Below are 137,307 nucleotides of genomic sequence, written 5' to 3' on the forward strand. Positions count from 1 at the left end.
TTTGCGATTTGAAAAGTTGGTTAATTTAAAAGCATTTCTGATGGAACGCTTTTTGCTTAAAATTTAATTATTTATCAGCATCACATAGTTAAGATAGAATGTTTTGTTTGTTGTGTTTGAATATTGTAATAAAGTGCATTTAAATAACCAATGTTCGTACTTTCTAAGTTTCTACCCAGTACAGGAGACTACATGTTATGAAAACATAAAAATCACGTCGAGCATTTAATTCAGCAAATTAGCATGGCATCGAAAATCGCAGTGTAAACGGTACGGTTTGCAAGGTAAGGGTAGTTTGGGCGCCACTAAGCATAGTGTAAATGAGATTTAAGTCATACCAAAAAGGTTTATAGAGTAGTTGAGACATTAAATCACTTCCGTTTCACACACATTTCAAACTATTTCTCGGACATTGAGGTTAAAGATTATGCAATAACGATCAATGCAGTTTAAGGCTAGGCGAATAGTTAAATAAACTCGTACCGTATTTATTGGATTGTAAGTCTCGGCTTATAAAGTTTTCTACTAGTGATGGGACGAGTACCCGGTACTCGGTATCGAACGATTTCAGTGGTATCGATACTCTTACTCGGTATCGAAATATTTTGTCTCAGTTTTCGATACCAACGTGCGAATACCGAAGGCCGATTTACACCATAAGAATACGGGCAACTTTATGCCAATATTAGCTTCCGACAGCACAAAATTGGAAAAAAAAGTTCCACAAGTTTACGTATATCTTTTTCGCTATCACGTGGCGACTACATTTTTCGGCATGTGTGTGTGCCTCCCGACCATGGCAGATAAATTAGACAGTGATATACAACTAACTACACTAAAGTACTCGGTAATGATACTAGGTACTCGGTATCGAAGGTATATACATGTGGTCCTCGTACTCGGTATCGGTACTCGCTCCAAAACCTGGCATCGTCCCATCACTATTTTCTACCTTACCGTTTGTGCGGTTTACAATCGATGGCGACTTACAATACTTTATGACACCTTATCATGCGGCGAGTACAGCGTACAGCTCCACAGCTTTGATTAGTAAAAAAAGCTTTGAAGAGAATACATTACCACCGCTGCGAGAAAACGCAGGAACTACCAACGATCAAGCAGGTATTATAATGGCATTCAAAGAGCAAGGTAAATGTCATATGTCATCAAGTGTTAATACACCTTTATCATTGTCTAACCCAATTATGAAACACATTCCACACCTAAAGAATGGTTTATTGTACAATGCCTAAAACATAGCTCTACTTTGCTGCAACAACTATTTTATTCACATAGTTGTGTGTCTTTACCAATAGAATCAAAAATGTGACAACATTTGCATGGGCAAATTGTCACTCGTTTGCAAAAAAGATCTTGTCAAGTTTTAAAACAAAAGGTAATCCTGGCAATTGCACACTTGCTGACTAGCCAAACTAAATTTCACATATACATGAGACATTGAAAACTTGCAAGGGCATTGATGTCAAATGTAGTTCTGGACCAAAAATTGTCTTCTAATTGTCTAAGCCTAATTGTCTCACAACACAGTAAAACATAGCTTGACACACATGTAGATTTAAGTTATGTTATAGTTAGACAAACAGGTTCAAAACTGGGGCTCTCAAACAAACCCAATTATATACAGAAAGAGGGAAAACAAACATCCATATTATTTTATTATTTCAACTATTTGCTTATAGCTAGCACAATATTTAATTAGATTACATGGCAACAACAATTGTCACAGCAGTTGTAACATAATACAACCCCAACCAACAAAACAAATATCTGGTTTGAAACAAATACACAAATTTATTATTCTAGATTATGACCTACTACTCCTACTCTGATTCATATTTGAGATTTTTTTTACAATAAGTGATAATATTGCTGCAATTTATTGTTAGTTGTTTGCATCATCCTTATGTTGTCAGTAGCATCATACATTTCATTACCATGACATGTTCCTAAAATATTGCTTCTTTTCTGCAAACCAAATATGCAATAAATTAAAAAAGTAGTACATATGACACTAGTATATCAATTGTATAACAAAATTTACTTGTGGGAAGCAAACAGCTAAAGATTTGCAAAAAAGACTGACCCATCTGTTGAAGTCAGGTAAAATTGTGAAATATAACATGGTAACTTAGATCTGAAATTTAAAAAATGACAATGTGTCTAATATGGTGTCTAAAAGTAGAAATACCAGTGCAGCATTTGTCTTTGCAGTATTAACCATGACATATTGAAATTAACTGCCCCAAATTCATCATTTTGCCTATGTATCCCTGGTTTAGGTTAATCACTTCTTCATGTTCTCAAGATTCTTTGTGTTTAACCAGAATTTGTAACACAATGAGTGTTCATAGTGCATTTTTCTGAAACTTGTTTAATAATAATAAAATAAAATGAAATTATCTGTGCATGAAAATTTAAAATATAAACAACTTTTTACTTTAAACGGCTGCTATACATAACATTGTTCTCTTTATAATGCTTTTGGTTCAAAATAACAGTACTACTACCTAGATCTGCTGGAAAAACACTAATATATTGTAATTGGTTTTAAGACCTATAAGGTCTCATCAGTGTAGCTGGTGACAAGTGATAGGTCGTATTGGCTAGCAAAGCCATCTATAGGCACTCCAGTTTGTTGGGAATAACAGGCTATAATGCCATACTTCAACTATTCTGATTGATGACACAATTGGACACAAACCACAGAGTTAACTGAGTCACAATGGCCTAACAGACAGAAAACTTTGACAAGACAGAAGTCGAAAGTATGCTTATTATTTTACCTAAGGAATAGCCTTTCACATTCAAACGATAACGAACACTGTTGTAATAGTAAAAACAGAATAATGCAAAGTTGCAAGGAAGCAGGGCAAGGCAACCGTAAAAAAATATTGTTGTTTTCAGTTGTCAGCAAAATGCCTAATGCTGAAGTGATAACTATGTATATGAACATACATCTTTAACAAAAATTACATGGCTTGCCAGAATTTTGCAGTCTGCAAAACTTGTGTTTGATGTTCCCATTGTTCATACTTACTCTCTAGCGACTTAGGATATAAATATTGTACTTAAAACAGTTTATAAACTGTATATATATACCCTATCAGTTACACAAACAATGTTTAATTAAGGCTCATGTATGTAGGACCATACATTATGATGCAGCAAAATATCCATGTTATTGCATAACTTATTGCCAAACCACAGGCTTTCGAGCGACTCTGTCGATATTTCACAACGATAATCATACAAAAAGCTACATATCGTTAAATGACAACTTTCTATCTCACCTTCAACAATATGTGCTAATGCAAAATCGAAGAGCATTATCATCATTTACCTTTCGTTGAGCGTTTGTTAAGGTGCTTTAGTAGTTTTGAGCATTGCTTGTTTTATATGCTTAAACTGCAATAATTTGTTGGTTTAAGTGCATCACTGCATACCGTCATCAATTCCAAAAAATTCTGCACATTGGGAAAAACGCGCACAAACTTTGCTTGTTCGAAGTCACTGATCAATCTACCCGCGGATGGATACTTCCATCGACGGATGGCGCTAAAGTCAAAACATTTTTTTACCGGGCTAGTCCTTGGTTGAAGTAATGTAAGATTTACCAGATCAGTCAAAAATGCGTGCGAACTTATGTTTTTTTGTTTTCACCAGGCTTGTATCACGCCTTAAACATTTCACACAAACGAAATTGAGAATATGTGACAGATACCTAAAGTGTATATTTAACAATATCATTTTGAAAAGGAATGGTCCGACATAATATCCTCTTTAACAAAGTGATTTTTGAGTTGAAAACCGCATTTTTTGGCATAAACGTGGCAAAAAATATTTTCGATGTGTGATTATAGTTGTCTGGCAGTTGCGTAAACAGTTTGACTTGCTGCTAATGTTTTCTTGACAAATGGTTCCCTGCCGATCTTTTACGTGGTCTAATGCGTAGTACGAATGAATTTCATCCACAACCCACCCGATCCGTCTGGAAGTCCCCGATTAAAATCGGCTGTGTTACGCAGAATAATGCGTTTCTTATCGGGCGGGATTAGAATCTTTAGAACCTGTGTTATAACACAGCCCGATTGCGGACGGTTTTATCGGTAATGGCAGTGGAGCATTAAATTTGTTTTTTATTGGCAAATATTATTTTTGCTGTGATAATAATCGCAGGTAAATTGGGTTTTATATCAAAATGGCAGTTAATTGTAAAACAGCAAGACAAAAACAAATGCATTCTAAGCTGTGAAATGAATATGTTAAACACTAAAATGAGCCAAGAATCAAGATTAAAGTACCTGATTGGCATCAGCCATCAAGGTTCTGGCAATGAAGCAATGGAAAGAAACCTTTCATTGAGAAGAATTTCCAGTTCTTACCTTTATATGAAGCAAAGTGAGGACCACCACACTGTCATATGAGGGACTTGTAGATTGAATTTGAATTGAAATGATTCACAGTAAGTGGCTGCCTTGTTACTGCCTTTCTGAACTCAACTCTTTCTGTGTTTCTGGCTCATGTTATTTTGAATTTTAGCACAGCTAAAACCCCCAATATTGAATATTAACTCTATTTTATAACACTCACTCTTTTGTTTAACCCATAATTGTCAAGTCAAATGAGCATACACTTTATCTTTATTTTTTTATTGCAGTTCACCATCTGGAAAAATGCTTAAAGCTTGAAAAAATCAACAGGAACATTCCATATCAAAAAAATTGAAGAAAGTCTTTCATTGCTGAAGAATTTTGTCGACAAAAACAGCACTCTCTTAAAGTGTCAGCAAAATCATTGATGTATACAACCTGTTACTTGCCTCACAGGAGAAAATTGTATGTCGAGATATGCACCACATACTTCAGTTTTACATGAATCAAATCCGAATATGTGTTATTTCTTTTCCACTGTTCTACCTGCCTGCAAGTTTATTTATTAGTTCTTATACCCAAATTAAGAATTTGTATTCAAACATTTGTAGGCGTTGATATTATTTTACCTCCATGGTGATTATGGTCTCATGTAAATTCTGAGAATGTTTTGCACTCTGATGTAGAATCGGACAGTAAAAGTGATTCATCAGAAATAAATTGAGAACCTCTAGTTTTGACCAGTAGTCTGCATGATAGCATGTTGTAACAATTGTGTGGTTCAACCTCATTTTCACATGATATCTGGTTTAATTTTCTTGATAATTCAGCAAATCATTACATTTTCAGCTGTACCATATTGTTTAACCTTTTTGTTTTATTTTAGTCTGTTTACTTAAAGATCCTTGTTTAGTATGTATACTATGTACTTGTAAATGCAGGTTTTTAACTGACCAATCAACCAATTGCTGTGAATGTAATTATTTATTCTCTTCCCATTTATTTCTGATTTCATATAACTATGGGACTCAACTTGAAAATGTTGAAGTGTGGAAATTGGGTTCATAAGGTGCTTTTGCCATCAATAAAGTGTTGTCCTCACTGTGCATTTGGTGTTTCATCATTTTCATTAGTACAGGCTTTAACGTGTTTGAGACCACTAACGGCTTGAGGTATATGGAAACGGTTTTTACACGCCAACTCTAAACAACATTCAGTAAACGCTTGCAAAATATCGTTTAAATCTGATCATAACGTCGAAAATGAAAGGCGTACATCATAAGCGAATACATGGCATAACCGCTTTAAAAATGATTTTTGCGATGTCGAATTATGTAGCCTATAAAAGCTCCAGATGACAAACGGTTTAAGGTAAACGCAAACGGTTTTTTACAGGTCAACTCTAAAATACATCTAGTAAAGCCATACAAAATATCGTTTAAATCTGATCATAACCTCGAAAATGAGAGACGTGCATCATAAGCGAACGCAGGGCATGACCGCTTTAAAAATGATTTTTGCGCTGTCGAATTATGTAGCCTATCAAAGCTCCAGATTTTAAACGGTTTTCACAGGTCAACTCTAAAATACATCCAGTAAAGGCATACAAAATGTCGTTTAAATCTGATCATAACCTCGTAAATGAGAGGCGTGCATCATAAGCGAATGCAGGGCGTGACCGCTTTAAATATGATTTTTGCGCAGTCAACCAATGGTATACAAGCTCCAGATGTTAAACGGTTAAAGATAAACACAAACGGTTTTCACAGGTCAACTCTAAAATACATCCAGTAAAGGCATACAAAATATTGTTTAAATCTGATCATAACCTCGGAAATGAGAGGCGTGCATCATAAGCGAATGCAGGGCGTGACCGCTTTAAATATGATTTTGCGCTGTCGAATTATGTAGCCTATAGAAGCTCCAGATTTTAAACGGTTAAAGATAAACACAAACGGTTTTCACAGGCCAACTCTAAAATACATCCAGTAAAGGCATACAAAATGTCGTTTGAATCTGATCATAACCTCGTAAATGAGAGGCGTGCATCATAAGCGAACGCAGGGCATGACCGCTGTAAAATGATTTTTGCGTGGTCTACCCACATAGCATGTACAGGCTCCAGATTTTAAACGGTTTAAAGTCATTATCACATTTAAACGATGTTTTGTATGCGTTTACTAGCTGTATTTTGGAGTTGACCTGTGAAAACCGTTTGTGTTTATCTTAAACCGTTTAAAATCTGGAGCTTGTATAGGCTACATTGGTCGACTGCCCAAAAATCATTTTTGAAGCGGTCATGCCCTGCGTTCGCTTATGATGCACGCCTCTCATTTACGAGGTTATGATCATATTCAAACGACATTTTGTATGCCTTTACTGGATGTATTTTAGAGTTGACCTGTAAAAACCGTTTGCGTTTATCTTTAACCGTTTATAATCTGGAGCTTTTATAGGCTACATAATTCGACAGCGCAAAAATCATTATTAAAGCGGTCACGCCCTGCATTCGCTTATGATGCACGCCTCTCATTTACGAGGTTATGATCAGATTTAAACGATATTTTGTATGCCTATACTGGATGTATTTTAGAGTTGACCTGTGAAAACCGTTTGTGTTTATCTTTAACCGTTTAACATCTGGAGCTTGTATACCATTGGTTGACTGCGCAAAAATCATATTTAAAGCGGTCACGCCCTGCATTCGCTTATGATGCACGCCTCTCATTTACGAGGTTATGATCAGATTTAAACGACATTTTGTATGCCTTTAATGGATGTATTTTAGAGTTGACCTGTGAAAACCGTTTGTGTTTATCTTTAACCGTTTAACATCTGGAGCTTTTATAGGCTACATAATTCGACAGCTCAAAATCATATTTAAAGCGGTCACGCCCTGCATTCGCTTATGATGCACGCCTCTCATTTCCGAGGTTATGATCAGATTTAAACAATATTTTGTATGCCTTTACTGGATGTATTTTAGAGTTGACCTGTGAAAACCGTTTGTGTTTATCTTTAACCGTTTAACATCTGGAGCTTGTATACCATTGGTTGACTGCGCAAAAATCATATTTAAAGCGGTCACGCCCTGCATTCGCTTATGATGCACGCCTCTCATTTACGAGGTTATGATCAGATTTAAACGACATTTTGTATGTCTTTACTGGATGTATTTTAGAGTTGACCTGTGAAAACCGTTTGTGTTTATCTTAAACCGTTTAAAATCTGGAGCTTTTATAGGCTACATAATTCGACAGCTCAAAAATCATTTTTAAAGCGGCCATGCCCTGCGTTCGCTTATGATGCACGTCTCTCATTTACGAGGTTATGATCAGATTTAAACGATATTTTGCAAGCGTTTACTGAATGTTGTTTAGAGATGGCGTGTAAAAACCGTTTCCATATACCTCAAGCCGTTAGTGGTCTCAAACACGTTAAAGCCTGTACTAATGAAAATGATGAAACACCAAATGCACAATGAGGACAACACTTTATTGATGGCAAAAGCACCTTATGAACCCAATTTCCACACTTCAACATTTTCAAGTTGAGTCCCATAGTTATATGAAAGCAGATATAAATGGGAAGAGAATAAATAATTACATTCACAGCAATTGGTTGATTGGTCAGTTAAAACCTGCATTTACAAGTACATAGTACATACTAAACAAGGATCTTTAAGTAAACAGACTAAAATAAAACAAAAAGGTTAAACAATATTGTACAGCTGAAAATGTGATGATTTGCTGAATTATCAAGAAAATTAAACCGGATATCATGTGAAAAATGAGATTGAACCACCCAATTGTTACAACATGCTATCATGCAGACTACTGGTCAAAACTAGAGGTTCTCGATTTATGTCTGATGAATCACTTTTACTGTCCGATTCTACATCAGAGTGCAAAACATTCTCAGAATTTACATGAGACCATAATCACCATGGAGGTAAAATAATATCAACGCCTACAAATGTTTGAATACAAATTCTTAATTTGGGTATAAGAACTAATAAATAAACTTGCAGGCAGGTAGAACAGTGGAAAAGAAATAACACATATTCTGATTTGATTCATGTAAAACTAAAGTATGTGGTGCATATCTCGACATACAATTTTCTCCTGTGAGGCAAGTAACAGGTTGTATACATCAATGATTTTGCTGACACTTTAAGAGAGAGCTGTTTTTGTCGACAAAATTCTTCCGCAATGAAAGAGTTTCTTCAATTTTTTTGATATGGAATGTTTCTGTTGATTTTTTCAAGCTTTAAGCATTTTTCCAGATGGTGAACTGCAATAAAAAAATAAAGATAAAGTGTATGCTCATTTGACTTGACAATTATGGGTTAAACAAAAGAGGCTTGAGTTTGGTCACCAATAAGCAGTCTAAGTGTTATAAAATAGAGTTAATATTCAATATGGGGGGTTTTAGCTGTGCTAAAATTCAAAATAACATGAGCCAGAAACACAGAAAGAGTTGAGTTCAGAAAGGCAGCCACTTACTGTGAATCATTTCAATTCAAATTTAATCTACAAGTCCCTCATATGACAGTGTGGTGGTCCTCACTTTGCTTCATATAAAGGTAAGAACTGGAAATTCTTCTCAATGAAAGGTTTCTTTGCATTGCTTCATTGCCAGAACCTTGATGCCAATTGCCAATCAGGCACTTCAATTTTGATTCTTGGCTCATTTTAGTGTTTAACATATTCATTTTACAGCTTAGAATGCATTTGTTTTTGTCTTGCTGTTTTACAATTAACTGCCATTTTGATATAAAACCCAATTTACCTGCGATTATTATCACAGCAAAAATAATATTTGCCAATAAAAAACAAATTTAATGCTCCACTGCCATTACCGATAAAACCGTCCGCAATCGGGCTGTGTTATAACACAGGTTCTAAAGATTCTAATCCCGCCCGATAAGAAACGCATTATTCTGCGTAACACAGCCGATTTTAATCGGGGACTTCCAGACGGATCGGGTGCACAACCTTATGTGTTTCCATTTATTCGCATGAAACAAAACATACCGACAACGCATTTTGTAATTCGCACTTTATGCGAAGTGAATTTTCTTTAATAAAACTAATATTATTAGGGGTGGTTGCGTAAGTTTACTTTTGTGCATGCCATTCGTGTCAAAAACATGTGCAAACAGTAAAGGCCGGTTTACACCAAGCGCGTGCGAAGCGAGCAACGCGAAATTTCTTTCTTTGTTTAAGCAACGCGTGGGGAAGTCCCATTTCGCGCTTCTCTCGTTTGCGCGCTTCGCGTCTGGGTTGCTCCGTGAGCAACAGAAACGGCGCTTCGCGCGAGAATTTGGCCCAGAATATGTAGGAATGATCAGTCTTGGTCATTTATGTCGGTTACTTTGTAGTCATATGAAGGTTTAGGCGCTGCAACTTTATTGCACAATGTCAATTGATGCAAATTGTAAAAATATATCACTCATAAAAGTGCTTGACAGTCATAAATCGCGCTGCTATATCAAAAAGCACATTATCGATATACTATTTTCAAATGGTGATAGAATAGGTGCAGTGGTATCAAAATTAATATGTCTGGAACCAAGTTTTCCAATGTTCAGACCCACCAGTTAGATTAAATAGGAAATAGTTTTTGGAAACTTAAATAGGTATTATCTTAGTTGTATTTTATCCCCCAAAAATGGTACATGTTTAAGTTTAAGAGTGCAAACAATCAAGATGAAAAAGACACACGAATACTTAAGAGGACAATTTCTTAAATTAGCTGCACAAAGTAGAGTAGTTTTGCATTGCATAAACAACAACTTTGGTTTAGGAACAATTTTACTATTATCAGTTGCAAAACCCTATTTTTTAAGGGTCATAGGCTTTGTATTGTGTACTACTGTTCGATTAACCCTTCACATGCAACAACTAAACACAATTCCATGAAATTAATTGCAATTCTTATCATATATTGGCATTGCATCACTGCCGGATGAGCGGACGAAACAGCTTTGTTCGCAACGTTCGCGCCTGGTGTAAACCTCGATTTTCGCGTCGTTCGCGTGAAGAAAAAAAAGAGCCGTTCGCGTTCGCGCTTGGTGTAAACCGGGCTTAACTTAATAAAGTAAACAAACAATAAGATAATATAAACTCTTTGCGTATAAATCATTTTAAAATAGATGTAATAACTAGGGCGATTATTTTTTGACCTAAAAAACGAAAAATTCTACAAATTGAAAATTTTGACTTTAAGAAACTTTTTTTGACAAAATTTTGACCTATGAAAAATTCAAGTAGTTAAATTACACATTATTGTAATTTACTGTAGAGCAAAAGAATGTGCAAAAGTCTAACAGAAGGGCAAAAATCTGAACACAGACCTAGCCTGTTCTTGAAAGGGAAATGAGCTAATTAAAAATCACTACCAAAAAAACGGTGGTACTAAACACCGCATGTTACCGCATGATAGCGCGTTCTACCGCATGTGATCACATGGTGTGCCGCATGTTATCACACAACAGGAAGTTGTAAGAACTTTGAATATGCTTTAACGAAAATATAATTTTGCGGACTTTTGAAAGCGCTTACGGTTAGAGCTATTTGGGTTGGGTAAGGGTTTATAAATAAAATAACACATAATCTGGAGCTAAAACTGCAGCTAAAACACAACGAAAATTATTCAATACATTTGTCTAAACGAAAGATACATAAAGTACCTAAAGCAAAACAGAAGCAAGAGCTGCACCTAACCTGCAGCTGCCGTAAAATGACTTGGCGCGTACCAAAATTTTGCCTGTTTTGAGATGTGTTGAGCATCACGCCATATTAACCTGATTATTTCACTCACTTGATGGTATATGATTCACAATAAGTAGGCAACGGGCCAATTACAACAGTATAAAGTAGGCTACAAGGTGTAAAATGAACAGTTCACAGACAGTACAACCTCCACAAGACAAAGACAATGCAGTTTGTAAACAATTTTAAGTTGGTAAAAAATTTTGACTTTGTGAACAATTTTGACAATTTTTGACCTATTCAAAAAATTTTGACAAAATTTTGACTTTTTTGACAAGTCAAAAAATAATCGCCCTAGTAATAACAATAGATCCTAAGCACAGCTATAGATTAGGTAATGCCTAAATTGTCTAGGAAGCATTTATTCTTTGTATGACTCGACATAGGTCTTGATAAGGGAATAGCAAGTCTTGTACTGTTCCTGAAATAAACAAAAACATGAAAAAACATTGCACAGGGAATGGAAGTAGATTCGAAACAACTACCCAAACATTAAAAACTCAAAATAATGACCAAGGTTGCAAATATTATACAGTGTCACCAAGTAATTTCAACGGAAACCCTTACCATTGTGAGATGCATTTCAGGTAAACAGTCAGTGATATCCTTTATTGTTCTAAAGACATCAACAATCTTTTCAGCTTTATAGCGAATTATGAGGTTCCACACAGCACAGAAAACAATTGATCTCGAAAAACCAGTCCTATGCACAAAAAAGATGTAACCACATGTCTCAAAAAACTTAATGTATGTACATTCACTACCTGGTCCAAACTATCGTGTTACAAGTAGGTGCCTCAAATTGAAGAGATTCAAACCCCGTCAATAATTCAATGAATTGGTTTTTATTGGTTGGAGTATCATTGTCATCCCAAGCATCAAATTCCACCAGAGTAATGTTACACTGTCAAGAAAACAAACAATTGACCTTCGACCAGTTAATATTACACTAAAGTAATCTCGGATGAAATGCTCGATTCTTTTATAATGATACTTTTACAAATAGAAGGTCAAACAAACTTGACTATGGTGTATAAAATCTTCAATAGATATTTTTGTCACTTCAAAATCCCTTTGCTTAGTTCCTTTGATGAACTTCAATTTAAATCCACCAAATACGATTTCCTTGTTCATTTGGTTCGGCCATACAAGCACATTCTGAAATGATCATGTACAGATGTTGTTGCTTTGTAATTACTAACAAACAGTTGCTCAAACCATTGGTTTCCCTAGTTGGACGACAAATCCTGTGTTTTCATGCAACAAGGTACTTAAAAAGTTTTCCACTTCTTCAGCAGGTGGTTCTTCTCCAATCATGAAACTATCAGCTTGATTATAAGTCTGAGAATAACATGCAAAATAGATGTATTTATCTGGTTTTAGCATGTATGTCAAAATTGGTTTTATCAAAACCGAACCAAACAAATGACCACCTCGATTTTGTAAAGGAACCTTTTTCCATCTATGTCCATGTATGCATTTTCTGTCAGGGACGACTCATCTAAAGCATAAAAAGCAAGGTTTACTTAACTGTTTTCGGCGTAAACGGCAAATGATGTAGTTACAAGACACAGTTGTAGCATCAAGAATTGTTACTGGGTTGGATGTTGATTGATCAAAAAACAAGTCTAGGTCATTGAACTCTTTGCAGATCTGATTTGGTTTTGGAAATCTGTATTCAACAGAATTAGCGAGAAAGTGTTTCAAATAAAAAGTCACAACATTACCTTTGTGGTCGCACCAAGTTAGTTTGGTTAAAAGCTATTGTTTCAGCTATCAATTTGTGTAGAAACACGTATTGGCTCTAAAAAATAATAACACATACAAAACTGACTGCTGCTCAGCCTTATGTTTACAAAGGACATGATTTACAAACTATCACTCAGTAAGTTATAGCAGTATAAAGTATCATATATACCAGATTTTGAAGCAATTCAACTTTCTGTTGCCGCATATGATAAACCGCCTCGTAAATATCTACCAAACCCGTTTCACCTAATTCTTCAATCAAATAATCGAAACCAATAAAAGTTCCAGTTCCTCCGAATCCGGCACTAACAAATCGAAGTTCAGAAGCATAACTATGCACTTTACAACAAACATTTGTGCAAATACCTGCAGTGAACTATAGTAGGAATTTCCATTCGCAATTTTCCTTGCAGTTGTTCTTTAGTTTCTCGTATCTCGTTTACAAACCTGATCATGCCTGTGGTGGTCTGTTGAACTCCATCGTTGGGCCAAGCTACAAAGTGATACTGTGTGATGACACATGGTTCCTGCAGAATAGATTTGGTAATAGATATTACTTAATATGCTTCGGCCGTCTGCAAACAGTTCGAAGAAAAAGTTATCAATTCGTTTGAAGTTTTTAATCTAAAGTAACCTTATATGCAACTTTAACGTGTCAAAACAAACAACCAATCAAAGAGCATTCGCAAACAACAATCGCTTCCATCTCCCTTACACCACGACACGAAAAAGTTTTAGAGAATAAACTGCTTCATGTACACCAATACAAATGCTTACGATTTCATAGGTGCTGCTTATCTCTTCCAGGTTCAACTTGTTGATGACGTAACTGCCTTTTTTGATGACGTCATTGACGGTTATACGTAGCCCCCCATACGTAGCATGCTCACCAGCTTTCCCAGGCCAACATTCAAAACATTTTGTCTGGTAGAAAATAGCAAAATTGACTAGGAGTAATACCCGTATTTGCAAAAGTCTGAATTTACTTTTGTATTTTCGCCCAGTTTGCCAAGCACAACAACAAGTCGGACACGTTCCGACCAAACCAACTGCCAAAACTCGACTATACTCTTGTCAAGCGGACATTCGGCGACTATCCATCTCTTTGGTTGCTTATAACCCTATTGTATAAAGTATTTTTTAGTTACGCCATTAGTTTGATAACGAATTGAGTTACCACCTCCACATAATGCACATTGCTAACAATTTCTCTCACATTACGAACATTTGCTTCTTTGCGATCATCTACAAAAAGTAATTTTTCGCGTTAAGTTTTGCAATAAATTTATAGCTTCATGAAAAGCTCGCTAGTAATAAGATCCAGCGATTGCACAGAACTTACTTGGTACAACATTCTCATATTGGTTTCGGCCAACGTTACTACGTGGCATTGGAGTTTCATAAACGCCTGCGTTGTTGATGAATTTTTCCTTGATTGCCTACAAGTATTAAAAAGTTTCTAAATCAATTTGCTAAACGTTTTGGTTGAGCCAAAATGGACAAAAATTCGAATTATTAGTCGAAAAGGTTTACTTTAGAAGCCTAAAAGCTAATATAATGTCCAGAAAACAATTGAAACAAACCGACATACCGTAAACTGAGATCTCAAAGTACTGTGACCTTTTTTTAAACTTTCCATGTAAAAATTTACAAAACAAGACTTTGAAATCTTGTTGTTTTCTGAAAAACCAATTTCATGATATTTTTAAAAACTTGCAAAGTGATATACAAAGCATGTTTTAACCATCTCCAAGGAAGTAGTTAAACATATTCATTTTATAATTTAGCATACCCGTATTTACTGATAGGGTCCTTCCCCGAATAATGGATCGTTTACCCGACATTGTACTTGTGGCTACAGGAGGTTCCTTTCTTAAAATGCATTGCTTTATTCGCCTCCTTAAAATAACAATGACAAATAAATTCGGGTAATCGCATAATCTGTTCAATTGCATAGGGTTAGTAAATACCGACCAGAAACCTTGGTTAAAAAAAGTCCGATTGGTTGCATAAAAGATTGCGTGAAAACCAACAAGATAAACAGGGTTTTAACAAGAATTACAGCAACAAATTTATCACAAACATTGGTAAATCTAGTAACGTAACAAACCTGTTAACAACCAGTAGTATAAGGCCCAAAACAACAAGAAGAAATACAAAAGAGGAACCAACAATTGCGGCCAAAGGAAATGCCGCGACAGCTGGAAAAGCTGCAAAACAACATAATAGCAACAAAATTTCACACAACGACATTTGCGAAGGAAAAAAAAACTCTTTAGTTAAAACGTACATAAATGCACTGCTATGTTTAGAAAAGTACCGTCTTTTTACTGTGGCGAATTTTTAGCACTTTGTTTAACTCCTTTATTTTCACACACCTACATGCACTTATAATCGCTTTGTTTGAAGCGTTGCCTATTGGGTATCCCGGCACTTAACTCTGTTATTGTTTGTTGTGTTTAATTGGTTTGTTTTGCCAATCATATTTTCACTACACCATATTTCCATGGCATATATCTTGTTTTACCACCTATTACTATTGTTGTGTTTAATCGGTTTGTTTTGCCAATCATATTTTCACTATATCATATTTCCACGGCATATATCTTGTTTTACCACACACTGTATATATCTTGTTTTACTACACACCATTCACCTATTTGTTTCATATTGTAATAGTTGTCTTTTCTCCGTTTGTATGATCTCCCTTTCCCCGCCACTAATTACGCTTGATTGTTGTATCGTTACCCGGATGTGCTTTTGGTCGTCACGTGATTGTTTCTTCCACGTACGTGGCCGCGTCGCACGTGCGAGTAAAATAATGAAGGTCAGTCTTCCTCTGGGCGCCGTGCGAGTTACACCTGTTGGTTTCTGTTCTGTGTTGTACTGGCGTTTACTGATTATTGAGCGCAACGTATTGAGGTTGGAAATACGTGTTGTTTTACGCCAGTGTATTTTATCGTTGTACTTAAACAAGGCGCCCATCAGTGAAACCAGTTTGTGGTCTCTCTTTGGCTTAGTGGTGAGCCGTTATTGCAGGGGTCGGGCCATTTCCGAATTACGGAGGCAGTTTTGGTTTTAAAGGTACAAAATTAGGCTTAATGGGTTGATTGGAATTTAATATCGCCACTTGAAAAATCTCAGCCGAATTCCCAAAGCTGCCGAAATAATTCCGTAACATTACAAAAGGTAACTTACGTTCCGATGAGCGTGCCTTACATTCCCCAGTGACTTTAAACACTGTGTTGGTACAAACAGCTGTGATTGGTTGAAAAGTGGCAAAGAGTTGTTGGTTTTCACCAATCATCACGATGTGTTTTAGTGACGTGTTTGGAAACAAAATTACTTCGTTCCAATTGCTTTCATCGGAAATATTTCCAATCTCAGTTTCAAAATGGCGAATCTAAAAGCATAGGGTTCATTTTGCGCAGTTTTAAAACGTTATTGAATCGATAATAAAGTAGTACATTAAATTGCACATCACAGAATAACACATACAAAAATCAATATCTTGTGTACCTTGAGTTCAATAATACCAGTTGAGGTATTCAGAGGAATAACAATCTTAATTTGACAAACTCCTGCCTCCAGTGACATGTGACCGCTGACGTCACGAAACACGCTTGACGTCATTGCGGTAACGGGTAAAACGTCGAATATCCATACTTTGGGAACTGAGGTCACCTGAAACGGTACATAAATCAGAGTCCAGTAATTTATCATAAATCTAACACTCACAACTGCCTACCGATACGTCATAGGAAATATCTGGCTTGAGGTTATCGATTGTACTTGTGTAGATGTGGTTGCTTGTTGCAGTTTGCTTGACAACTTTGCTGATGTTAACAAACTGATCCAAGTTCACTGCTGTTATGATGTAAGACTTGGATTCGTTGGTGACTGTCATGTCCTTCCATTCAACCGTGATTCGATCAGGGTAGCATTTGCTGGTGCTAATGATTTCCACTCCTATTAATGTACAACCATGTACGATGGACTTCAGCAAATTGAACATTCACACTAATCCAAATCGAAAGTTCAAAAAATCCGTAAACTTTTTTCATTACCGTTCAATGAGAGGTTTGGGTGAAAATATATCTTTAAAGGTGATACATGAATCATCAGGTACTTAATGTTTTTTTAAAAAAATGTTAAAACCCAACAAATAGCCAACCTGAAAACACGCATATGTAATGATTGTTTTTAGCGCATTCTCTTGTCGTAACCAAGTTTGATGTTAAATTAAAGGCAAGACAGTAATTTCCCGCTTCTTTTGTGGGATGGAACTTTATGGTGTTTCCTATAACAAAGGCAAAGTGCAAAGTACCGAATAATTCATGTTATTTAAGGACATATACCCAAAAGCCATAGTAAGTTGACATTAGTTAAATTTTGAATGGAGCTGTTATTCAGATGAGCAAGAGTTGGCAAAGATTCTCCAACTGATTTACAATATTCCTTTGCAGCCTGGTATTTGCCGTTTAACAACTTCTTGCAATACACTCTATTTGGAAAACGACCTGAAAATGAAACCAACAATAAAATGCTTTAAATCACTTTTATTCAGCGACTATTTCAATTTCCAAGAAGTTTGTGTATAAGCTGCCGCGGATATGAGATGGTGGTTTTCAGTTTCAAAGCATATTTTGGCATGAATTCGGTGACTACATACATTTCATAACTTGAGTTTGGCTGGCCAGTGCTGTAGTCAACCAAACAAGAATACTTTTTTAACACAATTTTAAAAAACAGTGTTGCCTAATTTTAGTATATTGTAACCATGAAGCAAAGTACAAACCTATTGCCGTAAAGACTGTAGTTGTACCGGTTGTATCAACATTTGTAGCTTGACATTTATATTCATCAAGCTGTTCGATTTTTGTTGCATTAAAATATAGCTGAGAAACTGATTTGTATTTGCCAACTGTCATCCTATGCTGGTAAATGGAAAATTTGTTTGACGCACTAACCGAAGATCCATTTCTAAACAAAATATAGGTTTAATACGTATTTTGTACATACCTTTTACATTTTTTTTGCAACTGTGCTGCTACGATTTTGCCCGGCGAAATAAACTCAACTCAACTCATATACCTTATCCAGTTGGTAACTGGTAACGGATATCCGTATGATTCACAGTTAATGATAAACATCTCCGGCAGCTGGAATGCTTTGGTCATTGGTGAAACAGAAACGTTGGTTGCAACTATAAAATGGTTTATAACGTAAAATGTTTAGTTTAGGTATTAACAGAGGTAAATAACTACTTGTAACATATAAAGTTTTTGGTTTTTCTTCAACGTTTTTGTCATCTGTTGTACAAATGTAAATCCCAGAGTATGACACATCGTTGACAAGAATGTGGAGTCGTGTTGTTCTGGAGTATGTGTTTTCATTCACCACACTCGTGTAAATAGGAGCAGAATCAGATTTACTGACAAAAAATCCATTTCTGTAACGAATTAACGTGTAAAGTTTTTTAATTTTTTATTGAAAATGAGAAAACCTTTTCCACTCCACGTTTGGTATTGGGGATCCGTATGAAATGCAATCAACCACGTATTGTTTTAGCTGCTCAGTGATTATTGCGGATTGTGTAAGCAATATTCTTGAAACGACTGCGGAAAACGCAAGTGAATAAACCAATCAATGCTATGCAAGCAGTTTTAACAAAGTTTAAAAATATTATTTGTTTACCTCTAATAAATATTTTTGCTTTATGTGCAGGATCACCAATGGTACTTCGACATTCATAAGTTCCTTTTTGTTCATCGCTTGTAACAGTGAGATAAAGACGGCTTGTTTTCGAGTAGTTGCTTGCTATGGGAATTTCTTGTTGATAGATCACCAAACTCTTCAAAGTTGAAACTGGTGCACTGTTTCTATTATTGTTTATAGATAGTAAAATATAAAACCGAAAACCAATAATAAAAACCGAAAGCTTTACCATGTGATAAGTTACCTGTACCAGTTGACTTCGGGTTTTGAAAACCCAAACGAAGTGCAATCAACTGTCACTTCCACACCATAGTCCGCCGTAAAGTTAGTTCTGGAGACAGTTACAGCAGCCGGTACTAACACAAAACCATGTGTATATTTTTTTACTATTTTAGTCCCCACAAAATTTAATTGCAAATGTTTACTGCATAATACATAGTATATGATATATAGCAGTGGTCGGCAACCGCCAGTCCGCGGCCCGGTACCGGTCCGCGAGGAGTTCGTTACCGGGCCGTATATTTTTTCGGCTTAAATGCTATAAAACATTTTGCCCAAGGATGATAAACTAATTTAAGCGTTTTTATTGATCAATATTTGTGGTTTTTTTAAAGACCCGTCCGCGATAAAATTTTATTTTCAAAAACGGTCCGCAGTGTGAAAAAATTTGCCGACGCCTGATATACAGTATATAATAAATACATGATAACCTCATTTAAACCAGTGGTTTTGAACTCGTGGTTCGCGACCACAGCAGGGGTCGTTTGCCGTTTTACTTGGGGTCGCGCGGCCTTTTGGTAAGGATTACAAAAAAAACTAATGTTTATCAGCAATAACATCTGATAGCAATAAAATAGTCAAAACATTGAATTGAAACTTCACGAGCTGTATTCAGGGAGGCCATGGGTGTAGGCTCACTATAAATATCCGCCAAAAATCAGTAAGCCATTTTCTTTTATAATGCTCAGAATTAGGTGTGTGTTGCAACTTGCAACGATTTAATTTTCTAATTTAATCCACTATTTCCCACACTATTTGTTACTTATAGAGGGGCCACGGGACCCGAATAAGGCCACAGTGAATGAAAGGTTGAGAACCACTGGGCTAGTAGGTGAAATGTCTCAGCGTGTTGTGACAAAATACTTTATGTATGAAAAACCGAACGAACTAGCAAGCTCAGACCCTTTCTCTTCCCAAAGTGAGAGTTTATTCTAGTGATTGGTAAACAACTAGTAAAAATTTTAAAAGGGGGTCGAAAGTTACATTTGGTGTTTAAAATGGGTTGAGGAATGGAAAAGGATAAAAACCACTGATTTAAACTTACTATTAGCTGTAAACGTTTCCATTTTTGTACTACCAACACCATTAGTTGTTGTACATTGGTAAACGTCAGATTGTAAAGCATCAGTGATGGATATATATAGACTAGCACGTTTCATGTAGTCCGAGCTTGCAACAGTGGCTTGGTAAACAGACAAAGCTGTGTTTGTGGGCAACGCTACTCCATTCCTAAAACATTTGTTTTGGATATAAAAAAGAACATGGGGTACTATTATATTATACTACCTACATTTTCCATGTAACAGTGGGAGATGGATATCCAAAAGAAATACAATCAACCAAACGATGTTGGGTAGAACTGACACTGATTGCAGATTCAATGGTTATGTTTGAAGAAACTAAACATCATAAGTGAGTAAAGCAGCGAACGAAAAATCAGTTAACACACTTAAACATTTTATTACAAGTTGTTATTAGGGGCGTGAGGTTAAGTTGAGCAGGCTATATTTAATAGTGACCTGTTGTAAGGAAGACATGTCATTTAATTTAGGCGTTGCTTTAAATGATATCAAAAAGGATTTTAAGATTTCATTCACTTTCAACTGAGCCAATGGCACCAAAATTTATGTTTCAAGCGATTTATACCTTTAACTCTGAGGTTATTTGTTCTCGTTCCACCACCGTTCCAGTTTGTAGCTTCACAAACGTAATTTCCTGCTTCAGTCGCGTCTCTTAAGTTAATATATAGCACAGATCGACCTGTGTAGGTGTTTGTTTGACTGGTGGTTTGATAAACGTTTGTAGGCGTTGAAAATGCCACTACAGTCCCACTCCTAGTTAACAATACGGGCTTACGTTTGCTTGAAATATACTATTCACACAAAACATTGCAATAACGACCTTTTCCATCGAACTGCCGGGTTTTCATATCCAACTGCAGTGCATGTAACACTTTGTTGTACTTCATACTGTGCTATGATCTCGCTTTTGTCAATGGAAAGTGTAAGGCTTGCTGCAAACATCAAATAATACAAGAATATCGGACATTAGCAACAATTTCTCACATTACCTGTTATTCCCGATATGACCGTTCCAGTAGTTACACAGTTAGAGTTTCCGGAAATTTCGATTCGTATGTTACCAACATGCGACTCAGTGACACTGTTTATTGTGAGACTGAAACTGGTTCCGTTGTAATTAGTTAAGAGCGTCACTCGTTGATTGTTGTTGTAAATTGCTGTGACGGTGAGAGGTTCTGTGTAAAGTCCTGACATAGTACCACTTATGGTGATTGATCCGCTGTACAACACTGAGTAGCTTGGCTGAGAAAATGAGATGACTCTAGGTTCTGAATAAACACAGAAATGTTTTAATGCGCAAACTTTTTTGATAACCAGACACATTCCATTTCAACCGGCGCACAAACAAGCTGCTAAAACAATTTCTAGACCACATTTAGTTTAAACGCATAACCAGTCCTACAGTAATTTCATTGGAACAGAAAGCAAGCAAAAGGCGAGTGAAGTTTATTTGAGCCAAAAAACAGCGGAACGTGTTTTACAGTTCAACTTCAAATATAGAATTATATGTTATAAATGTTTAAATTTGTTCAATACAGAAAATTTGACAAACCTTCGTTTTCGCAAATGTAGTAGTTTTTCGCGTCACAGCTACCAGTACCCCATCCCCATTTGTTAGATTCTCGTACAAGTCGAACACACAGACCACTTCCAATATTTCCATTCAACCATGCTGTGTATCCGACGCTTTCCCAATCATCTGAATTTTAAATATGCTATTTATTGTAGAGAAACAAACTACTGAAGCATCATTTGGGTTGTGGATTTGGGGCGGCCTGCTTACCATTTCTGCAAAACTCTTGCAAAAACAAATATTTGTTTGACACGGAAATCTGATCGACGTATAAGATCGAGGTACCGAACTCTCGGGATCTACCATTTCAATACAAATTAGCAATATATATAACGAAAAGCTATTTGTTTTCACATAAAAATAACTGGCATTATTCTGAGCTCTGTTTTACGTTTTTAACGTGGTTTGGCATGAGTTGTTTTACAGTGCAATGATTGCTATTTGTGAACTTGATTGAAAACTAATCTTTAAAAAACAATATGAAGTATAAAAGTTAGAAAGAAAATACAATATTAAGAAAAGGGCCCAAAAACTACCATTAGGCCTACAAGCAAAGTAACAAATTATTACTAGGGCTCTTCAATCGGGGGTTTCGCGAAACCCTAGGGCCTAGGGTTCTGTAAGGGCTGTACAGGAGTCCGCAGCGGTTTGGTGTAGCAATTCAAACACGAACGATTCATATTACCATTGTTGCGAACAGCAATTCTCGCCTGTAGAATCTAGTTAACCTTTGGTTATACAATTGGTCAATTGTGACGTAATAAACATAGTCTTGATACTATGGTAGAATTTTGAAACAAATATAGAAACGATCGATCCAAGTAACATGACAATGCGTTACAGTGGATCGTTTAATTGGAAACTTTTATTATTTGCATGAGGTGTGTTAAGTAAAAATTCTTGTTTCTTTCTTTCATGTAGTCTACTTGTATTACATTTATTAAAATTATTTTACGGGGATTCTGCAAAGTCATATTCTAACAAATAATTCTTACAATAAAGTCATTATGTACAGCAACATTCCTCAAAAACGTGTCACAAAACAACTATTATAAATTATTTTCTGAATCTCTTGCAATCGGCTTGATATCACTCCGAGATCGACCAGTCGATCGCGATCGACGGGTGTATAATGTTATAAAGTACAGTCATGACGACTTTCCAGAGCACTTTTAAAATAAAGTATTATGACGTGTTTTTACTTTATAATTTGCTAAACGTGCGAAACTTACCATTTATTACTGTGACGTATTGGAGTGGTTATTAGCGTTTGGTTTGTAACTGCATGTTTTAACATTATTGTGCGACCTATACCCAAACCATATGTATAGAAAATTACTCATCGAGTACGAAGTAGACTGTAACAAACTTTACAGTGCAGCACTTACTTAAAATGAACGATGACCTTCTTGCAAACACAGTTTCATCCGACCATCGAAACATGACATCAGTTGGACTTCTTTTACTTCCTAAATAAATATCTGCAAGAAATCGACAGAAAGATCATAAACGTATTTTTGTTTACTCGCCAATATCAAATGCAAAACAGGTTCACGATCACTTGGCATTTAAATAAAAACTTACAAACATTTCCGCTTGGCCACTTTGCTTTTGTTTTATCAACAAGTAAGTTTTGTGTTTCTGCATCTTTGATAATAGCCAGTCTCCCTCCATTATTCATACAAGCTGTGTTTGCATCATCCCAACGTTGTTGATTAGTAGACAACACATAAAAACGTCCTCTGCATTCGGCAGCTATAGTGTCTGTAACAAACACTAATTTTCGAACCAATTTGGTCTAAAAAATTCCATGTTGTTTCAGGTATTTACTGGCATTGTTAAGTTAATGTCGCGTTTACTATATCAAATTTTGCATTAATAATTTCAACAACAAAACGCAAGAAAACATTGCTGTATACTTACGATACGTGTTCCCACACAGAGTGAAATAAAAAATCAACAAATCTGTCACATTTTGACACAAAACCTTCATTTCTAGGCCTAAGTTAAAAGCTGTACATCGTATCGCAGTTCTATACACCAAACAATATGCAACTACTCCAATCTATATGGACAGCAGTAAAGTGGGCGATCTCCTGTTATTGTAGGCTATTTACACAACCAGGTAACGTCACATATCTTCTTACTTGACAACAAGACACAAAAAAAGAGTCACTGAACAACAAGTAAGACTGAACTACCATTAATATTGGGGTTAAGTTTGCATATCGTTTTCAGCTGTTAAACAAAACTGCTTCATTTTCAGTTTTAGTAGCAAAAATTTGAACGGTAGACGCACATTAACATACGCCACACATGGTAGGTTTCTTGAGCTTATTGCTTTAACTCATCTTAGCATCACAAGCTTGATTTCCTAAAAAAGTCTTACTTTAATACATAAAGCTCAGACTGTCCGCAGTTGGCGTAAGGGTTTTTATTCTGGTAAACGCTTGGCGTGGAGTGTTCTCATAAAACATACTTTTTTTCCTTATTGCACTTGCATTGCCTAGGCGCCAAAAATCTTGCCCAAGTCTGTTCTTTTTTATATACGTCAACCACGCAAGAGTGTGCAAGTAAAATTAAATTTCAAAACTACAGAATACGTAAAAGTAATTGAACCCTCTTTATTAAACATCGCCATCTTCCTTGCCTGAATCAAGAATAGACTTCGCAAAACGCTAACTAATTACTGACAAGATTGTTTCCTAGTGACATAGACCAAGTACAATCTAACAAAGTTTATGCTCCGAAAAATACCTTACTAAAAATAATAAGTGGGTAAAAAGTTGCCCTTGTTTTCTTAAGGAAATACAGAGGTAAAATGAACAGCACTACAGCTAACAATGGCTCCTCTGCATCATGTGGGTAGTAGTGTGGTTTGTGCGGGTGTGTCGGCAAACCCATTTGTGTCCTTTACTGCGTGTATTTGTGAGAGATAGAGCTCACTTTTGTAACACGAGATTTCCCAATCATAAGCAAGAGTTTGAAACTGTTAACACGCCGCCATAGTTTGGCCCGTCTTAAAGCGCGAGCTTCCAGGGCATCCGAGTTTTTGATAATTTTTGCATTGTTTGCTTTCGCATGCAAAACGTCCTTGTTGTTTTCTTAATAATATGTTAGACGACATGCCATCGACGCAAAAAAGCATTAAGATATTCCTCCAGTTAGCAACCACACGACTAAGTTACTGTCAACATATACGTAACATAATGCATATATATGCATATATAAATGCTAATCAAAACTAGTATTATTCTCTACGGCATACAATTAAAACTACTTAGTAGCACACCGCTGTGCAGTACCTGCGGACGCAAGATTGAAAATCACTCGTATGTTGCATAGCGTCAAGTCTGGCCGAAGGGATTTACAACCTGGGAGAAATACCGAAACATTAAAAAGGAAATCAACTTCTTACCTTTATTGCAAAAAGGGTCTTTGATTGTGCCCTTAGTGACAAAGAATACCTTTAGTCAAATAATGTATGGTAAACTTTATCGTTGTCTAATGTATATTCGTTCGTTAATAGTTATCGGTGCATAATTTGCTTAAAAACATGGGAATCACTATGCTAATTTTAAACAAAATGCACCTTCATTTGCGATTCGTTAAAAATACAACACTTTTGGGTTCTGACCTATAGGGTCTGGAAAAAAGTATAGGTCTGGAAAAAAGTAACTACAATTCCGTGTGTAGCGGTAAAAATAAAACCTTGGTTATATGTGGGCTGCTACATAAACCGCGTTAGAAAAGAAACAAATTAATAAAAAGAAATCTATACGGAACTTAACCCTTTAATGTCGTTTTATATTGGGTTAGAATTTGCAGCAAACTATTCGACTAATATACGCAACACAAACGCGATGTTATAATACCGAATATTCCTCTTCGAGTTTCGTATTTGTGCAGTATTGTAGGATGACGCTGTTTGGAAGATAATACTTTCAGTTTTAATACTCTGTATATACACGTTTTCGAAAACAACATTCAGTTTTCTTAAAACACAACATCTACATTTGAGATTTTTCTAGACCCCACCTGTTTATACGCTTTTAGCAAACACAGCACGTACTTCAAAAGTCACGAACCGGTAAATGCAGTCAATCATTGATCGAGTTTTACAAAAAAAGTTCGCAGAAAGGCCTGCAGCTACACTTGTTTACCAAACAAGCTTAGATCATCCGAGAAAAGAGCAAAGATCGCAGAGAGTGGTAGACGTTGACATTGGAAGTGTTTTCAGTCAGCGATAGTGCTTTGTAAATGTGGATAGCGAGGAGGTAGTAAACCACTACTAACATAGAAGTGACATTCTGTAACGGTTGTGGTGCGGGATTAAGGCTCAGTCGACCTGCTTTGTGGTTGTAAAACACCACATTTTATTCTGCGACACATTCTTATCTTTATTAGCTTGGATAATGTTATAAAGCTGCGATTGCACTATAACTTTCAAAAATGAAAAACAGAACATACGTTATGGAACTGAGGTAGGTCCAAACGGCAGTTTTAAAGGTTTTCTCACGATCGCGTGAGCAGGTTAACAGGTGTAGGTTCTGTAAGACCTTTTGCATAGTGTAGGTCAGAGGCGAAACTGCGGCTCATTGAGTATAGGAAACCTTTTAGTACAGTGCTGGCGAGCGGTTTTTATTTTGTTTTTAAACGGATCAATGCGTCAGGTGCTGCATGCTTACTGGCAAACTAAAATTCGGACACAAGCAATAGCGACTTTTCCTGATTGTGGTGAACTTGTTACAGGTAAGACAACGAAGTGAAGACTTTCCCGCCGTCTATTTATGTCATACGCATTTTGTTCACTAGTGATAGGTTGCAGACCGCTGTTGTACGTCGTAAAAGTCGCCATTAGGATGTAAAGAATTATGCAAAAATTGCAGCTAAAACTACGTTAATACACTATAATAGCTAAAGCAAAATTATTTTGAACAGTAAAACATTTGTAAAGTAGATGGTAAGGACAGTTTCGTTAAATCATTTACATGCAGTTTTACTAATTCGGTAACAAATATGACGTACGATGCGGTTTTGGAGGCAGCCGGTTCGTTCGGAAGATATCAGATCCAACTGTTCTTTATACTTTTCGTAAATGCTATTCCCAACGCTCTTCTATTCACGGCAATTGTGTTTCTTCACTACGTTCCAGATCATAGATGTTCGCTGGAACATTTGCAGACACAGGTAAATAAAATTCTTTTTACAAAAACGAACCGGGGATTTGTTAACAAGTAAAATAATGAATTTAATTGCAATGTTAGGCATAAAAATTAAAAAGGAAAGTTATTCCTTTCAGAAAATGATCCGGTCAGCAAAAGTCATATTACCACATCCCCCAGTAAATTGATTGGTCGCCATATATTTAGGAAATAATCTTTTTTTGGAAATCCTTACTAATAAATCAACATGGTTCCGCTTTTAAAACGTTTCGGTACAAACTTTGCCATTCAGTGCAATATGGTCTACTAGCCCAGTGGTTCCCAACCTATGGGTCGCGACCCAAAGTTGGGTCGCCTGACAATTCTGTTGGGTCACTTGTTTTTGTGGCAATAAAAGCATCTACTCCTTGACTTCGTTTCGTAGCGTTATTTTATTATTTCCCAAGGCTATAAATTGTTGCCCAATAATAATTTCATGACAATTTGGCGTGGTAGTGGTTAATTCTGATTGTGACGTCATAATGTTTGTGTGAGATCACTGTTAAGCGTTGTCTGGCTGATAATGCTTTGAGCAAGCTCTAAGTTGGTTAAAAATAAACGAATATTATTTGTTTGATTTTTTAAATTGGCGCAGAAATTTTCGAAAAGCTTCCCTGGTTTACAAACAAAAATCAACCAAAAATAGTAAGAATGTATGTTTGTGGGTCGCAAGAATCCACAAAACCAAATTTTGTGAAGTATTTGGGTCGCGACAAAAAAAGGTTGGGAACCACTGTACTAGCCTATGCTTTATTAAATGAATCACAAACGATGTAAACAAAAAATCGACGATTCGTTTGTTCCCAATGTATCGTTCAGCACATTTTTGCCCAAATAGCGAAGCTCAGTTATATGCATTAATGCGATTTAAATTACAAGTACAAGGTGTTCACTATTCCATTGCAGAATTTGACTTATAACTCAACGAGCCTCAATGTCCTGTATCCTTGGGATGTTGAAACAAATACAGTGAGCAAGTGCACAATCTACAATGTGACGGATGAACAGCTAAAAGCTTTAAAAATTAATAACACCACTTTTATTTCACATCAAGGTAAGCTAAACTAACACAATACCAATAACATTGACCAACATTGTTAAGAATTTTTAATTAGTTTTTTCTACATTTTTTACAAGTGATTGACTGTCCTAATGGTTGGGTGTATGACAATCCATTTGGAATTCAATCTCCAATGATGGAGGTCAGTTTTCAAAAAATAAAACCTGTTGCTTTATAATCCAGCAGTTATTCAACTTTTCTCTATTAATAGTGTAGCATGAGTGTCATTTTGATACTAATACACACACAAGGCCTAAAAATTTACTAAATGTAAGTTGGATTCTTTTTAGTTTCAATACCTGTGTGATGAATCTTGGTATGTTCCTCTAATGTCCTCGTTGTTTATGTTTGGTATGCTTTCCTCCACTGCAACAGGTCCTTTATCAGACAGGTATATCACTTTTGTGTGTGCAATTAACACTAATCATTAAAAAAAATTAACAATTAACACTAAATCAGTCTAAATATTTCTCAGGTTCGGTCGAAGGCCAGTGTTTCTTGCTACCACACTAATTCAATTTGTGGCAACATTTTTATGTAGTTTTACAAATAGTGCTACATTTTATGGCATGCTTATGTTCACAATGGGATTTTCACAAATGGCCAACTATATCAGTGCATTTATCATCGGTAAGAAACACATTGTTTTGCACTTGTACCAAAAGTTTTTACATTAATAAAACTACACACAGGTAAAACAAGACCAAATCAAAAGCATACACAAAAAATCTGTGATCAATTTTTGTACACATGACAGTATTACTGTGTTTTTGTTTACAGGGGCTGAATTTACAATACCAACAAAGCGAAACTTAATATCAATAAGCTCCTACATTTCCTTTTCTGTTGGGTATATAATTGCCCCATGTTTAGCTTACCTTATTCCGAACTGGAGGTGGTTGCTTCGTGTTAATGGCATGATTGGGTTCCTGTACATTCCAATGTATTGGTGAGTTTAATTGACATGGATATTTAAAATTTTCTAAATTGTCAAATACAAAAACTCTCTTTTAGTATTCAGGAGTTTGACAGAAAACTGTAAAAAGGTGTACAGTCAAGACAGTAAAATTACATTTTTCACACTATTTATTATTAATGTGTAGGTTGATGCCTGAATCTCCTCGTTGGTTAATAGCACAAGGCCAAATGGAGAAAGCAAAGAAAATATTTCACAAAATAGCAACTTGCAACAAAAAAGCAGAAAGCCTATCAATACTAAAGGCAAATACTAATTCATAAATAAATTATTAATCTACATATAAGAGTTAATTTTAGTGGGTAAACCGTTGCGTTTCGACCTACACAATACTTTTACAATGGCAATTTATAAACAGTAAAACAATAACCTTGATGAACATTTTAGGATGAAATAAATTTATTGAGCAAAGAGGAACAAATGGAAAAGAGAGTTGGTATGTCGCAATTAAATCAGTTAAAAAAGATGGCAAGCAGCTTACAGATGTTATTCATTGTATTGGTAACAATGCTTTCCTTGTAAGTTTGTACTCTAGTATATTAAATTAGTTAAGAGTGACAATAACTTTGACTTTACTTTCTTAGTTTTACAGTGTCTGTTATATATACTGGTTTTTCAATGAGTGTACAGGCATTAAGTGGAAACATGTACATTAATGCTGCATTATTGGGAGCAATTGAGTTACCTGGAGAAGTAGTTGCATACTTGGCTGTTCAGTACATCAGCAGGCCAATTTCACACGGAGGATTGATGTTAATGACTGGCTTGTCATGTCTTTCAATTGCACTAGCAAAAAATTGTACGTTCATGTTTTCTATTTTTTATTATCATATGTCAGTAAAACATTTAAACCAATGTGTTGCCAATCAGCAATACCTGGATAAACTAATGTTACATATATCATTGCAAAAGTAAATAAAAAGTTATTTTTCGTATTCTGGAATGTTTACAGCTGATGGAATTGATTAATGTACCTCAAAATAAGCTTTAAATTTCAAACAAAAGTGTAAAATGGAAAGAAAAATAAGTTTAACCTGTTAAATACCTAATTTTTTTAGCCAGTACCATCTTTACACTACTGGCATCATTATTTGGAAAAATGTGCAACCTGGCTGTTTATTATATTCTATACATTCATACCACTGAAATTGCACCAACTTTGACAAGAAACAGTCTGATGAGCACTGGAACAATCATCAGCGGAATGGGGGGCATAGTATCACCATACTTTGTACATGCTGGTATAATTTTGTTAAGGATACCTTTTTTCATCAAAGGCTGTCAAAAAACTACTCGTTTGTATAAAGCCATATTTTCCCATGACAAATTAAATACTTTTCAGTGAAAGAGCATGGATTTTTTCTTCCCTACCTGCTTTTGGCATTACTTGCAATCACTTCATCAATATTGACATTGTTTGTTTTGCCTGAAACAAAAGGAGTGGCATTACCAGAGACTGTGGAAGATGCTCTAAACTTCAAAACGTAAGTTTATTAAGAAGAGTGAACTTCCTATATGTTGATACTATTTACATAACTATTTTGACAATTTTGCATGTTTACTCTTTACAAAAAAATGTAACAGACCAACATTTTATTTGGTATGAAACCTAAGTCTGTTTGGTGTGTTTATTAAAATTTTTAGAATAGGTCAAAAATTGTCAAAATTGATTACAAAGTCAAATTTTTTGACAAAGTTGAAATTGTTTACAAACTGCATTGTCGTGGTGTTGTAGAGGTTGCACTGTCAGTAAACTTTCATTTTGCACCTTGTAGCCTACTTTATACTGTTGTAAACGGCCCATTGTCTACTTATTGTGAATCATAAACCATCTATAAAGTAAGTGAAATAATTAGGTTGATATTGTGTGATGCTTAATACACCTCAAAACGTGCACAATTTTGGTAGGTCCCAAGTCATTTTACGGCAGCTGCAGGTTATGTGCAGCTCTTGCAGTTTTTTGGCAGTGATTTTTAATTAGGTCATTTTCCTTTTCAGAATAGGCTATGCGTGTTCAGATTTTGACATTCTGTTAGACTTTTGCACATTCTTTCGCTCTAGTTAGATTAGCCAACAGCCATATTTTAACTTTTTGTAGAATAATGCGCAACTTAATGACTTGAATTCTTCATAGGTCAAAATTTTGTCAAAAAAAAAGTTCAAAATTTTCAATTTGTAGGTCAAAATTTTTCGTTTTTTAGGACAAAAAAATAATCGCCCTAGTTATTATGTAAAATGTTTTACTAACATCTTAAAGTAACAACATTATGGAATAACTACCACACTAATACAAACAACTTGATTTAAACCAGCGCAATGAGTGTCTTGTCATCCCTACGTTTGAATCAGAATTCTCATACAAATCACATATTATAAATATATTAAAACAAAACTAAAAAATATCTTAGCTATTTGTCTTCCATGTGGTTCTTTTTCAGTTACCTTAAAGCATGTGGAATATGTGCGTCACAAAAGAAACCCAACAAACAACCAAAAAAATTGGAATCAAGCATTGAACTTGAAAGACTTGAAAACATGTAACCACAAAAACACAAACTTTTGTATAGTCTGATTATTTTCTTCCAGTGTAGTGTCAGTAGATGTAAAGTTTTTTGCAGTTTTGAACACCACATAACCAATTTTACCAAGCATGTTTTTGTAATTAATTATATTATGCAATTAGTTGAACACTGTAGAAACAAACTACAACTACAGCAAAATAGATACTTACTCATTTAGATCTTAGAATAAGTGCAATTCACCACCTGTGCTTGAAGAAAGATGACACCAGTTCGTCAATAGCAATGAATGGCTGACAAGGCATGCTTTAAATAAGCCTGCATTAAACCATGCTTTTTCAGCAAAGGACAAAATTTAGGCATAACAGATAGAAAGATTACTGGTACTGTCAACTTAAAATACACATCAAACCTAATCTTATGTTGAAAGCGGATCAAACACTCGTTTTGCTTCGCTATTTGAAAAATATTCCAAATAATGCTCTATCTGCAATTGCTTCCCTATACTGTAACCGCTGTTCCTAACTGTCTACTGTTTGTGTTTTTATCGTTAAATACCGGATTCTTTTCTGACAGCTTAAATTGCACAAGGACAAAATGCGGCAAAAACATAACATTGATTTTTACTTTCTGCATTTCCCGCCGAAAAATAATTTGGTCAGTGGGTGGTGCTAAATCGTACATATTATTCGCTTGCGCCGTTTATATCATGCTACTCAACTCAAAGAACGAGCACACTGACGTAAGCAAAATATTTGGGAGACCGAAGCCGGGGGGGAAGGGGGGGGTTACCAAAATGTGGATTTTTAAATTGTTTTGGGGCATGTCCATATGACCTCCTGATTGACCAAAGAGTGTTTATCTTCTTTGCACCACACGATCCAAACAGTGCACAGCAGAGTGGCTGCCTCAATTTTAGCTCATTAAAGTAAATTTTATTTATAAGAATGATTCACTGCTATGGCATAACACACTGCTATGACACAACAGTTGAATGTAATTATTAAACAATGCATTACAGTTTTTTTGCACCCACAATATTTTGTACATTTTCATTTTTGTTGAAGTTGAGAAACAAAAGTCACAGAATTTTCTGATAGAAAATCAGAAAACAACCCATGGCAACAAAAGTGTAAAAGGATAAAGTTGAAATATAAAATAGATAAACAAGCTTAATGTAAAAAAGTGCACACAATTGAATTTTAATCCAGGCTTGCTCGTTGAGATTGCAGATGCTCTGCAATAAAAGTAAAAGACTGATATGCTTTCGCTTCTGGCAACTTTCTCAGGCTTGATGCCACAAAATTTCCAAAGTTTGTAAACTCATCATTTTGTTGTTCTTTAGTCAATGTCATTTTCATTTCTAAAATGCTTTTTGCATTTTTCCGAACCATGTCATAAATTTCTTCCTGAAATAACATAAACCTGTGACTCACAGAACCTACATTTTTCCTAAAAACACAAACCTCAATGTCCATTTGATCAAAACATTTCCTTTTTTTGCCTTGCCTAGATGTTGATTGCATAGTTGGGCTCAATGAGGTGGCTGGGGCAGGCTCCTTATCCACCAATTCGAGAGATATCACTTCTGCTAAACTCAAAAAAACTCCTGTATTAAGTCAAAATGATTAAAACTTTAATGCAAATTTCAAAATACCATATTCTGAAACAGATTCATCTTGCATAGAGTCACTGATACGTTTTGAGGTTGGAAGAAAGGTGCCAACAGTTCTGTAACAATTACAGTTGTTAAAAGTGAAAAGCATTTTGAATATGTTTTTAAATCGCTTACACTTTATGCCTTAAATGCGCTTGCAGAAATTTGAGTGCTTCATAATGTTCCCACACTCGCAAATCTGCAACAGCAGCACCATTTTTTTCTGCATTTTCAATCCTCCTCTTTTCTTTTGCAAAGCGGTCTCTTAAGCTCTTCCAGCGTTTCATGCAAGTTTCCACTAAAACGTCATATAATCATTTACTTTATGTGACAGTGTCTCTCTACATGCATCTGGCCATTTGTGTTTTCCACAGCAGAAAACTCAAGCAGTAATGCTCCAAACCAAATTGAAGTCAACAACTCAGTCAAAGTACAAAAATGTAAGTATACCAACAATAAAAGAGTTGACTTAATGTACGCCTAATGCAGTTAGCAATGCCCACTGAGAATTAAAATCAAACAAACAAACCTTTCTGGCCAGTATGCTCAGCAATTTTTTTCCAAGCTTTTTCTCTTTGGTTTTGATCTTTGTAGTGACTGATATGAGTATTATAAATGCAAGGAGAATCCTGCACCATCTGTATCAATATATCATTGAAATCCATTTTTGGGTTGTGAATAGCTACCACAAAAGCAATGTAGTCTACAATACAAACGTTCCTAAAACCAAAGACCCAATTTACAATCATAACCAGTACTCTAATCATAACACAATCCATAAACAAACGTACAACAACAACTAAGTAAAAACATTGTCAAAAGACGTTTTTTCCATTTTAATTTTAAACAAGGTTTGCGCCCAGCAGACCTACTAGCAAGCAGTGCGGCTCATGGCAAAGCGGTTCAACGGAGAAAAAACAAGCCGCGGCATTAAACTGAATGGAAAAATGACTAGAGTAAGTGCCGCTTGCCGCCACCCGCAAAAACGCGACGCGTGCCGCTTACTACTTGCCGCTTATCGCGTACCGCGAACCACGTTTAATGGGCATAATCGGGGGCTTTATAATTTTTGTGTTACTTTAAATATTTTGCTTGCATGGAGGAATATTTTGTATTGCTTTAAATATTTTGCTTAGAATATATTTGTTCTGCTTTCAGTATTCGAAACGTTTCCTGATTGTCGCATACGATAGGCCCTTGGAAGTCATTCTGGACATTATTTCAAGCTTTCTCCTTGTTGACAAGTGCAAATCAATAAGTCTGATTATTGAGTTAAAGCAGGGATTTTCAAAAGTTTCTGAGGGATGGATACGTTGCAAAACTTCAAAGCATCGGACATTTTACCAACTTTACCGGTCATATTTCCAGAGGTGAAGTGTAGGCTAGGCCTATATTTACATACCACACGTAAAAATTGAAGCAAATTACTTCCCTGAAATTCTTCCCCAGTTAAGAACCACTCCCTTTACATGTTGGTTATGTTTTAAAAATACTCGAATATTTACGGTTATGGGTGTTTGAGCGCGATAGGATTTTTAACGAGATTGTGTATTGGCAGATTTTGTTTTTTTTAATGAATTCAGCAATCCAAGTTTTTTCGACATTTCTTCCATAAATTACACGGAAAAGCTTGTTAGGCCAGAGTAGGAAAGCCTTCGGTGGGTGGGAAACTACTTGTATATTACAATAATTAGACAAAACGGCGACACTTTATCCAAGTAACATAGAATTGTATTACGACAAGGCAACGAAAAATTTACAAACGGAGACCAACAAGAAAACATAAATCAGCATCTGGATTTGTTCCACAGTAAATAAGTAGTTTGGTTTTAATCATAGTATCAGAGAGGCCTTGTTCGCTTAAATCCCGCTAATTTAACATTGGAGCCCTGAAATAAATTTGCTCAGACTAAGTACATGGTATGTGACATTTATAGATCAATATTGGCTTCGATGGCTTTGGTATTTTCTTCCTGTTGTTTTTGTCGCAAACCCTGAATCAACACAAGGCCCAGCATCAACGAGCACATTAACAGTGCTACTACAAGGACGGTATTGACGTAACTGGTTCTGTACTTGACCACGACGATTTGATCAAGGCCAATGTCATCCTCTGTAAAAGTTTACAAAATTTTAGCACATTTTGAATCACAGTATCACAGTGCACTTTGTTAAATAACCCTAAAACCGAAAACGATTGAACTCGAAATAGAAAGAAAACGATCTGGCACTTAACGATACGCCATTCATTGAATCCAGCGTCATAATGTTTTATCGAAACTTCAACATTCTAAAACATGTGTATTCAGTATCATGTGCACTTTGTTACCGGCCGAGATTGGCCTACACTCATTTTGGTAAAAACACCCAAACTTGCAGGCGCATTTATACTGTTCACTTAATAATTGTCTTGAATAACAAAAGTTTAGGAAAACTAATTTGGTTTTCTGTTTCGTGAGCATTTACCACACGGTTTGGGCTGTATTTTAACAAAGGCGAGGGCAAGAACATAAAGCAGTGTCAGTTAGCAACGTGTTGTATGTCATTCATAAAGTTCGTGGCCAACTTTTTACCCACAATATAGTTAGATGAGATGATGAGTTTATTTCGCTTGGTGAACATAGTGACAATATAGCACTAAAACAATCACCAAGCCAGAAATAGTTGTGCAACGGTGAAACGTTGTGAAGCGCAAAACAATGAAGGGTACAATGGTGGATAATGGTTGAACGCGCTGCAGCTACACCGTATTAAAAGGCGTTATGTGACCGGGGCTCACAAGAAAGTGAGGTTGGCGCATTGTGGGTAAACAGATGAGGCATAAAGTTGAAAAACTCACCAATTTCATTATTTTCAATGCATGTCAAATCGTCCGAGTCTAAGACCAAACCGGGTGGACAGAAACAATAAAAGCTTTCGTCCTTGTCTTGCGCACAGCCATGTGAGCATTCCTGGAATAAAAAATTAAGTAAGTATTTTTTGGCAATCAAATCCACATCAGGATAGAGAAAAATATATTTAAAACTGCACCTTTTTTAAAATTTCTTGAACTTTAGGACAAGAAATAGCCATGATTGAATTGTAACGAAACATAGTTAATGCCACTTTAGGAACAGATAAAACTGTTTTCTGTTTAGTTACGGTAACAGAGGGCGTCAAGACATCCTTCGCCACGATGTGCCATTTGGTGAAACAGACACGAACCTTATCACAAGTCTTCTCTTTGCGCTGGACTTTGACTGGACCCAAGCTGATGTAATCCGTCGTAATATCAGTCGGGGCGCTTCGACGTTTTCTTGCTGCTCCACAAGGTGACTAAAGAACAAGTTTAATGAAAAAATACACAAATCAATTACGTTGTTTTCTGTCGGAACTAAAATGATTTTTTGGTAAGGTTAAATAATACAGCTTGACACCTGCAACTAAAATTTGGCTATTTGTTGGACTAAACTTTTCGCTTATCTCTATACCATACTAAGTGTACATCATGTTTTCTTTTATAAGCCACAAAAAACCCACCCCCTTTGATCGCAAATTCTGACTACGCTTTTATATGATGTAACAGTAAAGTTAACATCACGCATTGTTTAAAAAATGAATGGTTTTTAATAATATTTGTTTGGTTGAACCCTTTAAATTATTTTACATCCCCCTTCTTTCTTCACAATCTAATCTTAAAGTCGTTTAACAAGAGTAAGCAGCTAATATACAACTGTTTAAAAATTACGTACTTGGGTGCACTGAAATTGGCTGATGTCGTTCGGGCACACGGATACCATACAGTGGACGTATATCTCCTGATCGTCACCATCTGGGATCGTCCACACAAAAGAAGAGAAGTCGAACTCGACCTTTGGCCCGTCAAAGTTCAAAAACACATTGTTGTGTTCCCACGCATTGTCGTCAGCCACACAACTGCGCAAACCACACCATTAAAGGGTTACAAGGGAATGTTTTTGCTTTGCAAAAGTACTCACCCGTCTTTGATGATGTCATATCGATCTGGATTGTTTCTGTTTGCATTTGGTGTGGCCCAGCAGTTAAGAGCCTACAAAGTTATATTGTTACTGATGCGGAAAGAGCAAGATAAATTTGATACGCAATGTAAACAAAAAAAGCATGAACAGAATCCGGTTTAAGGTTAAGCGTAAAAAAATATGGTTTTACTGCATTTTAATGCTGAGACAAAATTTTGAATCCAGTTACTCGACGTAAAGTGTCATGACAAAGTAAGGAGTTCTACATTAGCGGTAGTTAAATTGGTTATTAGTCCGTTCCTCAAATACAATCGGTAGACATAGTTAAAAACACAAATACGAATACATGTCTCATAGACGTATAACTTAACTATCACGCAACGTAAGTCGCTCAAATAGGGGATTGCAAACAAAAGCCTTTCGCTAAGGAAAGTCAACTGGGTGGTTGAGAAAATTGGTCAAAACAAGCTGGTCTAATATTGCACACCATAAATGTAAGTCGACCACTTTGGGGCATAGCGTTGTTTTTAAACTAGCGGGTTTGACTCGGGCTTGACTTGACATTCTGTCCTAAGTTTAAAAAGATAAAATTACCGAGCTAAGGAGCTAGTAGCTGGACTTAATAATGGCCAACACTCCTAGACGTCGTGTTTAGCTATTGTCTATTACTATCCATTGCGTATTTCTTCTTTGTTAGATTTTGCCCAGTCGTACTTTTTGTAAGCTGTCATGTAGGCATGTTAATCAAACTTTGCGCCTAAACGGGCTTTTAAAAACAAGGTTCAAGTTCGGGCTGGTTTCGAGCTCGCACTTTGGGTCCACCTACAACTATGTTGTACACAAACGGGGTACCGTAGTTACTCGATTGTAAGCCGCACAAACGGCAGGTAAAAAACAATATAAGCCGCGGCTTACAATCGAGTAAATACGGTATAGATACTTGGCTTGATTTATCCGACACCAACCTGAAGAACTAGATTAGCTGTTTCGCCGCCTTGCACTGAGAGACCGATAAATACGGGGTCTTCTACAGTAACCTGTACACTTCCATCAATCAAGGTGAAGTCATCTGTAGTAAAACGAGCCATGTCCACCTGGAACTCGCCTTCAACGCCAGCCGCACGTGCCCGAATATGACTAAAACAATGAAAAACATTATAAAGGTGACAAGATGAGTGTTTAGGGTATATCTTGGCTAGATCAGTAAACCAAAACGTTAAGTGTGGGGTGTGGAAAGTCGCGACGGTGGGAAAAAAGTAATTTAGTACCAGATATTGGTCACATGAACCAGTGAAAAGTTGCATGTCATCAGCTAATCAAACAATTGAAGAAGTAGACATAGTACATTTATTAGTGTCGTTTAATGTCTGCACCGCAGAGACAAAATCCTAATAATTCTACAAATACAGTAAACCTCGGTTAAACCTGATTCGGTTATTCCGGACATTTTTTTGCTCCATTTGGGTCCATGTTAACTGAGGTTCACTGAACTACGGATGAGGGACTGGATAGTGAATATTACACTTGAAACCTAAACGTTGACAACCTTAAACTGTGCGTGACATACAAAATAAACTGGAGTCATTTTTTTCAACCTACGAGATAAGTGGGTCAATTTCAAGATTGGAAACGATGACGTCACGGAGGAAAACGCATGAAAATTCAAGCGTGGTGGGTACGTCACGGGCAATGTAGATCTCAGGATTATCTGCGGGCCTCACACAAATCGTGTAATTCACAATGAACATGTCAAAGTATTGCTGCAAAACAGGGCGTAGTTAGTTATCAACCTAATATACTAGGTGCTTGTGATTCGACATTCGACGAGTTCACCACTGAGTCTGTGTGGCTCAGCTGGTATAACGCAAGTCCCGAAAAGACTTCTAGCCTACACCTTGCCATGTGGCGGTGAAAGCTTGGTGACCGGCTGATTTAGTACAACGCCTTTAATGGGCCTGGCGTACTGAGATTAATATACCAGGTGGATCTGTTTAATTGCACACCGGATTATCGCATATTCCGTTTAATTGCATAGATTGTAAACTTATTATTCGTTAGGTAAGGACTCAATAAGAAAAAAAATGTTTAATCGCAAAAAACTGGCAGATTGAGCCGAGGTCCCTAAACTATGACTCGCGTTGTTGGGCATCTAGGCATTAACGATTGCGAAGACCTGTTGATTGTTATGCGCCCATTACGTATTTTGTCCGTTAGTTTACGTGACAAATATCAGTACACAAGCAAACTTAAGCCTTAGCAAAATTCACCTTGACATCAGCGCTGCATTGTGCAAAACGATCGCGCAACATAAACATGTTGGTATAATGAGGAAATGTGCAACCTGGGATTCCTTCTCCATGTTTATCTAAAAACTCGAAAGATCCGATGGGATCAATCTCAACGGTCTCCAGGAATTCCTCAGTCAAGCTGTAAACACATTTTGTCACATGATGATGCTAGAGAGCCACATTGTACAAAGAGGCATGTGTTTTTTGCAGAAGACTTTCTTCGCAAGGTACAGTGCCTCGATTTACAACTTTACATACAGATCGAATATAGTTTGAATACATTTACTGCAATCGTTTTAACATATCTTCGGCGAAATTAGTTTTAATCCAGCTGCTTTAGTTTTGAAGTCCTTGTGTTCCCTAAGAGTGTATAACTTTTGCTTAATGGTTTTCCCACACCTAATCTAATCATGTAAAACCCGCATATCGTAAGTTACAGGTTAATTTGTTGGGAAACACTGATCCTAATGCTATGTGGCAGAACAAAGTCATTCTGTAGGTGACATGGTTAAGTTGTTCCAGGATTAACTAATATTCAACCCAACCTACACAAACTCTTGTTAAAAGCCGTTTGCAGGAAAAACGCCGTTTAGCATTTAAGATGTTGCTAAAGCTTGTTTAGACAACTTATATTATATGAAAAAAGTTTAAAGCAGGTCTCAGCTTGTAAATACTTACTAAATTGTAGTGTTTTGTACCGAACATTCAATCATGCCATCTTCACTGCCAAAAGAGCGCACAGTAACTGCAAAAAAAGCATGAAGGTCAAGTACTAATCGTACGGCAGAAAACATGACCACATGTTAAAGAGCTTGAATACATAGCAAATGGTCATAAAGTAAATTCAAATCGTAACCGAGCGTGCAGTTATAAGTTAGTAACATACTACATAATAAATTTAATATATGGCCTAAAACAGGGGTGTGCAACCTTTGTTAATGTTGGCCCAAATACAGTAACCAAAATTCGATCGCGGGCGGCACCTGTGTTGTAAAACACAAGGTGATTTTACTTTTGATTACCAAATATTCTTCACTGCAAATAAAGTTCGCATTTGATTCTAGCCACATATTGCAAGGTCGAAGAAAAATAGCATAGGGCGCATTTATCTGTTCAAAAATATACAATAGCGGAACTCGTTTGTCAGTACATGTGAAATCCAAGCCTCTCTGCGGACCGCACAACCTTTAAATAGGGGCCGCATTTGGACAGCGGGCCGGAGGTTGTACACCCCGGGCCTAAAACGTCAACACATTTTATAAACAAAGAAAACGGTTAAAAAATAAAGTTTGCATGGACACAGTTTAAAGTCCATTAAAAAGCCACTAAACAGTTTTCCGGAAAACGCGGTTTCATAAAGCGCCTTGAAGTTAAAAGTTCAGCTCAAAGCGTAGTAGCCAGTTGTGGTAACTTACCCAATCCATCTGGATCTACGAGTCCTCTCCTTTCCCGTATGCCTGCAAAACAACGATAAATTTGTTTTTTCCTTACAACGCCAGCACCAAGTTTTTTGGGGGTTTGTGGCGCGTACTGACCAATGTTCCGATTTATACAATACAATAAAACAGTGCTAGGAAAAAGGCACGACTGCAGCCTAGACAGTTGCTTTTATCCTTGACGGTATGTACAGAAAAAATAAAAATACATTATATGTGTAAGAATATAAATATGAACATATTTAAATATAAATTGCAAAATGTAATGCCTATGGTAAAATGCTAGTGTTTTATTAAATCTTACTTTTCTAATTAAAGCAGTTAGCGATCAAACGTTATTTTAGTGTTGTTAAAACTTAGAGGAGTAATTTTTTGTCTTTAAAATCCGCCTAGCTAGCAAAACGAGAAAAAATTTAAATCCTCAAATTGATTAAATCAGATAATCTGCCCTTTAGGTTTATTGTCAAAGTTAATTAATGTGAACAAAAATTTTGTTTGATTGCTCACCTTCTGCACTAATCAGTGCAATACAACTAAGTAAAACTGTCACGATTCCGTGCAGCATTGTTCAACTCTCTCCGTCCTGTAAACAAATACCTTGTCGTTGTAAGATGACGTCACCCGGAACCCAATCAGCAATATTTTGCACTTGTTATACTTAACTGAAACGTAAGGCAAGTTAGTAGAGCCACGCCAGTTAGTAAATGAAACGACATCAGTCAAAAGTAAAACTAATTTTCTATTATTTTATTTTCTAGATATGCACCATCATTTTTTGTCGCGGTACAGACTCGTATACGCAAACAAGTGTTCAAAATAGCTAAAATACTTCAAAAAAGACAAAAAAAAGTAGGCTGCACAAGACTTAAAAGTCTAACTAAGTTAGGTTATGCCTCGAAGAGCAACCAAAAACATTACATGTCACCTTATACCAAACGTTTAACGAAAACTAACACCACTTCTTAAGTTATACGATTACGTTTTTGGCCACATAAATTACCAACTTTGATCTTAGTTACAATACACTTGAAGGTTATGAAGAAATAAGATTTTAAAATCGAATTTCTAACATGAAACCTGAAAGGTAAAAATTTAATTGAATAACGGGTGATTGACATAACGTCACTCATTTTTGTACTGTCTTGTTTACAACCACATACCACATCTACTGTAATTGCAACCCAGCTGATTTTACGTAACTAACAAATTACAATAGGTCTAATAGGTTAACAGTTTTGAATATTTTAAGCGAGAACATACGCACTAATCTACTGTTTAACATATTGTAGTTTTTAAAATTTATGATATCAAGAGGCAATGCTAAGGTGCCCTAAACCGTCAAAATAGCACATTCTAAGTAAAAACCAACTTAAATCTTCAATAGCGAGCTAACCCGTTCTAATTCATAACTATCCAGTAATACATAGTCTCAATGCACAGTGCTAATAATTAGCGATGTGACGATTAACAATCCGTGTTCGGCAACGGGCTCGCGAAACAGAACAAACCAATAAAGGAACAGGCCAGCGCACACAGAACGGAAATATTACCTGCCGATGATTTCATTGGGGCATATCCGCATCGTACAATGTATCGCAGAACGCGACTCGTAATCAGGTCTCCGTTGATTTGCTATTTGATTATTATTATACTCCAAGCCAAAACTCTTGCCGAAGCTGCGTTGTTGTAATGTTGTTTTGCTTCGGCAACTTGATTCGTCCTTTCGGTCCAAGTATTTAAAGTGCTTGATTGAACTAATGTACAAAAGTCTCGACCAAATTTCACATAAAAAAGTTCATGTTGCGTTTTTAAGTGTGGACAAATGGCAAACTGTACGATATCCAAATCTAAAAAATACAAAAAATTGGCTTACAAATAAGGGTCTATGACAAAGCAGATGCACATCATTCAACATCAGACCAAGATGGCTGTCTGGTAAACGTTAAAAAATAATTCCTCCCTATTTTTTTTCAGACACTAATCAACGATCAGAATGGAAGGTTGGTGCCATGCTATGGACATGGTAAACTTTAAACAGTCTGGGCAATTAGTTCTTTGTTTCGATATTTCGGACAAAAAACATTGATTTTTATGATTCAGTTCAGATAGAGCATGGAGTTACATACATTCAATTGCGATCCCAAAATTGATTAAGCGTTTTTGAACTGTGTACGAAGTCGTTGTCCCGAACATAGGACGTTTTATGTGTTGTCTAGTAATAATCTTAGTACTAATCAGTGAACACTGTAGAAAGTGAGGTACACAATATACGGTTTTGAAAACTTAAGACAATACTCGGATAATCCAATATATCTATCTACATAAATGAATCCCATAAACACACATTAGCTTGTAAGTTGTTGTAATGTAAAAAGTACTCAATTTGTGTTTCAATTGTCTGAAGTATATATTCAAGACACATATATGTTTGCTGTGTGTGTGTTTCATCGTACCGCGCGTACAATCGTTACACGCACAACACAAAGGGCGCCAGCACCGCAAAACGAGAACAACGCCTCGTTATTGTTTCCTGGCTGTATGTTTCAACCAACCAGACGAACGCATCTTTCGTGTGGTGTATTACTAATGTTTACTATCTAAGCAACTAGAAGGAACTTCAAATAGTGAATACCAAAAGTACAGACCAACAAACGCCTGTTCATGTGGGAAAGTGAAATTTCACATCAGTAGTATCACTACCAAAAATAAAGTACAATCACACCGCTTTCGGGTAATCAAGTCAAAAGCCATAGCAGTCTGAACAAATTGTTTGCCATCTGGTAATCTAAGGAAATGGAGGTTTGTGAGTTTAAATGTAGTACATTACTCTACTGTATACAGCATCTCCGAAATCTCTGGATTTCCATATTTTTCTAATTGACAAAGTTAACACATTTTCAATTGGAAGTTGTAAAACGATAGACGGATAAATTCACGTAAAAGGGGTAGACAAAAATTAAGTTTGCAAAACAGAAATGAGTGCACTTCCCGATATCCAGTCTGGTTTAAAAACCCAACGTCCACGTTGACTTTTGACGTGTACAATTGGCTGGAATTTTAAATTTTAAAAACCGGAGAAACAAATTACTCACCAAAGTCGATTAAGTCACAATGACGCAGTTGAACTTGATGAGGCGTAACGAGAGAGTTCGCTGGGGGATGTCTTCTGCGCACTCAGCCGGAACAGTGCCGAGTTTAAAACGGGAGTCGATCATTTCAGCTGCTGTACAAAAACATATGTATAAAATCAGCACTATACGCGGCATTCGTTTCGTTTTGACAATGCTTTTAATGATTAGGACCTACATAGCTAAGGAACCTAGCTCAAAAGGGGTAATTTGACATTTTTAGGGGGTATTTACATCATCATTTTCTAATTTCGTGACATCATTCTTCTGTGGGTAATTTTCGTTACGTTTTGAAAAAACTGGTGGATGGAATTAACCTAAATAAAGAAATGCCTTACGGAGCTTTGTTTAAACCTTGACCTAGTGTTGGTATCAATGCGATGTCTAGGATATTAGTGTAAGTTAGAATTGATCAAAATCACCTTGCGCAGCTTCGTAACCATTTTCACCTCGAAAGTTTTGATATTTCACATTTACTTGCTTTCTTGCAACAATTTCTCTAGGAAAAAAACACCGCGTGTTGATGTCATCAAACAATGCAGTAGCAACTTCTTGAGCTGAAAACGAAAAATACTGACGTCGTAAAATGTGACGTCATGTAAAATTAAAACTGACCTTCTGTGCGGGGTAAAATTGGTTTCGTCAATAGGTTGCGATGGTCATAAAAATCGCAATCGTAACTGAAAAAAAAAAGTTTTGTTTAACAATGTTTGAAGAGAAGATCGTAAAATAAGTGGTTTTTCATGTCAATTGAATGGTGTAACAAGGCCGGTGCAAGACTACCTGATAATCCCTGATGAAGAGTGACGTAGTAGTTTGATGACGTCGTCCCATTCCTGAGATAAAATGCCCAGCAGCTTGCAAAGATGTGAATGATTATGTCGTCCGAAGATTAAAACAGCCTTTAGAACAAATTATAATCATTTTCATCATGAATGGACACACTACTTTCCAACATAATAACGCTACCACTGAACTACAAAATTTCATGTCATGAGATATGAAATACATAAGAATACTTTTACGAAAGATATAAGAATACTTTCACTTACACGTCCTGTTCCGTCAGTGATGATGGTCTTTGCCTCCAAGTTTACTTCGTACCCGCTCAAGTTGCCACAAGACTGCACAGGTTCAACACCTAACGCACAAACCACATCCATGATAAACATTTAAATATATTTGAAGGTAAGTTTAGCAGAGCACGTTTTTGTTGCAGTGTTTTTATGCGTTTTAATGTGAATAATTTAAGAAGTCAGTAGTTAGCTGGTACTTGAATCAGTGTACAATATTATTTTCTGTAAAATCACTTCTTAAAACAAGTTGAAAACCACTGCAGTAATTAGAGTTTGATTCGTGCAAAACTCACTAAACCATTTTTTTGTGTTTAAACTTGCAAGGAGTCTTCTTTGAAAAGACAAGGTAGGCATTTAAAGTACAAGGTCCGCATTTAACTGGTACTTGCCTGTTTTGGAAAATAACGGACAACCACAGCTAAGTGCTCTTTGACGCCCACATGCGGAACACACAACAGTCAACTGCACGCTAAGTAGTCTGGTAACTTGTGCCTGAATGAAAGGTAAAAAGAGTTGCTTATAAAATACAAATGTGTGCCACGCAGAAGTCAGTCAATACCTTCAGTTTTATCAGTTTGTCTTCCAAATTTAAGTCTGTCTTGCAATAGATATCGTACAAACAGGTAACATCTGGAAAAACAAGAACGTAATTAACCGCTATACACATATAAGTTTGTAAAATCGATTGAAATTTATAAATTGCGTTACTGTCATAAATGCGTAACACACATAAAAGTGATAAACTGAAGTTTTAATTCAAAATATCGTTTTAAAGCAAAAAAGACACATTTTACGCTTTAAATTTGTGTTCGTACAAGATTCGGTTTCGGCCGTATCGCAACAAATTTTACAGTCGAACCGAATATTTGTAAAAGTAGATGGTACACGAAAATAAATTCGGCCAACCAAATATTCGGTACATCTCTACTCAAAAAAACAAAATAGACGGTAGTTTCATACGCACCCGAAACCTCTTCCTTGTCTACTGACATCAAAGTTTCCGAATCATTGTGAGAAAAGTCTTCGGTTTTTGGTGATATTAATATTGGTGTGGTGGAGTCTGGTTTTGTCTTTAACGATTCAATGATGTAGAATGAAGTTGGTGTGAACTTGCAATATATTTGACCCTAAAACGTAATGGTAAACATTTCACAAACCAGTGATTTAGTCGTTGGTTGGAATCCCACCAGCATGAACACATTTTTATCCAAATCATGCTGCTGTATGCAAATGATTTCTAGCTGCAGTTCCGCAGTAAGGTTATGTGCAAACTAGAAAGGTGGTTTTCATATATATTGTCAGTTTAAATATTCGGTGTCATATTTAACAATTTTTCCTGTTTAACAGCTAACAGTTTACAACAAACAAGGAACAGTTAATGGAAGGGGACCCATAAATCACCGTGACAGAATCATTAAGGATAAATTAGTTATAGATTTATATGACTATATAACTTATAACTTGATTTAGTGTTTCTCAGTCATTTGGTCATATCTATGCCAAAGCTTGCTCATTTCGAGATGGATCTCACTTACCTTTTGAGACACTATCAACTTTACTCGGTAGAAAGTTACTGTAGTGTCTGGGATTAAGCCAAGTTCGCGAGATGCTGAACAGTTTGGGCCGATGTAAAGCGCCAGCTTTTGAGAGAAAAGGCTGAAAACCACAAAAAGGTTCACAAAGTTTCAAACACCAGCAGCACAAACTAAGCTCTAGGCTTACTGCAAACATTTACACTTTACTTTAGAGCAGTCTTGGTCATGTTTTCCTTACCTCTTATTGTCCACTAAGTCTAGTCTGGTGCTGTAATCCTGTGTTGTGTCTAGCAGGCGATCTTTGTACAGAATTCGAAAAGTGATAACGCCATGTAAAGAAACAAGATTGTTTCTTGCCAATGTAGGTGGATTCGTTAGGAGTTGCTCAATGCTATATATCTGCACATTTTAAAACCATTCATTTAATTTTGAACAATAAAAGAAAACATCCCAGGACAGTTGGGCAGAAATATGTAACCCAAATACCTTCACAACACAGAGACAATATGACATTTAAAAGTGAATGTTGGTATGGGTTTTAAATTTGCCTAGCCCTTGGCTTTAACACACGAAATACCCCTGTTCAAACAAATCAGAGTTATTAAGATCATAAGCAAAGTGAGGTAGGCATTGATCTGTGCAACAAGACTTTAGGGCAGGGGTGGGGAACCTGCGACCCGCTTGCCTTTTTAATGTGGGCGCCGCCACAATTATATTAAAGTCCACAACATAACATTACAAAAAGAAACAAACAATAAAATGTTCATGTACAAATATTTCCTTGAAATGACTTTTGCATTATTGGTAATTTATTTGCAATATCTTCCCATTCCACATTATGACGTCAAACTTCCATAAAAAATGCTACACATTCAACCAACTGCTACATTTGTGACGAAACAGTCACTCGATTGCTTCTCCTTGCAGTTACAATTCATTTGCCATGTGATATTAGTTTTAAATTGATTTTAGTGCTAGTAGGGTGTGATTGTTTGAAAATATATTTATGAAAAAAAAGACAGATCGGTAATAGAGCTAGAGGCTTCCAGAAAGAAAGGACAAACTATTTTTAGTCGAAATAAGTGATAAACTTGTATATGTAGCAGCAAAGAAAGACATATTTGGCCCGCCCGAAAATGTTGTGCAATTCATGCGGCCTGCAGTAGTAAGTAGGTTCCCCACCCCTGCTATAGGGTAACAAATTGAACATACACAACACAGAAAATCGGCTTAGAAAAACAAATTCACTTGGGGGGTATTTACCCTGAAAAACCAGTGTTACCTTGTGTAAGCCTTGTCCAAAATAACTTGAGTTAAACTTTACGTATGCACTCTCACAGAAACTAACAACTTTTACATGGTTGTAATGAGGAGGAAGGTCAACCGTATTCTGCAAAGTATAATGATTTGTGAGATTAAATGTTTGTGTAACTTGCAAGACAATGTCTTACCCTGATCTGTCGCAAGTGACATGACTCAATACACTTTGGCAAGAGTTCTTCTGTATCTGAAATTGAAACAATCAAATATAAGAAGTACATTAAACATTCCATAGTTATGTTTCAAAGCAAAAAAGGTGTATGTTGCAAGACAGAGTTTCTCGATTGGAAATAAATTCACACCAGATTGGTAAATTGCTAAATAAAATTACAAAACTGTATGTTGCATATTTTTGATAATTTTATTTTTGAGAAGTTGCCAAGAAGAGGTAAAAGTTAAAAAAATAGTTCCGAGTACCAAAACATTTAAACAACTAATTACCTGATTTACCAAGTTCAAGAAGTAACAAAGTTCCAGGATAAACCAAACTATACAAGGCACAAGCTTCCCCAGATAACTTTAGGTGATTGTCCAATAGATTGCCAGATTGAAAGTTAAAAGCAACAACATTGAAAAACAAGCATGAGTTTACCTAAACAAGATAAAAACAAAACACAATGAAAATAGGATAAAAAAGACCGCAACAACAAGATCCACAAGAAGAAAACTTGACAGGATTGTAATAGCTAAAACCTAAAAGCAGGGTTCCCGCGCAATTTTCGTTTATAAATTCCATTACTTCTCAAAACTTTTCAAGAAAAAAAAATTTCATAACCTTATTCAAAAAAAATGGAGCAATTCCCGTAGTAAAACTAGTATAGAGGCTTTGGTATATGTAGCCAATTTACCGTACTTGCAACGAATATACAAACGTTACATAATTTGAAGTTCCTATCTCTATCTGGCATTTTCAGGGTAAAACAGGCGCCAAATTCCATATTTTTTTCAAGGACTTTTGGAAAAGTTGGCCTTTTCGAAACTTTTCCAGGCCTTAAAAATACAAATTTAAATTCCTTTTCCTTAAAACGTTTCCCCGTTTTCCATGCCCGCGGGAACCCTGTATAAGGTTCAGTTCAGAATTTGGATAAATTACCTCCTGCAATTGAGACTTGTGAGTGATAAACAAGAGAAAGTCAACGTTTGTTGGTGGCTCAAAACCAAGTGAGTTTTGTGAACCTGATGTCTAAAACAGTAAAAAAGCCGTTGTTTAATCACAAGATGAACATGAAACATAGTAAATTTTCTTATAGCTTACACTTGGTGTATCCATGCTTTGGGTAGTTTCAGATTTTCTTGAAGTTTTTAATATTGTGTTTTCCTTAACTGACATTACAAAGCAAAGAGAATAGAGAAACTGGTTTTCTGGGCTGTTTGGGTTCCTGTTGAACAAAGCCAAATTTAAAACCTTAAACCTACTACAACCAATCATTGATTTACCAGTCATCCATGTCATCACATCCTACATCAAAAAAGGTTTCTACCCATCTTCTTTCAACAACAATTGAAAATTTGTGAAGGCGTAACAGAGAGTCAAGTTGTTCAGTGTTAGGAATATTAAATTTAACTGGAAACTGATCATCACGTCTGTTGAAAAGAAAAGGTTTCTCAGTTTAATATGGTGAAAGCTGTTTAAAGTGCTCTTGTTATACACAGACACTTATGATGTTGTATGTGAAGGCAAAATATATTTTTATCAACTTAAAAACTTAAAGAAAGATTTTTTTGAAGAATAAGCTTTAGGTCTGGGACCAATTGAACACAAACTCTTTAACCAACATATGATGATCTTGTGATTCTGTTGTTGTTAGTCATTTTTGACCAAAGTGTTTTGCAAAACTCAGAAATTAGGTTTATGAACTTACCTTGTGTCATTTACTACACTATCACTGTCAGGCAATACAATACATGGTATGTAACAGGCACCATCACATATTTGAAGAAATCCTGTGGCCGACTGTTGCAATTGACCAATAAGTATGGTGTTCTCTTCCAGAGACTAAACAATATAGCTGTCACTTCGGAAAATGTTTAAAAAGCCTATGTTTTTTGGATTATACTCCAAGCCTATTACACGCCCTAAAGACAGGAAGCGAAAAATAAAGTGCACCAAAAATGTCAAATAAGTGCAAAACTTTTACTCCACATAATTGTTTAGAAGAAAAAAGTACAATGTTTGGTTTGCAAAAAAAATTCAAAAAATAAACACACATGCAGTGTTTTTTTAAGGTGTTTCAAATTTCTCCAGCGGTTTCCCAAAATTTGCCAGTAGCCTAATAAATAATTTGTTTAAGCAAATATGGCTATTTTTTGGATAGAAACACTTGCGGTCTCTTAAAACTACTTAGCGGTCACCCAAACCAAACCTTACAAAAAAACCTGCACACATGTGTACAATTTATCAAAAACACTTACATTAAAACTGCCCATATCTTCTGTAAGCTTTTCAGAAGAAATAACACAATGTCTCCATTGTTCAGGATTTATAACAGTACCATCTTGTGAAAAAAGCTGTTTTGCAATTGAAAGAGCTTTCTTATGTACATCCTACCAACAGAAATACCATGTTTTGTAAAAGATTACGCAAGCAACCAGTGTATATATACTGAACTCAATGCCCTACTTGAATTGAAAGATGTTGGAATGCTTCACAGGGTTTTTGTACAATTTTCTCTTCAGCACATTTTAAATGTTCAGTGAAATAAAAATTGCTTGTTGCTGATGGTAACAGAAGATTGAAAAACCATTCCTGCTGCAAGATCTTCTTTACTATTAAATTGTAACAAATTATATTATATTTATGAAAAGTCTGAAAAAATCTAACCAGCACCTTAGTTCAATATTTCACAATATTATAATAATAAGCAAAAGGTAACCAAATTACAATAAAACAGTAATGAGTCACTCTTTCTGTCCTTTTCACAAAGTATATAGAGAATCAAGCACATAACATTACTGTGGTGTTGGTTGTCTGTTTTTGGAACTCACCTTGTTTTGGAGACAAATTATCTTCCTGTTGAGCCACAGACACCATTTTTTCTGCCAACTTATACCATGTCACAAGTTTTATTGGATGGACATTTAAGCTGTTAATTTTTTGGTACAAAGAAGAACTTTCATCAGAGAGATTGTGATGAGAAGATGGCATAGAAGAAAATTCCAATATCTGTTGAATATCAAAAACTCAATTTGAATCTAAAGGTAATATGAATGACGTTCCTTAGCATTGATAAATTAGTCATAAAATTTCTTAATCGTGTTAGTTAGTAGATTTGTTTGCAGCCTATTGCATTTTTTTATTCCAAACTTTAAGCAATGTTAGAATATACACAAAACAACATACCTGCACTTGCGAACTTTCACAGCACGATAAAACAGTAACACCTCGTAACTGCAACAAAATTTAGAATGTAAACACAAAGCAGTTGTTTACCATAAAATTTAATGAACAACCTTGCATCCGTGCACTTTCTTTAAACACACAACAGCACCAGTCCGTAGTCCAGCAACCATTGAAGTTTGTACCACAAAATGCACACCACCTTCCAAGGTTAAAATACCCAACTCACTGCTAACAATTGAAGAAATCCTTCCAACAAAAACAGGACAGAAAGCAACTTTGTATTCATTGCTGTCATTGTCAGGTCTAAATTCCATTTTAAATGCAGATTTAATCAACTTTACATACTATAAGACATATTTTATTATTTGCAAAATACATACTGCTTGAGACTTTTGTTTGGTGACTTCTGATTCTGTTTGTACACTTCTAGCAGTTCTTTTCCATCACTGTTAAATTGTATTTGGGATTCTGTTGTTGCTTCAAAGGTATAAAATTTCCTATTGGAAATTAAGTCATTGTATTTTCATAACAGTTAATCTTAGCTTGTGATCAAACGACGGTTAATTTTAGAAGCCAATTTTGGTTTTTAGTTAGTTCAGTTGGTTTTACACAGATATGTTCAATTTTTAAAGAAACAATAAATTGAAGTACAAACTTAGTTATCATTATCATCAAAAGACTAACTTTAGTATTTAGTAATTTTGGTTCAAACCTACCTATCATTGTCTGAATCTTTTTTATATGTAACATTACAAGCAGTAAGTTGAAATCCACATATGAGATGATGGCAAGTTTGCTCTTGTGGTAAAGTCACAATGAGGTAATTATCACGTAAAGATGTGCAGCTATCACTTGAATACTGCACATTGACATCAGACACATGATTTACCAAATAAACTTTATGCTGGGATGGAGCGATTGACGTGCTGTGCACAACACCTAAACACATTTATTACAAAAAGCCACCCCAATAAAACATGTATTACAAAAAACAAAAAAGCCACCCCAATAAAACATGATCTGATTACTAATGTCTGCACATAAAAGAAATTGAACTGGGAACTAAATCAATTGCACACTACGATTAGCAACAACCAGTTTCTACTACATAAGCCAGTGGTTACACATTGGGGAGAAATTCCTCTCAAGATGGAATTTTAAAACTTGAGGGGAGGAACTTACTTTAATTTTTAGATGTGGTTTATCAACATACACTATTTGTTCTGGTAATATGACAGGTAAAGTTGATAAAGACTTAATTTAATATGATCTCAGTATGCTTTATAATCTAACATGTAGTATATTAGGGAGGAATGAAAATGTTTTTAAATGTTAAGGAAGTAATTTGTCAGGGAACCACTGACAGAGGCTAACAAATTTATTTAATTGAAGCAAGTATCTACTTTAAAACTTTAATTTAGTTGCATATTTTGTGTATTTGTGGTTGACATATTTTATCTCACATTCAACTTTCAACAACCATAAATTTCTGATATTTCTGCAACTTTATGATTAAAGTATGTTTATTTTAAAATGCTGCAACAGCATCACCCGTAATATTGCATTTTTGCAACTTCTCAAGATCCTTTTTTTGCATTTGTCTTATTTGTGACACTGTAAAGACTGGGGGACCATGAACCAAACTGCTGATTTTCAGTTGTGCCAATACAATAGGATCATCCAAGACTTCAATATATCTGTGAAAAAAGTAATGCAGTATTAGGAATAGGCAATTGAAAATAGTTTACTATTATAGATTGCTTTAGGATATTAAAATAATCCAGAGTACTGAAAGTACTGAACCCTATTTAATTTTTGTGCTATTCTACAATGTGAACCAATCAACATCAATGACTTCAAAACATCAAAACACGCTTATTGCAGTGCAATATGTTCATACTTTCCAAATGTTTGCCAGAGCCAACACAAGTTTGTTGCATTTTACCCTGCACTTAAAAAGCATCTTTCTGAAGTTGCTAAAGGCATGTGCCGCATGTATACGAGTTTTTTAAGCAATTTGGAATTTTTTTTTGGAATAGATTCTTTACCTCAAAAATTAAACAAAAATACTGTCTAACGCACACAGTCACTAGAAACAATGTCGGCATGTGTGTTACTCATTGCACAATCATGGTGTAAGTCTGATTTTTAGCCAAAAACATGTGGTTTGAATAGTTTGTTTAAGAATTCAAGAAGTTAAAATTTAAATTCTCCTAGATTCGCTATTCTATGTTGTGTATCCCATGCAGCATATCAATTTTTTCCCAACTTTCATCACTTCATATTGCTATATTCGTTAAATTGAGATTTTTTTCAGTTTTTTGTACTGCAACAGGCTAAGCTGCTCACGAGTAAAATCTTTTATTCATTTTTGTATGACTTCCTAGGATAATAAATGGTTTAAACATAAATTATAAGGTGTTTCCCAAAAGCAACATTTACAGAGATGTTCACAAAAATGGAAATGATAATTTTGTTACCCTGGGTGGCCATCAGAAAAAGGAATGTAGTTCCATGTGCTAAGCAGACAAACTGATTGTGTATACTTGGAGCTGATATTAGTCATCGTACAAGTTACACAGCCAGTTTGATCCGATAAAACCAGCTGATGGTTTAAGTCTAAAACAAAATATTTGTTATACATCAAAATCTGTTAAATTTATTAAAGCACTGAATGTTACCAAAGTCAAGATATCCAATAAGTAAACTGGGTATTCTTTCCCACTGTTGACAGTTAGCACATGAATTTTCAACATTTTTGATGTTGTAATCTTCCTGCAAAACAATTACAAATGATAGAGATTTCACACTAAAATATAAACTTCAAATGCTACGAAAGCAACTTACCAAACTTATGCAACTATGAACAGGTGAAAAGTGGCGCCTTTTCAATCTTTTTATTGACAAACAACACTTTTTCTTTGGTATTTGTCCAACAGGCAAACCTGTCAGTAATAAATATCTGCAAAAAGTCACCATTCACCCAACCAAAAGCATATATTTTATTTGACATAATCATTAGAAAAAACAACACAACATACTTCAAAATGATTTTATATTTATCACATTTAGTGTCACACATATATATTACACATTCTACAAACTAACACTTGAAACTTGTTACTAGTACAAACCTTGCTGAATTTCACAAGACATACATCTTAGCAGACTACAGGTAATCTTCTGTTTTAGGTTGACCTTTCCTATAAATCAAAGACTTAGATAGATCCAAAAACAATATTGAAACATAAAACAAACCTAAAAGAAGTGAATCTGGAATCGCGGGTATGACATAATGTTCAATAAACAAATAGACCGCTTTAACCCACGCACGAGAAGTACTTCCACGTTCTACATCAATACCAAGTGTAGAAGCATAGCAGATCACATCAAAAGAACCTCCAGACATCTTCTTACATTGATACTTAAAATTTATGCTTAACACACATTTGTAATAATCACCTGTACAGTGTACACAGAAGCCAAGACCAAACATACATATGATGTTCAGTTAAATAACTGTCGTAAAAATTTTGTCATATTCTTTTGAGATTCCACTGTGTCAAATGCACTACGGTAAATTTTTGGTTTAGTGTCATCAAAAGTTTCATTAATTTACTACATTTAAAGCTTAAAAGTTTTATTTATTTATTATTACTCATGTTAGTCATCTGTATAATTCTTAAATTGTAAAACCCAATAAATGTTATCCTCTAACCATGCTGAAAAAATAGACAAAATTTGTATTTTTTTCAGATGTTAGCAGCAAATTCTTATACCAGCTGTGTGAAATCAGATCAGATATAGCAGAACAAAACTTTCTGTCAACATTTTAGAATCGTATCATTTTAAGTTTTTGAGATATTTATTTTGTGCGTTTTTTCCGCGTTGATGCAGAAATAGTAGTTAATAGATCAGCATAAGTTACAAGATGCTAACTGGAGGGTTCAGTATTCTACCATTCCAAATATGTCACATGTTGGACTTTTTCTGCGCACGTCCAATAGGCCTATGTTTAAAAAACAGCCGCATCTGCAGAAAAACAACAGCCAGACATACGGGGTTTCCCCCAAACTATTCATCCTATTTTCCCGCCAACCGACATAGAAATTGTAATAAACTCGAAAAACGAAACAACGAATTCGAAGAAAAAACATTCGACAGATACACATTGGCACTTGTCCACTTTCGGATTTTTCACAAAATGTGATTCAATTGTTTTTTCGAAGTCTATTTCGTGATTTTTCCTGCAAACAGAAAAAAATGTAAACTATATTTATTTTATTGGTACGGGTATTTTGTTTTACCTCAGTGTCTGCAACATTTTTCTGCCATTTCATTCTTTGTAGATTCGCTAGTTCTTTGCGAAGCTCCCCGACTTCGTTGTTGACTGACGTTGCGGCGTTTAAAATCTCCGACAGCTCATTTTTTAGTCTTTAAATAACGACAGAAAACGTAAAAAGAAAAAAGGCATAATATTTCATAAACAATATAATCTACTCAAACTGTTCTGGATCGTGGCAAATTTCAGATATTTGTCGTCTAAGTTCAGAAGATTTCTCTCGTTTTATCTCCGCAGCTTCATCCAAATCTGTAAAAAAATTAAGTCGGCTTAAATAAGACGCAAGATAGCTATTTTGCAGCAACTTAGCTATATTTCGTTGCAGGTTGGCGTTGCAAGTTGGCTAAGTGGCGTCAACTTCGCTAGCTAGCAACGAAATTTAGGTAACTTGCAAGTTTTGGGTTTGTTTTCAAAACGGCCTAAAGGCGCCGTTGTCGAAAAAATTAAGTTGCGGACAAGTTAGCTTTTTTATCAACAGCGCCCCCCATACGTGTTAACTGTATTTTATAAAAACGTTCATCCCTGATTGCAAGAATAGAACAAAAACGAAACTACACCAGACATGGGCATTTATAAAAAAAAAAAAAGGTATGAAAACGGCTTGGCCAATTACTTGCATAATTATCCAATCATTATAATGATTTCATTGGCTAGAGCTGTATTGAGACACAATTTTGCTTTATCGAAATGTATGACATAGACATGAAAAAATACAAGCAAAAACCTTCAAAAAGCTTTTGTCGGTTATTATGTCCAGAAAAAGTAATTATAACATACTAATAGGTTAACAGAAGAATAGAAGCAACGCACATAGGCTTTTTAATATCAATGAGATCCAGCCTTGACGCTAATTGCTTCCGACAGTTCACAAGTCTCACAGGAGAATTTCCGAAGCCACGACATGGAAAGCTGCATTCCGATAATAGGTCGACATTGTTCGACCTTACTTCGCACATGGAGGCCTAAAAGTGTTCACTAATTTCATTAAAGACAAAATGTCCATAAAATGTTTCCGTCTGAAATAATGAGGTGTAGTTTAAAAGGACGAATGTTAAAAACACGATAGGAACACTTGAAACAGCCTTTAAGGAAGTTCCAATAAACCGTAGATTAATTATTATGAAAATTATGTTAATGCCCATTTTGGATGCAGGCATATTATTTAATAAAGTTTAAGGTGGTGTTAGCGTTCTTGCCTAAAAATAGTGTATGACAGACGGAATGCCAAAAAAACTTCCAGAACTTGTCTATCGACTTTCTGTCTTTCGCGTCTCTGCGCTAACACGGTTTTAGGGCAGTAAGTACAACTGTGGTCCAACCTCCTCATGAAATCTACAAAGCTGTCAATATTTTACTTTGACCCATACAGCAGATAGTGACAAGCTACGAAGATTTTTAAGGTCAAACAGCAGACACAAAAATGCCAACCTTTAAAAAATCCATTAAAACGCCACTTTGTACTAATGTACAGATAGAAAATGCGCAACCTAACGAAGATGTGCTAAAATGTTCAAAAGACATATCAAATAGTAAACGTCTGCTCTCAACTCTTTTATGGTATATATGCTTCACCAAACGTTTCCTTATATTTAAAACAGGGTGTCCAACCTTTGTTACTGAGGATCCAAATACAATTGCCAAAATTAGAGTCCGCACCTGTGTCTAACACTCTAACACAAGGTGATTTTTTTGTTGCTTACCAAATTTGCTTAACTGCAAGTAAAGTTCCCATTTTATTTTAGCCACTTATTTCCAAGTCGCAGAAAAATAGCACCGGGCGCATTAATCTGCTCAACAATATATCATAGTTGGACTCGTTTGCCAGTACATTTGAAATCCAAGCGTCTCTCCGGGCCGCACAATCTTTAATCAAGGGACGCATTTGGCCCGCGAGCCGCAAGCTGCACACCCCTGTTTTAAAATGAATACTTGAAAATGTAAACAAGCAGTCTTCTTTTGACCTTGGCCGTATCAAGTTCAAAATTACAAAAAACCTCCTGAGTTGTAGAATTGATTTGGAAGAAATCAAAACTTGACAACCGCAAGACGATCGAAGACGGACAATAAATAATTTAACATAGAACCGGACGCCACATGACTTTTCCTATTGCTTTGGTCGCTGTGATTTAAATTTGTTCGGAAGATAGCAACAGGCAAGGAATTTTCAGTCACACAGGATTAATCTAATTCGTAGTATAAAAGCTGGCAGAAATCCTTGATCCAATGGCGGTTTTGTAAGAGAAAGCAATGTGTTTGGGAAAATACTACTATACCAGAGATCCAACACATCGCTTATGATACCTGATTTGCCAAACAAATGAAGTAAAGAGTTGAAAAGATAAAATGTTACGCTATAGATGGCGGATAAAGTGTCTAATAATCTTAAAATGTATGACAGAAGGTATTTTGAAATCAGAAATGGAACAATAAATGCCGTTCGACCAAAAAAAATCATCGCACTAATTTCAAGGTGCATGACACTTTAGTCTATTTTTGCCACAAAAAATCCTGTATGCTAAAAACAAAACACTACTAAGCGAAAGGTAAAGCTGCTGTATATAAATAGACTTAACGATCTATATGTGCAACCCCTGGGTGACAAGTTTCGCTAAGTGGACGCACTAATTGAATGTAAAAGACCAGTGAAAATTGCTATCAATCTCAGCTCTCTTAGTGCCAAGCAACGTACTGGAGTAGCTCGTCAATAATACATGGGGCAAGTACATTGCTTGAGTTGCGCTTAAAGACTAAAGAGGTCCGAAAATTGCTGCAGATTAATTATGTGAGAACTACACAGCAAACAGTTGAGCTGTGAGAAATGAAGTATTGGTGACCAGAAATAGTTTTTTAAAAGCTTTTTTCGAAACTGACGTAAAATTTAAGAAATTTATTATGTGGACTTAAGGACAGAAAATGTGTTGAGTGAACATATGGAGATTGATAAAAGAACGAAATAGGACAACGCTGGGTAATGTATAAGATTTGGTATTTTTACATTTCAATGTTATAGCATGTTGAAACGAGTTTAAACAGGACTTTATTTGCATACAAGTTAAGATTTATTACAGAACTTATACAAACTATTGATTTTAGTAAACCTAAATTTATTTGACAAAAAAGATATTGAACTTGCCTATGATATTGCGTTGTACGCTAGCGATTTCCATTTCAAGGCATCTCCGTTCTTCACGACTTGCCGTCAACGACTTGAGTTCAGTACGCGCCAGTTCAAGATCTAATTCAAATTCCGTAATTAAATTAAGGTAATTTCCGTTGTGTAAAGCTGAATTATACATGTACAACATTGAAACTTATTTAAGCGCAAAAAAGAAGGCAGAATCAGTTGACCAAGATAGTACATGAGGTCATCCATCGACAGGGCGTGCAGTGGTCAACCAATTACTGTATATGGACGGCTGCCAACTAAACCGATCAATGCCAGGCAGCCAAAGTGCTTGTGCCTAATTGCAAATCTCAGGTGACCTATGTATCACAAAGCGACAACTTTCACCCATCTCACCTACCCAGTTCCTTCCACGTTACAAACGAAATTTTGTTTTTAGTTCTTTTTACGTTCTTAGTTGATCTCAAGTCGATTTTTGCAGTTGTTATTAATTGCCATTTCTACAAACGACGCTTTTTTCAAAAAATATGCCATTAAATTCAGTGGGAAAATGTCTACTTTTACAAAAGGTACAAGGGCTTCCGATATATTTTTTAATAGTTGTAGTTATTAGTAGTTTCACTTGATAATTTATTGTTGTTATCAGACACTAAAACATGGGCTAAAGTCTACACCACAGGTACAGCCCTTCCCAATTCCGTTGTTCTAGTACAGTGGTTCCCAACCGGGGAGGAATTCCTCCCTAGAGAGGAATTTTATGAGTTCAAGGGAGGAATTTCATAAAAACTGTAAAAAAATTACATTGTAATATTTTTGTATCCACATTATTATGTCCATTATAATTTGGGCTGGTTGACATTTGGAACTGGTTGTACAGGATTCTGAAATGGACATCCCTAATTAAATGGTCTATTTCAAATTGCTATAATTTTTGTATGTTATATTTTTTTTCGTCTTATGGGGAGGAACGAATAAAAAAAAAGTTCGAAAATGGGCAAAGGGAGGAATGTAACAAAAAAGGTTGGGAACCACTGTTCTAGTATATCAAATGCGTTGTATTAGATTACAGGCTACAAGGTATTTTTAGGGTATAAGCAAGCTGTTGAACACGGACAGTGACACTAAAATCAATAGACTACGGTTTACCTTTAAAGGATTTTTCTTCTAGTCTTCTTATTTCTTTCACCTCTTTTTCTCTCCCTCTAGCTCTTTCCTCTTTTCCCGAGCTAAGAAGGTCGTAGCTTGTAACAAATTCGCGAATTTCCAAAAAAAAGTGTTCAAACTCATTTTCCTCTTTTCTCTTTCTTTCAAGCTGTTAATGTCAAGGACAATTTTTTAGGTGGTCAGTGCAATTTATGTTTCTTACAATTATTTTTAGGGTTAGTTTGAAAGCAAACCGAGAAACGGCAAACAAATTTAACAGAAAGGGTGCAATGACTGAAAATAAAGGATTAATATTACTCAACTGGCACAATTTGGCAAAAAAATAAATTTGTAATGAGGTTGTTGCTTCATTCAAGAAAAAAAAACATTTTGACAAATCACAATTAAGGAGCGTAGGTTATGCCAAAATTGTTTGCATATTGCAACAATATGACATGACGTCTGACCCACTTTACTTAAACCTACGTCGCAGTCCAGGCTCGTCAAAAACCGATTTCGATATATTGTTTTGCTGATTGAGCTACGAAATAATCCCCCCGCCGGCCCAGAAAGAAAGCACAGCGCCCAGGACAAATTAAAGCGGGCAACCGATCGATGTTTAGAGAGGTATAGGACCTTTCCAAGGGCCGACATAGATAAGACAGGGGATTAAGACTTAATTAGAACGCTGTCTGCTATATAAAAGCGAATACTTGATCAGGTGAGCAATATTTTAAGCCACCGCCCTTTTCAAGGTGGGATCGAGGCATTGGGGATTTGTACCCATACGAGCTTTTATGCAATTTATGACAGTTGGAGGTTTATACAATTTGATTGTAAGGGCGGTGAGGTTAAGCAGCTTGTCTTTTCTGTCGCTTTGTTCTGTGTATTAGAAGATTTGCTATAGCAATCTGCTGTTCATATCTCTTTTCGTCGATATGATCAACAAAGACGTTTGTGTTGTAAAATCTTGTGTGTGAAATGTGGTTATCGATGGTAGTCGGGGCACCTTAAATGTCCGTGCCTAAACATTTTATGACTGGGGAACAAAAACCATGGGTTAGTAACAGTCCTTTGTCTTGTGTTACCTTGTTTAGTTACCATAAGGTGACATAAAATTGAAAAACTTTCGGGTTTGTTTGCGTGCCCAAAACCCACCAGTTTGGTTTCCATTTCTTCGATGTTCTGACGTAATTGATGACGTCGGTCCTCTAAAACTTGAACTTGCTGACGTAGTACTTCCGCGTTTGCCCGTTCTTCCAAGAACGTTAGTTCCTGGTGTAAGGTATGATAACTAGTGAATTTACCACATATTTGACCATTTGATTAATTTTGACAAACTATTTTCTGCAAAAAAGCTTCATGGCGTTATGTTGTTAAAGTATATGCAGTCAACATTTGTGGGGTGGCATTAATGGAGAGAGAAACGTCACAAAAATGTTTTCGTAATTTAGTCTCATGAACGGGTCTTTGTTGGTAGCACGCTTAAGAAAAGACCAAATTTGGAATTTTCCCACGCTTGCCAATATTATTGCACAAGGATCTCTGGCACATGGAAATTCTTCGCACTTGTGCGCTATACATGGTTATCATGTTTTACGCACGTCTGTCGCGAGCATAAACGTCACGTGAGTTTGCAATAGAAAATCCCGATTGTTTTTTATTCACAGTAGTAAGAGCGAAGCCAATGTGTTACTATACATGGGAAAGTCAACATATAGTACTATGCCCTATATAGTTTTAGTTTTCCAACGCTTATAAGTCACTTGTTGTGCGATCTATAGGTTTACGTGCCAGAAAAATAGTTGAGATATCGAAAACCGAAAAATTAAAAAGTTAAGACTTTTATTTTAATTAATTTTATCAGCTGTTATCAACGCTAAACTTAACTTGCTCAACTTTGAAGAGTAACACTTGCAAAAAAACGAGTTTAGTTCGTTGTTGTAACGTATAGCCCAGGGGTGGGGAACCTGCGGCCTAAAGGTCACATGCGGCCTTTTAGGGCACCAAGTGCGGCCTTCGATGTCAGAATACAATTTATTTTAGGTCAGAACAGAATACGATGTTGATAATACATACTGCACTAGGCGCTAAAAACTAGACAGAAACGTATGTTTACCTTTATTCCACATTACTATTTGATTGATTCTAGGACAGCGGTTTTCAAACTAGAGCCAAATGATTGTGTACTGATGCACAAAGCGATTTCCGCATGACTGCCAAGAGATCAAGATTCTGCAATCTTACTTGTGGCAAAATAACAATTGTTTGCGCATAATCGGAAGTCTTAAACTCGTCTGTGATGTCACAAGCTGCTCTTAGATTGATATTGGTAAACATGCGAGTTTCTACGTTAATAAAATCCTGAATGTTGTAGTGAGTGTGGAATCGTAGCTCGGAATTTTATTTAGCTCGGACTGTAAGTCACATCGACCATTCTGTAAGTCAAAAAGTTTTAATGCCACTGTCCATGACCTGAGAAAAAGTCTGTGCGGCCTAAACGAGTGTCGATAAACCGTTTGGCGGCCTTCACAAACAAAAAGGTTCCCCACCCCTGGTATAGCCTAACTTTGAATACGGGTAGAAAATTTGTAAACGTTTATGTTAGCATAATGCAAACTTTGTAGCCTAAACGTTGAACAGCTATGTAAAGAACTTAAATTTACATCAATAATGTTAAAGATACATTTTTTCCTTGAGTGTGATATTAATACGGTGTGCAGTTGTAACACAAAATTGCAGGTCATATTATTCACTTAAGAACTGCGTAATTCACAGTAAAAACTGCAATACGTAATAGATCGTGTGTCAGCTGTCAACCTTTGACCCCTTGGCATTGACGCATCGCCTTGTTTTCGACGGAAGAACATTGCGATTCCTCGGCGCTCAAACAGTTTTGGAATGTCAGTCCGTTCTACATTTCTATGCATTATTGATTTACGACACCACAACCGAAGGCTGCCCCTACGTTGCGATACAAACCTGCGATTTTATTGATTTTTTTGTCGGGTAACGCGCAAATAAATTGCAAGGTCCGTTTGCAAAGTCGCCGAGACAGTGGGGAAAGTACAAATAAACAAATTGGTCGAAATCCGAGCGTTTTTCCGTTTCCATGCAACATCTTTCAGGTGCTTTATTACCCTGCTGTGTTATTTGAGTATAGCTGCTGCGTTTTTAAAGGTTCAATTACTGTCACGCCCTTAGATTTAGGGTACAGTGTTCCCAGTGGATCGTTTTCATTGCAGATGGTTAACTTGTTGTGTATTGCTTACAAACGACCGTTTACACTTTATAGCATATTTTCATGGGCTAAAGACCAGTATAGTTACATGAAGTTGGAGGTGAAAATTAGACCAACATCGTAAAAAAGCTTAAGAATGTTCAGCTTACTTCACGGTCAACCACGGCACTTAGTTGTTGATAGGCCAGGTCGGCGGCCTTGGTGTCAGCCAGGCATTTCGTGATGTCGTCTTGCACTGTGAGAAAAATGCACTGTGAGAAAAATGCACTGTACACGCAGCGATGAGTGTCATAAACCACAACAATGGAGAGCACGGTTTGCTGTTCGTGCAATGTAATTTGACGGCTATATTCAGATGTATAATTGGTTTCTGCTGCAAAGTTCGGTAGGACGTCCTGTTTGTTAAAGCGATATGCTGAAAATACTGTACGTGAGGTATGATACCACGTTGTCGCAGGAAACTGCTTAGTAAATAAGCTACTTGTTACAAAGTGTGTAAATTACCTTTGAATGTGCGTTCTTGTAATTCTTTGGCACTCTGCTCGGAGTCGAGTATCTGTTGATACAGAGCGTCGAAGTCCATACGTCCTATCACAGTAAAAAGGCATTCAAACATTGTAATTCAATCCGCGTGCTTGAAAAGGGGCTACCATGGCCAAGACATTGGGCCCACAGAAAGGTTTTTGTGGTATTAGTTTTACGGCGAGAAAGCACTAGCAATACTGCAAATATTAGTTACATTTAGCTTTCGCAGAACAGTCGTTTTTGAAACCTTTCCTAATGTTGGTTTGATTTATGGGCCTGTAGCGGCATGGTCCTCGTATCATCCCACCCACTTGGTAAACAGTGTTTGCGAGTGCGTATGATAGGTTAGTGACCGAGTTGCTTTCGTTATAGCTTAAGGGTTTAGTGGGAGAAACGTGTATAATGTATAAAATAGCGCAAGTGCCATGTCCTAAATAAGCAACGAAATTCTTCAGTAATGAAAAGCGGGGCACTATAAACACAAATCGGAAGCAATTAACTCGCATTAGGGCCAACGATTAGTAAAAACAATTACTGGACTCACCGGCTGTTGATTGAAGATGCACAGAAGGCAATTTGATGCAATGCTGGTAAAATTCTGTCAACAGCTTCTTGTGCAGCCAGCGCCAAGCAAAATCGATGTCGAATTCAATCAAGTCATCAGCATTTGAATTGACGTCACAAACGCCAGCGTTATTCTAGAATTCCTCGTTTGTTGAGAGGCAAGTTAACAGGAATTGCCGAGTGCAACAAAACGCAAATCTAATAACATCTGTACAAAATTGTGTTAAATCATCAACGCACACGAAATGCAATTTGCACTGCTGCATGAGTAATGGGCATTGATTTTTTTGTTAAAGTGCCGTCTTTTGAGACAAAGTTGTGGTCACAATGTCAAAGGACGCTGCAGACTTTTTTTGATTGCTGTGAACAGCAATTTTGGTAATTCCGATACAGGCGACACATGTCAGAGCACAGACACAAAGAAATGTCACATGAATGCAAAAGACGGTGTTGTTTATGTAGCCATGGGGCAAACTCGTCACCTTCAATACAAAATTAAAGACTGCCTTATGTGTCAAAGCTTAAGCGAACTTGAGGTTGGTTAAAAATAAAGAAAACCGAGCTTGGTTCAATACAAATTGGTTTTATCTTTGTCAGAGCATCTATGTTTAGTAATTTATCAGTTTTTACAGGAGCTTATAGTGTAGTTTAAAATGATATAATATAGTCGGATTGTTTTACAAACTTGCACAGCTTAAAATGTCTTCTTCTTCACCTCCTACTACCCCTACTCCAAGACCACAAGAAGTGAAACATGCACTTCATAAAAATGTGTTTCATCCCAAGGGAGAAAGACTTCTCGGGTTTATGAAGGTAAATTAGTGTAGTATTTGAAATATATTTTTTTAACATCTTAAAAAGTTCTTGTATTGTTGTCAAACTTGGTTACTTACATAATACAGTTAGATGAGGCTTGAACAAAAATTTAATGTTATGATTATTTTAACCAATAACTTGTTTGACCTTGTTTTTAACTTACACCTTAAAGCACTAAAATTTACTTTTTTATAGACTTGGTGTCCGTTTCAATATTTATTGCATGTCACCAATACAGTCTGTCTTTATTTTACACACCATTTATGCAATTGCAGTTAAATAATTCATTTTTAACATAAGCATTCAGGCTAGATAATGATCCTCATTTTCTCATCATGTCACTTAATCAGATTCTTTTGACTTTATCTGGTAATTATTTTGAATTGCAGGTGTCTAAAACAGAGCAGACCAGTTTACCATTTAACAAAAAAGAGAATGTTCACTATCTTTGTTGCTCTGTGACAACGAAACGTCCTTCAAAGGCATTTATCAGCAGGTAAAAAAAATGTTTTTGCTGCAATATAGTTTGCATTGACCATTGCAGCAAGAATTTAAAACATGTTTTCACAAGTACAAATGTTATAATGCACTACAAGTATCAGCCTGTGCTGCAGGGTCCTGTCCTAACTTGTCAAATATCCAAATAAACTCAAAAAGAGTGGTCAGCATCAGCCTTATAAACAAGATGATAGAATATTTCTTTATTAAAATAAAACTTTAATATTTAAACTAATACTGGCTATCTATCTTTAGACATGTTTGCATATGTGCAATAACTATTTTTTGTCTGATAATGAAGTATTGCACCAAAACTTATATGTTGTAACAGGTATAGGAGGCCAGACAAAGGTGATGGCTATGAACAAAGGAGGTTATGGCCATTAGAAGAGCTAACTGTAAGCAAAACTTTAGCCAAGTCATTTGGCATTAAAAACATATCGGAAAAAATATATAAAAATACCATTAAAAACATAATTCCTTTTTCTTTAAATGGCGTTTTTTGGCATTTTTTAACTAAATACTGTGTTACTTTGTGAGTGTTTGTCACAATTAAACATTTTGATCTGATTTTTAGAAAGTAGATGGCTACAGTGCCTCTGCTGGGTGCCTTCAGTTTGACCTTTACTTCGACCGTGCTTTCCGTTTTGAAGCAACAACAGGACAAGAAAAGGAAGAATTTCTGCAAAGTCTTGCAACAGTTTGTTCGAAAAACCTTGACGGCAGAGCTCCTCCACCATTTTTTAATGTTTCCACAAAAGTATCCAAAGCCCTTCCCACTGCTTCAGGTAATGCTTCAAGCCATATATTGCATTTTTTACACACAAAAGCATGCAAAACTATGGAGTCAAGTGATTCTGATTAATAGCAAATTCCAATTTATTGCTTACTGAATTTCAAATCGTAGTCTGTCAGTTAAGATAAACATAAATTCATACTAGGATCTAGACTATGTCTTGTCATGTGGGAATGCTTGGTGACTGGCTGAATCAGTATGACTCCTTTAATAGGCCAGGCATGCTAGTCTGTTAGTTGGAATCATTACCAACATAAAACCATGACAAGTTGGATTTGATATTGACCATAAGTGTCAGTACCAAAATGTAAAAAGGAACTGGTATATAGCAAAAACATTTTATTGTTAGAATTTCAAATTGTTGTTGTCAAGCCAATTTTCAGTGTTTTTACCCAAGATACACTAAAACACCTAGGTCAAGTGTTTTTAATCCTTTTTTTTCTTCACAGTGCAATCACAAATGGACAAAAACAAGCGAGAATTGCTGGAGCGAGGGCAAAAGTTGGCAGGTGTGGAAACGAAAACAGCAGAAATGGCAGAATCCGCTAAGAGCTTCTCTCAAAAGGCCCATGAACTTGCCAATCATTACAAAAATTCATAGGCAAATACTACACCCAATGTGTAAGACCTGTTCCTAGTTTTCTCCCAACCCTCTTGTTGCAAAATTTAAGAACAAGTATTATGTCATGCTACAGTGTTAGTACAATTTAAGTATTTTAAAGTTGCATTGTATTTAAAGGTAATTTTCATAATTGCACAGCCATTTTTATCATATTATATTTTTATGTATGATTTCAATTGTAATTCGCAAGCAAGTAAACTCAAGAAATTTGCAAAGGGTATTTTGTATTCTATACATGTCGACAAAAAATATTCAAAATGAATGCGTTTCTGTTGTTTTGTGTGTAGCATCAATTAATGGTTAAACTATCTTTTTGGGGTCCCTAAATTCCAAACAAATATTTTTTAACTTCTATCCTGCTTATTGTAAGTCATGATGAACGGTACTCGTTTATTGGTCTGTTTTTATTGGGGACATGCAATACCTGAATGTATAAACAATAAATTTATATGAACACGTTTTTTCCAATCGGTACTGCCACATTTATTATTTGCAAAAGTCATATTAGTTCTATTAGCTTCAAGCTCTGTTGTTGCATTCGAACTGTGTACATACTGTATTACTACATAGCTTTTAATACAAATAATGAAATGTTGAGAAACTAATGCAAATTTTAAAATACATGTGCAATCTTCCTATTGAAGGGCTAACCCATTTTGAACTACTTTGTTTGTGACATCCATCTGTAAATGCTTGGTGCACAGTGTTTGCTACATTTTTAAGCATGTTGTTTCGCCTATGAACATGACCAATGAAAAAATACTGGTCATGTGGTAAGTTAGGTCAGTATAATTCCTTTATAATGACTTGTTCGAATACAGCACTGTGCTTAACAGTGTTGGAAGGACACAAGTGACCTTTTTTATAACTTGTCTTTAGTGTCAGAAATGAAAAGACTTTATTGGACCTACCACAGACAGTGACTTAATGGAAATTCCTTAATTGACAAATTAATACTTTGGTTTAATTTAATCAAACAACAGCATCACCTTATTGGGTTCTGTTCTGTTCAAAGTGGAGATAGCTTATTGTGAAAGAAGTTGTGAAGAACTATAAAAAAAGTAAAGTTATTTTAAAGCATTCCTTTTAGGACTGTTTTTTTTAACTGAAAACTATACTTCACTAATATAACCTAATAGCAAACCCTGAGGCCGGATGACTATGCCATGTAAAACTTGACTTACATTTGAAAACTACCAAAACACAACACACATGTTTATGACAATATTGGTTTACTGATAATAGTTTGGAAAACACACAGAAAAGCATAACATGCGACATTGAAACTGCAATAAGCAATTTGCCACTGTGAACATTCAAATGTTCTGAATACGGAACTTCCATGCTCAACGTTTGGAGACAAACCAATCATTTGTTTAGTGGGGATGATCAGGTCGTCGTTTCCTAAATTAAAAAGTAATTCCATTGATATAAAAGCATTGAACCAATACATTATAAGCTGCAGATATTAATTGATGTTTCTTACATACATTGTATTTTGCAATGAAATCCTTTTTAAAACAAAAAATAAATTGTTGAGATAGTTTGACAGGACGCTAAAGCATAACCATTTTGATATTGACAGGCCCAACAGACAACATCTAATCTAACTGCCTCTTGTGATGTGTTTTAAAAAAGCTAATGTATAAAATATTTTTTTCATGTTGCTAAAATACCTTGGTGCGGATCTAATGATGTTGTCAACTCTTAGGATCATTTCAGCAGCTTCTGCGGCACTTAGCAGCACCTGTCGTTTGACTTGGTACGACTCTGTGATGCCGAGACTTTTCATACAAGCTATTTCGCCCTCCTCCATATCTGGCAAAAATCAATACTAAATTAAATCAAGGGATGTTTTAAATCCTACATTGAAGATTATTAAATTGTACAGCGCTTGATAACGAAACACGTAAAATGTCTTATTGCATAAATATAGATTCCCATGAAGTGTTAAAGTTCAAAAAAAACATTAAAATAACTACACCCCAACCAGTTAAACTTAAATAACTGCAAAGAGCAATTGTTCCAAAATGGGCTTGATCAAAAAACAAAACTGGCAGGGAGCTTGCAAAAACAATTGTAATTCACAATGCATTGAACTGTGTATTTTTGCATGTATGAGATATGACTTCAATTTCATTTTACCAATCTGGTTCTAATGGGTTGGAGCAATGCTGATTAAGTCAGAGATACACAAATGGCCAAGACAGGATTAGAAACCAGCTTGTGGTGAAAAGGCAATTTCACCAAACACTCAGTCATCTTGGGGACTAAGTATATCACAACATAAGCATATCACTACTGGGTGGAATGTAGTACAATTGAAACAATATTGGGTCAGTCCTGGAAATAACATTTGCCGAAAAGCAGTAACTTACCTAGGCCAAAGGAGTTTTTTCCTTCTGCATGGGCAGCTCTCAATTGAGACACAAGCTCAGCACTGTCAAAACCTGCATTGTCCGCAATGGTAACTGGAATCTAAACAAAAAGAGAGTTTAACAAAGTAGTCAATACTATTAAATAAAGTTTAATATGTACAGAGAACTTATAGTCTAGCTTTACTGAGAGAAAACTGCCATTGGAGGAGCAAAACTCAGAATTCCATGACGAACAAGCTAACCCAGTGGTTCTTAACCTATGGCACACACACCACTGGTGGTACACCAGTGCTTTTTAGGTTTTCTGCGAGTATCTTTTTATTGTATTCTTTTAAGTTTTGTATTCATTTTAATTCATTTTTTAAGATTCATAATTGTTACCCTTGTTTGACCCAACTTATCAGCCCTGGTTTGGGACAAAACTCTTGTTTAGGACATTTGTCCCGAAATGCTAACTGTGCAGGTTTTAAAAATATGATAGACTGGTCAACAAAAGTAGTCCTAAATAGAAAAATATCATTTAACCATTTAAACAGGAGTGGTACCCAGCAATAGAAAATTCAGTCAGGTAGTATATGATCAGTATAAGGTTGAGAACCACTGAGTTAACCTTTTTTGAATTTATAAAATTTATCAAAACTCAACAAACTAAAAAGCTATCAGGGTACAATACCTGTAAAAGTGCTTTTCCAAAAGATTCCATGGCCACAGATTCTTTACCAGGGGTTTTCATTGCAGAAATATGAACAGCATTTGCCATTAATGCCTCGCAACAACCTCCACCCTGCACAGTTCGGGTCTCGGCAACTGTTCGCTGCAAAACGCAAAGGGCATCATGTAGGGAACGCTCGGCTTCATCAAGAATCTGTTTGGTAGCACCGCGGAGAATGATTGTGCATGCTTCTGCTCTAGCAACACCTAGATAAATGGAAACAAAGTCAAAGAGGTGTTGGTTTTACTGCAAACGATTAAACGAGAGTTTCGTTAACAAATAGTTAAATACATTTGGAAACGTTTTTCAGAAAAAGTTTTAAGTAGTGTTTTTAAACTTTTGGGTGAATGACTATTTTCCCTAAGAATACTTTCAACTAAATGAAAATAGGAAAAATTCAGTCAGGCAAGCTAGTTTCATGATTTGTGGACCAAGTACTGTTTGGCAAATGAGGCAACATCAAAATGTAAGCACATATGAAATGTAACTGAAAAATTTTATCCACAAAAAACTATCTTTGTTCAAACACACAAAACTCACCTGAAAACTTGATCAGTTTGTCTTCACCAATCATCACCTCTTCAATCAGGTCACAATGTCCGAGTGTTACAAGGTCAGGTCTGTCGAATGTTGAGCAGATTTCTCCACCCAGCACAAGTGCAAGTCTTTCTACTCCCTCAAAATCAGCATGTTCGATGGCCATCACATTAGCATCAGCAAATAACTGCTCTGGGTAATTGTAGATTAACTGCCTGTAAAAAAAAAAAAAAAATTTGAAGACTCAGAAGATGTAAAAAGGTTTGTTCTGTTGCTAGGGTGTGAAGTTATTCTACTATAAAAAGAGCAGTATTTTAGGCACTTACTATCTATTTTTTTAACATGTTTTGTTATTTTCAACACACAAACCCCAGCAAAGGCCATATAACAGAACCTTAAACACCCAATCTTATCAAAATTGTTGCTGTTTTCATGCTGTTTCCGTATTCTGTATTTAAACAACAGCATAACAACGATACATAACGAACATAACAATTTGAATGTTTTGTAGATAATAAATGTAATATCTTGGGGTACCTGTTAATAAAGCAATTGATACCATGACTAAGTATCTTTTCACATTTTTCCTTCATCTTAGTTTTTTCCGCAAGTTCAATTTCAGCCACTTTTGCTGTTCCATCTACTCGTACTCTTGATCCGAAAATCTAATCAAAGGAAACAACGGTTATTTAACAATTAGTTACAATTGAATTATGTTTCAGTTACTTTAATTTTGTCTGTGTCCATAGAAGTGTTTGCAATCATAATCTTGGCATTCTCAAGTCGTTTTGGCTGATTCATTCCAATCTTTTTGTCAAGGAGGAATCCTTCATCCAGACAAGAGTCAGTCATTGTGCCACCGAGCTTTTTGATGATCTGAAATAAGCATACAGCAAATTGGTTACAAAGCCCATTTACAATAAAAATCACACACATGTTTCATTTTTCCTGTGTTTTGAATGTTGCTGGTAAAAAACCCTGACAATATTGTCCAAATCTGACTGTCTGTGGCAAAATATTAAGCAAGATACTCTGTTCATTTTAATCTAAAATAGGATATATTTTTGGCCATATTATGTGGACAAATGGTTAAATATTTGTTTTACAGTAAATAACAACAAACAAAAGATATATAATGGGTGAATAATTTGTACTTGCCTGTATAGCTTCAAGATTTCCACTTCCCTTTAATCTTAATATTGCGTCAACAGCCATTTTGGCAAAAAAATCTTTGTGTTGTGTAAGAAGTTTGGAGCTGAGTGTTGTGCGGGCAACGTTCATCAAATCTTGTTTAAAAAGCTCCTCATTATTTCTGAAACATTAAGAAGCATTTAATATTGCCCCAATCTCCCAACAAAACTTCACATGTGCGCAACTACAGGCAAATCAACAAAAAGCCAGTTATTTATCCACAAAAACAGCCACCACAGTAAACAGGTAACTTACCCATTATCAATGGCAGCATCATCCAATGCTTTTTTTGCAGCTGCAACAGCCATTCTCCATCCTCTGACAATAGTTTGAGGATGAAATTTTTGGGCAATAAGTTTTTCTGCTTCCTGTGTTTTAACAAAAAATGCTTTGGATATAGTTGGTATTAAAGAAAGAATATATCTCTTTAAAGAATATAATTATACAGCAACTAATTTTTTTCAAACAATATTTTAAAGCACTGTAAAATGTACTCAATTTAAAATTTTACCAACAAAATTGTTTATTTTACTGGTTGCATCAAACTTTTTTAGTACAACTACGAAGTGCAGTTGATCAGTGGTGTCCTTATGTCTTAATAATTGCCTGATAATTTCATCTATTTAATTATATAATATAAATATACAAACAAATTTACCCTGAGAAGTTCGGCAGCTAACACAGTGACAGATGTAGTTCCATCTCCAACCTCATCATCTTGGACCTTAGCAAGATCTGTAAACCAACACATTTATTACCATTTATCCACAAAAAATCTAACCTTGCTTTCAAATAGCATATGTCTACATTATAAAAGGTTCAAACTTTAACATGAATCTTACCAACAAGAACCTTTGCAGCTGGATTATCAACTCCAACAGATTTCAAGATGGTTGCTCCATCATTGGTTACTGTGATACCAGGTTCAGATGAAGGGCCTTGTCCGGGACTCATAAGAATTTTGTCCATTCCTTTTGGCCCCAGAGTGCTTTTTACAAGGTCACCAATTGCAATGGCTCCAACAAAAGAAGACTGACATAAAGAGTAACAAAATAATGAACATTTGTTTTTTCCGTATGTTACTTTCACCAAAGTAATAACCTGATTTAATTAACAACAATAAGGTTGCAGATATAAAATCACAACACAAGTTAAATATTACATCAGATCATAATAAGCCGCTGAATAGATTTTAACGAACTGATTCAGGTTGATGGAACTACAGACTATTTTACATGAATGCATGTACAAAAAGTCAGTTGAATTGGAAAAGTTAAGATGTTTCTTGGGTATAGTTCACATTGCATTTAATTTATCATTACCATTCTTGCAATTTCCGCCCTCTCTTCCTCTGCTCCTTGAGAATAAATCGAAACTGGATTTAGGGACATCTGCAAAAACAGTCATTATGTAAAACTACAATAACTTTATGAAAACAAATTTGTTGAAACTCTTACCATTTTGAAGTATTTTCTGTTTGTTTCAAATCAATGAAAGAAAATGATAAAGTCTTCACTGTTGTTCCGTTTTCCTGTGTATTGATCTACTATTAATTTAACAGCAAACACCTTATAATTGCAAACTGAAACAAAGCAGGATTTGAAATAATGTGTCTCGCTTTCAGATAATTTTTATAAATTGGGTTTTCACAAAAGCTCAGCATTGGATCTTAACTCGTTTAAAATGTCTGACCAAGAAGGTCAATATTATAACTCAACGCTCAACATATGATATTTAATAGATAAAAAAGTGAAGCAAAATACAACTGACAAATTCACATCATAAGGCAAAAACTAACATTTTGTAGTTAGAGCAAAATCTAGAAACTTCCATGGCCCATATACGTCCAATGAGAGGTTTGACTTTTTTTAGTTTTGGAACGTTTTTTATTTATAGATTCGTGTCAAAGGTTCAACATTTATTAAAACTTTAATCACAATCGTATTATTTAATATCAAGTTAGTTACAATTTTGCGTTTTGTGTCGTTTCTTATAAAACCTAACTTAGCAATCATTGGATGCTAGCAAACAGCATGGTTCGTTTCCTGGGGGTGTTGGTTAATTGTAGCTGTTTCACGATTTTTGCGATATTATATTTTTAACAATGTGTTCCAGTCAAAAATAAAAATCAATCCAAGTTCCAAAACTGGATTACGACCAAGAGATAATCCTTACAGGGTAAAGGGCACATACACCTAAAAAGAGTCGTAATCAAACAAATGCTTTGAGATAAGTTAGCAGGTGCGTAAAAAACAATGGAAATCATATGAAAAAAGAACATTACTGATACTATTTAAAACATGTTTTTATTGTGTTATTTTATTAATATGCTTCTGTAGGTCGCAGTGCATCTGAGTAACATGTTTTGGATCGAGTGTTGGTGCATTGCCTAAAGGCTAAAACGATCAGGGTTTCCAAGGACAAAAATCAGTCTAACTTACTGCTTTTTAGAGAAGGTCTGGATTTGGTATTAGCACATCGATTTAGGAATGTGTCACATGTATTGGTACCCACTGGTGCAATTAGCACACCTGCGTCACAAATACAACAGAATCCTAAAACAAAACCTGCAACACAACAAAGAGTCTGACGTCAGTGTACCGCCGCCCACTCAGCATTAAAAGCAGGAAACGTTCTTAGCATAGAGTACTGCATCGAGCTCAGCAATCGTTAAAACTATTGCATTTCAGGTCCGGTGTTTACAATAGACATTTATAAGCTGAAGTACCATTTCGCATAAACCGATCTCCTTTTGGTGCCGATTTTTGTTAAAGTGTAAACAAAAGAAAACGCACCTTTGCATGTGCTTCATGTGGACTAAATTACAAACAGTACCAAGAGTATCCATTGCGCTTAGTTTATTTCAACAAGCGTTCAGTAACTTTTGCTGCCAGGCTAAGGTCAATTGTTTCTGTGCAAGTCATCACTAGGCAATGTCACTGTATGCAAATTGAGACCTTTAGACCGTGCCTTGTTGTGATTTATCTTATGTAGCTGAATTGAAGGTAAAAAGGTCCAAGGAAGATGTTTTTCTGCCACCAATACAAGGTTAACAGTGTGTGGGAACTAACTATATAAAAACGGTTTGAGCTTACTTTAGTTTGGTTTACGCACATCAGTGTTAATGTAATACAGCCTACGTCGTTTAGGCGTGTCAAAACTACTGTTGTTGCTGTTGTATAGACGTTGTTTGAGCCTAAGCTTAAAATCTATCGTCGCATAATCTGATCTTAATGTTAACTCTACTCACTGACGAGTAAACTAGGAAAGGTGAAACCAAGAAAAATAAATTCCCTTGGTACATATGTCAGCAAATAAACCTAGCACATGTTTGCTAAGGGAACAAAAATAGCAATGACCGAATCGTAAAAGTGAGCATTAGTATAGTTTTATGTTTCTTAACCTTTATACACATGAAAACGAAAGTAGTAGCCAAGTGACATTTGAAGGACAGACAGCGGTTTGTTTTTACAGCGCATTATTGGGCCAGTACCGTTTGATATGACTCGCTGTGGTGATATCACTTTTATATGTCATCATGGTATACTGAGCGAAGTGGCGCAGCAGAAAACTAAACTGTACTGTTTGATTGCAGTGTTGTGAAAGGTTAGCAAAAGAACAAAGCGTTTAAGCACATAGTTTTGGGCACAAACAGTTCAGGATGTATTGACGTCAACCATACAAGTCTAACCCATTGTAGCGGTGCTCATTGCAAGTTTACATAATGCTAACAAAAACCTGGTTTATTAAGTTGCTTGTTGTGTTGCATAACAGAGTACACGTTAAACAAACGCCTTGTTTGTAGCCTTAAGCATTGCAAAAGTCAATATTGTCGTGAAAAATATAGACTTTGCAGATCAACGAAACCTGCTTAGCTGGATTAGGTACTATGTTGCCGTATAGGCTACCTGACTGGCTGTTTTGGAATTGTTGACTTTATTTAAAAGCTACATTGTATTTCTGTGTGAACAAAATTTTACAACGTACCCCAAGCAGACCCGAAACAAAAGGGAAAGCCCCTGTTAGAAAACAAACCACCAAGTCTTGTGACAGAGTGTTCAGCTTTATTAAGGTCGGTTATTTCCTTGTGTGACTAGTAAGCGTCAATCTGTGATGATTGTCTCTATCTATTAAGTTGAGCCACGGGATGGACAAGGAAGCGCTTTACAGTTGTACCATGCTGAAAGAATGTAATATACCCGTTCGCAAGAAGAATGCTATTCTTGCTTTGGGTTTTGTCAATATTAGTGTAACTTTAAATCAAAAAGGAACATATGGGGTCAATGTGCGCCGTTTGTAGATACTATGTAATGCGTTGATTGTATTATTTATGTCAGTAAACGAAGATGACAGGTGCCCCATTCATTGGACATATGTCACGAAATAGATTTTGGAACATTGAGCATTCGGCGTTTTAATGTGTTGAAATGATTTTTGTGTTGACAAAAGTTTAAGCGAATCAAGACATCTGTTTTGGCAAATCTTGGTCATTTGATTTTAGTTCTTCAGGGTATTACATGTTTTCAAATAAAAGCTAGTTTTAAATTCGACACGATTTAACAGATGATGCTAATGCTTTTGCAAGGAACACTTATGATTTAACACCAAAATAGGTTAACATAACAAATGACGACGTTTCACAAAACATATAGTGACAAAAATAGGTTCGCTTTGCGCAGTGGGAAAAAATCACACGAACACACTCTCAACACGCATTTGTGGGAAATTCCGGAAAAACTGGCTATGGCGTCATACGTGACGTCATCTCGCCCCCAGTGATGATAAAAAAGTAAACTTCAGTTGCGGCTGTGGGGCGACGTGCTCTGAAAGCACATGCTGTGATGTCAGTTCTTTGCTAATCGAGGTGACCTAAACGATTTTGTGTGTATATATATATTTTTTTTTCACGGGGTTCGAACCCAGGACTCTCCCGGGGACGAATCCCGATCAGGGTTTTTTATGTCTGTATATGGGTCAGGCGCGCCAGACCATTCGGTCAATTTTGTGTGTATATATATACAGTACATGTATATTTTTTCGTTCAGCGCAGGTATGCGGTCACTCCGATCTAGCTTCAGGGCAAATGTGTCTCCAAAAAAGATAAAATTCAACGCCTTGATACGATAGAGCCCGAGCGATCAGACCGTTAGATAGAAACAGCCAGCATGGTAATCGAAGTGGTGAAGTTCAGAGCAGTGGCCATAATTTTAACGTTTGTAATTAAAATCTTGGCTATCGGAGTAACAACTGTGAAATTTGGCGGCATGCATGCTTTGTGTAAAGATTTGGCTGTCTGCAAACGTACAGAAGCAATAGGTTTAAAGGTCTACACCAGTCAAAGCTAGCATAGATTTAAAGGAAATAGAATAAAACTAAGACACATTCCTAATGTGAAAAAGGCCCACACGTTATCAGCCGATTCTGGCCAAAGTTCCGGGTATTTTGATTTAACTTTTCAACTTTTTGACTTTTTTGGCTGTGAAAAGGGCACATATCTATGTTTGGTAATACCATCACAGTTCTACTTAAGCAATGCACGCTGGTTGAGGCAGCGTGTTAATGACACCAGCAGTGGCCGACTGTTCAAAATTAAACATTTTGCTACAGCAACCTTACACAGCCACTGTTGTAGCAATGGAAATTTGATTTTAGAAATCGTGACACTGATAATACGTTTCAGTGCTCTTGTTTGAACGCAATTTTATGTGATAAAAACGAAAGTCAGTGGTAACCTATGTTTACACACCCATAACGTGAGGGTTTGCAAATTTAAACAACAGATTAGATAACACCTACAATACGTTTTGAAACACAGAGGTTTCTTTGTTGTAACAGAACGTTTGTTGTCATTGCAGCACAAGTTTTTTGACCTGATAAAACTGTTATTAAAACCAAGGCCTGATCCATCCAATGAAAATGATGAACGGGTCAACCTCTCCTCAGGAGGGAGAAAACGAACCATCCCCTTATGGAGACCTGAGTCACCAAGCCCAAATCAGGTGCACCGTTGTGGAAGAAATTGTAAACCGAGAGAAGGCTTATCTACAGGTTCTGCACTATGCAGTAGATGTAAGTAACAACTGATAAATATCTGACAGTGCAGATATTTTGGAAGATATTTTTTTGGTTTTAACACACATCTCTGAAAGCCGCTGTACCATGATTGATACGATTAAATACAGGTATTCATTTAAGGGATAAAATTTTGAGAAAACGACCGAAATTTATATTTCAAATATAAAAACATATTAACAGACGTATTCGCATTACCCAATGCTATAAGAAAGAAGTTTGGTAACTTGCAGCTTCACAGATTTAATTGGTGAACCGATGCGGCCTTTCATTTTGAGTTATTGCACGAAAGAAACCACGGGTTTAAAATTACGAATACCCTCACCCGGGAAGTTAATACGTTACGTCATGTGGTGACGTAATGAGAACGTGACCCCAGTAGCAAACCAGGGGTTATTTCCAGATCTCATGTATAGGAAATAATTATGCAGTGGTCTGCTATTACCAATCTCACTAAGACAGACCTGTAATACAGGCTGTATGCACCAAAACATTTTATGGACAGTAGGGCTGGTATTTCGTGGAGAGAATGATGAGTTAACTGTCTACGTTCCAATTGTTCGGTTGCTAATCCTAAAGCAATAACCTCTCACGAAAGATCAGTATCGGTGAAATTGTGTGAAAAGAATCGCTCAAAAGCGAAACTTCATTGCCTGGCATGTCGTTAACAACACCTACTTTTCTGATGATGAAAACAACTTATTAAAAGCAGCTTCCGGTTCCACTTGCCTCTACGTAGGTGTCCTGTCGGTGAACGAAAGGGTAAAACTGTCAAAACAAGTTGCGCTCGTTAGTGCATCGCTATTAGTGATGTTATGAGCATCACACTGTACCTAAATGGGAACTTTGAAGGAAACTTTAAAGCACTGACATTGTAAAGATTTAGATAAGTATTGGAAGATATCCCTCACATTTTGTGAAATTGACCATAAAAATAGTATTGAAATACAATACATTCTTTAACATAATCACATCGATGAAAAATATGGCATCTTCAAAAATAATTATACACGTTACTTTGTGTGTATTTGATGATTCCAGTGGAGTGTTAAAAAACAATAATTAGGAAACATTGCGAAATACATTTGGCTGGTTTGCGATTATAACCTAGTAATTAAGTGTGGTTTGTACACATTTGCCTGCTCACGCAGACAGTGGCTCGTCACCTATAAAACGGAAATTAGACTTTCTGTTGCCATGTAGGGACTTTATGCTGGTAATGGCTGGGTCAAAATGCACCCGTGATTAACGTGGTGTTCAAAGGCTTCCAAGAATATGAAAAACAAAACTCTTTCAAATGCAATTTTATGATAACATGAATCAATATATCACCTTTCCCAGTCAGGCTCAAATTATATTATGTAACGTATTCATTATACTTGCGTAATGTCAAAACGACGAATTGTTACCCCATAGTGTTCCAAATCACAGAATGGTTTTACATTCAATATTAGTTGTTTCTCATCTTTTATCACTTGTACCACACCTAAAAACGCCCTTCGTATTTAGGTTATGAAGACTGAATTAGAAAATTGCTGCGAACAAATCGAATTTGAGGTGGAAGACGGTCACGTGAGGGCGCTGTTCGGAAACGTGGCTGATATCTTGGTATTCCACAAGGCTTTACTGAAATCCCTAGAGTCAGCAGTGGGAATGGCTAATAAGGATCAGGCGGAAAAAAACGAAGATTTTTACAGAAAGTTGGCAGAGTCCAACATCGGGGAAACATTTGTTAAAATGGTAATTTTCCAAATGTAAGATGTGTCTGGTTTTATACAATATCCCAGAATTTGAATCACATATGTAGGCTATACTCAACATAGGTTTAACTGTTAAACGGCCCCAATTGCTTAAAAGCCTCTGTTGGCCGTAGAGGTTTGGGCGTGGCTTTTACTGTAAAAAATACGTTGAAATCGTGTGTAACAAGTTTGATCGATTCAACAACATGACTCAATGTATAATGATATCTTTTGCGGAAGTATGAAATAATTTGCGCTAAAACCACTAACAAATGCAATTACTGCTGTATGATTTATCGCGGTTTTTGTAATCGTTACCGTGGACATTAGTGATTTATAGGCTGTTAGCTATTGTTTACCAGACATATAACGCGTTACTGGTCAGTAATTGCCCATTTGCATGGCAAAAACGAAAAACTAATTCGTATAACTACCACAGAAAAGTTCACCTTTAGCTTTGAGTAGTAGCATTTACTAAAAAACACAAATTAACCTATTTTAGGACACCTTTGACCAAAAACAATTTGTTTCTTTATCTATCTTATGAACGTTTACCCATTATACCAACGTTACATAAACTGTCTCATGCTAAACGAATATTTTAGCGCTACATTCCTTTTACAGAGAGATTCGTTTCGAACTTACGAAATCTACTGTGCGAATCACGCCAGGGCAGAAAAAGTGGCAGCCGATCTTATTCAAATGTCAACGCTTAAACGAAATCTCCAGGTTTGTCAGTTTAATGTTTACATCCTTATTTATGCTCTCAAACAACTGAAGAGCGTATACTTATCAAATTGTGTTTCACTTTTCGATAAATTTGTGTGTTTTTTCTATTTATTATAGAAATGGACAATAGAGGGGCCTTTTGCAGAAACAACGTCCAACGAATCAACAATGTTATCCGCTATTCTTACAGAGCCCCTGCGACACATTTGCAAACTACGCGTATTACTTAAGGTAAACATTCTCCTACATTACTTTAGCTTGACACTCTAGGAAAACTGTTTTTATAAAGTATAAGTAGTAGTAATGAATGCATTCATGGGCATGTTAAGTTAGGCGCAATTGAATCTTAATGGATTCTGTAACTTTCAACGATATTGTAAAACACAACTAGCAAAAACTAAGACTCCGTTCGGTTCATCTTCCTGACAAACGGTTTAAAATTCCACTGCGAAACCCAAATGCTCTCCTGGGTAGGCAAAGGTGGTCGCCATTTTTTTCCGACAAGTGATTTTGCTATGCAGCGTATTAATATGAACGAAAAGTGTCACCAAGTGAAGACAATATTTGCAAAACAACCCCTTTATGCACATGAAAGCCGGACCAAAAACAATACATCAAGTATTATGGCTTATTAAGATCCTACTGTCAAGCAAAAAAAACAACAACGGTTGTATTATCAAATTTACGGCTACTTTAATGAAAATACTAAAGCTGAAGTTTATCGGAGCTGTGTTACTTAACACAGAAAATGATTTTTTAATGATTCAGTTTTTGTGATTTTACAGACTTTGGCGGTTTTCACCCCTGCCGTTCACCCTGACCTTGATGATATATTCACATCGATTCAGATTACGCACGGGGCGATGACGTCAATAGAGGCAACCAAGCGTGGCAATATCTTACAGGGTGCTTACGAAATATGCGACCAACTTCAGCAAGTTTGGGACAACAGGGGCTTGTGCAACAAACAGGGATTTCTGACTAAACGTGGTGGAAGTGTCAAGGTTGGTAGCTCGTATTGAGTTGTTGGCGCATAAAGGTCACTACTGCCTTTGATAGCTTATAGAAATTAAATAGATTCTAACATAAGCGGAAAGTTTAAAAAGAGACAACCAATTTACAGTTTTTTATGGTGTCTCTATTCAAATACAAGCAAATAATTGTGTTTTTTACAATCGATAGAGTGTTGTTTTGTAATTTACATTAGAATTTTTGTTGAAGGACACTATAATTACCAACTGTATGAAATTACCCATATAGCCTACCAAAAATTCCCATCACATAAGAGTTATGTCTTAATTATAAGGAAACCAGACAAAAAATACGAAACCTGAATCGAATTTCGTGAGACATTGCAATGCAAAACGTATATACGAAACACAAGCTAAATTGTATGTATCTAAAAACATGTTGTCGCTTGCAGAACTGGAAAATCCGATGGTTTACACTCAGAGGCTACGAAATGAAATACTTCGATGAACCAATAGTAAGTAAAATCATCACTTGTGGAACAGCAGAAGTTTAACTTTAACCAAAAAAACAACAACCCAATTCGATCGTTATGTTTTGTCTGTCAGATGTATTTATCAACATTTTGGGTCAGGCTTTCGCATACCGAAGAATGTAAACAGATCTGTAATAACTTATAAATATAGATAGAGTCTCGAACATAACGAAATTTAAAATAAGAAAAACGTTGCTGCTATATGCTGGCAAGACACACAACATGCTGCACAAATTGCGAAATCTGTAAATTTACATTAGATGATGTTTTTCCGTTAAGGGAAAATTTGAAAGACTTGTGAAAACTAGTGAAAGGTTGACAAGATTAGATTAAAGGAAACACTATGGCAAATTACGCAACAACATAGCTTGGCATTACAGTTTGCTCAATAACAGCCTGCAAGATACACAACAACATACACTTATTCACAGGACGAAAAAGCTCTAACTACGCTGGACATTCACCAGTGCAATGCAGTTGTTGAAAACGACAGTCAATCAAAACCAAACTGTTTTGGGTAAGGCAGTAGTCTTCAAAAGTTTAAATTTTTCTTTTTGTTGCTAATGTAACGTGTACAGCAGTCCTGAATATTTTAGTAATTTCGATCGTTCTTAACTTTTTATACAATCTTAACCTTTCTTGTTGCTAATTTAACTTCTACAGTACTGGTTAACATTGTATTTTCACATAGGTTGGTGTTCCCGGAGCGCACATATTACATGTACGCCATCAGTGCGAGTCAAAAAGCCGAATGGACCAATCTAATCGCCTGGAAGATTTTTGTCACGCATTCCACCGAAGAACGAGCCAGACTTGCTATTGCTGCCCCAGCTCAACAGCCTCTCACATCAGTTTTACAGTTGCTCAAATGCTGAGTGGTTTATGTATATTTATTCGTTATGCGAACTTTTAAATGTGGTGCAAACCTGTACGAGGCAGTTTAATGGACTTATTTTATGCGAAAATTGCAATTTTTGGAGCTATTTGGGTTGGGCGAGGGTATGTAATTGAGATGACACTACAAAATGGTCTTATTTACCCTTGTTAGGATTATATTCTCCCACTTTACACACAATGCGGTAACATACGGTATTTAGTACCACCCTACATCAAAGTCTACATAAAACAACATGCTTTATAAAGACATTACCCTAATAAGATGAATTTAGTGCTATACAAGGTTTTCAAATCGTTTTATAAACTAAAAGCAATCATGTATTTAAAATCGTCCAAGTACGAAATCTTTTAACGTTGATCAAAATTTGATTTTTCTGTAATGCCTTGTCGACTGCTTGGAATTATGGCATGGGGGTTTGCAATTACAATGTTTAAAACTTGATGCACATCGCTCCAACGTTTTTTATGACTACAGTAATCCAACTACAACACACTGCTTTGTTTGCCACTCGAGGCAAACGAAAGTCAAATTTGGAAAACGCAATTAATGTGGTGCTTCCACTTTTTCAAACATTGCCTTTCGTAAGAACATCGTACATGCATTAAAACCTTGTGATTTAGCAACCAGTTACAAAACAAATTTAATATTTTTACTTGTTTCGCATTTTATGTGTGAGAACTCAATTCTCTAATTTCTTAGCTACACAATAATTATTGCATATCTCTTTCCATTGCCGTAAATACGTGAAAAAGACAAGGATCTACTTTTAATTCTGTATTCTTGACGTGGCAAAAAGTAGGTACAAAATTTCCCCTTTATGATTCCTTGTTACTAACCATTCACAACAACCGTTTTTGATTGTAGCGAGATATGAGAAAAATATATGGCTCTATAGCGCCACTGCATGGACGTAGCAATTCCTTCGAGTAATGAATGTCCTTTATTGCTTTTCATTTTTTTTACACATTTACTTTCTTATTTATCTATGCGCATGTGCACGCCACTTTTGTAAAAAGAAAAGTATACCGCAACAATAAATCATACAAAGCTATGAAATGTTTCTTGCATTTTAACCCAGAGAGAGAGAGAGAGAGAGAGAGTACCCTGTTGTGATGGTTTTACTACTGATATATGCTGGCGTATTTTGGATTTTGGAGCATTTTTTTACCGTAGATGCAAAAAAATGTTAATTTGCCTTTCACATAGCATCGCCACGTTGTAATAAACATCGCTTGTTCACCAAAATGTTACAAAAGAAACTAAAAGACTACAAAACTCGTCACCAAAAAACCCACAATCAACTTGGCATTGGTACCATGGTAAAAGTACCAACAGTCATAACTCCAAGAACGAGGCAAAGATGTAACCAGAGATCAAGTTTGATGGACTTAAAAGAAGTAACCAGAGAAAATTCTATTATAACTTACTACCTAAATACCTTGCAAGTGTGGATAAAATAATTGAAACGATCTAACCTGTTAAAAATCACTAGAGGTCTCCGAAACATCAGTGTAAATAAACAAACCTCGTCAAAAGATTGGCATTTTATTGCACACCGAACATAAATCATACCCCTTAAATAGGTAAAAAAACCAATAAGCTTACTATACGCTATAAGTCAAATTGTCATAAAAATCAACAGGCCCTGGTCTCGACTTACAAAAACAAAAGTGGTAAGCAAGAGACAGTTTTCCCAAAAAATACTAACTTACAGTCAAAAGCTGAAAAATCGCCGTTGTTTTTACTGTAAATATCAAACGCACAAGGACGTCGTACAACACATCGAAAGTAAATGTTTGCTAAAAGGCTTTCATTTTGGTTAGCTTGTTAGCTGTATTGACAATCTGTAAAAAATATTCTTGATTTAGGCTTTGACCGAATGTAAACAGCAAGATCATGTTAAGGTTCTAGTATAGGTTTAGGTATTCCTCGCTAGTTTATGAAAAAAAACAGCTAATGTATCTTGCAAAGTAGCGAATTGAGGCACGTCGAAAAAGAACAGCCGTTATGACGAAGGCAATATTACAAAACGAAACCTATACACAATACAAAAACCGCAATCAAAAACATTATAGCAGAATATTAGTCCTTTACAACGGATACAAGCAGTTATAAACGGAACGAAAATGCGTTATGCATTTCAACAACCAAACCACACAATCTAATATTAAAATTAATATGTGTTTGAATGTAAAGTGCAACAACGGAAGTACATAGGCCTCGACACGAGAAGGTTGGACAACGCTACGTGGTGCAGGTCACAGAAAAGTTTGAATACATGCGAAAGTGGTCAGCGAAAATTTCTAAAGTGCGTCATCCGATCGTGCTATGAGGCATGTAGTGGCAGAACTTCCGTGTGCGCTGCTGCCATGATAACTTAACCAGGAAGTGAAGACAACCGAGGGGTTGGCCTCCAGAAACTACCCCGAAATAATGCAGAAGTTTTTGGAGCAAGCAAGTTGAACCTTGTCGTCGCAGAAGATGCATTTTTATCTCTCTATGATTTGCTTCGGCTGATAAGTCATTTATAGCCGGTTAGCAGATACATAGACCGCTGCTTATGGCATGCCAACATTGGTAAACAAAGAAGCTGTTGTTGTCTTAGGAAGCTCGTTATAGATCATACGTGGCAAGCTTAGTCACCTTAGATATGAGAGGTTGCATCTGGGATGCGTGTATATCGCGGTATAGAAGGTTGCTTCTGATATGATTCATATGAAGATACGAATAACTGTAAAGTATGAATCGCGACTTTGAAAACAATTAGTTTGGAGTTTGCGAAAAAACAGCGCACGTAAACAGACTTGATGAAAACTGATGTGTTATCCCAACATTTTGTTGCAATTCCTTGTTAATAAGTGAAGTTCAAAAAACGAGACGCTTTGTATTTCGTCGTATTTATGCATGGATTTAAGAGCGACAGACCCTACCTTTTCAAGAGTTGTAGGTCGGATTTTTCAGGCCAGGTTCGGCCCGGGCTTGAGTTTAGACAAAACGGACTTGATTCGGGCATGACTTCACACTCTGGCTCGTTTCTGGGATAGTTCTATCAACTTCGTGATTGGTTGTTCAAAAATAAATTTCGAGTTTCGGGCCCCCCTTACAACTTTGAAACGGTTAAGCAACATAAAAACGAATTTATGTTGTTAGAAAATTTGGTGGTGGCCGTACGGTCAACCGGCTGTGGATTACAGTTTGTCTTTTTGTGAACCTGTGTGGTTGTGTAGCAAATCAAAACAGTACATAGCGGCCTACACTAATGATGGGCAAAGGGTGGGCGGCTAACATAAGATTACAATACAGCAGCAGTCGAAACAACAGAGTATAGAAGAGGTTGCATGGAAACTTAAAGTGCTCAAGACGCGTTACATGATGCTACAGGTAGTGACGGTGACTATAGATTAAACTCGTTAGAAGATTTGTTAGCAATAGGGAGGTTTTTTGGTTAGTCATACCAAAGTTAGTTTGCTTTATCTTATTTCCCCATATGATACGATTGTAGTTATGTGCAGCATAACAACCTCTTAAGCTAACCCAAGGATGTCTTTGAAAATCGAAATTAGGTGGCATAAATGTAGGTAGTGGGTTCGCTAAAAATATCGCCTTGTCAAATTCCAGAATTTGTTTAAACAACAGGAAATCAGACATTTGACATTTTATTTAACTACAGGGAAACCGAGCGGCGTTTCAAATATCCCTACAACGTAACTTCCTACAGAGACAAGGCCCGTTCTTGTGGCGGGCCACGTATTACGCATCGCATGAAACAGTCTTGGTGCCTACCAAATTAATTTACTACTAATCAGTACCTTTCAACGCCCGTGCGATATGGTAGCTTGCCCACAGTCGTCGTTTGTGTGGGTTAGTTCTTATTTCCTTCCTTGTTTTGTAACCAAACAATCTCGATACGTGAAGCTACAAGCGTTTGTTGAACTGTTTACTGCAATTGAACACGAATTTGTGTTTTTGTTGAGTTTTAGAAAGTGTTACACAAATAGTAGGCCTTGACGTTAGACAGTCACAGTTATTGACGTCAGTTTGCTGAAATATGATTTAACGGCCAAATACGGTTAAGCACAAACAAAACCTATTTTAAGGGCTGGGAAAGTAAGATTTGGTATTTTTAATTAACAGTAAAAGATAAAGGATATTAAAGAGTTACAGAAAATATGCACAAAACAATGCAAATTTAGGTTCCGTTATACAAACATGAATTATGAACACGTGTTTTTTTAACAATAAATATGTTGATGGGTTCCCTTTATGATAAAACAACTTTTATGATTAAACCGTGAAAATAATACAATACGAAAATCCACTTAGCATCGATTGTGTATAAAACTATTAATATGGAAAGCTTTTGAACTCTTTTAAACAAACAGCTGAATGACAAACGACATTGCATCACAAGCGAAACTTGAGTCTATTGTGGTATTGTTTAGCTTTGTTGTTTGCAGTTTCGTTAGATGCATAAAATTTGTACCTATTATCATCTTGCAATAAGTCTCTGCACGAAGCCAAGTGAAAATGGCCGATAACGAAGGCCAAGAACAAGCGGGAGGTGACGAAATGGAGCTGAAAGAGTTAAAGGAATACAAAGAAGATGGTATTAGATTTTATAAAGCATTAAATTTGTCTTTTTCATTTTATGTGTGTGCAAGTAGTTTCATTCTGAACTTAGGCTCTGCGTTTGGTTTTACGCAGCCAGAAAATGGACAAAAACTAATTTGCTTGGCGTTTCACGAACGTCAAGATGTAATTGATAAAAACATAGTAAAGCTAAAAAAATGATAATAAACCAAGGCTAAGAATGAACTGCTAACCAACTCAGGAATAAAGCTGTGTATATGGTTGTTGCCAAATTCAAAATACGAAACTGCGCTTTTTCAGATGATAAAGAGAAGAGCACAGAGCAACAGGAGGAGGCTGGAACTTCTCAGCAATCCACAGAGCAAGAGGGAGAAAATGAGAAAACTGAAGACACCAAGCAAGGTGACGGGGACTCGAAGGATGAAAAGGAAGAAGACGGGGACGCGGGTGGAGCTGGTGGCGGTGATGATGATGATGACACGGATGGTAAGGAAGAGCAAGAAGAAGAAGATGATGATGATGATGATGATGATGATGATGATGATGATGATGAGGAGGACAGTGATGAAGAAGACAAGGACAAAGAGAAAGCTCCAGCTCAGGCAGCTACTAAAGGTAAGGGATGCATAGAGTTATTTTTTACAAGACAAGGATATTTTTGCAAACAAGAAGTTCTTAACACATTTTTGTGTGATCTTTTTTTGAAATTTTAAGTATTTAAAGTAACTATGGCAATTATTATTTTTTTTACTTTTAGCAATCTTAGCAAAAGTGAAAGTTTTTATTTTAAAATTTAGGCCGAAATCACAGACAACTAATAATAATAGGGAATTATCTCAATGCAGCATTCTATGGAATTAACGACTTAAAGTGTTTTATGGGCGTGTTAAGTAAACCTGTTTGTGAACGATTGTTATTATCATTATAGAAAACGTTGTGAGACATGCTGCAACGCGGAAATAGCAATTATTCATTATCTTGCATGAATATTCACTTGGATCTTTGGGACAAACAAAAAAAAGTGCCACAAATTGAGAGCAGTGTCTAATACGCCACAAAATCACATGTACGCCACCCAGAGTTAACCAGCCGCAACTTTTTTTTACAGAAGTAGCCCCATTGACTGTTGACGAGCGTCAAAGCGGACATGTTGGAAATGGAGACCTCGAAGGTAAAAACTTACTTGGACCAACTATTTTTATTTCGGGTTAGGTTTCGTAAATATACAACATCTGTTCAGGGGAGGCAAGACGTGTGTGCGTGAGACAGCCACGGGTTCAAGTTGTTACGTCTTAGACAAATGATTAACAACAGTGGTTTCTGGTGTTGAACCAATATTGAACCATCAAGTAACAAACATTTTTAAGATCCAATAAACACTTTCACTTTTGTAACCGTGTTAATCGCTGGGCTACGTGTGTTTTACATTAGATTTTGGTAAAGCGTGCATTGAACGCTTTAAAAAAAATCCACCTGTAGATAATGTTTACAACGAAAATTTTATTTGGAACACTGTACACGGATTTGTTCATCAGTTTAAGGAGGTGTATAACGGCCCAAAAGACGTAAAAAGCGACATGAGGCCCCTCATATCACTGATGATGGCATGAGCATTCGCCAAAACTTTTGAATAATAAAGCATGTCGCTTTTTACGTCTATTTCGGCCGCTAATTTCCTCAATAAACTTGGGAATTTAATTGTTTTTTAATTAAATAAAATAATAATTAAACGGCTAACACCCAAATTTGATGCGCACTTTTGTTAGAGAATTGTTCGCAAAAACTCTTTGCACAAAAGATGACAGTTTGAAATGTATATTCGACACTACTTTGTTCTGGTGTTTACTCAGTTAGTGTGCTGCAAACCCCTGTTGTATTGTATTTTAGCGTCGTAAATTGGATAAATCCACTCTTGACATTTTTTAATGACTTTCAGTTGCCACAAAATCAGATGTTGAAAATCTAGTGACTTTGGAAAAATATCTGGTAAAACCGGGGTGTTATGAAGCTTTCTAATACACTAAAAAACATCTTTAAAAATACTAAAGAAACAATTGATTTTGCGTTAAAAACCAAAAAAATGTTTTACAGCTGGTTATAGAGGAGGCGGGTCTAGATGGGGAGACATATGGAGAAAATACAAACTGGAAATTATAATCGGAATTATCATCGTTTTACTTATCATAGTAATCATCGTGCTCATTGTATCTCTATCAGGTAACAACTATTCAAATACACACCAAGGCAGACCTATAGGTACCAATGGATTAATTAGTTGTATACCAAAACGTCCTTACTGCAATTTTAACCACTCTATACAATTTTGTTACTACTTTCACATAAAAAACTAGCTGCCTAAGCCTATGCTTTGCGTTTGCTGGCAAGTAAGCGATTTCAAAACCTGTAATAGAAGTTTTCTACAACAAACTGAGAAAAATATATTAATACTGGACAGACACAAATTTTTGCGGCAGCACATTTGTATGTTACAATACATGTTCCCAGGCCCTGAAATTAGTAACTCTGCTTTTGTTAGATATATATACACTTATATTAGCTTTTAAAAACTGGTCGAGCTTCTAAACTGGGCTAAAAGGACTTTTTGGGTCGAAAAAGATTAGAGTTTTCATAAAACCGATACGTCTACAGACTTTTTTTATCTTAGTTGGTAACTGGCAGCCGTCAAGTGCAATTCGGTCGGAAATAGCAAAGGCTGTGTGCCCTGGACCTAAAAACAGATAGATTGTCCGGAACAGAATTTGAACTCTTACTATTTTATACATAATATTTACAGCCAGTCCAACTCCAAATGGAGATACTGCAGGAACAGGTGGGAGAAGTACTACTACACTTGCAACAGCAATGAGTACCACAACCATTACTACAAAAATGGCCACAACTACCGTCCCCACTACCCCCGCTACCGTCCCAACCACTGCAACGATGCAGTTGACCACAACTCCACCGGTTGCTACAACAATTTCCCCCATGACTACAACACAAATGACAACAATCAACACAACAACCCAAACACCAGCTACAAACGCCACTACATTAGCAGCATCGACGATGGCCATGACAACTTCCCCTGCACCAAATACAACAGTGATGTCAACTACGGCGCCAATATCGGTCACAGCGCCTAATAATTCCACGGTGATGAAACCAACCTTGTTAGCACCTATAGCTTCTACTTAGGGCCCATAGGTGAAACTAAAGCATTAAGCACTTATTTAACGGCAGAGCACAATGTGCTTTTTTATTAAGGCGGACAGCATCTTATCAAGCATGAAGAAAACTCTGTATTTATAGCCAGACACCCATCTAGTCTATATCCACTGTTGTTTGATAAAATTTGCTCTTTAAGATCGATATTTCACGGTTTCAAAAATCTTATTTAATTTATTTGCACAAACAGCACTTTTAAAAAGTTTAAGAACAAGTTTCTGCGCTTATCTAGGAGATTACAATTTTGTGTACCAAGTATATTGTTTGTTTTTTTCAAATCCAACAGTTTAAAAATAAAATCTTCCACATAATAACCAAAGTTTTTGCGAATTTTAAAAGATTTTTGTTACTCTGAATTGTAAAAAAAACTTTTTATTTACAGTAGAAAACCTACAATTTTTGCGCCAATCGTATTATATTGCGTTTTTTAACCAACAGGCCTGGCCACAAGTGAAGTGTAACTTTTACTGTATATTACTTGTCGTTTAAAATGTACAACGTTTCTAATTGTTTGTATTTTACCGCTGTTTGCGGAGCACCGCTTGCATTTACATTACGATGTTACTATCTTTTTGCCCACAGGGCATTGTAAATACCTTTGTCATTGTATAATCGTTACTTTAAGTGTTTGTAAGTGATTAGCATTTTTTCTACTTTCTTGGCAGTTTGCATCAAGGTAGCCTGGCTACCGCAAAACCCTGTTTTGAAACCTATTTGTTTGTTCATTTCAAGTTATATCATGCTGTACACATCGTTTTCAAAATTTAGCTTGTTTTGAGTAAGTGTTTGCGCCAACTGTCTTCTGCATTTTGTATACTTGTTTTTAACCATAAACCATTTGCCATAATTAAACAAATGTTTAGCATACACTCACACACAAAAAGGGCAGAAACATTTTTTCAACGCAAAAAAACTAAACTTATGATTTTAAAAGTGGTTATGAACTGTGATTAAGGGTTATCTTTTTGTACATAACATTGTAAATACATTTTCAAATTCTTTCCTACTGTTTGTTTCATATAAAAGCTTTAAATTGAGCAAGGTTTCCGTAGTTTTGTAAGCACAGTTTTAGTTACTATGTTTGCAAATTTCAAAAAAGTAAGATCATCGCCCTTAGTTGAACGCAATTGTCATAAATGTCGCTCATTGTTTTCAAAGCGCTACAAAACGACTTTAGGAAAGAACGACAACGCCCTTCCAACAAGGAAACAAAGCAGGGTAACACGTCATTCTCCTTAACCTTAGGCTGCTTCCCGGTTCGTCATAATGACGTCATCGTTCGCCTGCACAAGCAGCAGCAGTAACCTTTGTCAACACAAGGAACCAAAACTCAAAATAACAAAGGACAAAGGCGGTCAATTAAACGGAAATTCCTGTTGACTTGAAAGCATTTCAGTAAACAAAACGTGAAATACAAAGCAAGAGAATGCTGAACGTTGGATGCTTATGCTTTGAAGCACAACTCACCGACATTTGCATATGTATACCGAAATGGAAATAAGTTTAATACAACAACAAAACGAACGTATGTCGTTGGTAACACATAACACAAAGCGAGTAAAGATTAATACCAACCCGGACATGTTTTTGACTTAACATCATGTTAATTTCACATTTTATTTTAGCTCACATTTAACTATATCTTTACATAATGACCAAAACAAACATAGCTAAACATATTATTACATATTGTCGACTCCTGCGACACCTCGTGGATAACTTAACCTGGTCGTTTCGCCAAGATAGAGGCACTTTTTAAAAAAAATTCTTCACTTTATGCTCAGCACGCTGCCAAAAAGCGCAAAAACAACCAAAACATGAGTTTACTGACATATAGTGTCAAAAAGAGTCATTAAGGCGACCAAATTTGCTGTTATCTTTGCAATGGAATGGCATTGGGCCTAAATAGTTAACAAAAACGGAGTGGAAAAAATTGAGTGATCAAAAACATCTCTGAAAGTTAACGTACAAGGGTTACAGACATCAAAAAGACGAAACGTGTGATGCCAATAAACTTTGTGGTATGTAAATACACATGAAAGACTCTAATAAAAAATTGCCAATGCTACCACCGTTTTTGACACAATTGATTTTAAAGTTTTAAATAATTTGGATCTTTACCAGAATTATACTGCACCACAACAAACATAATGTTTCATCTTGATTCGGAAATTTTCACAGCAACACACACAATCAACCCCACTTATTGACACAGTATCATTTTTCAAGTGAACAATTACGATACGAATTACGGCGTCAGATTTGCACGTCACAGCACACGAAACCAGCTGAACGTGTTTCGCCATATTTAAATGCCAGAAGACGAAGCATGACCTGAGGGCATTAGACAGCAAATTCCGACGTGTTCGCCTCTATCGCGCAAAGTGATTGGTTTGGAATGGTACACAGTTGCGACTTGAATTGTGCTAAAAGCTCAGGGATATACAAGGTTATGGTCTAACATTTTGCAGGCAAAGCTAAGAATTTTGTATTAAAATATAAACGATTTGTGAAAATAACAAAACAAAGTGTATTGTTTCTTACAACATTGGTATTCTATTGAGCAGGACTTGTTTGCAATCAAACCTTGGGAAAGCTAATGTCATAGAAAATACTGAACAGGCGTTTCGTCCACCAGGTTGCATATTTAATAATTTTTTTCGTTCAACTGGTGTAATGCTAAACAAAATACTAGTTGTTGTTTCGAGAAGTTAAGCTAATGTCATGATGTCTTTTCAGTTTAAATGTGCAAAAAAATTCAGGGAGATGCAGTTGAGACACAGGAAAGGACAAAATGTATGAATAATTTTAATTAAACCGCCAATTTCCTATCAAAAAGAAAATTCTTAAGCTCTACCAGATGGAACTGGGTGCAGATACAGAATTTGTTTCGAGCACGCAATGTTGCTTAAAATAGCTGTACTTCTAAACTTTAAGGCTCAAAGTGTGATCAGCCGTGGTTTCTTAGCGGAAGCGGGCATTGGTGTCAGTGCAGGGTCAACACGTAACTTTTTTCATTCATCTTCCAGCAACTACGTGGTATAAGTTACAAAACATTTTTAAGCCTGAAAGACCATGTCGGCAAAACTGATGGTGAAGCCGTCGACCGATTCTTCGTCTGTGTCAAGTTTTCCCACCACAACTGACAGGTAAAACAGGCACAAATAATGCCTATACTACATCTTAAAAGCGATATGTGTCAAACCACTATTCACAGAGCGAAATTTCGACGGTCAAATGGTTTGAAAATGCGCAAAATTCAAGTCATTTTTTCATGATTTACAGCAGTTGAGAAATAGACAACTATATAACATACAATTCATATACAACATGCAACTATGAAGTAGGATTGAGAAAAATGTCAGACGAAAATGGACGCAAATCTCCCAAATAACATGGCTCTGACTTAATATAACCAATTTCCCAAAACGGAAATAAGATTTAGTCTTGGCTGAAAAGATCGGTGGAGGTTTCAAAAACGTTGCGCTAAACAAATCAAAAGTAGATTTGCATATGTACTGCCATTTTTACCCCTTCAAGGAATTGCATAAGCGAGTACTGAAATGTAAACCTATTTATTTTCCATACAGTACATTTTCGCAACTCAAGGGTGGTTTCCCAGAAACGGTGTATACTTCCAGCGCCTACAACAACGCATTGCTGGACGGCTTTAACGGTCTCAGGTCCGAAAACCTTCTATGTGACGTCACGCTCATTGCGGGGAATACCCGCTATCCTGTACACCGATCTCTGCTTGCCGCATGCAGCCCTTATTTCCGCGAGATGTTCACGAAAGACAATCAAAATGGTAAGAAGAAATTGTATGATTTGGGAATATTAGCCACTGGACACGCCGTTAAGAGTGCGCCTCTGGATTGAAATTGTGCAAATATGAAAAAACATAATATAAGGAGAATATTATATGCCCAACCGGGCGACCATACAATCTTCCCTGAGAAAAATATATTGTGTGATCGTTTACATATGTTTTAGCAGTTAAAAAAGGTCGAACATAATGACTTCAATGTTTAACTTTTACAATGTCCAACAGTTATAAGGGACGCAAACTTTGTTACGTTGTGCAACAAGCCGCTCGTACACCTATAGTGTTTTACTTAAGTACTAAAGGCAGGGAACAGAGAAAACAATTCTCCACAAAGCAAGCGATTCTCACTACAGCATACTTCCGCAATCCTAAAAACTGACACTTCCTGAATCAACACTTTTTAACAGCTCAGATTGGTCGCAACGAAGGTGCTAAGTACACCTGGTTTTCGGAATCCATCGAACTTCGGGGTATCAGCAGTGATGGACTGAAACACATCGTGGAGTTTATGTACACCGGAAAATTACCCATCAACATGCAATCGGTACAAAACATCCTAGCAGTGGCACGACACATGCAGGTGGGTTTCTCGAGGTCACACGAGGTTATTCAAGGTCACAAAGCGACATATCGAAAAATCCTTTGTTTTTAACGCTTTTTAAAACATACACAAATTTAGCGTAATTCTGTTTTCGACTATAGGGGCCAGTTAATTTCTTATGTGAACAAACGTTTTTTTGTCTATCCAAGTAGGCATATATAGACAAAAGGTCAAGTAACGTTCGAAATAATTTGTTAATACGATGTATTGCAGATTAAACCAGTTCTCGACTTCTGTATGGAATTTCTAATATCAGCAGTCGATGTCAATACATGTGTGGACATTATTCACATTGCTGAGGTGTTTAGCATGGCCCAACTTGAAGAAAAAGCTTACAAATACATGTTGGACAGGTAAACTAACACAAAAAAGTGCACAAAAACATTTTCAGCATCTAAAATTTTTAACAATACAAAACCAAGCCTAAAATTTTAAGTTTGATTACGTTACGATCCGAAAACCGAGCAATAAAAATTGCCCTATGAACATTTTTTAAATGCCAGAAATGCTTTGAATTCTGGAACTCTTGCATAATAGTAAACAATGAATTTCGCAGGTTTCCAGATTTCATAAAATCCAACCAACTACAGAAGCTTACGTTCGAAAACATGAGCTTTCTTTTGGACAGTAACGACCTCAAAGTCATGTCTGAACTCGATGTGTTCGCTGCTACCCTCAAGTGGATTATGTACGACCACTCCAGGTACCACTAGACAACATCAAATGCTAACACTTCTTCAATACTGTCAATTTATTGTCATGTGACCAAACTGTGTGTGCCGTTTGACCCAAACCATGTCATAACAAAAATACCCGAGATTCGTATTGGCACTCGCAAACAAAATCCAATGCCATTAAGACAAAATAGGTACTTGGACGAGCAGTCTGTGCTTGCCCCAAGTTTCAGACATTAAACTTTAACAGGAATTTCTACCTAGAGTAGCCTTAATCTCAGTAAAAAAATGTAAAAATGGTTTTGTTTTCTGTAGGCAAGCTTTTATTCGCAAACTTATGGAGAAGATTCGATTTCCACTGATGCCGCCACGTGATCTTATGGTACATGTAAATGTGGTGGACTTTATGAGAACGAAATGCAACGATTTGCTTTTGGAGGTATGTAAAGCATTCATAATTCACAAACGGTGCTAGTCCGTTAAAAACATATGTTTCAAAAGCTTGAGTGCGGACCTAAATTACGCTAAGAATTTCATGAGTCACTACCACCTTGAGACGTAATGTTTTAACTCTACTGTTTTCACTACTTTACATCTTGTGATCTACGCTAGTCAAAGCTGATAAGCATTGTTCCACGGTTGTTTGTTAACCTTGTGCAAACAAAATGTTTTGTACAAGGGTATAACAAACAACATGCACGTTTTGTTAACGTATGAACACACAAAAACACCAACTGAACTCAAGCCAACCTCGAGAAACTGACTGAAAACCTAGTGTCGATGGACTTTTTAGACAACATAAGTCATATGAGCTATCATCGTATTTCGCAGGCAAGCAGTTACCACATGCTTCCACACTCTCAACCTATCGTTCCATCAGCGAGAACAAGAATTCGATCCAGCGACACAAGATTGGTTGTATTGGGCGGGGCAGATAATACTGATGAAGTCTCAAATCAACTTAAAGGTACTTTTCCTTTGATTCAAAGTCATGAGTTGACATCAAAGTATAGAAACATATCTTGTATCCATTGCAAGAAGACCAAACACGCTTGTTTTAAAAATTTAAAATTATTGATAAAGATCGATGTATGTCGCGTTCTGTGACTTGTAAAGTAGTAACTTTTTTAGGTTTCACGGTAGGACATAATAGAAATCTAGCATTGTAAAGACTTTTTGTAGTTGTGACTATTTGTATTTTTGTATGTGATGCAACACGCGTAATGAACCCAGTGCCTAATTTATACTGTATTAACCCCTTTTAAAATTCTCAAACCATATAAAAAATATCAATAAAATGCTTCATTTTTTCATTACCTTGTATCTTTTTAGTGTTCAATCGCGAACTTACTGCTTACACTTTGCTACCGAGCATGGATACCGGCGTGCATTCCCATTGTGTCGCGGTCCTTAATAACTTTTTATACGTCCTGGGAGGCCAAAATCACTTTGAGGAACGTGGCAAGACCTCTGTCTCAACAGTCACCAGGTAAACATCTTTAAGAAACAAAATGAACTCTTATTATTACTGCCTTATGCAGCAACATTCTTGCAAGTGTGCATTATCGGATTTTCCCCTTAAACCCTTTCGAAAATATTGATACATAATATTGAAACCAGGTTTTCTGATTATACCTTAAAACCACAAAAAGCCGTCAATTCAAACCTGGATATACTTGAATTCTTCTGCCACATTGGAATATCGTATGGCCTTTTGTGCCAAAGCTATGTTAATATGATTTAAAATTGGACTATAAAACGTATCCTTTTAGATACGATCCCCGTTTCAACACATGGATGAAGATAGCAAGCATGAACGAGCACAGAGCTGGTTTCCACGTTAGTGCCATTCCGGCTTACAACAGACTCTACGCTGTTGGGGGAGTTAACTCTGTTGGCCGCCTGTCCTCTGTAGAGTGCTACTGCGTTGAAGAGGATCGCTGGAAGTACGTGGCCTCAACCCAGGTAAAAAAAGAGTCGCGTATAGCGGACAATTCGACATGTGCAACATTTTGATCAGGGAGTCGAACCGCTTGTCATATGGGTTCAGGTTCGGTTCGGCTTTACTGTTTTGGAGGGTTCGGGTTTCAAAAAATGTATATTTTTTGTTCCGGTTTAAGCGAATTATCCGGTCCAAACCGGTTTGCGTTTTTCAAACCGGTTCAAAATTCCATTCGTTCGATTTTAAGAATTAAAATTTTTAATTCTACCTGGCCTTATCAAACTCCAAAATAATTTTGACCGTGTAATTGTTATTTTTGATACGCCATATCACTGTTAATCGCAAAATCTAATACAGGCTGCATTTTTACTGGTTCAGTTCCGGTCCGGGTTTTTAGGAAATCGTATTTAGCGGTTCGGGTTCCGTTCGGGTTTAATGAAATAAACCGCTCAAACCGGTTTGCGGGTTCGGGTTCAGTTCCGGTTCGACTCCCTGATTTTGATTGTGAATGCATCTACTTTAGATGTCAAGAAAGTGTATTTTAACGGAAAATATTTTCACAGAATGCATTGTGTGATCACAACGGTTCAGTGCATCGCGACAAACTTTACGTGAGCGGTGGATTCAGTGACGGTCATTTCAGTGACGCAATGTTGTGTTACAACCCAAAGCATGATATCTGGGAGCGCAGATCACCAATGCAGTCGCCAAGAGGCTGGCATAGTCAATGTACGCTCAAAGAGAAGTAAGTTCAATGTTATTGGTTTTAGGAAATGGTGCTTGTAGTAAAAAAATGTGCAAAATGGTTATTCCATAGATATGACGTTATCTATGGAATTTTTCCCTTTCACTTTTTCTGTGTACCGATTTAAAATTGATTATTCATAGATAACATGGACCAATTTGACTTTTTAGGATTTACGTCATCGGCGGCAACACAGGAATCAACAAACGTATTGATGTATTGGAAACAGAAGTTTACAGTCCAGATTTCGATCAGTGGACAAACGTCACCCCGATTTCAATGGGACAAAGCGAGGCTGGAGCTTGCGTGGTAAGACGAAAATTTTTTTTTAAAACACCATATTTTATTATACAAGTTAGACATAGAAAACAGGGGCATTGGCCGTGGGTAGCCTGCAAAACTTTAGCTTGCAATATTATGTTTAAATTTTGCAACCCAAAATCTGTTTTTTAAATTTGGCCAATCAAATTCGCGTTAAATCTCTCTAGTTTGTAAAAATGTATGGGTTTTTTTCCTACACCAGCTGCAGACAACTCGTGTTTTATGTAGACTTGGCCTAAATAGATGCGTAACGTAACAAATGCCGACTCTTTAACTATACTTCTTAAGCTAGCGTGTGTTACAATAACAATGTCATGTTATGCTATGCTATTACCAAATATATTTTAACGTTCATCATATTATAAATTTTCAAGTAATATGTTACTGACCCATACAAATGTCGTGTTTTTACTTGCCTCAGCTCGACAACAAGGTGTTCATCGTCGGTGGTTACTGCTGGTCTGCAAGAAGATGTATCAAAGTGATTCAAACCTACGAGCCAGAAAAGGACGAATGGGAAAGAGTAGGAAACTTGCCTAGAGGTCTGGCGGGTCTTAGACTTTGCACGCTAACCTTGCCGCACCACCTTGTTCGATAATAGTTTTCGTAAAACAAAAGCCTCGTTGATAAGATTGGTCAAACTGAAAACAAATGTCAAAACATCATTTTGCAATTCAAGTTTAAACTTATGTGTGCCTTTATTTTCTAATAAAGATGTAGTGTTTAAAAATTTAAGAAAAATGGTGCTAAAAGTCATGAAAACAAAGGTGACGTACACGTTTGCCCATTGACTTTCTTTGCACACAGTCATAAAAACACGACTTCTACAAAAAGATAAAAAATGATTTTGGTTTTGTTGATGTGCGTTATTTTATTGCAAACAGTTTTTGTTTTTTCGCCACTACTGTAAATAAATGAGCTTTCAAGCCACTTCGTGTTTCAGTGTAGAATAGAACCATAGCTAATCTTAATCAGATGAAACAAAATAAGTTTAGAAAGTAAGATGATATTGACAAATCAATACCAGCACCATATTACAGTTTGCCTATGTTTTAATTGTACAAAAACATAACGTACTTGGTTTTGACAACACTCCTGGTGTTTCTTGGGTGAACTTGGAAAAGAATTTGCCAGAAAAAGTCTAATAAATAAACCAAAAACACCAAGGCAAGAAAACAGCACAACAATCAAAAAAGCGCAACCGGTTACGCTTGACTGGCTTTTGATCAAAAAAAACTTTTTATGTGAAGAAGACAGAAAAAAAACTAGGTCTTAGTTTTCATTTGAAAGTGAAGAAGTAAAAAAATCACAGGGTGTTACAAAATATGGGAGGTTTTCTTGACAGAGTTGCATCGTATATCGACCGAAGTCTTAAACACTCGCTCTCTTGCGCCGCATGTGGCCTGAGTGATACCTGGCAACTGTAACCAAGACAGCGAACTTGGAAAAGTGAGTAAGCAATGAAAGAAGAAAGTTGATGTTTTAAGGCAGCCTATGACTCTACTTCTAAACGTGCAGCAAAATAAAATAAACAGAAAAACATCTAATTTTATTGTTTTGTACTTGAATGTGTGGACATAGACAGGGCTTAATTCAGAACTTTAATTTAAGACCCATACTTATTTTAATTGAAAACTTACTCATTTTAACAGTACTGCAAACAACATTATTTCCACTTATACTTTGAAAAAGATAAACAGATTTTGTAGAATCATATTTGCTGCTGTGTTTCTGCAAGAAAGATGGCTACTACCAGGGCAGAAGGTTTACCTTTTCTTCCTGGAAACACATTTGAAGATCCAACAGTGAGTCATTTTAAATAAATCAAATAGATACAAAACTCTAAAAACACACCAAGGAAGAATTGGGGACAGATTTTGTCCGATGACTTTCCAAGAAAATATCCAAGTCCTACTTGTGATAAAAAAGCAGTAAAAATTTCCTGCCCTACTGTACAAGTGTTTTTCATTTTATATTTGCTATAAACAAACCAGCCCTTCTATCCTACATTTTTTAGAAAACAACAACAACATAAAACTGCTGCCATAACATGTAAAATAAACATTACTTGAAACCTAAAACAAACCAATACATAATTAGTTGAAGGGTGCAGCTGTTGCATCTTTTAACATTGTGTTTCACATTACTATATATATGTATATTTTCTTACATTGCCAAATTTTCAACCACAAGGTTTTACAGCTGTTTCCTGATCCTGTGGCACTAGTGTAGTGTTTTTGTACTATTTTGTTCCATTTTTTTCCAGTATCGAAATTTATACAATACAAAACATGCAGTTATTTTTTATAGAAAACCCGCTATCATGTGACCAACACCCTCAAGTTCAAGAATGGTTATGCTCAACAGCACTCCCCAGTGGTGGGATTGGGTGGTGAGCGACTGACAGCGAACCAGCTTTCTGAGGCTGAACTGGATGAGTTGGCAAATAAAATGCCAACCTTAACGTATGGTCAAGCCAAACAGGCTCCACCTGAAACTTTTGTTCCTGCCCATTTGGCTTTCGATAAAAAGGTTTGATTTTTAGTCATTAAGTTTTGTATCACCCAATCGCATTCTCTGTGATATGTACAACTATATATGGGCTAAAGCTTTGAATAAAGATACAAAGTTTGTGGGTAAATTGTCAGATGATTGTACTAAATTTCAAAAACTGCTCCAAATCATTTACAATTTCAGAATAAGTAGTTGTGCAGAATTGTCATTAGTTTTGTAATGATAACCTATCTATTTTAGAATACTATACACAGACCTGTTCACAGGTTTAATGATGAAAATAACGGCCCAAATACATGTAAAGTTACATGCTTTGTTGTTCAACTGTTTCAGCAAATGCTCATGCCATCATCAGTGATATGAAGGGCCACATCAGTTACACCTGTTTATAACCACTTGAGTCATATAAAAAGATTGTTCTGTCTATTTTAGGTTCTGAAATTCATTGGCTACTTTAAAGAAACTGTCCATGAGTCACCCCAAGAGTATTATCGAGTTCGGCCAGTAGAAATCTTCTACTATTTAGAAGATGACAGCATTTCTGTGGTTGAACCAAATGTGGAAAACTCTGGCATGCCCCAGGTAAAAGAAACAATATGCAATTCTAACAGCTGTAAAAATAGTCTCTACAAGATACTGTGACAGTATTTAATTTATAGCAATATAACAATAAGTCAATCTCCTATGTAAAATTATGAACATCTCTAGTTTCATTGTAATTAAACACTTGTTGTCATGAAAATTACACCAATTATCTTTGTACGAATTGTTGGCACTGTGCAATAGGAGACATGTTTATCAATTGTTCAGTTCATCCGATTTTTTTTGGTGCCAAGTCAAATTTACTTGTTCGCATAACAAAAACATAACAAACTTTGTTCTACGGTGCCAGTTTGGGCTGCAATACTGGTTTGGATTGTACTATTTGTTTAAATATGTCCATGTTTTCAGGGCAAACTTATCAAAAGACAAAGGTTGCCAAAGGATGACCAAGGAAATCACTGGCACTGGAAGGACTTAAACCTTGGAATGAATGTGGTTTTCTATGGAAAGTCATTTAGAATCACGAACTGTGACAAGTTTACTTTGGTGAGTTCTAAATTAAAATTGTTTCAAAAATATGTTTAAAAGTTACACTCCAAATACAATACTATACACTGATCGTTTTGAGTATATATATTTTGGCGGTCACCACCCTATTACACAGGCTGATTCATGTAGTCTGTTATGATATTACACCTACTGTACACATACAATATATGTTTGGGTATTAAATCTAACCAATAAAAAGCAAGAACCCAACAGTTAGAGAAAAACTAGTGTCAATTGGATATATTGCTAAAACCAAATTTTAAATCTATATAATGTCCAAAGCTTAAATTTCTTTATATAGAACTTTATGGAAAGTGAAGGTCTAATATTGAATGATCCTGAATCAGTTCCAAGGGACCCCTACACTGAGGGACGAAAACAACCACTTCGCTCCTACACCACACGCTCGGACTTCGACAAGCTCAAGAAATTCCTCAAGTTGGACAGAAAGGTACTTTTTTTCTTTTAAAAAGTGATGGAATATTATGACTCACTTAATACTCATGCAAACAGAAACAAAATGCTTGTTTAGGTTATCTTTCAAAGCACTTGCACTATTACCAACATCAGAACGATTGAATTGTATTCCAGTTTTTTAATCTCCCCCCCAAAGCAATACCTTTCAAAGTTTGAATTATTTGAATGGGGTGATAATATTTTTCATATATTCGGCTGTATTGTGATTGTTAAGCAAATTTTATCAGCATAAACACCTCTGAAATGAACTTCTATATTTAAATTAGGTTTTGCGTTTTTACTGTGTGTGGGATGACCGTGATTCGATGTTCGGCGAGATGCGCCCTTATGTGCTTCACTACTTCTTGGTGGATGACTCCATTGAAATACGCGAAGTGCACAAACCCAACGACGGTCACGACCCCTTCCCAGTACTACTCCGCAGACAGAGGTTGCCCAAAGATAGAAACAACGTCGATTGTGAGTTGTTTGCCTTAAGTAAACGGTGATTAAACTGTATTCTGATAATAGCCTCTTTGACACTCAAAAACTCTCTCAGAAATAAAATATTTTGGGAGCAATATACCTCACTGACGTCTTCTGTACGTTGCAACTTACAACTGCAGAATCCATAATTCGAATCCCTAAAACCTCACAACAACACAAATTTTATTCTAAGCCAAAGCCAAACCCATCATATTGCTGCGTATAGTTACATCAATGACAGTTGCGTAATACAAATTGTTTTTACTTACCATTGCGGTCTAGCCTCGTTCCCCATGATCGTGATGGAGCTCACAGATCACGAGGTGAAGCAGTGGTTCACGCCACAGGATTTCGCCATCGGAAAGACGCTTTTCATCTATGGAAGAAGGGTCCTTATTTATGACTGTGACGAGTTCACTAAAAAGTAAGTAAAATTACTCAGTTGCGTTTAATTATGTACTGGGGCAAAGACTATAGTAAAAGCAAGAGTCACTGCAGGTGTAAGTGTTCTATTTAAACTTTTAAGCAAATGTAATGAATGTTTTTTAAATAGGTAAATCTATCATGAAAGGCTTGACTGTCGCTTACGCCACAGCGATATTTAGAAGAATATTTAGAAATATATACATAGGCCTTATTATTTATTTTTTTTCACGGGGTTCGAACCCAGGACTCTCCCGGGGACGAATCCCGATCAGGGTTTTTATGTCTGTATATGGGTCAGGCGCGCCGGACCATTCGGCCAAGTTCCTGCCCATAGGCCTTATCAAGCCAAGTTTTCTCAGCCAGTGCCCTAGCGACCCCCTCTGGGCGGTTTGTACGGTTAAGTGGACAGCGGCCAAGTTCCTGCCCATAGGCCTTATTAAGCCAAGTTTTCTCAGCCAGTGCCCTAGCGACCCCCTCTGGGCGGTTTGTACGGTTAAGTGGACAGGAGCACCTTGGCCATGTAGTAAATCGGAACATGTTTGTTAGAGAAAAGCTTTTTTGCAAAAAAAAAACATAAATTAAAGAAGGTATTAGAAAGCATAAATCTAAGTTGAGAATATCGTGGTTCGAAAATAGCGAAAACTGAGAGTACAAAACAACTCATTGTCCGACGTTTCCACAGCTATTACAGAATGATGCACAATGTCTTGGACTTCACACCTATTCCAGTTACCGGTCCGGCCTGCGATTTGCCAAAGATGGTGAGTAAATCGGAATTCACATAGTAACACTAATAAAATTCAACTAAGAGTGTTAGATTTTTTAGTCTGTGCCTTGCCATATGGGAATGCTTGGGAGACCGGCTCGGTATCACGCCGTTAATGGGCCTAGCGTACTATGATAATAAAAATTCAGTGTTTTTCTTTTAAGGAATTGCCGCCCTACAACGGCTTCGGGTCCTTGGAAGATTCGGTTCAGAACTGTCTATGTCTCGTTCCTCAACCACCGAAAAAGGATTTCATCAAAATGCTCGAAAACGACCACAAAGTGTTGAGATACGAAGCCGCAATGGTAAATACAAATAACATAAAAACTGAGTATCACAAAAACTTGAGACAGTCCGTGCAAGATCACCCGGTATTTAGTATCGTTACTTTTATTGTTCAGCGGTGAAAAACTGTGAGGCGGATGTTTTGTCACTTAAATACTCGGACCTATTCCCAAAATTGTAAAAATACTTCAGTTTAGTTTAAAATATGAGATGCTGGGAATCCAAGGTACATAGTTATATAGGCTTGTACTGCAATTATTAAAGCCCTACAAAATATTAACATAGGATGCTCCATGCTTTCTTAGCCCATAGTACCGGAACAAGGCGGTTAGAAACCCCACCGCTTAAGGAGTAACATACCATGTCCCAAAACAGAGCGTCTGGCCAAAAAATGCAATAAATAGTGGAATGGGATACACTTTTCCCACCAATTCCATGGCTAAAATGCAATAAACCTAAAGCGTTTGGCACATGATGCACTTTTATCATTATCTCCTACCTTGCTATCCAGGACTCCGTTCGACCGGAGGACCGTAACCGTCGCTTCATCATTTCCTACCGCCTCTCAGATGACATGGTGAGCATCTTTGAGCCTCCGCAAAGAAACTCGGGTATCATTGGAGGAAAATTCTTGGAGGCTACTCGCATCTCGAAACCGGGTTCAGATGTTGAGAACCCGGAGTTTTATGGACCGGGAGACTTTGCCGTCGGGGCGACAATCCAGGGTAGGCCCAAAAATATAAGAGTAATGTTGGGACATAAAAAGTATACACGGATGTGTTAATAAGTCTTATGTGGTGTATATGGTCCCCAATAGGCGTTTTGAAGCGACGTGCTTTATTTTCCTAAACATTTTGGCACGTGCTTCTGCAATCATCAGTGATATAATAGAGCTTTTCCAGAAATCGTATGTTTCTCTAGCTAGGAGACTTGGTATGAAAATGAAGACACCAGTAGCATATAATAAGCTCACGTTTTCAGTTCAACAAAGTTTCAGTTCGTTTGAAAAAAGGCGTTTTCAGGGTCGTTGGTATAACCTGGTTTTGAGATTATAAAATTTCGTGGCAGATTGTATGTATGGTCGGGTTCGGGCTTGGTCGGGTTCTGACTTCAGCTTCGACATAAATTTGCGGCATTTGGGATTTGATTTTGTTTACATCGGGTTCGGGCTGGATTTGGGCTGGATTTGGGCCAAATTTCAGGCAGGGGTGCAAATTTGTTTGGCGGAGTCAGTGTCCTTTATATTTAGTGATGTTACTAAACCAGCAACATAACAACATAAAATGTGATTCAAGAGTTAGTATGACGTTGCAAGCCCTCTCATGACGTAAGGGTATACTTGTTGTTTCCACGAACATATTACGCCATATGCCAAGACGTCCAGTTACAAAATTTCTACGTTTTAGCTGACTGGCCGGTGTAAGCAATGGATATAGCGTTTGTCCTTTTTGCTTTCAGTTTTCAAGCATCGGTTCGTAATTACCAACTGTGACGAATATGTGCTGAACTACTTGGAGAAATGTGCTGACCAGTACCCAGGGGCAACAATCAACAGTATCAGGGCGATACACAGGAAAGCAGATGCATAAGCAGAATAACTATTTTACTCCTAAGCGCGTGTATTATTTTTTGTATGTTTTTGCGTCCAACTGTTAAAATACATAGTTCTTTCAATGCTCAACATTTAAACAGGCACATAAAGACTTGCATTTTATTGGCTGGTGTAATTTCGATATCAACCTGTTTAAATACCAAACTTGTAAATGTTGTCTGTCAATAAAAGCACTTGTATTAATCCGACCTTGAAAACCATAGCCACCTGTTGTTATGAGTGATTCGTATGTCGCAAAATCTATGGGTGCTGTGTATTGGAAATTGAAAATCGCAAGCGGTTGATTTGGACAAGCTAGATCGACGTTGGCAGAATATGAATTTTTTTTAAACATGTTAGCTGTGCACCACCGCTGTGATGCACTGGACATCGAGTGTGATATCACATATATGTGCTTGTGCTTTTTGTGAAATCGAATGTGCCTCGTTTGTAATAAATATAATTTTTTTCCAACCAACTACTTAAACGTTCCCATTTTGTAAATATTTTAGATTTAACTGTGTGTAGTATATCCTAAATCACGAGTCAACAGAGACCTAGTACGGCAGAAGGAGAACAGTCACGTATATAATAATAGACTAAAAACTTTGACGTCCACCGATATATATATATATAAACATAAAAAACCGGATATACTCGTATATATATATATATAAATTAGTAGTAGGCATTATCAGTATCTCATTCAAATAGAATTACAAACGATTTTCGATTTATTATTCGCAGAAACACTAGAACACATGAGAATCAGCCTGATAAAATCATACTACGGAATAAGTTGTATGTGATGAACACGTTGTAACTTATAACATAATTTCAGTGACTTCCTGCAAGTAATGAAATGCCCAACAAGCTCTCATTACAGGAAGGCCTGGAAAGCCATTTTTTTAGTTATTGCTACGTCTCCTTTTACAGCTGTTAAACACAAACAACTGAATGAGGGATGAGGGGCGTTGGTCGCCGAGGAGTAATTGGTGCCGGCGGTCGGTTTTAAACAGAAACTCATCAATGATTTACGACAGAAATCCCTATTGCGGACTATTAGAGGCAAATTGCAGGACCACGATTCACAGGTGGCTGACCAGTGACCAATTCAGAGCTTCGTATCTAGAAGAGATGTGCAACCTATAGTGCACACATACAGCACAAATGTATACCGATCTTTTGCTCTTCCGGTGGTATGTAGCATTTAAACTCCGCTTGGGAAAATTGGGTTGTTTTTCACATTGACAGTCAAAACATAAATTTGCGAAGGTGTGATCAATGTGTGTTAAAAAGGGTTAGGTTTCAAAAGAGCGCTGTTTGCGTGCGAAAGAGCGATAAACAAATTGAGTTGAAAATTTCGCAAGGACGACCGTTATGGTTAATGTACAATGTTGACAGATGGAATGCAGTAAGAGTTGATATACTATACCACCAAACGTGGTAGTTAAAGCGCAGTATAGCGTATATGAGGTCTCACATTTTACTGCTATATAAAGTCTTAAAATGCTGTTTTTTGTTTTTGCTTTTGTTACAAACTTTTTGTTCAGTGTGTAAAGCACTTCCTGCAATTCAGCACAAAGTTTAAGACGTTGGGTTGTTGCAATGAAAACAAGTCTACAGTATAAGAAAGTATAAATATAAATATTGCCTCTTAGAAAGCGTGAAGATAACCTAAGTAGCTCACAAAAAAGTTTTCAGCAGGCCTACTATGTTTTGGGTTTGGCGTGGAAAAAGTCGCTTACGCCAACTGGAAGATTGCCGCCACAAGCATGAAAAAAGCTTCTAGATGTTTCGACAATACTGTATATTTGTCATTTACAAAACTGTTGAGATTGCGAATAAAATAAAGAATTGCCACCTGCTATGTATGACATAATATACAAAAAAAACTGCATATTATAAACGTAACTGCGTAATTTATAGTAGACCTGTGATTAATTTTAGATCGCAACTGGATTCTTGAGTACGAAAAGTCAAACAGTATCTGTTGAAAATTTTCGGTAACTTGAGCATTGAGTTTTTACAACTCAAAGTCGTTCAGGCGGTTCGAGTATTTGACCCGTTTTTCCGCAAGAAAGCTTATTCCAATGTCCCGTGACCAGACTTACGAGAATTATTTTCGGGTCCATAATAATGGAGACCGAATAATATTTGTTATTATAGTCTACTGTTTTCATAACCACGGACGTGACGAGATGAATGTAAAAAGTTTTCTGCACTGTAAGTCACGCGCAGAGTAGAGTCAATAGGTCTGCTAATAACAAGATAAGAATATGAAGTTCTTCATGGCAAACTTTAGCGTTAGGCTTCGTAAAGGACTTTAGTTGTGAGATCAAATGTCCTTAAATATCGACTAATGTTTCCAAGGAACATTTATTTCAACACGTTCGCAAAAACCGCACAGAGCTTGGAGAATTGTTTTCAATTTTGAAATTTGTTTTGTAATGAATAGGTTCAAACATCAGGTTTAAAAGAGGTCAGATTATGAAATGATTTTTAATCGTCAACGCAACCAAATGTGCATCATTTATGACAGGTCATCACAGCAAACAAACGAGATATGACAACGAGATATGAGCAGCGTTTAGTACGGTTCTAAACAGACCACCTTTGATGGAAAAGTGTTCGAGTCGCGAGATGACAGTCCAATTTCAACATATTGAAAAATTTGACTGTGCAGCGATAGCCAATGAATAAAATGCTTTAGCTACACCATTACGATTCGTCATTGAGAAGAATAAATCGCAAAAAGCTGAACTTTCGCGGGTAACAAACAGTTTAAAGCGCTGGTCACTATTGTCCAAAACGGTCCATTTTACAGTAGTGCTAGCAAAAAAACGTGGCCTTTTGTGATTCGCTTAAGACAGTCGAGGCTAAAGCGTAAGGTGACACCAAAATGGGCCGAGGAACGCACGAAAACCCATTCCGGACAAAGCATTGGTAAAAGGGTAAGTAGGTATATTTTAGCCCTCTCTCACCTCTTCGCTTTTTCGAGGCCCAACAAAAAGGTAGACCCAGTAGACTGTAATAACTGGACTTATAGAACAAAAAAGCCTTGTAAAAGATGTAAGTTTAAAAAAAATGTTTTGGCGATTTCGGGAATGTTTTTTTTAATTTAAGCAAGGTGCATAAATCGATCAACTGTGCAACAACAAAAATCCAGGGTTTTTAATTTCCACCTTTAAGCTATAGTTTTGACCGCACTTTTTAATCGGTATTTTTAGCTGGTAAACTATTTACCAGTATACCAGTTATCAAGGCTAGGTAAATAAGTTTACAGTCTTATTGAGCTTATATAGGAGAAAACGTCAATACAAAATTTATGCAAAATATCTAATGTGGTTTAGAATTAAATTTGAAGTTGAATTTAATAAAGTCGTTAAAGAAGTTGCGTAGTTATGCAGCTAGTTTTTCCTTATTTGCAGGTTAAAGCACTAGCTTCAATACACATTACCCAAGATACAAAAACTAGTCCAACAAAAATTTGTAACTCCTAAGCAAATTTAGGCGCCCAAAACGATATCAGTGAAATACATCATTGTAACATCGCAATCTTTGTTGGGTTCACACGCTTTTTGTTCGAAGCCGTCATTTTATGCCTTGGCGGAAGTCGTACAAGCTTTGCTAAACCGTGGGATTTATGTTCAGGCTCAATGGAGCCACAGGAAATGGCTAAACATGTTATTATTTATCAGATTTGCAATTTCTATATTACCTTCAATACAGTTTTCTGCAATGTAGAAAATGCTGTGCAGTAACAAATAGATAGCACTTAGATCAAGGCTTAAAAGATCTGCTTTTATCACATGAAGGCAAGTTGTAGTGCAGAATTTTTTGACCAGAGATAAATTTAGGCCGAAAGGGCAAAGTTTAGTTTATCTTCGAAATATGCTAACTAGTTGTCCCTTCGAAATTAACAAGGATAAACGAAGGAGAAAACTTTGTTTCACAATTAATCTTACAAACTTGCATACAGGTTACTAACAAAGATGACATAGCGATTTACCATTGTAATTATAATGTAAGAAGAGCAGGACATGTAGAGGACTTAATAGCAAACTGTTAAAGGTTAATTGACGCAATATTAGCACAAAGGGTCTCTTGCGTATAAGTGAGGTTCATAAGGTTAAAGGAAGATGAAAGTAATTGCACTTTACTTTCCCTTTATCATGAGACGTTGTATCGCAGGGAGTATGTCCTATGTGTGATAAATAATTTTTTTCTGCAAGCACACAACAATGTGTATGTAAATGTGACATCAATTTTATCAGCAATTTTTACAGACCTATAATTAGTTAGAATATGATAATGGATGAGTTTAATGGCGAAGTGGAGGAAAACCCAAAAATCCTCAAAGGATTGTTACCAAATTCCAAGACAAAAGATGAAAGTAACAAACGGTGAGCCAAGACATTTAAAACATCATGAATATAAAAGATAAGTTGAAGTAGACGCTAAAAAGTCATGTTTGATTTCGGTTATAGCTTTGTTTCATGACCGTTTGAGCGGTTTCTGGACTCTCTGGAGAAATGTTTGAACGACCATTTACTCAATTTCATATTCACCTAGACTTACTAGTGTTGCATAATCCGAATAATCCAAAAATATTCACTCCCTGTCGGATGTTGATCATAACCACAGAAACTAAACAAAACTATGATTAATTATGAAAATTGATTAAAGTGTGCCAAATTTCGATCCCCTTAGCTTAGTACGACAGATCCGCGATTTGTCTTCTAAAGCTCAATAAACTATTATTGTTAAAATACGTTGATTTTTGCAGTGACTCGTGGGGAAGCAGTCGGGAATCGTTTCTTGTGTTTCTTGGCTATTCTGTGGGGATCGGAAATGTGTGGAGGTTCTCCTATCTGGCTTTTGTTAATGGCGGAGGTAGATTGCAATCCACCTTGATAGGCCACGACTTTGGCAAATGCCACCGTTTTCAGTTCTTGCCGAAACGATAAAAAACATGTTGCTTTATAAGTCTACTGGGGCTACTTGAAAGAAAAATCCTTTAAGATCTATAGATAGACATAGCTATATGGCCTATATAGCTTAGCCTCCCTAGTTATTGGAGAAAAAGGCGTTTTACGGTTTAGTTACGAACGGTCTAGCGGGGTAAATAAACAAATATATACAAAAAATTTCAAAAAACTTTAAGACAGGTTTCTATAGAGCGTACAGAATGTTTTGCACAAATTACTTTAAACTTTATTCTGCAGGATGAAAAGGGTTAGTTTTGTTTACCTTAAATTCTTCCGTTTTTTCGTAGGGGCATTTCTCATTCCTTACATAATGTTTGCCATTTTTGCCGGTTTTCCTCTATATTTCCTGGAGGTCGCTTTGGGGCAATACACCAAGAAATCTGCTATTGAAATGTGGAATATTGTTCCTGCTATGAAGGTAAACAACAAAAACATCCAGTTCAAACAGGATTGTGAGTGGGCAGAAAAATAGGACTCGAACACGAGTACAAACCCAAGTCCGAGCTGTCGTTAAAATAAAGCCCGGATTCAGACTAAATGTTAGACTTTCTAAAGTTAGATTTCAGACCCAAAGTTAGACTTGTAAAAGTTAGATTTCAGACCAAAAGTTAGAAAGTAAAATTATGAAACAAATGTGGCTTTATGTAATGTCGAGTCTGATATCAACCTTGTTCTACTTAAACTGAAGATACGCCGCAATGTTTTGCAGGGTATCGGATACGGCTCGATTATTTTATGCTTTTACAGTTCCATGTATTATATCATGGTACTTGCTTGGTCTGTGTTATACCTCGGACACAGTTTCACGTTGGGAGACCTTAAGTGGAGCACTTGTGGTAAGAAAGACTCAAGTTTTTTAAACCTATTTTAATGCTTAGCGTTTTTTAGTTTTTATTAACAAAATGCATGATCGTACTAATAATGAAAAGTCCCCATTTACTTTACGTTTGAAAATCACTGGATTAGTGTACAATTAAACACAATTGAACATAAAACGTTCATACTTGCTTTTTGTGCCACTTTGGACACAAGTCGTTTTGTTAATAACACTTCACAAATTGACAAATTCGTTAAACGGACGACCCCGCCCCGCGCATCTAACCAAAAATCCACAAGGAAGGCATCCCTCTGCGACCAATTGTTTCGTTTGTTAATTGGTACTCCAACCTACAACCTTGCAAAGTACCTAGCGAAAGTTATTTCTCAGCTTGTGGGCAATACAGTATGGACTGTTTCGAACTCGTCCAAGTTTGTTCAAGGGATAGCACAGTTGCCGCCCCTGTCCAAAGAAGAGGTAATGGTGTCGTATGACGTCGTGTCACTTTTTACAAGTGTGCCAGTGGACCTGGACATTGGACATTGCGTCATCCAAGATTTTAAATGACCATAGCCTTAAAGTCAGAACAACATGGTCCCCGTTGGATATTGTGGACGGTTTGCGGATTTGCTTGGAGCAATCTTATTTAACATTCAGGGGAAGCTTTTACCAACAGGTTCAAGGCACAGCGATGGATTCCCCGGTCTCTGTGGTTGTCGCAAACATGACAATGGAAGCGCTTGAGGAAAAAGCCTTATCAACATTTGCCAACCCACCAAGATTCTGGCGGCAATATGTTGACGACATTTTTTGTGTCATTATTACTGAGAATCAGGTTGAGGCATTTTTACGGCATCTCAACGAGGCGCAACCAGGCATTCGGTTTACCATGGAACTCCAATCGGTAAACTTTCTTCCATTTTTAGATGTTCAAGTCACAAGAACCAATGACGGTGACTTGTACTCGAGAGTTTACCACAAGCCAACGAGTACCAGCAGGTATCTTAATTTTCGATCTCATCACCCCACATACCAGAAAAGAGGGGTGGTTCGTTCCCTAAAAGATCGCGCATGACGCTTGTGCACACATAGCGACGACTGCGAGGTGGAACTGACAAAGGTTCGCAAAGCCTTGAAATTTAACGGCAACTTGCCCCGAACAGGTGACCCATAAAAAAACAGAGGGTTTTCTGACACTTCTGTACATACCCAAACTGACGGATATTTGCGGCGTATGTTGCGTGACTTCGGCATAGCGGTTGGCGTCCAACCTGCCAATACTCTCCGCAAGCTGCTGAGTCACCCAAAAGATCCAATCAATACCTTTGAACAACGAGGTGTTGTATATTCCATTCCCTGCGCCGAGTGTCCGTTAATATATATCGGGGAGACTGGAAGGTCACTCAACACCCGACGAAAAGAACATCAACGGGATGTTGCCAACAACGACGCGAAGAAGTCGGCCCTTTCCAATCACGCGGTATCACAAGGCCACTGTATTGATTTCAATGCGGCGTCTGTTGTAGCCCGGGAGCCTGACTACAGGAAAAGACTATTTCTTGAGTCATGGAATATTCACCAGCAGGGCAACACAATGAACATCAAAACAGACGTGATGCTTTCAGCGTGCTACAGGCACCTGCTCAAAGATTAGAGGCCCAATCATTCGTTATCGCGCGGTGTTTTCGTTGCGTTGTGCCATGCTTGCGTTTCATTCTTTTTTCCTTTGTTTATCGTGCACTGTTCTAGTCGCATTCAGTGTTATCTACCCTGATGAAGACGACCTGTATGTCGGAATAAAAATACATTTGCCAGAAGAGCTCTATAAACTTGATACTATGTCTGGCAGCAATAGCTTATTTAAATTCGTAAAACGTTTAGGCGTTTCTGTGACAAAGATTTCGTAATAATTTACTTGTCATTTGTATATTGTTTGCGTAATATTTTTTTAACCTATGCCCGGATTGCAGGCAACTGGTGGAACACCAATAGCTGCCTTCTTTATTCGTCCATCAGCGAAACTCATAACAATACCATATTACTGAATGGTTCTCTTGTGGGACAAAGCAATGTAACAGAGGGAGTTTACGCAATCAGCGAATTCTGGCAGTAAGTATTGTCTAAAAGCTTTTCCACATCAGGCATTGCAAGTCAATTCAAAGGGCTTGCTCAAACATATGGTTAGAGATCCGGCAATAAACAGATGTTACAATATATTTAAAACAACAAAAATTCTTGAAAAAGCTTTTTTTTAATTTAATTCTTTTATTTGAATTTAAATGTTTGACTTGGGTTTTGCATTTTGTACGAATTATTTGCGTAAAAAAATGATTCTTACATTTTTTAGGCACTACGTCTTGCGTAAGTCAACTGGAATCGATGATATTGGAACGACAACCAACTATCCGTTGCTATTGAGTTTTTTCATTTCGTGGATTCTGGTTTACGGGTGTTGCTGCAAGGGAGCCTCTTCAGCTGGCAAGGTATTGTGAGGTCCTGGGTTCAAATCCTGAGGAACGACAACGTGATGCACCGAAACGACTTTGTCTGAACTGACCGTTACAACCAAAGTTACCTTTAAATTTTCCCTTAGTTGTCTATAGCCCCCAAAAAGTTGCAAATAGCCCTCATTAAACCCTGCCAATTCATGATTTGAATCGATTAGATTATTTAACATTTGACTGATTGCAAGTTCCAAAATTGCCTTGACCTCATGTTTGTTTCGTTTGAAAAAACATGGGCAGAATACTTTTGACCATACGCAAAACCCGAAATTTTGTAGTAAAGTAATCAAACTGTTCTGTTAACGACAAAAACAAATGATCTTATGATGCAGCAAAAGGGTAGCTAAAAAAGGTGTATATAATGCAAGGAAAAACAACCTACAAACAGGCATAATTTCTTTTCAGCAATCAGATCCCAGAAAATTAAAAACGGTGTCATAATGGGATGCATATTACGCCGAAAAAAACGCAGGTATATCTTAATCTAGCCATCTGGAAGGTCTACCGGCTGTTTAAATTTCCATTAATTTAAAGGCTTTCGTATTACATTGGAAATCGTTCCATGCAGCGAACTGAGGGAGATTGTATGTTTTAAAGATTCACTTTTAGGTCGTGTACGTCACTGCTACTTTCCCTTATATCATACTCACTGTGCTTCTTGTGAGAGGTTGTACACTACCGGGCGCTGCGGAGGGGGTTCTCTTCTATATAATTCCAAACATGACGAAACTGGCCCAAGCTCAGGTACGATATTTTTACACCAATAAAAAGTTTACACCAACGACCACTTAATCTGCAACAGATTAAACGTCAAAGCTTGGCTGCTATTGTTCCTGGTTTATAGGCTAATACGTCAAAAAATATAGGATTTTTCCTAATTTTACTACCAACATATGAAAGTTTGTGATCAAATAGGTCAATTTAGACGATCATTTAACACATTCAATCAGTAGTTTCGCTGACCCTTTTAATCCCTAGAATGGTTTCTGGGGTACGATATGCATAGCGAGTCCCTATTTTTTCTAATGAGTCCGCAGACCTAAAGTAGTTTATTAAACTGGGTTCTTTTCTACATAGCAAAGTTGCAAATAACTAAGTTGGCTTGTGTCCTATTAATAGATGTTAAATGTTCGTATTAAACATCTTCTAAAGAGCAAACGCAAACTCTATCTGAATCACTGCGTCTTTAATATTAATGTATTATACAACGTTTAGTTTCTCATTGGTCGCTTTGTATTATATTTTCCATTTTAGGTCTGGGTACAGGCTGGAAGCCAAGTGTTGTATTCCTATGGAATCTGCTTCGCTGCTTTGGTTACATTTGGAAGTTACAACAACTACAAGACAAATTGTTTCAGGTAGGTTATAAACTAATCAAAAATGTACTATCCCAAACCGGAGATATATAAACAAATTTATGTTGTCGCAAACATGTGTAATCAAATATAACTTACTTAAGAAAGGCCGTTTATTGATATATGGTTCAAAGAAACAATTTGGGTTATAAATAAGTTGTTTTTTAAATTTCTGGCCACGTTGAGGTACGTGTTTGACTGTAAAATGAACCAACCATTTCACTCTAATTACAACATGTTTTGTAGTTTTAGTATTGTACAGTATTTATTGTGACTTTTGTTTTAAGGGTTTGCACACAAATCACATTCGCAAGCAGCGCAACTTCTGTCTATGCCGGTTTCTCTGTATTCACTGTAGTCGGTCATTTGGCTTACTTGCAAGGAAAAAATGTGTCGGACGTGATTGGCCATGGTAAGAATATAAATACAAAACAGGGTTACAACGTAACCCAAATTTGTTATTAGCTGAACATTTACGAGCTAAAACGAGCAATTGTCTGCACAACTACGTACATCTCTATTAGCCGACTAACATGACCGTGCTAAATCGCGTTTTTTGTAAATTGAGCCGGTCTGAAAACACAGCCATTTTGGCCCTGTTGGTGCGATAATTTTTTTTTTACGTACCAAACAAGTTTGGTCTTGAACCATCGTTAGTAAACGGGATAAAATGGACTAAAAACATCTTGCAACTTTCTAGGTCCAGGTCTTGCATTTCAAACTTATCCAACTGCAATTTCTTTGATGCCTGCTCCACAAGTGTGGGGGATTTTGTTTTTTCTGATGCTGATAATGCTTGGAATCGACTCACAGGTAAACAGTTGGCTGTCAAATACCAGATGAGAAGCACAATTAAATATGATCTTATCTTTTATCCTAAAGGATTATTGTTTTGTAATTATTTTTGTGTGTGAGCTGAGTTCAATCTTTTTTTACATTATACTTTATTAGCCTTCATTAACTTTTTTGTTCTACCTTTGCCAGCAGTACTATTAAAACTCTGAAATTGAATAATGAAATTATTCCTATTTGTAGTTCACTTGCGTGGAAGCAATAATTTCGTGCACAATTGACAAATGGCCGAAGACATTTGCAGCAACAAAGCGAAAGAGATTGCTGACACTAGCTGTTTGCGTCATTTTGGCTCTTATTGGTTTACCACTAACCACAGGGGTACGTCTTTAAATACTTATTTTCCATATTTGTTCTCATAACTGCTATAATGTATCCATGCAAGAACGCAAATTTTAAGGGTGGACGATCGAGCATAAAGGCTTCTCAACCTTTTTTGCTCCAAAACGCATTTATATCACAAGTTCAAGATGTATTTGTTAACAATGTGCTATTTTCCCAACTAATTCAACAAAACGTCTAGGGTTGAATGGTAGGCTATAACATAACTCCTGCTGTTTATATGCCCTAATCCATAATTTTAGAGAGGTCTACACCATGATAAATTTTCTAAATGTTCTGTCTTCATGTTTTCCGTAACTTTAAAGGTCATTACTCGATATTTTTAAATTTGGGCTTTGGGCTTTCCTTTCTTCACAAATTCAAGCTTTTTGGTGTCTATGACTTTACCTTACCGTTGGTTTAAATTTAAACAATGCTCTTTTGTTCAGTGCGGAATTTATCTCTTTGAGTTGTACAACAACTATGCTGTAAGCGGCTTCAGCCTTCTCATTCTAGCCGGGCTTGAGTCAATAACAATTGGACACGTGTATGGGACTGATAGGTTGTACGCCAACATTAAGGATATGATTGGATACCGTCCTAATCCATACGTGAAATACTGCTACAAGTTTATTGCACCAGTTCTCATATTGGTACGTTGTTTTATAATTGTTATAGTCCTGTAAAAGCAAAAAAACTGTAACAGGCAATCAAGTGTAATTAACTTTGACTTTTTCCCGTTTGGAGTTAGGCAATATTTTGAAATACCGGTAATTGCATAAATTGTAACTTAGTTAAAGTTTTTTTGCAATTCTTTAAACTTACACGATTTGACATTTAACTAAAAATTATTTTTTTCTAAATGTATATGGTCAGGCGCCCTGGACCATTCGGCCAAATTCCTGCGGCCAAAGGCTGTTATTTTTTTTTGAACGAACGAATCCCGATCAGTTTTTTATGTCTGTATATGGGTCAGACACACTAGACCAGTGGTCGGCAACCGCCGGTCCGCGGCCCGGTACCGGTCCGCGAGGAGTTCGTTACCGGGGCGTATAATTTTTCAGGTTAAATGCTATGAACATTTTGCCCATGTATTTCGGGGATGATAAACTAATTTAAGCGTTTTTATTGCTAAATATTTGTAGTTTTTTTTTATGACCGGTCCGCGGTAAAATTTTGATTTCAAAAGCGGTCCGCAGTGCAAAGAAGGTTGCCAACCCCTGCACTAGACCATTCAGCCAAGTTCCGCTGTTATAGCGGTTGTAAGTAAATATAACCGACTAACAACACCAAGCGGTTAATATCGTCATAAAAGTCCAAGAAACTCCGAGAAGTCTTTCTATGATTTCTTTATGTGATTTCAGGGAATACTTATCTTCTACGGGTTTAACTACACACCTTTAAAATACGGAAAATACGAATATCCAGTCTGGGCTCATGCATTTGGGTGGTTCACCGCTTTATCGTCCATTTTTTGGATTCCATTCTTTTTCATCAAAACTTTATACAGAACGAATGGTACCTGGAGAGAGGTAAAAACAAAAAAAATATTATGTACCTAATTAAATCAATTTACATGACCAAGTCTTTCAAATAGACAGCATATACGATTCTTTATCCTAAATGAAATTTAGTGCATGGATTTATGATTTGATAGTTATATTCGTAGTTGCTATGGCAACAAAACCAGTTTGCAAAGAGATACAATAACATAAAAATCATGTGGTTATTTTGTTATTCTATATGTTACTTCTACATTGGTTTTCTGCATCGGGTAGCAACACAAGTCGACTACTACAAAAAAAAATATTGACGAAACGCCTAAGCTTTATCATGTCGGATTAACGTTTAACTATACCTAAATTAATTATGCTTTTTTGAAAAACTTCCGGTCTAATCTAGTCAAACTTGACTGGAGTGCCCAAATAAATGACTGGAATGCCCAAAATAAAATATACCACCCCCAAAAAAACACTACACTATAAAAACAAAATTTGTTTCAGAAACTTTGCTTGGTGTTACGATCGGAAGAATCTGACCAGAAATTTCCTATTGAAACCATTCAGCTGAAACAACCAGAGATTTAGCTGAACAATCACGAAAGAGTTCGATTGAAATGAAAAACTGACCAGAGCTAGCATATTGCTTGCTGTGGGATTATTAATTCTTGAAGAATTTTAATACTGTTTCACATTGCCAACGGCCTAGACAACGCTAGCACACGTTGCAGAAGTGTTTTTTTTTGGGGGCTCAATGCAAGGTAGTCTCGTACATTAATTATATAAATCACTTATAATTGTGATTCTTGCAAAAATTAAGCTTATATTAAGCTAAATTTTAATTGCAAACTGTATATCCGTCCGCAGGACTTTGACAGATAAATTTTGTTTGTAGCTGCTTTACTGACCGTTAAATGTATTGCTTAACAACAAAATTTTCTGCTGATTTGAAGTTTGATATTTTCAAATTCATTGCATTGTTCGCTGTGATAAGGAATAATAAAAAGAATGTCGTTCGGTACTTGGCTGTTATAAAGTTTTAACTACCTTTATATCATAATTAAATCATCAAAATAAGCTCATTGTTTAATAAGTGAAATGTCAAGCTTGTAAAATGACTTTACATTCGTTTACACAAGTACGCCGCTGTTGTTTCCCAAACGAACTTAAGCTGGTAATGGCCGCTGACGCAGCTAACAAGCACCTAAACATTATACGTTTGCACATGCTCAATAAACAATAAATTGCTCAGGTAGCATGTGTATCAGAACTTGACTTGTTGGTACATGTTGATATAAGCTGCAGCTATGCCCCAATTAACCTCCAGCATGTAAATATGTGACAACATGTTACAAATATGCAGGCAAGATTTGGGGTTTGTGTAAACTTGTCAAATGCATCACCCTGATTTAGGTTAGCGATATTTGTACTTTGTTATGTACACCAAATTAAAACTTCTGAGACCATAATTTCGCAACGTAAAAATGTTTGGTACCTGATAAAACAGCTGATTGATGTACAGTTTCTTTTCATTGTTCAACAGGAAAAAGCGCCAACCAAAACGTTGAACCATACTGGTGTTGCTCAATTCAGCCTCCATATTAAGTATTCCAGCAGATTGATCACGTTTGTTGTTTACACAAAACAATATCCTGAAGTTGGTAGCACGATGTCAGGCTTCATAGTGCGTCACATGCACAGCATTGCTCAAAATAAAAGTTCTTTTGCACTTTTCAGTAGGTAAAGATCCAGAAAGCAATCAACAACCTTAATGAAGAACAATGATCGCGAAATAGGGCGTGACAAACTGTGCACCGATTATAGGGCATGACAAAAACCAGAAGTTAAGGAATAAATCAGATTCGTGTTTTTTGGGCTTTGAAATGAACAAGACATTGATTTTAAAGTATCCTTGCCAAAGAAGAAACATCTTCAGCCTTTCATCATACCAAACCTGGGTGGATAGATGGCACCTGGTTAACAATACAGGCATGAAGATGTAGCAATGCGTATTTAAGGTTATAAAGACACAGAAAAGACAACATAAATGCCAGTGTTTTACTTTGTATTTTCTGATGTCATAAATTTGATCAAATCAGACACAATTATTGACATAAAATAATGATGCATAACATGACAAAAATCAAAATACCGTATTTACTCGATTGTAAGCCGCGGCTTATATTGTTTTTTAGCTGCCGTTTGTGTGGCTTATAATCGAGGGCGGCTTACAATCGAGGGCGGCTTATATTTTAATTTTATACCGGAATTATTTTTACACTCCAACATTTAAATTATTTGGGGTTCAAAACATGTATGCGTGTACAGATTATACGTCGATATACGTTCTGTTGGGTACAGTTATCAACGTAACTGGAAAAATAGTCATACCAAAAAAATTTAGAGAAAATTTTATTCATGATATCCTCATATAACATGTATTATGAGAACTGGGAAGTATCAGCTGAAATTAAAATAAACAAATAAAAATGCCATTATGGAAATAACATTTTTCACAAAACAAATCTTTGCTTGTATGCTGTCCAGGTGGATTAGTTGAAGAATCTTTTCCAATTTTGTTTTCCATTGGTTGTTGCATGTAACAATTTTAGTTGTATTTGTTCACACTGTCTTTTTTCAAAAATGGATTTGCTGTTGTGCTTCATGGTAATTCTTGTAAAAAAAATGATATGTAGTCCTTGATTGATGCAAAAAATATATTTAGGACTGAAAAGTGTCAAAGAAATGATAAAATATAAAAAGCAGAATAAAAGATTGTACAATACCTCATAAGATATTGTCAAAAGCTTTTAACATCAAAATACAGTATGTAAAGAATGACGTCACTATTACGTCATCACTTTTTTGACGTTGGAGGAACATATTCAAACTATTTATTCCAATTTTAGATGACTATACATCACAACCTTTGTATCTTTCGGGACTTAAGTAGGCTACATGTATATCTGCTGGAAAATTTACCCGCTAAAACCTGATTTAAACTCCATCTCATGTTCATCAGTTCCATTTAAACATTATAAGTTGAGCGCAGTTATAGTTTTATTCAAAATTTTGCAGAATTTGCAAAATCAAACACCGCAAAAGTATTCAAATTAATCATTTTATAAATCAGCCCCTTAAGGCGCAATGCAAAATTCGCGCTAATTTTGCCCCATTTTTGAGTTGAGTTGAGTTTATTTCGCTCGGTGAAAAAATCGTATAGTAACACAATTGCACTAAAATATTCACCTTGCCGGAGATAGCTGCGCAACGTTGAGACGTTAAAGAATGCGACACTGTAGAGGGCACAGTTGGTGGAGATATGAGAAACGCGCTGCAGCTACACCGTTATTATGAGCGTTATGTGACGGGGACTCACATCAGAGGGTGAGGTTGGCGCATTAGGACGTCAAGACTGGGGGTGAAACGTTGGTGGAACCAGTCAGGTTAGGACCTAATCTAACCACCCGTGTTAGGGAAAGAGGGTGGAAACCCTGCCGGATAGTTTCGAGCGCCGGAAGAAAGGGTGAAGAACACACATTGTGGGTGTTAACCTTTGAATTTGTTAAAAATTCTAAAACTTGAAAACTAGTCGTAGTTCGCATTGGACTACATAAAAATAGATAACAGATTGATGTAAAGCAGTGGTTCCCAACCTTTTTGTTGTCGCGTACCACTTGAAGGCAACGCATTGTTGCCGCGTACCACTTGTTTTTAGAGAAGTATTTTCGAGAAGATAACTTTTTTATTTCCCGAATCGACTAATGCAAATGTAACGAAGAAGTAAAAATGAAGAAAAGATAAATTTAATGAGCAATCTGTATTTGTTTGCCTTCTACAAGTCGATCGATGCGGGGCACAACTTTGCTTACTGCACATCGGAAATAATGGCCGGGGGAAGTAAGGCGGTTACGACTCTTCTTCTTGATATTCATCATTGAAGAGAATCCCTGCTCGCACTCCCACGTAGAGGGGAATATTAGTAACTGGGGTGTAGCGCGACCGGCTAATGTGGGATACGAGGAGGCCATATTCAGCCAAAAAACTGTAGGAGAATATTCCTTGTGCATTGCCTGTGTAGTGTCGTCAGCCTGAATATCGATGAGCTGCTCTTGCTCCCCAGTTCCAACAGGTAGGTCGGCTGGGTCCACAGAGAATGGGTTAGTGATGCAGGGACAGCAATCCACATCCGGGAAGTAATGAGTAAGCTCAGCTTTTAGTACCGTGAAGTGGCATAATATCTCATCATCACTTTGGCCATTGTATCCTCTCGGAAGATTACTAAGTAGTTCGAACATTCCATAGCGCTTGTTTTTTACGTTATTTGACCAAAGTTCCAGCTTGCGCACAAATGCCCGAAGCCTTGAGATAAACTGAGTGACAGTGCACTGCAGTCAGTTCCTTGCATTGATAGGTTCAGGTGGTTGATGACCCCAAAAATATCAGAGAGGTAAGCCAACCTTACGATAAACATTTCATCCTCAAAGTCTTTTTGAAATTCATGGCCCTTTTGTTTGAAAAAAAACGTATAATTCTTCTTTCAGTTCGAAAAGGCGTCAGGTCGCGTTGCTTCGGAAAAGCCAACGCACCTCCGTATAGTAAAGGAGACAAGTGTGTTGAGAGCCCAGATCTTCGCAGAGTAGTTTGAACAATCGAGTATTCAAGGCAGACGTTTTCACTGCATTAACCATTTTTACAACCCGGTTTAAACAGGCTAACAAATTTGGCGGCAGCACTTTAGCGCAAAGGGCGAATCTGTGTATAAAACAATGGACAAAGATGACGTTTGGCGACACAGCTTTTACATGGGCTTGAAATCCGGATTTACGGCCAAGCATAGCCGGAGCCCCATCAGTCGTGCAGCCAACCAACTTCCCCCACTCTAGTTCATTCCGCTTGAAAAAGTCGTTCAAAACATTAAAAATATCCACTCCTTTGGTTGTGGCTTGAAGGTCTGACTTAACAGTAATTCGGTATTTACAAGTTGAATTGCAAACCCATACTTTGAAGATCTCACTGCTGCAACAACTTGGTCGGCAATGTCGATCGACATTTCCTCAATACGACGCTTCACAGTGTTATTAGACAGGGACACACTGGACAACTTGGCCTCCGCCTCCACCCCGATCACGTTTCGAATCAAGATTTTCGCCGCTGGCGTAATTAGAGACTCAGCAATTGTATGCGCATTCATGTTTTGGGCAACCAGGAGGGAAACTTCAAATGAAGCTTTTACATTCCCAGAGCTGCTCTGGTACACGGCGCCTGTTTTATCAATGCGTTGCTGTTTAGCTTTTTCTCAAAGGCGCTGAAAGTAGCTAAGATCTTGGTCCTTTTTTGTAGGATGGTTTGTTTCAAGATGCCGCTTGAGCAGACTTGGTTTCATGGCACTATTCGAGAGCGTCTTCATGCAAACCATGCACTGCGAGACAACCTCGCCTCTGTGTTCAATTTGTACGAATCCATATTTTAGATAACCCGTGTCATACTTTCGCTTCGACATTTTTCGAAATCAAATTGGTAAAACGTTTGTAACGCACTTTCTACAGTAGACTACAACTCTCAAGCACACTAATTCAACTACAGGCGTATTATCCCTACGTTTGTTATTGTTACCACGAAATAATAAGAACAAAGACATATTATTTTCAAACAATGCCTACCTTACTGGTGGCACCTTAAATGGGTTAGTTGGAGCAAACATAGAAGTGACACGTAACCCGGTGGATTCAGTAACAGACATTTTGTTATCACTTCTGATTTGTGTGCAAAAAAACGGAAATCGCAAAATACCAAAAGGTGTTCGCGTACCACTAGTGGTACGCGTACCACCGGTTGGGAAACACTGATGTAAAGGAACACTTCCTCTATAAATGTACACGATTAGTAAAAAGAAAAAAAGAAAAAAAAATCGAAATTCAGAAGCAACATGTATTCGGTCGAGGGCATCGAAGGGGGACGTGGGTCGCAGTATCAAATCCATCCAGGTTGTTCGACAGCTGTCTGTAAAAATATTGGCAGCAAGTCAACTGCTCGAGCAATTACCAGACAACAATCACACAACGCAAGTGGTTTTGTTAGTTAACACACGTGCACACACATACTAAAACAGGTGTTCGTGACAAACCAAACTTTTATAGTGTAGGCTATAGGTGTATTATCAAAAAAATACAGATTATAAAGTCGTAGCTTGGCAACTTAATCGACCACGTAATTTGTGGCGAACTTTCACTCCGAAAAATTTGCATTTATTGTTTGCTGTTGAAGTTACTTTTATTGCGTCACAATGCGCATTGTTGCGTATCCCAACTTTTACATTGTTACGTCACAATCTGACCCGTGCTTCAAGAGTCAGTCAGTAATGTTTCTTGGTTCATTGAGATACATCTGGTATCAGAGACTCGCGCAAAAGCAGTAAAAACTCTGGTATCAGAGACTCGCGCATTTTGCAGTAAAAACATCTTCCGCACCCTGCAGTGATATAGATTATGCCCAACAGGAAACAAAAAGCAAGTAACGCTAACAGAACTTTCCAAGAAAGGTTGACATGTGACTTTAGGTCCCTGTAAGATCAGTAATTTCTGACAGCCAGATGGAAAAATTGCTTCGCATTGCTCCATCGACCATCCCACCGAATATTGCCAAACTTGTTAAAGAAGAACAGTGCCAAACTTCACATTAAAAAGTCGCCGTGTAGTAAAAATTTTGTTGACTTTACTATATCTTGGTATGTTTATTGTTCCTATAACTGTAAACGACGATAATACACATTTCTAAGATTAGAATTTCGGTGTGAGGATTTTAATTAGAAATTATAAGACAGCTATTTCTAAGATTCCAAATTAGCAGCAAAAACTCAAGTGGCCCGCGCAATCTTTCGTAAACCGCATGTGACCCTTTGGCTAAAAAGGTTGGACACCCCTGTTGTAGACTGTAGTAGTGTAGTCTAGCCTGGCTAGTGCTAAAAAAACGCGGCTGTGCGGTTACGTATTGTCACTATATAACCAATACAGACATCAGACAGGAAGGTGCCGCCTAAAATGCCTCATGTAGTGTTTTTATCGGAATGTTTTGTGGTTTCTCATACACAGTGTGGTGCTAGGAATGAATAGATTCACAGAAACAAATCCAGGCTTTAGTTTTAGTTACTGTTTACTGTCATTTAGTTTGACACAAACAAACAACACAAGAAGGTTATTTCTAAATTTTATTATACGGTCCGGTAATGAACTCGTTGCGGACCGATACCGGGCCGCGGGCCGGCGGTTGCCGACCACTGGCTTATCGGATCAATTCGAACTTTTCATGTTTTAGCCTCTCATGCATATCTTCAAAATAAGGCATCGCACGATGTTCTAACTACGTAGCGATTAAAAATTATGACAAATGTCGAAAATCAACCTAAATTTTTTTTATTGCATCGTATAATTTATTGCATCAACTTAAATTGCATGGTTCGTTTTACAGCAGCGATTTGTTTTAAACATCAATGATGACATGCGCGCTTCTGCAAATGACAAAGCCTACAGCTGCAGTATTTAATATGGCATTTAGTGTTGATGTGTAAACTAGAAGTACATTAAACTTTCTCTAGAAGCTTGCACGAAAAACACGCCAATTAGCATTTAGCTTATTTTGATGTACTGTAATTTAATGTAGTGACTCAACATGGGGCAGATAATACTGTTGTTTTGTTAAGGTGCCTTATTTTCGGTGGTTAGTTTCTGGTAGCAAATTGGAAGTAATCTACAAGATGGATGTTGCAATAAACCTGCTGGATAAAGATAAAGACATGAAAGTCCAAGTGAAACAGAGCAGCACCGCTTCGGGAGAAAAGGGAAGGTAGTTAAATTTCTTTCTTAAAGAAACTAGATAAAATGTGCATACTTTGCCGACTTTTTGCCAGTCATGTGTATTGTAAATCTGGTGTGTTTTTACCACATTGATACGCGTAAGAAATTCTAATTACAGGCAGTCTTGGGGAAGCAACGTTCAACCCTTTCTAGCCCATCTCGGTGCTGTTATAGGTCTCGGAAACATATGGAGATTTCCGTATATCGTTTATGCATACGGCGGAGGTACGAATAAATGTTCGTGTTATATGACATAATGCAGAGGTCGGCAACCTTTTTTGCACAGTGCATCGGTTTGAAACTGAAAATTCTCGGGCCGGCCTTTAAAAACCACAAATGTTCGGCACTGAAAACTAATACAGTTATTACAACTTTGATTCAATACTAAAATTACCCTTTGCAGGGGCTTTTTTGATTCCTTACCTTGTATTTGTGATCTTTGGTGGATTTCCACTTTTGTTTCTTGAAGTTGCAATGGGCCAATATACACGTGAAGCTGCAATAAATATGTGGAACATCGCACCCATCATGAAGGTAGCTGAATTTGTATGTTTTTCGGTGTTGTAAACGTAAAAAAATCATGCTTTTTAGGGTGTCGGATTTGCCTGTAGCCTACAGTGCTCGTTTTGTACAGCAATGTTTATTACATTACCGTTATGGCCTGGTCAATATTCTACTTTGTACATTCTTTAACGACCAGTGTGTTACCATGGATGCACTGTGGTAAGCCAAATGAAATGTTGAATGACATAGCCATAACATTGTTTTTATTTTTGATGTATTTTATCCCACGCCTGTAGTTGAATTAGTGTGCTTGAGAGTTGTAGTCTACTGTAGAAAGTGCGTTACAAACGTTTTACCAATTTGATTTCGAAAAATGTCGAAGCGAAAGTATGACACGGGTTATCTAAAATATGGATTCGTACAAATTGAACACAGAGGCGAGGTTGTCTCGCAGTGCCTGGTTTGCATGAAGACGCTCTCGAATAGTGCCATGAAACCAAGTCTGCTCAAGCGGCATCTTGAAACAAACCATCCTACAAAAAAGGACCAAGATCTTAGCTACTTTCAGCGCCTTGGAGAAAAAGCTAAACAGCAACGCATTGATAAAACAGGCGCCGTGTACCAGAGCAGCTCTGGGAATGTAAAAGCTTCATTTGAAGTTTCCCTCCTGGTTGCCCAAAACATGAATGCGCATACAATTGCTGAGTCTCTAATTATGCCAGCGGCGAAAATCTTGATTCGAAACGTGATCGGGGTGGAGGCGGAGGCCAAGTTGTCCAGTGTGTCCCTGTCTAATAACACTGTGAAGCGTCGTATTGAGGAAATGTCGATCGACATTGCCGACCAAGTTGTTGCAGCAGTGAGATCTTCAAAGTATGGGTTTGCAATTCAACTTGTAAACCGAATTACTGTTAAGTCAGACCTTCAAGCCACAACCAAAGGAGTGGATATTTTTAATGTTTTGAACGACTTTTTCAAGCGGAATGAACTAGAGTGGGGGAAGTTGGTTGGCTGCACGACTGATGGGGCTCCGGCTATGCTTGGCCGTAAATCCGGATTTCAAGCCCATGTAAAAGCTGTGTCGCCAAACGTCATCTTTGTCCATTGTTTTATACACAGATTCGCCCTTTGCGCTAAAGTGCTGCCGCCAAATTTGTTAGCCTGTTTATACCGGGTTGTAAAAATGGTTAATGCAGTGAAAACGTCTGCCTTGAATACTCGATTGTTCAAACTGCTCTGCGAAGATCTGGGCTCTCAACACACTTGTCTCCTTTACTATACGGAGGTGCGTTGGCTTTTCCGAAGCAACGCGACCTGACGCCTTTTCGAACTGAAAGAAGAATTATACGTTTTTTTTTCAAACAAAAGGGCCATGAATTTCAAAAAGACTTTGAGGATGAAATGTTTATCGTAAGGTTGGCTTACCTCTCTGATATTTTTGGGGTCATCAACCACCTGAACCTACCAATGCAAGGAACTGACTGCAGTGCACTGTCACTCAGTTTATCTCAAGGCTACGGGCATTTGTGCGCAAGCTGGAACTTTGGTCAAATAACGTAAAAAACAAGCGCTATGGAATGTTCGAACTACTTAGTAATCTTCCGGGAGGATACAATGGCCAAAGTGATGATGAGATATTATGCCACTTCACGGTACTAAAAGCTGAGCTTACTCATTACTTCCCGGATGTGGATTGCTGTCCCTGCATCACTAACCCATTCTCTGTGGACCCAGCCGACCTACCTGTTGGAACTGTGTTTTATTTTAGGCAAAACGTTGTTGCTTAACATAAAGGTCAAAAATAAACTAGACGAAAGCCACGATAAATGGTCAATAAACGGTAATTTTTTGAAACATACGAAATATATAAGAATACCACCTTTCTAGTTGCCTATCATTGCATTCAGTCCGTTTCGATAAGAACTTTCGAGACCTGAAAACGTTCAAACACGTAAAAGGACGAATAATAAAAAGGACGAATCTCGACCTTTTTGTGGTTAACAGTGAAGTCTTAAAACAGTTTTTGTCCTTTTCAGCAAATATGTTCTGCGAAAATCAGCCGGTTTGCATGAATTGGGTTCACTGAACAACTGGCCCATGGTGCTGTGTCTTGCAGCAGATTGGATGATCGTGTATTTTTGCGTATTTAAAGGCGTGAAATGGTCTGGAAAGGTGAGAGTTCGGTTGTTAAATGGCAAGATGTTAGTAGTCTTCGAATTCAAAATTACAAAGTTGTGGTGGAAATTCGTACATATGGCGCGGGTTTGTTTCCTACATTTTTAGTCTGGTTGAAAAAGTCCAAATTTGCACACACACTAAATTAATTAATTATGTAGCCATTTTGTAGAATGGGGCACAAATTGCCTTGATAATTAAGCTTTTATTTCTTTTTACTAGCCGTTACAAAATTTGCAGTATATGCAAATGGGAGTTTCAGTCAGTGGAAACAACCGTGTTATCTACGAATATGTCAAAACACATGAAAACTCAGTTCACTGTAACCAATTCAATGAAACTAACAGATCCATCATTATTGTCATAATTTTCAAAATACCCGCTTTAGAAAGGCCCTTATTTGTATCAAATCTAAGGAACTAAGATGCGATGCTATCAGAATAAGTATTTTATCCATTTAAAACCACAACACAATACAAATCATGATTTTAATGTGCGTTTGGGTGCGGTGCATCGTCTGCATATACACTCGTGGCGCCTGTCAAAGGCAATTCGCTGCTTTCCTGTCACAAACAATAGAGCGTTGTTTTCTGTTCATATTTCTGGAAAATTAATTTATTGTTTCCTTCCATTAAAAACAGGATTGTAGAGTTTCTATTGTCTTTTTCCGTCCGGATAATACCGGATGCTGAATGTAATTCATCACTTTTTTAAACCGATATATGACAGTATCATTTTGTGGCTAATCCACAAATAACAACCTAAACCAGTAGTTCTGAAACTGTACGTCGCGACGCCCTGGTGCGTCGTTTCAATTTTCCAAGGGCGTCGCAGAATAGTTCCTTTTCGTGGCTTTTTGTTGTTGCACTTGCATCAATAAACACAACTTTAAAAATAAGTTTCCTCATTAACTTGTATTTCTGGTGCGTCGCAAGTCCTGAAAAACTTGTCCAGGGGCGTCGCAACAATGAAAAGTTTGAGAACCACTGACCTAAACCATTGTGTAGAATTAGAAATGGAATTTTAAAGTTAAACCACAGATTAACTAAAACGAAATTTAGATTGTAGTTTAAATCGGCAGGGGAATGCTTGAGCGCAGTGGTCGGCAACCACTAGGCCGCGGTGTCACATAACTCTTGGTCATGACCTTGCAAGGTTTCACATTAAATCAAAGTTATAATAACTGTAATTAGTTTTCAGTGCCGTACAAATATGAGGCTTTTAAAGGCCTGCCCGTGAAAAAAGTTTCAGTTTCAAACCGGTCCGCAGTGCAGAAAAGGTTGCGAACCCCTGTTTTATCGTACCATTATAGTATCAGGATCCTTGGTTAAAACCATTAAATCTCAAAAGCAATCCGTTGTTGTATCTTGTTGAACTTTCAAGATGTTACGTTTTGTAAAAAAATTCAAAACACTAGACAAAAATCATTCCTTTAAAATTTGCCCCAATACTTTTAACCGGATTTCAAATCGTGCCTTTTCTTGGGCTTGATGCATGGCACGTTTTATTTCCCCAAAACCATAACTTTTCCGGGCCATTACTAAGAACCCCGCCATAAAACCAACCACATGTTAATGGTAGCATTAACTCTTGACCTTTTCCATTAACCTATAAACGTTAACCTTTTGAAGGTTCGTGAAACCAACGTCTAAACCCCAAATATCTGATTCATAGCAGTATCGCATTACATTGCAACAAAACAAAACAGTTTGTTCTTACTGTAACGTTTTCTGTCGCGTGTTCCCCTTTTTCACGCAAACGTCACACAGTGTGGCTCAATAAAAAACGCGGACACCATAAGGGAACGACAATTCGTTTTAATGGTATGGTCAATTCCGCTTTTTCTGCACAAGAAAAACGAAAGCATATAAAGCATGAATCACAATATAACACGCAATAAAGTAAACATACCGACTGTTTGGCCACAGGGGTTTTGGTATTAAATGATGCTTTAAAGGCCGAACAAATCCTGCACAAACAACCAAACATTTACAGGTTTAGAACAAAACTTCACATTACAGTACAAAGCCAAACTTACCCGCAAAATGATTCACAAATGCAGCTTTATCAAACTCAGCAATTTATTTATACTTTCTAGCTGCTAAATAAAGGTATCAGAGTTTAGATTGATGGCTTCAATTCAAATTATGCCTGTCAGCAGTTCACAAACGTACACCACGAGGAACACTAACTGTTGCGTCACAGGACAATTGTTATACGTTTTGCTGGGCAAAGTTATGTTCACAACAGTTGGCGAAAACGACGTAACAGTTACGTTGTTTACTAGCTACATGAAAAGAAGCGAGTTGCATCACAAAATGTTGAACTATGCATCTCAATTTTCTAACATGGTTAATACCAACAGTGCAGTTTTAGTCTTAATTATTTCCCCTTTTAGGTCGTCTACTTCACTGCTACATTCCCGTACATCATCCTACTGGTGCTTTTAGTGCGAGGATGTACGCTAGACGGCGCTCTTGGAGGCATCCATTTTTATCTCAAACCCAATATGACCAAGCTTCTAGAACCCAATGTACGTTTCAATTATTTTTTTGTTGTACCACATATGTGCTTGTATAGTTTAACCGGGTCACTATTGACTCGTAACAAAACGACGATTGTCTGGTTTTCGTGACCACGTCACGTAGTCAGTTTGCCGTCATTCTGCAATACGTCACTCTCCTTTACATGTCATTGTGTTATTCCTATGCAATTTGTTTTGCTACTATGGTGGCTTTCGGTAGCTACAACCAGTTTCATATGGACTGTTACAGGTACTGTATTTGTTCGTGCATGTTTTTATCGCTTTGCTGTCATACCAGGGTTTGTTCGTTGGCTGATCGCCGGTTTTACTTGTACGAAAAAGCACGGAAATTTTTGTCAATGCTGAGACCCTTTTTGACATCAAAATTGTGTGGGATATTTGTCCCCAACAGTACATCAACAAATGTTGAAAACCTTAAACAAAAACTCAAAAAAACGTGTTCTATCTATCCCTGTAGATTTTAACCAGGGGTGTACGCACCCCCAAGGGATACGAGAACTGTTCCTAGGGGGCGCGATGATGCAGAATCATTGAGGTTGGTTAGGTCTATTTATTTAAGCAATTACAGAAGGGGGTGCGAAAATGGGTTGGTGATTTGAAAGCAAGGAAAAAGGTTAAGAACCAGATAAAGTAGTGCTATAAAGCAAAATTACAAATTAGTGCACTAAGTCAGTAGTTCTCAAACCGTGCGTCGCGACGCCCTGGTGCGTCGTTTCAGTTTTCCAAGGGCGTCGCAGAATAGTTCCGTTTCGTGGCTTTTTGTTGTTGAATCAATAAACATAAATTTAATAAAAAGTTTCCTCATTAACTATTATTTGGTGCGTCGCAAGTCCAGAAAACTTTTCCAGGGGGTTCGCAACAAAAGAAAGTTTAAGAACCACTGCACTAAGTGATTAATATCGAAAATCATTTTCTAACTCAAAAATTAGATGACTAACGTTTTAATTAAAATCTGTTTTGGTCATTAAAACCTTCGTGTTTTGCAGACACGTGATTTTCCTCTCAGCTACGTGTTCGTTCACGTCATTTGTGGCGGGCTTTGCAGTTTTTTCTGTGCTTGGCAACATGGCGCATGTGATGCGACGAAATGTTTCTGATGTTGTTGCTTCAGGTGAGTTTGAACATAAACAAGGGTTTTATGACGCACAAGTTTTGCCACCCTGAACAAAATGATAGCAAACCAAAACTTGTAGTGTTACATTAGTTTGTTTTAGGAGTTAAGATAAACAGTAATTCAATACTGGGGTAAGCCTTGAAGCGTCTATGCAGACCAGCGATCATGGCATATTCATACATAAATCAATTATCACAGTGTGCCAGGCCCATTTGTCTCAAGACGTATGTGTTGCATTTTAGCTGGTAATTTTGAAATATGTTTACATATGTACACTAATATGAACCTAAACGGCATCGTCGCATAAAAACGAGTAAATCACTAAAGCTACAACACAACAAATTGCTGACTTAGCAATTATTGCCATAGCAAAAGCCTAGGTTCCGTTGCGCTACCTTGTTGCAATTAGCAGGCCTGGCCTGTGAGTTCTTGTGTTAGTAGCATTACTAGTAAATCACATATTCGTTTATTTGTGCTGACTAGATGGCGCCCTACCTCGTTAAATGTCGCGTCCAATTGGCTCCATGTAATAGTATTTTATGTATCAGATTTAGATTCCAAGGATTTTGTGTTAAAGAGACACAAAATAGTTAGAAAAGTTAAAAACAGAATACGCTTAGTCTAGGGGTTATTACAGTTTCATACCTTTAATTTTTTTCTCTATAGGTCCAGGTCTTGCATTTCTGACATACCCTACCGGTTTATCAATGCTTCCTGTGCCGCAACTATGGAATTCTTTATTCTTTTTTATGCTCATCCTTCTCGGAATTGACAGCCAGGTAACGTATAAAGATACATGTTGGTACGGTAACGTAGTATTGAGGCTAAACTTTGGTTTGAATAAGCGAAAAAAAATATGACTTGAATATGAAAAAATACAAGTTTTAAAACATTTACCCTATTTTTCTTTACTTAAAAATCAAATTCGTCAGAGCCACTGTCCGAGTGTAAATGATGATAGTTTGTTTTGTGCGTTTTGTTTACGAAAACGAACATATGGTTAACCGGCGTCGTTAAACGCGGACGACAAAGTACTTTACTTCTTGGGTTATCCGTTGTTATTTAACAAGAGTGAACAGACATTTTTTAAAGCTAGATTTTGATGGTCAGGTGGCGTGCCAAAGGTGTGTCAATACTGTTTTCTTTTTATCAGTTCGCCTGCATTGAAGGCCTTTTTTCGATCTTTTACGACCAATGGAAAGTTTTGCGAAAATACACAAAGTCCTTTTCCGCCGCTGTCTGTTTTGCCCAGTTTCTTTTCGGACTTCTCTACGTCACTGAGGTGGGTGTGTCCAGGGGGTGTGGTCGTTTCAAATTACCTTGTTCAAATACACCTATTTTTGCAGGCTGGGGTCTATATATTCGAATTGTTCAACAATTTTGCCGTGAGTGGGATTGCCTTGTTGTCAGTGGCATTGTTGGAGTCTATCGGTGTCGGCTGGATATACGGGGCTGATAAGGCGTACGACAACATCAAAGAAATGATCGGCTATTACCCTTCAGTCTACATTAAGTTCTGTTGGCGATTCATTACACCTGCACTTATTCTGGTATGAATAAATAGTATATTTGGCCTACAACAGTGTTTTTAAGCCACTTTAGGGCGGCGGTGTATTTTTGTGTTTCATTGACAACACAAAAATACACCGCCGCCCCAATGTGGCCTACCTGTTGAAAAACGGTTCCAAAGTAGTTTGTGAATGATAAGCCTGTTTTGGATGTGTGCAACATTACCATGACCGCCTTAAAAATGGAACGGTGTCGTGAGGCGATGTTCATGTACCAACCAGTAGCCACAAACTGTTAGTTCTTCTTTCACAACGATTGTCTACGCCACTGTTTTAGGGCTTCTATAGCCTAATATATAGGCTGCAGAGTTTGTGATTTGCGGGAAAGGCTAAGAATTCAACTAGGTTGCAAAAAGCTGTATGCTGGAAGCCAAGTCGAACGTTGGTGACCAAAAATGTTCGTTGTTGCAAAATAAGTTTCAATTGAAATTCACTACTTTATGATATTCTATGGAGAAGCTCATCAGTCAATAAGTTTTAACCGGAAACAGACTAAATTAAAATTGATAAAGCAAAATATGCTATTCACAACTATTTAAAAAAATTGGGTTTGGGTTAACGTTAAGAGAATTTAATTTCATTATTAATATTTTTTAAAAAGGCAAAATTTAAAATGTGACGTAATTTCGTTTTTATTCGTAATACGTTTTTTTTTATATATTTAGGGTGTGCTGATATTCTATATTGTCATGCACAAGCCCCTTGAAATCGGAGGTTACGTTTACCCAGATTGGGCGAACGGGGTTGGATGGCTAATGTGCTTGTCATCGGTTATATGTGTTCCAATTTATGCGATCTATGAAGTCCAAAAACACACGGGTACTTTTGAAGAGGTTGGTCTTCTGGTCTATTTTTTTTACAACCCAACTGGTAAATGAATTTCGGTTATTCAAATACTTTTTTTGCAGAGAGTAATGAAGTCTATTGCGCCTTACGGAATTTCGTCGCCTGAAATCAAAGCAAAGTTGCAAGGAAACGGCCAAACATAGCAGTTGAGGACAACTTCGACACAAACAACTTAATGCTTATTTTTTTGCTTGCGCTAGCTGAGGAAGAGTTGTGGATTCAGTTTTGTTTAAGCCATGCACTTCTGACCTTGGTTTTATTACAAGGGTACGGTTAAAGGATAGGTTAGTCCAGGGGTGGGGAACCTGCGGCCTAAAGGCCGCATGCGGCCTTTCATAGCACTAAGTGCGGCCTTCGATGTCACAATACTTTTTGGGATGTTGATATTACGTACTGCACCAGGCGCTGAAAAGACATAAACGTATTTTTCGATCTTTATTCCACATTACTATTTGATTAGTTCTACGGCAGCGGTTTTCAATTTAGAGCCAAACGGTCCCATAGTGTCTTACATGCTGGCGATTTCCGTAATACTACTATACCAAGAGCCCAAGATTCTACAATCTTACTTGTGTTGCAAAAGAACAATTGTTTGCGCATAATCGAATGTCTTAAACTTGTCTGCTGTGATGCCACAAGGTGCTTTTAGATCATTGATATTTGTAAACAAGCGAGTTTCTAGGTTAAATAAATCCTGAATATTGTAGTTAAAATTAAAATGTAGTGAGGAATTATATTTAGCTTGGGCCGTAAGTGCTACAACTCTACAAGGGATTTGCAAAACTACCATTCTGTACGTCACAAAGTTTAAACACCACTGTCTTTCGCCTGGGAAATAGTCCATGCGGCCTAAACGACTATTGATAAACCGTTTGGTGGCCTTCATAAATAAAAAGGTTCCCCACCCCTGGGTTAGTCTATCCAATTTAAATGTGGAAATAGACCTTACTTGCTCAAGTGATATGGTTAAAAAAGTTAGGAAAAGAAACCATTTAATCAAATGGATGAAATGGTCAAAACCTACTAGGGGTAAACTTTTAGTCAATCCAAGGAACAAAAGCTCTTATTTCTCTATTTGGATTTCAAAAGTTACTTATTTCATCAAGCCACTTATCATGATATACGTTAATAATTCCACTTTGATCTAAGTCTGATATAAACACCTTTTCACAACGCTGCAAAATAGCCGCATATTGCTTGCTGTGAGTTTTAATTCTTGTAGAATTCTAACTGTTTCATATTGCGAACGGCCTAGATTTCCCAGTACCTAAGATACATGCACTGAAGTAACGCTGGCAGACGTTTTAGAAGTGTGTTATGCGTTTTTTGGTGCACTGCCAGGCGATTTCATGCATAAAGCATATGAATTACTTACCATTGCGAATCTTGAAAAATTGAAGCTTATATTAGGCTAAATTTTATTTGCAAACTATATTTATGTCCAAAGGGCTTTGACAGATAAAAACGTTTATGCTGAAGTCGGCTCGGAGCTGCTTTACTAACCGTTAAATGCATTGCTTTACAGCAAAATTTTGTGCTGATTTACAATTTGTTATTTTAAAATTTGCAATGTTCTTGGTGATGAGAAATAATAAAAAGAACGTTGTGCGGTACTTGGCTGTTATGAAGTTTCAATTACCTTTATATCGTAATCAAATCATCATAAAAAGCTCATATTGTTTGGTAAGTGAAATGTCAAACATGTAAAATGACTTTACATTCGTTTTGAGTACGAAGCTGCAGGTAATGCTGACGCAGCTAACCAGCTGACGCAGCTAACAACCATCTAGAGCAGGGGAGTATGAGAATATTTTAACATGCAACCTAAGCAATTTTTTGTTTATTGAGCTTGTCTAGATTCTAGACCAGGGGTCGGCAACCCCTGGCACGCGTGCCAAGGTTGGCACTTTCATGGCACGCCAATTCCGGTTTGCGTGTTATATTAAAGTAAAAATTTAACCTGTTGCACTGCTTGTTTATAGTTTTTATCATGCCATTGTCTTAAAATTCAGTCTTACATGCACAAAATACTCTGCTTTCTCTTTATTATTAATATTTGTAGGCACGAACCAGTATTATTTGGAAAAACGTTGGCACGCGAGGTCATTAACACATGGAAATAACAAGTAAATTGACACGCGTCGCCTAAAAGGTTGGCGACCCCTGTTCTAGACATTACCGTTGCACAAGCTCAATAAACAAAAAATTGCTTAGGTTGCATGTTAAAATATTCTCATACTGACTCTGGGTTTTGTACGTGGTAAACTTATAGCAAACTATACTGGCCAAACTGGCATGTTGAATA

General features: G+C 36.7%; 16 protein-coding genes, 1 long non-coding RNA gene and 2 pseudogenes across 24 annotated transcripts; 11 read left to right on the top strand and 8 right to left on the bottom strand.

Moving 5' to 3' along the window:
* Positions 1-4,000: 4,000 nt before the first annotated feature.
* Positions 4,001-5,497, top strand: LOC145202627 (uncharacterized). Its single transcript, XR_013853300.1, has 2 exons — positions 4,001-4,483; positions 4,679-5,497. It is a non-coding gene; the product is annotated as an uncharacterized LOC145202627 (long non-coding RNA).
* A 2,367-nt stretch (positions 5,498-7,864) lies between these two features.
* Positions 7,865-26,663, bottom strand: LOC145237916 (uncharacterized). Its single transcript, XM_080100914.1, has 38 exons — positions 26,597-26,663; positions 23,153-23,332; positions 22,957-23,049; positions 21,548-21,694; positions 20,985-21,263; positions 20,816-20,927; positions 20,561-20,748; positions 20,205-20,313; positions 19,959-20,143; positions 18,879-18,990; positions 18,614-18,798; positions 18,423-18,534; positions 18,184-18,368; positions 18,011-18,122; positions 17,715-17,899; positions 17,275-17,436; positions 17,091-17,216; positions 16,665-16,885; positions 16,436-16,600; positions 16,115-16,319; positions 15,027-15,126; positions 14,709-14,815; positions 14,508-14,596; positions 14,259-14,355; positions 14,097-14,161; positions 13,903-14,037; positions 13,694-13,840; positions 13,283-13,443; positions 13,086-13,221; positions 12,895-12,971; positions 12,733-12,839; positions 12,601-12,668; positions 12,386-12,508; positions 12,188-12,325; positions 11,932-12,071; positions 11,735-11,870; positions 8,897-11,588; positions 7,865-8,684 (listed from the first exon to the last, which is right to left on the bottom strand). The coding sequence occupies exons 2-37, from the start codon at positions 23,247-23,249 to the stop codon at positions 11,529-11,531; spliced, it is 4,866 nt and encodes a 1,621-aa protein (XP_079957040.1). The 5' UTR covers positions 23,250-23,332; positions 26,597-26,663; the 3' UTR covers positions 7,865-8,684; positions 8,897-11,528.
* Positions 25,784-31,380, top strand: LOC145237917 (organic cation/carnitine transporter 2-like). The gene is made up of 12 exons (XM_080100915.1): positions 25,784-26,758; positions 27,679-27,826; positions 27,910-27,974; positions 28,123-28,223; positions 28,308-28,462; positions 28,613-28,781; positions 28,936-29,053; positions 29,196-29,326; positions 29,393-29,607; positions 29,867-30,049; positions 30,151-30,292; positions 31,247-31,380. The coding sequence occupies exons 1-12, from the start codon at positions 26,588-26,590 to the stop codon at positions 31,347-31,349; spliced, it is 1,701 nt and encodes a 566-aa protein (XP_079957041.1). The 5' UTR covers positions 25,784-26,587; the 3' UTR covers positions 31,350-31,380.
* A 554-nt stretch (positions 31,381-31,934) lies between these two features.
* On the bottom strand, positions 31,935-33,898 carry LOC145237919 (uncharacterized). 2 transcript variants are annotated; one of them, XM_080100917.1, is made up of 5 exons: positions 33,514-33,898; positions 33,120-33,282; positions 32,985-33,058; positions 32,794-32,915; positions 31,935-32,736 (listed from the first exon to the last, which is right to left on the bottom strand). In XM_080100917.1, the coding sequence occupies exons 1-5, from the start codon at positions 33,761-33,763 to the stop codon at positions 32,530-32,532; spliced, it is 816 nt and encodes a 271-aa protein (XP_079957043.1). In that variant the 5' UTR covers positions 33,764-33,898; the 3' UTR covers positions 31,935-32,529. The 2 variants fall into 2 exon arrangements, with proteins under 2 accessions (XP_079957043.1, XP_079957042.1); XM_080100916.1 differs by having other exon boundaries at positions 32,794-32,918; positions 33,514-33,895.
* Positions 33,899-34,693: 795 nt separating this feature from the next.
* Positions 34,694-42,506, bottom strand: LOC145237082 (alpha-tectorin-like). Of its 2 annotated transcripts, none has more exons than XM_080099819.1 (12): positions 42,236-42,506; positions 41,193-41,268; positions 40,665-40,706; positions 39,928-39,994; positions 39,229-39,388; positions 38,561-38,721; positions 37,927-38,098; positions 36,962-37,032; positions 36,716-36,899; positions 36,189-36,299; positions 35,824-35,935; positions 34,694-35,097 (listed from the first exon to the last, which is right to left on the bottom strand). In XM_080099819.1, the coding sequence occupies exons 2-12, from the start codon at positions 41,248-41,250 to the stop codon at positions 34,916-34,918; spliced, it is 1,320 nt and encodes a 439-aa protein (XP_079955945.1). In that variant the 5' UTR covers positions 41,251-41,268; positions 42,236-42,506; the 3' UTR covers positions 34,694-34,915. The 2 variants fall into 2 exon arrangements, with proteins under 2 accessions (XP_079955945.1, XP_079955944.1); XM_080099818.1 differs by having other exon boundaries at positions 41,193-41,347; positions 42,236-42,300.
* Positions 42,274-54,661, bottom strand: LOC145237079 (uncharacterized). 4 transcript variants are annotated; one of them, XM_080099816.1, is made up of 31 exons: positions 54,343-54,661; positions 54,219-54,287; positions 53,932-54,029; positions 53,766-53,859; positions 53,565-53,703; positions 52,636-52,781; positions 51,801-52,023; positions 51,465-51,581; positions 51,195-51,387; positions 51,085-51,132; positions 50,730-50,907; positions 50,365-50,510; positions 50,157-50,288; positions 49,607-49,740; positions 49,182-49,328; positions 49,000-49,123; positions 48,838-48,927; positions 48,195-48,336; positions 47,876-47,931; positions 47,707-47,814; positions 46,663-46,823; positions 46,425-46,545; positions 45,854-46,016; positions 45,449-45,519; positions 45,279-45,381; positions 44,866-44,954; positions 44,597-44,715; positions 44,429-44,493; positions 44,236-44,370; positions 43,778-43,908; positions 42,274-42,532 (listed from the first exon to the last, which is right to left on the bottom strand). In XM_080099816.1, exons 1-30 carry the CDS (start codon positions 54,578-54,580, stop codon positions 43,787-43,789), a joined length of 3,771 nt encoding a protein of 1,256 aa, XP_079955942.1. In that variant the 5' UTR covers positions 54,581-54,661; the 3' UTR covers positions 42,274-42,532; positions 43,778-43,786. The 4 variants fall into 4 exon arrangements, with proteins under 4 accessions (XP_079955942.1, XP_079955941.1, XP_079955939.1 ...); XM_080099815.1 differs by having other exon boundaries at positions 43,778-43,905; positions 48,186-48,336; XM_080099813.1 differs by having other exon boundaries at positions 48,186-48,336.
* Positions 54,662-54,858: 197 nt separating this feature from the next.
* LOC145237083 (uncharacterized) lies at positions 54,859-64,416 on the bottom strand. Of its 2 annotated transcripts, none has more exons than XM_080099821.1 (9): positions 64,004-64,416; positions 63,439-63,522; positions 63,084-63,169; positions 60,852-60,968; positions 59,697-59,862; positions 58,560-58,661; positions 55,591-55,675; positions 55,392-55,518; positions 54,859-55,331 (listed from the first exon to the last, which is right to left on the bottom strand). In XM_080099821.1, the coding sequence occupies exons 2-9, from the start codon at positions 63,515-63,517 to the stop codon at positions 55,296-55,298; spliced, it is 798 nt and encodes a 265-aa protein (XP_079955947.1). In that variant the 5' UTR covers positions 63,518-63,522; positions 64,004-64,416; the 3' UTR covers positions 54,859-55,295. The 2 variants fall into 2 exon arrangements, with proteins under 2 accessions (XP_079955947.1, XP_079955946.1); XM_080099820.1 differs by having other exon boundaries at positions 54,860-55,331; positions 55,585-55,675.
* Positions 64,417-64,624: 208 nt separating this feature from the next.
* Positions 64,625-67,223, top strand: LOC145237085 (syntaxin-binding protein 6-like). Its single transcript, XM_080099822.1, has 5 exons — positions 64,625-64,836; positions 65,229-65,335; positions 65,669-65,735; positions 65,915-66,125; positions 66,583-67,223. Exons 1-5 carry the CDS (start codon positions 64,723-64,725, stop codon positions 66,732-66,734), a joined length of 651 nt encoding a protein of 216 aa, XP_079955948.1. The 5' UTR covers positions 64,625-64,722; the 3' UTR covers positions 66,735-67,223.
* A 747-nt stretch (positions 67,224-67,970) lies between these two features.
* On the bottom strand, positions 67,971-73,175 carry LOC145237081 (T-complex protein 1 subunit beta-like). Its single transcript, XM_080099817.1, has 13 exons — positions 73,031-73,175; positions 72,896-72,964; positions 72,416-72,605; positions 72,232-72,308; positions 71,829-71,941; positions 71,541-71,694; positions 71,109-71,258; positions 70,920-71,047; positions 70,386-70,597; positions 69,807-70,051; positions 69,134-69,233; positions 68,432-68,573; positions 67,971-68,159 (listed from the first exon to the last, which is right to left on the bottom strand). The coding sequence occupies exons 1-13, from the start codon at positions 73,031-73,033 to the stop codon at positions 68,132-68,134; spliced, it is 1,611 nt and encodes a 536-aa protein (XP_079955943.1). The 5' UTR covers positions 73,034-73,175; the 3' UTR covers positions 67,971-68,131.
* Positions 73,176-77,400: 4,225 nt separating this feature from the next.
* LOC145239627 (phosphatidylinositol 3,4,5-trisphosphate-dependent Rac exchanger 2 protein-like) lies at positions 77,401-83,571 on the top strand. The gene is made up of 8 exons (XM_080102995.1): positions 77,401-77,642; positions 79,155-79,385; positions 80,009-80,113; positions 80,231-80,344; positions 80,899-81,117; positions 81,537-81,599; positions 82,049-82,134; positions 82,309-83,571. Exons 1-8 carry the CDS (start codon positions 77,484-77,486, stop codon positions 82,490-82,492), a joined length of 1,161 nt encoding a protein of 386 aa, XP_079959121.1. The 5' UTR covers positions 77,401-77,483; the 3' UTR covers positions 82,493-83,571.
* A 3,392-nt stretch (positions 83,572-86,963) lies between these two features.
* Positions 86,964-90,696, top strand: LOC145238276 (uncharacterized). Its single transcript, XM_080101396.1, has 5 exons — positions 86,964-87,121; positions 87,406-87,720; positions 88,214-88,276; positions 89,197-89,322; positions 89,900-90,696. The coding sequence occupies exons 1-5, from the start codon at positions 87,043-87,045 to the stop codon at positions 90,301-90,303; spliced, it is 987 nt and encodes a 328-aa protein (XP_079957522.1). The 5' UTR covers positions 86,964-87,042; the 3' UTR covers positions 90,304-90,696.
* Positions 90,697-93,330: 2,634 nt separating this feature from the next.
* Positions 93,331-99,372, top strand: LOC145238275 (kelch-like protein 13). Its single transcript, XM_080101395.1, has 12 exons — positions 93,331-93,482; positions 93,924-94,141; positions 94,567-94,739; positions 94,974-95,113; positions 95,317-95,463; positions 95,750-95,873; positions 96,266-96,401; positions 96,767-96,923; positions 97,207-97,399; positions 97,940-98,121; positions 98,292-98,430; positions 98,864-99,372. The coding sequence occupies exons 1-12, from the start codon at positions 93,409-93,411 to the stop codon at positions 99,038-99,040; spliced, it is 1,860 nt and encodes a 619-aa protein (XP_079957521.1). The 5' UTR covers positions 93,331-93,408; the 3' UTR covers positions 99,041-99,372.
* Positions 99,373-100,080: 708 nt separating this feature from the next.
* LOC145239529 (EF-hand domain-containing protein 1-like) lies at positions 100,081-106,539 on the top strand. The gene is made up of 11 exons (XM_080102868.1): positions 100,081-100,247; positions 100,753-100,974; positions 101,389-101,538; positions 101,908-102,045; positions 102,350-102,499; positions 102,792-102,984; positions 103,273-103,414; positions 104,099-104,177; positions 104,347-104,487; positions 104,979-105,192; positions 105,926-106,539. The coding sequence occupies exons 1-11, from the start codon at positions 100,185-100,187 to the stop codon at positions 106,054-106,056; spliced, it is 1,623 nt and encodes a 540-aa protein (XP_079958994.1). The 5' UTR covers positions 100,081-100,184; the 3' UTR covers positions 106,057-106,539.
* A 3,721-nt stretch (positions 106,540-110,260) lies between these two features.
* LOC145238179 (sodium- and chloride-dependent GABA transporter 3-like) lies at positions 110,261-119,416 on the top strand. Its single transcript, XM_080101267.1, has 14 exons — positions 110,261-110,464; positions 110,848-110,954; positions 111,337-111,467; positions 111,759-111,885; positions 113,837-113,975; positions 114,214-114,349; positions 114,980-115,114; positions 115,625-115,728; positions 116,013-116,137; positions 116,426-116,538; positions 116,761-116,898; positions 117,348-117,551; positions 118,263-118,430; positions 118,902-119,416. Exons 1-14 carry the CDS (start codon positions 110,367-110,369, stop codon positions 118,983-118,985), a joined length of 1,809 nt encoding a protein of 602 aa, XP_079957393.1. The 5' UTR covers positions 110,261-110,366; the 3' UTR covers positions 118,986-119,416.
* Positions 119,417-121,572: 2,156 nt separating this feature from the next.
* LOC145238181 (zinc finger BED domain-containing protein 5-like) lies at positions 121,573-123,907 on the bottom strand. The gene has a single exon (XM_080101268.1). It carries the CDS (start codon positions 122,693-122,695, stop codon positions 122,204-122,206), a length of 492 nt encoding a protein of 163 aa, XP_079957394.1. The 5' UTR covers positions 122,696-123,907; the 3' UTR covers positions 121,573-122,203.
* LOC145238180 (zinc finger BED domain-containing protein 5-like) lies at positions 123,307-123,900 on the bottom strand (annotated as a pseudogene).
* Positions 123,908-126,150: 2,243 nt separating the features above from the next.
* LOC145237717 (sodium- and chloride-dependent creatine transporter 1-like) lies at positions 126,151-127,050 on the top strand (annotated as a pseudogene). Its single transcript, XR_013862018.1, has 4 exons — positions 126,151-126,239; positions 126,339-126,475; positions 126,654-126,784; positions 126,842-127,050. The product of XR_013862018.1 is annotated as a sodium- and chloride-dependent creatine transporter 1-like (transcript).
* LOC145237245 (zinc finger BED domain-containing protein 5-like) lies at positions 127,047-131,442 on the top strand. The gene is made up of 2 exons (XM_080100042.1): positions 127,047-128,926; positions 131,328-131,442. The coding sequence occupies exon 1, from the start codon at positions 127,128-127,130 to the stop codon at positions 128,070-128,072; it is 945 nt and encodes a 314-aa protein (XP_079956168.1). The 5' UTR covers positions 127,047-127,127; the 3' UTR covers positions 128,073-128,926; positions 131,328-131,442.
* LOC145237718 (sodium- and chloride-dependent GABA transporter 1-like) lies at positions 128,327-135,145 on the top strand. The gene is made up of 7 exons (XM_080100684.1): positions 128,327-128,406; positions 132,461-132,585; positions 133,255-133,367; positions 133,742-133,870; positions 133,935-134,138; positions 134,822-134,989; positions 135,065-135,145. Exons 1-7 carry the CDS (start codon positions 128,327-128,329, stop codon positions 135,143-135,145), a joined length of 900 nt encoding a protein of 299 aa, XP_079956810.1.
* The last annotated feature ends 2,162 nt before the right edge of the window (positions 135,146-137,307 follow it).

This window comes from Phallusia mammillata, chromosome 7 (genome assembly GCF_965637545.1).
Source record: "Phallusia mammillata chromosome 7, kaPhaMamm4.hap1.1, whole genome shotgun sequence".
NCBI lineage: Eukaryota > Metazoa > Chordata > Ascidiacea > Phlebobranchia > Ascidiidae > Phallusia > Phallusia mammillata.

Excerpts from the sequence above, each read along its gene's own strand:
- LOC145238276 (XM_080101396.1), top strand. The coding sequence starts at position 87,043 with ATGGCCGATAACGAAGGCCAAGAACAAGCGGGAGGTGACGAAATGGAG. Across the intron at positions 87,122-87,405 it reads AAAGGAATACAAAGAAGATG|ATGATAAAGAGAAGAGCACA; the intron begins GTATTAGATTTT and ends GCGCTTTTTCAG. Across the intron at positions 89,323-89,899 it reads GCTCATTGTATCTCTATCAG|CCAGTCCAACTCCAAATGGA; the intron begins GTAACAACTATT and ends TAATATTTACAG.
- LOC145237916 (XM_080100914.1), bottom strand. The coding sequence starts at position 23,249 with ATGAATAATGGAGGGAGACTGGCTATTATCAAAGATGCAGAAACACAA. Across the intron at positions 20,144-20,204 it reads CCCACTGTTACATGGAAAAT|GAATGGAGTAGCGTTGCCCA; the intron begins GTAGGTAGTATA and ends CAAATGTTTTAG. Across the intron at positions 14,038-14,096 it reads GCAATGTGCATTATGTGGAG|GGTTATAAGCAACCAAAGAG; the intron begins GTGGTAACTCAA and ends TTTATACAATAG.
- LOC145237079 (XM_080099813.1), bottom strand. The coding sequence starts at position 54,580 with ATGTTTGGTCTTGGCTTCTGTGTACACTGTACAGGTGATTATTACAAA. Across the intron at positions 54,030-54,218 it reads GTCTTGTGAAATTCAGCAAG|GTTTGCCTGTTGGACAAATA; the intron begins GTTTGTACTAGT and ends TATTACTGACAG. Across the intron at positions 50,908-51,084 it reads GTGAAAGTTCGCAAGTGCAG|ATATTGGAATTTTCTTCTAT; the intron begins GTATGTTGTTTT and ends GATATTCAACAG.
- LOC145237083 (XM_080099820.1), bottom strand. The coding sequence starts at position 63,517 with ATGGACTTCGACGCTCTGTATCAACAGATACTCGACTCCGAGCAGAGT. Across the intron at positions 55,676-58,559 it reads CGTACAACGCAATATCATAG|ATTTGGATGAAGCTGCGGAG; the intron begins GCAAGTTCAATA and ends ATTTTTTTACAG. Across the intron at positions 55,519-55,584 it reads CACGATCCAGAACAGTTTGA|ACTAAAAAATGAGCTGTCGG; the intron begins GTAGATTATATT and ends CGTTATTTAAAG.
- LOC145238179 (XM_080101267.1), top strand. The coding sequence starts at position 110,367 with ATGATAATGGATGAGTTTAATGGCGAAGTGGAGGAAAACCCAAAAATC. Across the intron at positions 110,465-110,847 it reads AAAGATGAAAGTAACAAACG|TGACTCGTGGGGAAGCAGTC; the intron begins GTGAGCCAAGAC and ends TGATTTTTGCAG. Across the intron at positions 115,115-115,624 it reads CGAAACTGGCCCAAGCTCAG|GTCTGGGTACAGGCTGGAAG; the intron begins GTACGATATTTT and ends TTTCCATTTTAG.
- LOC145239529 (XM_080102868.1), top strand. The coding sequence starts at position 100,185 with ATGGCTACTACCAGGGCAGAAGGTTTACCTTTTCTTCCTGGAAACACA. Across the intron at positions 104,488-104,978 it reads TGAGATACGAAGCCGCAATG|GACTCCGTTCGACCGGAGGA; the intron begins GTAAATACAAAT and ends CTTGCTATCCAG. Across the intron at positions 105,193-105,925 it reads CGTCGGGGCGACAATCCAGG|TTTTCAAGCATCGGTTCGTA; the intron begins GTAGGCCCAAAA and ends TTTTGCTTTCAG.
- LOC145237082 (XM_080099819.1), bottom strand. The coding sequence starts at position 41,250 with ATGCTGCACGGAATCGTGACAGTTTTACTTAGTTGTATTGCACTGATT. Across the intron at positions 39,389-39,927 it reads GTACAAAACACTACAATTTA|CTTGACTGAGGAATTCCTGG; the intron begins GTAAGTATTTAC and ends ATGTGTTTACAG. Across the intron at positions 37,033-37,926 it reads CAGCTAATCTAGTTCTTCAG|GCTCTTAACTGCTGGGCCAC; the intron begins GTTGGTGTCGGA and ends ATAACTTTGTAG.
- LOC145238275 (XM_080101395.1), top strand. The coding sequence starts at position 93,409 with ATGTCGGCAAAACTGATGGTGAAGCCGTCGACCGATTCTTCGTCTGTG. Across the intron at positions 94,740-94,973 it reads CAGTGGCACGACACATGCAG|ATTAAACCAGTTCTCGACTT; the intron begins GTGGGTTTCTCG and ends GATGTATTGCAG. Across the intron at positions 95,464-95,749 it reads ATTATGTACGACCACTCCAG|GCAAGCTTTTATTCGCAAAC; the intron begins GTACCACTAGAC and ends TGTTTTCTGTAG.
- LOC145237919 (XM_080100916.1), bottom strand. The coding sequence starts at position 33,763 with ATGGATTGTGTTATGATTAGAGTACTGGTTATGATTGTAAATTGGGTC. Across the intron at positions 33,059-33,119 it reads GCGCATTTAAGGCATAAAGT|AACTGTTGGCACCTTTCTTC; the intron begins GTAAGCGATTTA and ends TAATTGTTACAG. Across the intron at positions 32,919-32,984 it reads TGAATCTGTTTCAGAATATG|CAGAAGTGATATCTCTCGAA; the intron begins GTATTTTGAAAT and ends TTTTGAGTTTAG.
- LOC145237917 (XM_080100915.1), top strand. The coding sequence starts at position 26,588 with ATGACGTACGATGCGGTTTTGGAGGCAGCCGGTTCGTTCGGAAGATAT. Across the intron at positions 30,050-30,150 it reads ACCATACTTTGTACATGCTG|TGAAAGAGCATGGATTTTTT; the intron begins GTATAATTTTGT and ends AATACTTTTCAG. Across the intron at positions 30,293-31,246 it reads GATGCTCTAAACTTCAAAAC|TTACCTTAAAGCATGTGGAA; the intron begins GTAAGTTTATTA and ends GTTCTTTTTCAG.
- LOC145237245 (XM_080100042.1), top strand. The coding sequence starts at position 127,128 with ATGTCGAAGCGAAAGTATGACACGGGTTATCTAAAATATGGATTCGTA.
- LOC145237085 (XM_080099822.1), top strand. The coding sequence starts at position 64,723 with ATGTCTTCTTCTTCACCTCCTACTACCCCTACTCCAAGACCACAAGAA. Across the intron at positions 64,837-65,228 it reads GACTTCTCGGGTTTATGAAG|GTGTCTAAAACAGAGCAGAC; the intron begins GTAAATTAGTGT and ends TTTGAATTGCAG. Across the intron at positions 66,126-66,582 it reads AGCCCTTCCCACTGCTTCAG|TGCAATCACAAATGGACAAA; the intron begins GTAATGCTTCAA and ends TTTTCTTCACAG.
- LOC145239627 (XM_080102995.1), top strand. The coding sequence starts at position 77,484 with ATGAAAATGATGAACGGGTCAACCTCTCCTCAGGAGGGAGAAAACGAA. Across the intron at positions 80,114-80,230 it reads CGCTTAAACGAAATCTCCAG|AAATGGACAATAGAGGGGCC; the intron begins GTTTGTCAGTTT and ends TATTTATTATAG. Across the intron at positions 81,118-81,536 it reads AACGTGGTGGAAGTGTCAAG|AACTGGAAAATCCGATGGTT; the intron begins GTTGGTAGCTCG and ends TGTCGCTTGCAG.
- LOC145237081 (XM_080099817.1), bottom strand. Across the intron at positions 71,259-71,540 it reads GAAATCTTGAAGCTATACAG|ATCATCAAAAAGCTCGGTGG; the intron begins GCAAGTACAAAT and ends TGCTTATTTCAG. Across the intron at positions 70,052-70,385 it reads CAAACTGATCAAGTTTTCAG|GTGTTGCTAGAGCAGAAGCA; the intron begins GTGAGTTTTGTG and ends CCATTTATCTAG.
- LOC145238181 (XM_080101268.1), bottom strand. The coding sequence starts at position 122,695 with ATGTTCGAACTACTTAGTAATCTTCCGAGAGGATACAATGGCCAAAGT.
- LOC145237718 (XM_080100684.1), top strand. The coding sequence starts at position 128,327 with ATGGAATGTTCGAACTACTTAGTAATCTTCCGGGAGGATACAATGGCC. Across the intron at positions 128,407-132,460 it reads AGATATTATGCCACTTCACG|ACACGTGATTTTCCTCTCAG; the intron begins GTACTAAAAGCT and ends CGTGTTTTGCAG. Across the intron at positions 133,368-133,741 it reads TTCTCGGAATTGACAGCCAG|TTCGCCTGCATTGAAGGCCT; the intron begins GTAACGTATAAA and ends TCTTTTTATCAG.